We start from the raw sequence: 144,179 nt of genomic DNA on the forward strand, positions 1-144,179 counted from the left end.
AACAATGCTTGAAAAACCCATTACCCTTGATTTCTGTTTCCAAAATTAGTTCATAATTTTTGTGTGTAAATGATGTGATTAAAGATTTCTATGGTTTCTCAGTCATAACGGCCCTCTGAGGGAAACTGTAACTACAATGTACCCCTTGACAAAAAGGGGTTTGATACCCCTGCGTCTGGAGAGTACAACCACGACTTTATTCACCATGACACCATCAACGGGCCACTGCCAACAGGCAACAAAAAAAAAAGAAAAGAAAAGATGGTTTGGTCTGTAACACAGATGAGGCACTGCAGGAGTTTATTTTTAAAAAAGCATACTTCAATCAGGAAAAAAGTCTGCAATGAACCTCGTGTAGACATTTTGAAAACTGCAGAAAACCCACCCAAAGAGGGAGTGCATACATCCATCCATCCATCCATTTTCTTAACCGCTTATCCTCGCAAGGGTCGCGGGGAGTACTGGAGCCTATCCCAGCTGTCAAAGGGCAGGAGGCAGTGTCCACCCTGAACTGGTTGCCAGCCAATCGCAGGGCACATAGAGACAGACAGCCACAGCCACACTCACATTCATACCTAGGAGCAATTTAGAGTGTCCAATTAATGTTGCATGTTTTGGGGATATGGGAGGAAACCGGAGTGCCCGGAGAAAACCCAAGCAGGCACGGGGAGAACATGCAAACTCCACACAGGCGGGGCCAGGATTGAACCCAGGAATTCAGAACTGTGAGGCCAACGCTTTTTCAGCTGTGCCAACATGCCACCGGAGCACAAGCAACGATGAAAATTCATTTTCAAATGCTATTTTGCTTTTGAGAAAAGAGGATTTGGGGTTATGTAGTAATCCATAAAAGAAATAATAAATCCACTTCCGCCCAGCTCTGTGGGTACTTGAACATGTGAAACGCATAATGCAGCATGATCCACATGTGTGCTGCCGTTCTGAGTCAAGTCCGTGGGGGTTGTCAGTGGTGTAGGGCGTCCGTGACATCCTCATGCTGCTATTATTCTTACAACTTCCTGTTATTAGAGGCTCTCCTGGCCCTCCAAGCCTCTCCGTCCATATCTGGACATGTGAACCGCAGCGCTGTTCGACTCCACTTTAGAGGACTGTGGCATTTCCTCTGCAAGGGTGCGGTGTTATTGGCCAAAGGGTCTAAATGTGGGAATGTACTGAGCTGTCCAATGGGGCTTTGTACATGTTTGTGTGTGTACTGCAATGACCATTTTCTCCTAATTTTCTTTTTCGCTAATTGCCACAAGCTTATTGTCCAGCCCCCTGGCTTCCTGTGCGTCTAGACTACCAGACTGTGCTTGACAGCTTGTCAAGAGTGCCGCTAACTCACAAAATCCTCTCCTAGCCTCTTAAAGTACACTTAATTCACTGTCCATTCACCCTTAAGTATCTTTGATCCTTCAGTCACTTGTATCAAGCTAATGCACGCTTCTATAGTTTAGGGCGAGTGGATTTGTACCTTCAAACTGGAACACCTAACTCCACTAGCTCAACAGACCAACTCCTTGGAGGTTGAAATGTATTTTTTTTTTTTTTTTAAAAGGACTGTTGAGTGCTCTATGGCATTTTGATGTGATCTCAACCCGAAATTTCAAAGACATGTTAAAGTTCAGAGGTCAGGGTCTCAACTCTGTCCTGTGGTTGTCATTAGGCTTCATTAATACTGCTTTCCATCAACCTGCATCTTGCTATAACTGCTCTCCTCTTTGGTTGTGTGAAGTGTTAATATAATCTCCGGTACAAATGAAGCCTCGCCTCTGGGTCATTATCTAATGGAGGTGGTACCTTTACAGTCTTTGCTATACCTCTTTGCTATTTATTCCATCTTTTCGCACACCTATCATCATCGAGAACAGCAATAACAACATCTGTAAGCACTTGCTTTTGCTTTAACATCTAGTGTATCATTAGTCATTGTAATGTATTGTAGTGCATCATATTATTATAACAAATGTCATGTTATGGTATTGTATTACATGGTCTCGCATGGTATGGTAATGCATTATAGTACTGTGTATGCATGCAAGTAGTATAAAAAAGGATGATACCGTATGCCTGGTTTCGCAGTTTGTCATACTAAGTTACGTTAGGAAACAAAAGGGGAATTCTGATGTTATGGTATGGGGAGGTTTTGTATGGAAAGCTATGATATGATGTCATGTAGAGAATATTGAAGAGTATCACAACATTGTAGATCTTAGTAATGCTAAATTGTTAAACCATTCACTCACATTTCACAAGCGCGATCACGCTCGCAAATATCTGCAGAGTCGAGCACGAAAAACCACACGCGTAAAATTTGTTACGAGTAGAAAAAATAGATATAGAAAGACGTCGCTTATTTTGTGTAGTCTTGACATTAATTTCCATGTTTATTTCATAAACGTGAACTAAACAAGCCTGATGCTAAACAATCAGTATTCACCCGGAAACAGGAAATGCCAGTTAACCGTACTGAGCATGTACTGAAGTGATGCCAAACGCGCATGTTCAAAGCTTCTTCACGTACTGCGAGCGCATTTACGTTGAAAGTCATCAACATAATGAGCCATGTCAAAGGAAATTCAGTTACACCAGGGGTGCTCAATGCATCGATCGCGAGGCAGTTTTTGGTTGATCGTGTGACGGTGTGCTCCAAAATAAAAACAAAGACATTAGACTATCATCCACCTCGTCACTTGATTCAGGTGTGACTAATACGTCGAGAGCACGTACGTAAAGGCGCATCCTAGCAAGCCAGCCTCCTATTCATGGCCGTCGCGGCGATGCGCGTGTGCACCTCCCCCTCCCTGCCCCGCTAACTATAATAAGTATGAGATTGTGATGTACTTTACTTGATCTAAGTTCTAACGGTCATTTTCCCGTGGTACGCGTTATCTTGAAGTTGAAAACTTTTCCCCTCCACATAATTTAGGAAGATAGAGATCATCTACTGCTAGCTTTCATCAATGGATGGACAATAGATACCACCGTAAATTAAATGATAAGAAAAGATTCATCTGATGCTGGGAGTCATTTGTGGCCTGTATGTCATCACCATCTCGTTATCGTCATCAGCTGTTTTGATATATGATGAAATGTTGCAAACATGAGGTTAGAATGTGTATGTTACAGGGAGTGTGTGTATGTCAATGTTTTGTCTGCGTGTGTGTATGTGTGGGTTCGCAGCAGGCCTCCAGATGAGGTGACTGCTCAGCTATGCGCCTTGACAACAACCTTGAGATATCTTCCCCTTGAGCCATATCTATGTGTGTGTGTGTGTGTGTGTGTGCCTCTCCTGCCAATTTACACACACACACACACACACACACACACACACACACACCACACACACACACACACCACACACACACAAGCACGCACGCAAATGCAAAGGATGACAGGATATGATCAGTCCAATATCACAATCCAGTGTATTTGTGTTGTTTAATTTTATCATCAGCCATTCACAGACAAATCATTACTTGCCGGATAAATGAACCGAGCAAAATCTTAATCTTTTCCCTGCTTGAAATAAATTCCCCACCCCGCTCAGATGAGCATTTCCATGGCAACCACAGAAACAACAACAGTTTTGTAAGTTTCCTTTCAATGAGATGAGAGGCAAGTGCTAAACCGGCAATTTGGCGACTTGGGCTTTCTCGTAAAAGTTGTACTCTCGTGTCTTTCAAGAGGTCTGCTCGGGGAAAGTGGAATATTTGCAACACCAAGTGGAAGTGATTTGTTTTAATTGTTGATTTAACAGAAGCAGAGAACTCTGTTGCACATCTGCTCTTGCTTTTTCTCTCTCCAATAAGATTGGATGGACTGGACTTCATTAAAGCGCACAACAAATAGGCAGCAGAGAAGAGAGGTTTGCAGAATTTCCCAATGGAAACAAGTATGCGCAAAAGTATTGGGACATCAGTCAACTACAGTTTACATACCACAAGAAAACATAACCATGCACACTCTCATTCATGTTTTCTCATTAATCCAAGTTAAACACTACACTGTCGGTGACACAAGAACAGCAATCTATTTTTTTCTTTCTTTTCTTTCTTTTCTCCAATGTGTTTATTTTATTTTTTTATTTAGTTCAGAAGAACCTCCGCAAGGGCCTGGCTCACAATCCGTGACCCATCCATAGCAAACAGATGCGAGCATGCTATACTACAACAACAAAAAAGGCCTTCCTCACAGCTGTTTCCGCACAGTTTGAAAGATAAAATGTCCAAAATATACTTCGGGAAGGTGAAGAATTAGGATTAGGAACAACAACTACTTGCTTTTTTAAAAAATAGATAATCTGATTTCTCATTATTTGAATTGATATTTAGTTTGACACTAAACTTGAACCTGGAATGGCGTGAAACATTTTGAAGTCTCTTGTGTTGTGAAATGATTTGAGTTGAGGTCAAATCTAAAAAGTAGGCCTACTGACAGCTCACAACTCTAACACTCTTGTCATTTTCTTGACAAACAGGAGAAAGTAGAATCAAAAGCAAAAAGTTGTCTAAACAAATCAATTACAGTACAGATACCTGAAAAAGTACTGTAAGTACAGTTGTCTGCCTTATAGTGTCACTAACTGCAAACATGTGGAAGACGTCAGAATGGCAATTATTCCACATCCCGTAACCACTACCTTCGCTCGTCACCCGTTTCACGATGATGATCATCGGCCACATCACTAGCCATCACCATGGCGACGCTACCTTGTATTCCCCATGTGGCTTCCTCTGATCCCTCAGCAGAGCGCCTTCATTAAAAGTTACAGCTCACCGTGGGCTTGGCTCGATGAGTCATGACTTCAGGGAGTCGCTCTTTTGCTGAGTCGCTGTCACTCCTAGCACTTTACTGTATGTCTCATATGATTGGTATTTGTTGGACACTTTGGCAATATCAGAACTGAGATTTGAAGCTTAATCCAGTTTTGACTGAAAGTAAACACACGTGGTTGCGCAGATGTCCTGTGGCAGTGGAGGCCCTCAACCACTTTCCGTTCTCCTTCGATTCTTGCACAAATCACTAAACAGCTGAACATTTTCCATCCACACAATTTTGACTTGGACCCAGAAAATCCTCATAAAAAGAGTCTGTTTCAAATTATGAATTCCTACTGAACTTTTCAAAATGTCTGAAAGTAGCTGTGGGAACCTGTGTAAACGTGATAGCTGAGTTCTTAAAACTGTTTTTGGTTGCCTGTCAAACACTCAATCCACTGTTCCACAATGAAAATGTCTTCAAATTTATGACACTGACAGTTTTACAGTTACCACCATTTCACTATGATTTAACACACACACACATAATACAGTAAATGGTACGGTTGTGCCGATTGTTTTAAGGTCAGTCTTGAAAATGTTTTGCACTATCCCATAAAAAATATATACAGTACACATTTATGGTGTGTATAGTTTCACAGTCCATTGTCCTTAGTTTAACACATACTGGTTGATCTAAAATTAATTTGAGTAGTCTCAGGTTGGTTTCAGTTTACACAAACCTAATTTCACACAGACAAAAGAATTAGTTTCAATATGTTTTCTCGTTTGTTTCAAAATGCAATTTTTCACTCAGTATTTTACCCCTATAACCTAACCCATACATTAGTACACTCTACCTGCCTCTAAAAAAAAAGGATACCATGCATTAAGAACTGGTCATTATCATTATTTCAGTGGATGAAGCAGAATTTTTAGTAATCTTTTGTTGGAAGGCAATTGGCCTAATTTTGTGACCAATTGGCAACACGGTGAATCAGCTGGTTAAAGCGTGAGCCTCACACTTCTGAGGTCTCAGGTTCAATCCCGGACCTGCCTGTGTGGAGTTTGTATGTTCTCCCCGTGCCTGCGTGGGTTTCTTCCCACATTCCAAAGACATGTAACATTAATTGTACACTCTAAATTGCCGCCTAGGTGTGCTTGTGAGTGCGGCTGTTTGTCTCTATGTGCCCTGCGGTTGGCTGGCAACCAATTCAGGGTGTACCCCGCCTCCTGCCGTGGACAGCTGGGATGGGCTCCAGCACTCCCCGTGAGGATAAGCAGTGAAGAAAATAGATGAATGGATGCATAATGACTATTTCCAAACAAAGTGGTATAGGATTTTAAAGTTTAAAAGTCGGCCTGTTATCCAACAGAACTTCTTTAATCCACTGGAGGTCACTGCTGGATCACAATTTCAGCAGCAGTTGACAGCGCCTGAAACAAAAATAAATGAGAATTGAGAAATGAGTTTCAAATGAGTGTCATGATTGATTTTATTATATTAATTTATTATATGAATTAATTGTACTCCTTTATTTCTATTTGCTAATACGAAATTATATTATATATTAATTTAATTTAAAGTTAAATGCACCTCACTTGAACCATGGAACGTTATGAAATATGAAATTAAATATTTGAACTCAAATAGGAACAAAATGTATACTGTGGCACATTATTTTTAAAATTAATAATAGGTTAGGAAATGTATTTTTATGGATTTTTACATAAATATATACATTAACTTATTGTTGGATTGTGTGCAACAAAACACTTGACACAAAAGCCAAGGTCAAAAGATTAACCATTTTAATAAAATCCGTGTCAAACATCATAATACTGAAATGGCAAAAAAAAGGAGAAAAAAAGGGAATTTTGTACAAATCATAGCAGTTCAAAAATATTACAAATTTTCAAAACATCTTTGCAAACAGCAGCAAACATTCTGATTGTTTCATTTTCTTTTTTTTTTTTTCTTTTTGAAAGCCCTTGATAGTCGTATGTGAAGGTGGTACATGTGCTCTGTGTTTTTTATGGTAGTACGTGAGCGGTGGAGATGAATAAAAGTCATATGGAAACAAAAGTGCACAACAATAATTCAGTCCACATTAACCCTCCAAAATACTGGACTTAACTTTGGGATAGCAACCATCTTAAATCATTAAAGCATGATATAACACACGGTTGTTACATATTGAACGTTTGCATTTAACTCAAACGCGATTATTCACTATGCATCTGAATAGTGGAAGTTGCGTAATACTGAATGTGGAGTCACAATGACAAAGTGAAAACAAGATGTGATGGCGAGCGCTTGTAATATAAAGACTTCAGCGTACTGATCACAAAAAGTTTCTTTCGATGTAGGCTACATGTTAAAAAGTGCAGGCACCTAAAAAAAAAAAAAAAGAGTGCAGAGATCTCATTTGAGAACTGCTGGTGTGCAGGGTTGCGTCACAATTCAACTGTTGTGTAACTTCAGCAGAGAATACATCAAAACTTGTGTCGTCACTGCTGCTTTAAAAAAAAAAATACTCAAATGCTGCCAAATGCTAATTCTCCGTATGGTTACTTTTTGGCTTGAATAACTTTAAGTGAAGTATGGTAGTGGTCAGCCTGTACAGGGCTACAAGTGTGAGGATTTCATTGAAGGCACATGAACGGAGACACACAACATGTTCGCTCTCAAAGACGCCGATGTGACAGTAAAATGTATGCGGTGAAAATAGACAAACATAACATCAGTGTGGTCTAACCTTGGCCTGGGAGAGGTCACCATACAGTGACGGCTGACTGACAACTCAATATTTATTTATTTTTTGTCCTGCAATTCATTTCATTTGAGTAGCGATCTCCCCGTGAACATAATTCATATTCAGTCCCCATTTAAAAAAAATCAATATACTGCCATGTATTTACAAGAGGCCCAGAAACATGCATTAACTTTCCCCCTCTCATTCCAATTTTACTGATTGCATGAAAATCCAATTGTAGATGCTATTAAATAACTTAGAAAATGGGTGGGGAATTTTCCTCAGAGCACATATTCCATTTAAGAAAAACTTTTTTTTTTTTTTTTTTGATTGCATGGCTGACCAGAACAAATGTGCTTGTTCCCCTACCACCACTTTCAAATGTGAGTTTTAATACCACAAATCTCCTGCAATTTTGCTTTGAAAAACATTTACACCCTGTATTAATATTGTATAAATCCCAGGAATATTACAATACAAAACTTAATGATTGCCTTTTCCATAGTTTTTGAAGCATGTTTCTAAATGTCCCTGCATGTTGTTGTTATTCTCGTTATTATGACAAAGGTGAGTACGTTGTATTGAAACGGTGCTGAGTCAAAGTGATCTTGTGTACAAAACTCAACGAGCTTCTAAAAAGAGCGCTCAATTAAGGTCAATAAAACGTTCAAACAGGGTGCTACAATCATCCAGAACAGATCATATCAAGCTCAGAAAAGGTCAGAGACAGAGAACAAATAATAGCAAAAGACAATGCTTTCCGATGCAAAGTGTCATTATACAGTATAATATGAAGTGGCTACCACCTACAAGCTTAATCAAGTTTTTTTTTTTTTTTTTTTTTTTTTTAAATTCTCACTTCAGGAATTAGTCTGGCATAAAAAAAAAAAAAAAAAAAAAAAAAAAAAAAAATCACAACAATTTTCTGGTCTTCTGTCTGTGGCGTGAGTCTTTCTCCAACCAAACCCAAATATTCTAGGGCCTTGCGGCCGCAGCAGAGATTGATTCAAAGTCATCTGCTTAGAAAATGAAGTTCTCCCTCCGACGTGGGCTAACGTCTGAACCTCAACCTATTTGACAGAAATAGCCGGCAACCCAAATTTTAGCTCAGTTTGTCCTCATCTAAGGCACATGAACTGACACAAGAGGCTAATTTGGCCAGAACAGTAGTTAATAAGACAAATAGTAGCCATCAAAATCTGTTCTCACATTTCAAAATACCAAAAAGCCCTTAACTGCTTTTGAGTGTGAGCAATTCCAATGTATATTTTTACACTCCTCTTTTTCCTTCACTGAAAAATTGGCTTGGTTCTTACTTGGCTCTCGTGAGATCCAGTCCGACTTCTATTTCAGGGCTTTATCGCAACTTCCGCAGAGAAGAGGGACAATCATGCGACCCACATGACTCAAAAACATCCAGTTCCAAGCTAAAGCCAAGGAAAGAACTCAACCAGCAAGTCTCGTTTTCACATGACCACCCAAAGCCCAAAGAAACTGGCACCCAAACTCGAGTGGAAACAACAACCACACATCGGTGGCGAATTCAATGAAAAACAAGTTCCCAAAGCACTCCGTGTGTAAATTCTGAATGCTACATATTAAAAAAAAAAACTGGCTCCACTTTTCATTGAACAGAAATATTGGACTGGAAACTGAGAACTGCGTGTGTGTGTCTTGAGCACCATTTTGGATTCCAGCGAAAGGAACGGAAGGCAAAGTGAATCTTTTTTTTTTTCCTTTTCCCCATGGAGGGATTCAAACACCACCACGTGCCTTGTACTTCAAACCACTTGATCACCGCGATGCACTCGTAGCAACAAGGATGTAAGGGAAACGAACATTAAGCAAAGCGAGGAAGAAAGGGAATCACAGCTTTGGTATTCCGAGTGAGGTGAACAGAGTTCAAAAATGCACTCGTACTTTTTAACACTCCTCACAATACATAAATACAAAACGAGGACTAGGGCCACAAATTAAACAACGTAATATGAGAGGAAGGAGCTCTGGAAAAAAAGTAACAGTACAAACATGCAATGCTTTGAGAATAAAGTTGTAACAAAAGGAAAAAAAATGCAAGAGTGAAGTGGGAGGAAAGAAAGGAAAAAGTGATCGGAATGTGATGACAAAGTACATTTTTAAGGAACGCGTGCATTGCTGCAAAGTCTTATGAGAAAAATCCTTATTTTCATATTACAACTTCAGTTATATTGTATCATACGATAATGAAGTGGTTTTTAAGTGTGTAAGGCAACAAACAAAGTCATACAAGGTGAAAAATCTAAAACAGTTCAGACTCTCATATTGCCAGTTCGGGATTTGTACATTTCCCTATTCACGGATTTTCTCCAACATATCCTTCATTCGCTGAAGAACTGGCTTTTGTGCTCACGTGCCATCTGGCGGCCTTTTGGTGTCAATTAAATATGTTGAAGTGAGTCAGGAGAGGCGCAAATTAATTCAGACATAAGCTACTTTGTGACATCGACAGGCAATTCCAAACCATTTGGGGCAGCATCACTTACTTAATTTTCAGTCTTTTCGGCAGGCTACTAATATAGTCATCATTTTATAAATATGTTCATATGGAGTATTACTACTTTACTCAAGTCTATTCCTTGAATAATTTGTTCGGGGTGGCCCTAATACTCCTTTGTACATAGTTGAAACAACAACAAGGTAAAAGTCACATGCATTAAAAGCGTTAGCGTGTAGTGCCCTGAGCAGTGCTGCCCCCAGTGGTGCAGTGGTATAAAGGCAGGCTTCAGGAGGGGCTTCCACGCAGCCGAGTGGTGGTGTTGGACGTTACAGATGTGTTTTGTGTAATACTGGATCCATTATGCCACCAGAGAAAAGGTGTTAAGTAAGGCTCCTTATCGCCATCAATGCTAGAGTGGTCACTTGGGAAATAGCAGAAGTGCAGTTTGGCGAGGTGATTTTTTTTTTTTTTTTTGGGGGGGGTAGAGGGTACAAGATGGAGACAAACTGGGTGTCGTCAACAGCAGGTTTTGCCCTCAAATAAAAAAAAAAAAAAAAAAAAAAAAATGTGCTCCAATCCAAAGGTCAAGACAATTGCGGACACTTCCTCGGAGAAGGGCGATCGACTTCCCTCGGGTGAGAGTCGTTTAAAAAGGTGCAAGGGATTTACAAAAACTATCAAAATACTTGGTTACATCGTGTCAGTTCCTGGATATCTGGTGCTGGTTGTAGACAGGTAGATCTTGGGCAAAGGGTCTGTGTGTGTGTGTGTGTGTGTGTGTGTGTGTGTAAGCTAACAGTCAGTGTAGTTGAAGTGAGCCCCTCCCACCACACCAATTCGAATGAAAACAAAAGTGGAGTGGCTCAAGACGGAGGGTGAAGACTAGGAGAGGTTGACAGCCCTTGCTCCCAGTCCACTCATTCAATGGACGGGATGAAGCTCTTGTAGGAGTGCGGGGGACAAGGAAGTGTGTTGGTGCCCCCCCGCCCACAGGCCCTCGTAGGTCTGGGGGTTAGGGAAGCACTTCGTTCTACATAGGCATAACTGCACTCCCGCGGTTGTAAAGAGGCACAAAACAGTACATTCCCAGTTAACACTGAGTCAGGACCCATGGAGGGAGGGAGACAGAGAGCGAGCAAGCGAGAAGGTCCGACCGGGAACCCTTCCATGGACGTCTTATGAGACGTGCGGCGAAGAGGATGGCTGCCTCCAGAAGCACCAGCCTCGCTTGGTGTGCTGCTTGCGCAAGATCTCCTCCTCGTGCTCACGCTCCTTCTGAGAGCGCAAGTAGCGGTCCTCCTCCTTCAGGAACCACACGGGAGGCCAGCGCTGCTTCTCAAAGTGCTTCTGGTTCTCTGCACGGGGCCACACAAGTCAACACAGGTATTGTAAACAATTACTCATCATTTTCCACGCACACATGGTATGTTCTTGGTTCAGTTTTGACTGGGAAAAATGACTCTCCAGACTTTGCTCCGTACAAATAAGTTGGTCCGGGGTGACTCTTTAATGACGGACGCACATTTGTACCATACAATTAGACCATATTTAAAATGGACTATACTTTATATTTTTAATCTAACCTGCTACTATGCGCTAGACTCATAGGCACACGTTCTGCACACTATCCACATTAGAATCTGAAGACCACATGTTTTGTCTTGTATTTACACTACCACCATGCAATGCAGCCTTACTTTATGTAGCCCTCTAGGTGACAATTGATATTAAATTCAATTAGTCTTACTCTTAAAACCCAAATACCTCAGGAAATAAAACAGCTAATGATTCACGAATATGATGAAGCAGGTGAAAGAGCTGAGGCAGGGAAGGAAGTAGTGTTGTTTTTACCTGGAGACATGGCCTTCATGTCTTTGGGAAACTTGCGGCAGATGCTGTTGTAGTTGGTGCAGATGTGATGGAGACACCAGGCTGAGAGCTGCTTCGCATTGTGGAACTGAAAGAGGACAGAGATCGGTACAAAATGTTACAAACAACTTTCAGCAACCCTATTATATGGTTAGAAGTGATAAACTTTTCACAGATTCCTTTGAACAGACCTGTGCAAGCTCCGAGTAGGCCAAGACGTGCCCATCAATGTCGAGTCCTTTCACTGCCATCTGCAAGAGCTCGTCAACCGCATGCTGTTCTGAAGATGCGCACACACACACATCACAATCATGTCGATATTCGCTGTCTCTGGGCTTCCTGTAACTTTCACGATCACGGCAGAGAATCCTTACCAGTTAGGGCGACCAGGCGTGGTAAACAAAGACGGTTGGCCACCACGATCAGTTCAATGGACTCCAGGTCAGGACAAGGTGTCAGCATGGCGCAGTAGAGGTACTCCAGCACACTTCGCATACATGCTGTACTTGTGGTAGGGATGGGAACCTGCATAATGACAAGATAAAGGTGAATTGAACTCCCTTCAACCGACTTGGAAAGGTTCAAGCGTATTCTCCAACATCCCTCATCTCAGTTTTTATTACGCATACATATTTTTTGTAAAATTGAACACATTTGGTTATTTCTCAATGCATCTTCAACAAATTTTTGCATCCAAATAACAAGACATTTTTATTTACTGCCAGTCAGTTTATGCAGCGCCGTCCCAGGGAGCACGACTGGAAACTTTCTATTGATGAGAAACACTGTCTGAACATTAACCAGGACCACTGAGTGTACCCATTGAGGCTCTCGTCAACCTCCACTTCTCGAAGCAATGAAGAGAATTGTCAACGTGGCAAGACCTTCCATCATAACTAAAAGTTGCAACACTAAGATCAAGGTGATCTCAGGAGCTTGGAGCACCAGTTGAGGCCAATGGAACATTGATGAGTAGTCATGTTCACATTCATGGCTAACAACTGTATTGACAGATGGTCTGTGGACCAAAACCTGTGAATCAAACTGGCCTTTAAAGCAAAAACTGAAAAGCAAAAAAGTGGATCTGAAATGACACTCCTATTCAAATGTTTTTTTTGGGTAAAAAATAAAGACCTAGATCAGGGGTGTCCAAACTTTTTGCAAAGAGGGCCAGATTTGGTAAGGTGAAAATGTGTGGGGGCCGACTATTTAGCCTGACATTCATTGAACCATTAACATTAAATACAAATTAACTTTTTGGGATTTTTTTTAATTTAATTACAAATGGCATACTTTTACTTTTACATTTAGGTTTTTACCGAAATCACAAACCACAAAAAATTAAGAAAACTATAAAGGATATCTAAGTTCATGTGAAACATTACATATTATTCACTATTATATGCTCACTGTAGGAAAAGTGCTGAAAACAAAACAATGATCACTGCATATTCAAACTGTGATTTTGACCATCACAAAAAAATTAATTAACTGAGATTTAAGAATTTATTCAACTCAGAGGACTTAAAGTTCTTGCCTGCACTAATGTGAAGGGTGATACTGGGATCTTGACTGCAGTAATGTAGTCCATGTCTGGCTCAAGAGCAGTGGTTTTGATGCGCAAGACGTCACGCAGGTGAGAGTCACTCAGTCTCGTCCTCATGCGGCTCTTGTTAATGTTTATAACGGAGAATGTCTTCTCGCACATGTATGTGGAGCCAAACAAGCTCAGCATTTTCTTAGCAAATGTCCGAATTGCTTGGAACCTGCCTTCATCCAGCTGGCGGTAGAAGTTGACAAGAGGGAGCTGTTGGTGCCGACTGCGATGCTCGGCGTCACACTGCAGCTCAATGAGCTCCAGTTGCAGGTGGTCTGGAGCGTCATCAGGGTCCACGGAGAAAGGAGAGGAAAAAAGCGTGATCTCCTTTTCAATAGCTGCAAAGTCCCGAAAGCGCTGCTGAAACTCCTCAACCAGAGATGAGATGTCTGCTGCATACTTTGTCATTTGCGCACTGATATTGATCTGTGGGAAACTGGTCACAATTTCCTGCAGCGACGGGAAATGTGCGGTATTGGGCTGCGCCTGTGACAGGTGTCTTTGGAAAAGTAGCAGCTTGGTCCGAAAGGCTTTGATGTGTGAATACAGTTGGCTTACCACTGCATTTTGCCCTTGAAGGCTTGTGTTCAGCGCATTCAGATGTCGCGTTATGTCAACTAAAAATCCCAAATCAGCCAGCCAAACAGGATCATTTAATTTTGGCATGGGTTGTCCCTTTTTAGTCAAGAATTGTCCAATTTCCTCCCTGAGAGAGAAGAAGCGCTGCAGCGCAGACCCCCGACTGAGCCACCTTACGTCGGTGTGATACAAAACATCTCCGTATTCAGCCTGGATGTCGAGAAGAAACTGTTGAAACTGGCGGTGGCACAGCGCTTTGGAGCGAATATAATTAATAGTCTTTATCACCGGTTTCATAACATTATCATATTTCATATATTTGGCACAGAGAACTTCTTGATGAATAATACAGTGGAGTTTAATAGCGCTGCCTCCTTCTTCGCTGACTTTGTTACAGACAAGGCTTGATAATCCACTCCGCTCGCCAGCCATGGCAGGTGCGCCGTCCGTAATAATCCCGGTGACTTTATTCCACTGTAGTTTCATGTCATCTACGGTGGAACAAACAGAAACAAATAAATCCGTTCCTCTTGTTTGGCCCTTCAGACTCTGGAGGTCCAGAAGCTCTTCACTCACGTTCATGTCATTGTCCACTCCTCTTAAAAAGATCAGTAACTGAGCGGTGTCGGACGCATCCGTGCTTTCATCGCACGCTAACGAGAAAAAGTCAAACTCAGTTCCTTTTGCCTCTAACTGTCTCTTAATATCTAATGAAACGTCTTCAATTCTCCGTACCACAGTATTACGAGCCAGGCAAATATTGGCAAACTCTTGCTTCTTCGCGGGACAAATTTTCTCAACCATTTTCATTACACAGTCTTTAATAAATTCACCCTCAGTGAAAGGTTTGCAGTGCTTTGCAATCAGCGTTGCCACTTCGTAGCTTGCCTTTGTGGCATTTTCATTTGACTCACGGACTCTTGTGAAAAAGCTTTGCTGTGCCGTTAAAACAGCTTCCAGTTGCTTCACTTTTTCACCGCGTTTGTTCCCAGTTAGCTTGTCGTAGCTAGCATGTTTCGTCTGGTAGTGCCTCTTGATGTTGAATTCCTTGAAAACAGCCACAGTCTCTTGGCAAATTAGGCAGACACAGTTGTTTCGTATTTCAGTGAAAAAAATACTCAAATTTCCACTTGTCCTGGAAGCAGCGGCCCTCGCGGTCAACTTTCCTTTTTTTGTTTACAGACGCCATGTTAGAAATGGGCTGGGCTGAAACAATCACGCAAGGTCAAGGGTCACGGCGGCCAGAGTGCGGCCACAGGGCTACTGCCATCTTCTGGTGAAATGAAAAATATGAAAAATAGCTTTTTGTACACATGTATTTTATACTGTGGTCAACAGTGCTGGCGGGCCGCATATTATTGATTTCATGATAGAGGCCGCGGGCCGGTAAAAATGTGTCCACGGGCCGCAATTGGCCCGGGGGCCGGACTTTGGACATGTCTGACCTAGATAAAAATGTCAAAACATCCCCCCGCCCACTATAAGAGGGATGTGGCTTTGTTCTAACTTAACCAATTACCTTGAACCTTAATTTAATTGGGATTTAGCACACAACTGGCACAGTTTGAAATGTCTTTGATTAATGCCACATAACGGTCAGATGTGACTACTAGACTTTTCCTGACATTCCTTCGGTTTCTATGAGAAGCTTGAAGCTTACTACTACTACTACTACTACTACTACTACTACGACTACTGCTGAGAAAATCTAACAGCTCCTGCAATGTTGTTTTCAGCCTCTCAGCAGCCTTCCTTACCAGTCTTATTTTCTCTCTTTTTAGAAATTTTGAAAGGATGTCCAATATATTAATTATTAATATTCTTTTGTAGCATTCACCTGACTGACACTTTTAACTAATAAGATCCCTCTCATATTATGGAATCGCTCTGCCGACTGTGGATTGCATTTAAGATAAGACTACAAAAATGGCTGTTTTTGACTGCTAGAACAGCTTAACTTTATTTGGGATAAATCATAGCTGCATAGTTCTGAACACAGCCTCGTCCCCATTGGCAGAGGGAGTGTACCCTCTTTACTTCCCTTCCCTTCCCTTGAAAAGATTTAATTTTTATGCATTTGACTTGCATAGGTTATATTCACATTTAAGGTGAAAACAAGTATTTATCTTGGTCTTTTTTTTTTTTTTTGTATAACAAAAATCTGGCATTAGAACAAGTTTGGGTAGACGATATTACCTGCAAATGGCCACCTTAAATGAATAATTAACTGCATTTTCATACCTTCTATAATTTCTACAGATAATCAGTAGCAATTCATTTGTTTAGAACAGACATCTATTGTTAACACTCGTGCACAGATGGTGTAAAGTCATGATCTCGCAATGAAATATGTGAAGCTAAAAATACAGAGAAGGAAGTGTGACGAGCATGAAAATAGAGCAAACACTGGCTGATCACATGCTACTTTCACAGTTTGAGGAATTTTTTCTAAGGGGATTTGCCACTTCTACTGAGAATTCTAGCGGAATTTGCCAACATGTTACCTGCTGATAAGCATGCACATTCAATAATAATACAGTCGGGGTGGTTTTGAGAATAGACGCTATGTTTCTGACTGTAGAGTTTTCATATCAGATAGCATCCATCCATCCATTTTCTGATGCAGCTTATGCTCAAAGGGTCACAGGAGGGCTGGAACCTATCTCAGCGACCATTGGGCTGAACTGGTTTCCAGCCAATCGCACAGGGAACATCAAGAAATGGAACAGTCAGACTAACAATCACCCCTAAGGGGCAACTTAGTCTCCAATTAAAGCATGTTTTTGGGATGGGGGATGAAAACCCACAACTTTCTCAGGTTTTTTTGCCACCTGTCCCAGCCTTTTTGGAATGTATCACAGCCATAACATTGTAAATTAATGATTATTTGCCAAAAACAAAAGTTTATCAGTTTGAACATTAAATACCTTGTCTTTGTAGTGTATTGAGTTATATATAGGTTAAATGTGATTTTCAAATCTTTGTACTGTATTCTGTTTAACAACATCCCAACTTCATTGGAATTGGGGTTGTATGACTTGAGCTTCTTCATTGTATTTGGGTTTTTCTGCCAGTACTATCACTCGTCTTCCAAGTTAAAGTTCCAATGTGTTTTCTGTTGTTGTTACCTTTTCTGCCTTGTGTGGGTTTTGATTTTTTGTTTTTCCTTCTACTATTGCAACTTCCTTCTGTGGCACTCAGGCCACCAGTTTTAGTTTGCTCTTCTGGTACTTTTGTTTTCTCGTGTCAACCTTTTGTTCTGCACTTTTTGCTGTTAGCATTTTTATGCTTGTGTGGATCTTTTTTTTCCATCAATACTTTGAAATCTGTGCAGCTTGTGGTGTTTGCTTTGGAGTTTGATTTACTGTGTGTGTACTCTGTTGTGACTCACCAAGATGCTTCCTTTTACCCCTCAGAAAACATTACAAATTGCCTCAAAGTACCTTTATATTAATATCTCATAACCTCATGGATCTTTGTGGACAACCATTAAATCAAATCTACTGCATAAGATACCATTTTATGTGCTTCATCATGTGGTCCATCAACATAAGCAGACACTGCAGTCTCATCTGATTCAAATCCCAGCGATGCCGATGTTTGTTTGATTCAACGTAACTAAAGCAATGGCAGTAAGTTTGTTGGGCCTCACCTCCTCAATGTAGCTTTCCATGAAAGAGCCACGGAACATGGCCGCCATCCAGTCACAGCTAGAGATGAGCAGGGGCTTGTGGGCTGGGAGATAGCCATCGTCCAGCCGGAACACCACATCTAAAACCGGGGTGGGAAAAGAGCATTCATCTCGTGGAATGCCACAGAAGCCCAAGCTACAGAGGGGGAAAAATGGACAAGGCAGACGAAGGGCAGAGACAGACAAACAGACAGACAGACACACACACACACACACACACACACACACACAGACACATGTAGACAAACAGAGAGGTAAATTGACAGAGGGACAAAATAGCTTTTGAAAGTAAGGGAAAGAGAGCAGACATAAGGTATAGGAAATGGAGTAAACAGTATATGTATTGAGAGCGATTAAAACAACTGAAGGTGTAGCCATTTCATTGTGGATTTGCTTGCGAAGAAAATTTCCTTGATCATTTATATTACAGTTGTAGCCAGCGGTTGACACACACTGTGCAAAAAAAAAAAAAACATTTTATTTTTTGTCTCACTGTCTGAAGTCAAATCAGACTCAACCTTTCCTGTTTTAGGTCAGTCAGGACCACCAAAATTTCATTTCGTTAAATGCCACAATGATGGGAGCATTCCATCGTACATATTTTCTTAAAGATAAAAAAATTTACATTTCCTTCGTATCGAGTAGCATTTCCTTTGAACTGGATGACTTAGGTCAAACATTTGGGTAACTTTCCACAAGGTTCTGACCGTACTCTGCTGGAATCCTGGCCCATTCCTCCTGACAGAACTGGTATAGCTGAGTCATGTTTGTTTGTTTGTTGTTTTTCTCTGAGGGATTCAGATCAGGTTTTTGTTATCCTCAAGTCGCTTTTTAACCATTTTGGCCATATGCTTTCTCTTGGTGTCTTTTTGCAAACTGAAATTTGTCTTTGTTTTTTTTAGGAGTGGTGGCTTCATTCTCACTGAATGAACCATCAGCCCATGTCTGTGCAGGACTCGTTCCACTGTGGATGATGACACTTTCTTATCAGCTTTGCAAGATCTTTAGCTTTTGTTCTAAGGTTGATATGCACATTTTGTACCAAAACATGTTCATCTCTGGGACACAGAGCCTGTCTCCTTCCTGAGCAGTATGATGCCTGGACACTCCCATGGTGATGATACTTGAGTATAATTGAACAGATCTTCGAGGGACCTTCAAACATCTGGAAATTTTACCCAAGGATGAACCAGACTTGGGGAGCGCCACGATTCTATCTCTGATTTCCTGGGCAATTCCTTCTGATTTTCCCAGGATTTCAAATGAGGAAGGAAAGTGTTTGCGATGTGGCCTAAAATAGTCCCCAGGTGTGCAGTCAAGTAACTTGCATGTTGTCAGTTAATCTATCAAGACCTTTCCAAGCCACAAGCTCATCATCTGGGAACCCCCATGTTCTCATTTACCAAAATTAAATAATTTTTGTGACGGTTGCTGACACAAAACAGGAGCAGTTTAGTCTGATTTGACTTCAGACAGATATATATATATATATATATTTTTTTTTTTTTTTAAATTTTTTTCTCCCCACAGTGTGTGTAAACTTCTGACTTCAACTGTATATACCAAACAGATAAAACAGATTTTTTTTGGAACAATTCATCAAATAACTTTTTACTGAGGGAAACTCTTGTTAGCATTTTGAGAAAGACTGCCATCATTATGTTGATAACGATGACTGAGAATGAACACAAAGGAGTGAATGGGAGACAGGCTGTCTTGAGACACAGCAGATGCATGACGTTGGCTGTGATTGCATGCAAACACAACACAGCTTAGGGGGACAGACAACACTACACACACAAAGACAAAGAAGCACAGGGGGGACTGAGACAAGGCAACCAAGCAGACTGAAGTGTCAGTCAGTCATCAAGGCAGATTATGATTTATACAATCCAAAATGCATATTCTAACGTCGAATTATAATGTTAAATATATGCAGTGGAACCAAATGTACACATAGTGTACATTGTTAGCGACTGAACGAGAATGTTGGGGGTTCACGTTTGCATCTTTCTCTCACAAATATTTAACTGATGCATACAGGGAATGTCACCTGTGCTCCTGAAAAAATTGCTATCAAAAGGGATTACCAGCAAAAGTCCCTTTGTTGAGACACTCCTTGATACGGTTGGCTCTGCGGACATGGAATGCCTTGGTTATCTCCTGGTTCATGAAACTCTCCCGGTTGAGAACATTGGCCACCATCATCCGCAGGTCGAACACCTCAAGTAGCTCAGCGATGGTGGCCACCTGCATTAGGTCTCCTCGACCTTCATCCAGGCTGCCTGTGTACAAGTACTGCAGCACTGCCTGAAACAAGAGCAGGAGGTTAAATAATGATGCCAAGACTGAATTATTTTGTTCAATAAACTGGTTGATACACTTGGCCCAAGATAAAAATGAATTATTTGCTTGTGGTGTATGTACACTGGGTTAGACTAAGCTTGGGCCTGTTTACATACAGGATGCAATCAATTCAGCTTACAAAGTGGTATTACTACTACTCACAAAAGATGTCAAAAATGTTTAAGGACAGTTCTCACAAAATATTTACAGTGGTGTCTTGTGGTATGAGTAACTTGTTCTGTGACTATACTTGTATCTCAAATCACTCATTTCACCAATTGAATAGTCATTATGCAGCTGCCTGCTTTGGCCATCTGGGGCCACCAGAAGACAGATCGACGGATATCTGTACAGTAGAGCGTCTCAGTTCCCCTCAGCTAGTCTCAGCTCCTCACAGAGCATAAAGAATAAATAAACGAGTACTATTATACTGAATGTGTTGCGCCACCATTTGTGTTCAAACATAAGTTGCTTAAAAAGGTCATATATGTGTGTACCATTACATGTTGGCATTAGCCTTAAGATAGTGGACTGAAGTCTAAACTATGAGTGCATGTGTTTTTTTTTTTTTTTTTTTACGTAGAATAAAAACTGGACTGCGCACAATCCCCTTTCACGTGGTCAACTCTGGGTCAAGGGAAAACATTGCTTTGGGTACTATTTCACAGGAAAGTTGGCATCCTTTGAGAAGAAGAAGTAACTTTTCACCTTAACCTTCATAATTATTATATATTTATTGCATCGTTTTCCATAATATGTGTATGTTTACCATACTTTTTGCCATGACCAGAAGTCAGAGCCTGTTGACCATGGCGGAACCAATGATGGATGTAGAGTGCGCAGTCCAGTTTTTATTCTATGTCGTTGGTTTGAAAGTAAACTTCAAATGGGAGAGCCATTTAACTGCTCAAATCCTCTTTTTTTGAAAAATTGTTCACTATTTGCCAAAGTGTTCTTTTTGTGAAGTGAGCTGAGTTGAGTTCACTGCCACCATACAGCCCTCGTATCTTGTTTGTAATCCAGAGTCAAAGAAGAAAAAAAAATAGTTGAGCGTTGGCTCATATCTCAAAAAGTCACTCGCATCTCGAGGCGCCACAATTTTCAAATCTAAACTTCAAGTCTAACATTGAAGTGCGCAATGGGTAAACATGGCATGAATTGCCAAGTGCAACTATGCCCCAATAAGTGACAGAGTGGAATGAAGGTCTAAGTATTTACATGTAATTGATTCCACATAAATTGAATTTGAACTCCGTCACCTTGAATGGTTCCTCTTGTATGAGTGCATCCATGACTACCACAGTCATTAGTCGGGGTCGTCCAGTCATGGGGTCATCGACATGCTCCAGACAAAGACTCAAGAACCCTCTTCCCCATCCCGAAAGTGCCCGGCCACTCACAGGAGTTCCCAAAGAGTACTGGGCTCGGGAGGGGAGTGCATTATCACTCTGGGAAGTTCGTAAGGAGCTACGCTGGAGCAGCGGGGGTCGATTCAGCCCCCGTACACTGCCATCAACCCCATCTTTATCAATGTCTAGGCTCTTAGTGCGCCCAGCTTGCTCCTTGGCGCCTCTTCTGCTCAGCTCGTCTTCATCTCCACTATCTGAACTTTCCTTGCTTTTGTCCTGCTTCTCCTGTGGCCCGATGGAGGATGAACCAAGCTCAAGGGTGAAAAGGTCATAGAACTTGGAGCAGGAAGTAGCCAGATAGACTTTGTGAGCAAAAACACGGGTGTCACCACCCTGCAGCAGAAAAACAACATCTGCACAGAGCGGGTGACAGAAGAGGGAGTCGGGGCCCTCGCCATCTGTGGGAGGGGGGTCTGGGATTCCCACAATGGGACGTGGTGGGCGAGGAGGCAGGAAGGGTGCCTGGAGAAGTGGTCTCTGCACCTTTTTCAGGTGGGACTTCCAGAACTGCAGGTGACGGCGGGAGATGAGGGCAGCTCTGATTGCATTGTCAAAAACGTCTTTGACTCCAAACTGGGCGACGATACTTGTCTCATAGTAGGGTATCCCCAGCTCCTTCGCCACCTCATGGCCTCTCTCGGGAGGGAGGATATCAGTCGGTTTGATGGGTCTGTGGGGTGGAAAAGATGATGGTATTAAGGTTAGTAATGCAATGTGAATGATGGTGGGATTACTCCCCTAAAACCGCTAAAAAGTCCTAAAAAGTTAAATTCCATTCCATTAAGGACAGATATGGAAGGCCTCTTACTTGGCAAGGGGTCGTCGCGCACGATTAACTGCATCCAGGTCAGCATAGCGAAGATCCAGCTGGCAGCCAACCAGGATGATGGGCGTCCGTGGACAGAAGTGCTTGATCTCCGGAAACCACATGGTGCGGACATGGCGCAGGGAATTGGGATTAGCCAAAGAGAAGCAAAGCACCACCACATCCGACCTGGAGAGCAGGAAGGAAGATGAACAGTCGTTACTTCATCTGCTTAAACTGAACTGGGGTCAGAGATAAAAGGAGAAAAACCAGGGCAGATGAAAGCGAGTTTGTGTACATGAGAACTTTGATAGATGCAAAGGGAACATGAGGGACACATGCCACTGATTCACTGAACAATATTACCTTGCATTAAAAAAGCAATTCTGGCAAATCTTAGTACATCGTGTGCTTGTGTGTCCACTTGCGTGTACGAGCCTGATGTTTGTGATCTCTATGACCCATCTGTAGTCTCTATCTTTAAAAGAAGGCTGATAACTAAAGGACAAACAGGTACTTATACTAATATACACAAACACACACACACACACACACACACACACACACACACACACACACTCTGGTTGATCTGTTAATAAATAAAGCACTGCTATGTTTGTACATGCTTCTTGGTAATGTTTAAAAGAGCTGTGCATGCAGTACATCACTTAGTAACACCATTACAAGGCAGACAGTACCACATTCTGCAATTACTTGAACTGATGAATCACTGAGTACATTTTTTGCATTGCATAATTAATTATCAATTAATCTATTTTTTTATATATCATCAAGTATACATTAATGTGTTTCAGAGCATATCTCACATGTGAAGAGGTTTTTGTATAGACATTTTTGGATCAAAGTCCATAAAGTGTATAAATATGTACCCAGAGGCTGTCGTGTAAGTGTCAAAGCGGAATGGTGCTATAAGATCTTAGAGTGGGGCTATTTCAGCCAACCAAGCGCATTATTCAGAAAAAAAAGTTAAAAAAAATTATACTGTGTATGGACATATAGTTGACAGGAGTAATTCCTCAATGTCACACTTCAAAAATAAGTGGAAAAAAAATACCAGTATTAGAGAAATATAGTTACCTGAGTAATGAGAGTTGACCATGCGGGACCTGAAATAACTCTATGATGTATTTCCCCAAAATGTTTATTTTCCATCGACCGGAACACGTTTCATGTTATTTAAGGCTCAAACTGCATAGAAAAATATCCACAAAGAGCGGCTGAAGGAAGTACTGGATTGAACACATTTTTTTCACTAAATATTTTTCTCAGGGTGCTATTGACGTGAAATTTTCAACAGCTGTTGGGAACAACCCAAGTTATTCATACATACAAAGTAGAACAAATCCGAAATCAAGTTGCGTGTAATATTGTGAAATGACAGGAAAAAAATATTGAACATTAGTTAAAGGAGATGTGAAAAGACACAGGAAGCCAAGACAGCTCCCAAAACCTATCAATAATCAAACAGCAAATACAGCCCCTGCAAAGGCTTAAGTCAAGATAAATCTCATGATAGCTGAGAGCAGTGAGCTGTCTCAAGACCAAAAACTAATTGTTGCAAAACAACGATGGCATTGGTTCTAGACTCATTTCTAAGCTTCTGAATGTTCCAGTGAGCATATTTGAGGCCATAATAAGTAAGTGGAAAACCAATCATACCACCATAAAGTTGTCTCAATCAGGTGGTCCTCTGAAGATTTGTGACAGAGGAGTGCAAGGAATAATCAGAAGAGCAAAAGGGGCACCTGTGGATGGATGGTCACCACGCAAGAACCTATTGCTGAAAAAGATCATGGCAAAGCATTTGGACAAGTCTGTTAAAAGAGTGCAAAAGTGAGCTCTTTGGATGCCATAATGCAAACCACGTTTGGTGGAAAAAAAAGGCACTGCACATAACCATACCAACAGTGAAGCTCTGAGGTGGGAACATGATGGTTTGGGGCTGATTTTCATAAAATGGTACTGGTAAACTTCCCATTTTTAAAAGTCAAAGGATGATGACCCAAAACATACTGCCATGGAAATGCTCAATTGGTTTCCAAGAAAAAAATAAGCCAATTACATGATTGAAACCCAATTGTACCGATCCAAAACCCAAAGGTCAAAAAAGAAGCCCAAAGAAACTTTATGTTTTGAAGAATATTTGTGTGGACGATTGGGCCAAAATCACACTATTGCAGTGTGTGTGACCAGTTTCTTTATACGGGTGGAGTCTTGAACTTATCATTGCAAACAAAGTCTTTTGTACAACATATAAAATACCAGTTGGCGTGTTCAATACTCTCTCTGTGTCATTTTACATTACTACACAACTTAATGTCTGATCTTATTTGTTCTTTCTTTGTGTGTATGGATTACCTGGGTTGGTCCCAACATCCGAAAGTTTTCATATCAAGAGCACCTTTGGTAATTTATATGTAGTGAGGAAAATGGTGGCGTGGTAAATACTTATTTAAACTTCTGTAACTATTTATGTGGACATTGCCTAAAGTAAAAGCTTTCCTACTGTAATCTCACCTAAAATCATTCTCCCTTTGACATACAATACACTAGCAAGCCATTACATCACAATTGGACACACAGCCAAGTGTTACCACCATGGATTGGACTAGTGTGCTAATAGGATCACTGCATTGCTATCCTACTACACTACAGTTACAGTGGCTGTCGTGTATTCAATAAGAAATCTTATGCATCATATCAAGTTGATCGATCATCAATTTTGTTTCCGCATGTTTTGCATTGGTGTGCCCGTTCAGGTTGTGACCTTTTAAGAATATTGTGAATGGTTCGTGTGGATTTAAAGTGTGTTATGGCTAATAATTGACAATCCGCTTTTATGTGATATAAATGGGCCTGCCAGCATTGCATGTGTTTATGTGGTGCATCCGCGGTACAAAGGTCACCAGTTTCCTGATTATGTAAGAAGAGAGACACACACACACACACACACACACACACACACACACACACACACACACGGATAAGCACGTTAAACATATCTTATCATATTTTCCTAAACAAAAACAAGTATATTAGCTTACTGTCACACAGCACCTCTCCATGTAGCACAGATATGACAAGCTTCTCGATCAGTTTGCAAGAACAATGCTTCTTTAGAAATGGGTTTATTTAGCAGGGAAAACATTTTCTCTTAATTACAATACATTGCATCAGTGTGAGGGAAAAAAAACAGTTGAGGCTGAGGTTAAGTTTAACTGATCTTAGCCTATTTTCAGTATAAGATTACTTAATATTCCAGCCCGAGTTCTCCCACTCCTAACAAGGCATGTGATAAAGCTTGATGTCATGTTTTGAGTTTTGGGATCAACAAAGAGTGGAATAAGGGTGTTTCCGGGGCATGGAGGGGCAGTGATGTGATCTTATCCATGCGTACATGTGAGGTGAGATGTGCAGCTATGAACAAGGGAATGACAAAGATGGGTGGGGAGGAGGAAGAGAAAAGAGGTTGATGCCTGCCAGTGCAGACATCGGGCAAGGCGGCAGGCAGAAAACAGCTGAGCTGGCGCTGCATCTTTATCAGCTGACTGCAGGCTGACAAAGCATCCGGAACATTAGGAAAGGTGTGGAAACATACACAAACAGGGGCCGACAACTGAGTAAACACACACTCAGTAATGTAATAACATAACAGAAGCGAGGTACTTGCTGCCACAAATAGATACGCTAATACACGTCTGTTGCTTGGCTACACCAAAAGGTGTCAAGGCAATGCAAAGTGCATCCACCTTCTGTTGAGAAAACTGAACCACTGCATAGTGTTGGACAGTAGATATACAATATGCCTAGCCATACCTGTGAAATGAAATATATTTGAGTGGGAGAGTAAAAATAACTAATAAGCTTGTACAAGTGTGCACACCCGCTTACATCTGGGGATGTGACTTGCGGTTTAACCAGTCACATTCAAACTTGTTAAATGGGAGACATCACATACCTGCCACTATTTAAAGTGCATCTGATTAAACCCAATTTGTGTTGTTGTAAGGAGGCTTTTCGTCACATCCTCGGAGTCACATCTTAAAGCACAAGTGGGCTTTCCACAGCGTCAGAAGTCTCATTGTTCAAGGGCAGCAGACAGGAGAAAGGTACAAAAGCATTTCCAGGGCATTATCTATACCACGGTACCCAGTGAAGACAATCATCACCAAGTGGAGAAAATATGTCACAACGGTGACATTACCCAGAACTGGATATCTCTCTGTCATGGGGAAAACGTTGATTGATCGATAAGAAACAGGACAAGCACTTTGAGCACAAATGAGCCAAATTAATGAAAACTTCCATGCAAAGAGACGGTTTAAATATAACCTGGTTGGTGGCTGCAAAGACTTTCTTCCCTATTCCATTTACGTGTAGTCATAAATCCAATATTGAATTGGGCAGTTATCTCCTGCCATGACACAGCTGGGGTCCTCCAAATATACCGTGTTCTGTCATGTCTTTGTTGTAATATTATGGTGTCAAAAAGAAAAACAAGGAGACAGGAACAAGATGTCCTTTTCTTGGTCTTCACAAGAGCAGATTTTGTATGATGTTATAATAAATAGAATAGAACAGATCAATTTTAAGAAGTGCAATAACATTTTTCGAACACCTCCAGAATGGTTGAAAAGATAAGAAAACTGGTCAAGGAGGCTACTATGAGGCAGAGAGGAAGACCGGTGCTGCAGGAATTTCTGACAAGCATTGGCCGTTTGGTTTATGTTACTAGACTCTCCCATCATTTACATTTCATATACCTGAGCTATAGGTGTAAGGTGTTAAGACTTATCTTATCTACCTTATCTTACAAAAAACAAAAATCAAAAAACAAAAAAAAAACCCACCTGAAATATCCCAAATGCATTAAGGAAAATGTGTTACCATCTGACGAAACCAAGGTTGAACATTTTGGCTGTAATTGCAAAAGGTATGTTTGTTGCAAAAATAATACTCATTACCAAAAGAACACCATGCCTACTGTGAAACAGTTCAGTGAATCATGGTGGTGGCAGCATCATGCTTTGGAGCCATTTTTCCTCAGCTGCAGCGGGTCTTTCAAGGAAGAGGGAAATGTTTTTTGGAGCCTTCCCCCCCCCAGTCTTTGGACAAAAATCCTTATTATTAGTCTTAGTCACATTTTAATAATTTCAATATTGATAGTGTCATATGTGAATATTCTCATTCATCCAGGTCATTTCATTCTGATTCGATCCCCACTGGACTGTTAGGTTTGTCATCAGTACATGCAACATGGCTTACTTAGGACACGCGAGTTTTTAGAATTTTATCACAAAACATTGCATTTGAACAGGGGTATGCAGACTTTTGATATCCACTGTACATGCATTACTGTGCTATCTTGAATCAAATCTAAATAAGCAAATGAAAATTAGGTTGCCAAAGTGCTCCATTACTGGATGTCTGGAGAATGTTCTCATTTGAATTTAGTAGGATTTGGTACAGAAATAGAGCGGATACACTGGGATTAGTAGGAAACTACAGCATATTCTTACTTTCAAAATCTTTCTTTTTTCCAAGCCTTTAGGCAGAGAATCATGTTTTGCAACTTATGTTTAACCATAAGCAGGGACCTTAGCGATCCGATGCCTGGCTCGAGGGACGTGGAATGTCACCTTTCTGGCAGTAAAGGTGCCCGAGCTGCCGTGCGAGGCCACCACACACATCTTGGGCTGTGGTACCAATCCTCTCGAGAGGGATTGGACTCTCTTCCACTCTGCAGTTGCCCTCTGTTAGAGGCACCGAACATGTATGGGTATACTTGTTGCACCCCTAGCTCAGCGGCTGTACATTGGGTTCACCCCAGTAGACAAGAGGGCAACCTCTCTCCACCTTTGGCTACGGGGAGTGTAAAGCAGCTGGGATGAGAATCAACTTCTCCAAAAAAAGTGGAGCGCCCTCTCCGGGTTAGGGATGAGATTCTGCCCCAAGTGGAGGGTATCTTGGAGTCTTGTTCACAAATAAGGGAGGACTGGAGCGGGAGATGGACAAGGAGATCAGTGCAGCGTCTGCGGTAATTTGGGCTTTGTATCCGTCGTTTGTGGTGAAGAAGGAGCTAAGCCAAAAGACAAAGCTCTTGATTTACATTTCTACACTCACAATCAGTAACTTGTGACCAAAAGAACAAGATCCCGGATACAAACGGCTGAAATAAGTTTCCTCTGCAGCGTGTCTGGGCTCTCCCTTAGAGATTGGGTGAGAACGTTCTCATCCGAGAGGGGCTCAGAGTAGAGCATTTACTCCTCCGCATTGACGGAGGCAGATGAGGTGGCTGGGGCATCTGATTAGGATGCCTCCCAGACCCCTCTCTGGTGAGTTGTTCTGGGCACTGCCCACTGGGAGAAGACCTAGGACACACTGTACAGACTATGTTTTTTGTCTGGCCTGGGAACAGTTCGGGATCCCCTCAGAAGATCAGGAAGAAATTGCTAGGGAGAGTGAAGTCTGGGGTTCCCTGCTGAGGCTGCCGCCCTCGGGACCAGACCTCGGAGAAGCAGAGGAAAATAGATAGATTGATGGATGTTTAACCATCTATCTGTTCAATCGGACACTGTGTTAAGATGCAAGAATGATGCTCCCAGGTACCTTTGCCTGAAGGGAAAAAAATGCTATGCTACAACACGATTGTGAATCTTTGACAGAATCGACTAATAGGAACAGCTGGAAGGGGCAGGGCGAGTCATCAGTTATAGTTGATTGTTACACTGAAAAATGATATTAATGTAGCCCATAAACACTGATATTGCTGTAGAGTACAAAATGAGTATTTTGTTGTGTTTTTTTGTGGTGGATAAACACCCATTACAGTACAAGGTTCATGTATCATATATATCTTTAAAAAGCATGACAATGTTTGAAACTTTCTCATTTTATCCAGACCTACCAAGCCTGTGTGTTTGGTCATGGTGGCGTTGTTGACGTACAGTATTCTAGGTGAGTTGCTTTCAAGAGCCATGAGGAATTAGTGTGCTTCCTAGTCTGAAATCCATTGCCAAAGGCAAACTACTTGACAAAAATTGTCAAAAAACAGCATGTTCCAGATTCTAGGCACTTGTGCTTTGTATTCCTTTGTTAACAATGCCACCATGCCTCGCTCTTTCTCTGGTAGTGCACAATAGAAACAACAGGGGCGCCACAGCAATATGCCACTTTCAACATGGCGGCTTCAGAGGCACATCTTTTCAAATTGGCTTCGTTTCGCCAGTGCCAGTAAACAACAGCATTCTGGAACTAACAGATTTTGTCAACAGAAGTTTAAGTGACAAATGGGAACTAGCTTTCTCTCTATAATTTGATTCTGAAATCTCATTGCCCGGTTTGCTTAATTATTTTAGCATTTCATGCCAACAAAGCAGCTTTGAACAAGGCATGCTGAGTAAGAGGATCAAACCATGATCCAATCATGTCTGGTGGAAGGAAGGATGTAACAGCCTGGGGGCAGAGTTCAGCTAAAAAGCGCTGGTGGTTGGGTCAGAGGAAAAACCTTATAAATTCGCTGGCCCTGTTGGTGTGGGATTGACTGGAGTGTTATGTCACAGTAATCTCAAACCCGCCTGGGTGTTTTTTTCTTTTAATTTTAAAAGCTATAGGATTTAAAATATCTAATGAATAAAAAGGACTGTGGTCAAATTTTTGTGTTTTTTGAGCCAATGATTTTGTTTTGTGTGTTTGTTTGTTCACCTGCCATAGGCGAATCGTCTGTCCTTGTGATGATCACCAAAGGTGTCCCAGAGCCTGAGGGACACACTGACCTCGTCCACAACATCCCGAGACCTCTCTAAAACCTGCGAACACACAAAAATGCCTTAACAGAAATCAGTTGCTTTCAGTGCAACTTTCCTTTTATTCGTTTAGTTTACTCCACACATTATCTTGTGTGTCTTTGTATGTGTGCGCCCACCTCCTGGCATACACGATACTGGTCGATAGCCCAAACGGTTGGCACGTGGGTGGCGAGGAGCTGATACTGTGTGAGGGTGGCATTGCAAGCCCGGGCACATATAAGTCTGGTCTTGCCCACTGCATTATCCCCTACCACCACACATTTAATGGTTTCCACATTGGGGCGCTCATAGTCTGTGTCTATATCCATGGAGAGGGCCCTGGGAAGAAGGGAAGACAAATGAAGTGGTCAATTTATGAAAAATGAGAGTTCGTTTGGTAAAGCTTTCCAAGAGGAATGAGTCATCATTGGGATACTTAAAGCTCTTGCCATGTTGGATCAGTGGTTTCTAATTGTGAGCCAGGCTAGGGAGTTTTTGTCAGGGCACTGAGCGTCACTGACCATAATTTGGAGGACTCTGCCAACTTCTCTACAGAACACATGCAGGGACTGCTGAGCTATTTCTGTTACAGCACCCAGAGAAGGACAGAGAAAGAGATGACGTCTGAACTTGCAGTTTTTTTTCACCTTGCATAGCTAACAGGATATCTAGTTTCCTTGAGCATGCTCAACCACATGTTTCAGAATTGTTTTTGATACACAAGTGAAAATATAGATTTCTTGAAGCTAGGTAAAGAGCAACACAGCAATAGTAAGCAATTTATTCAAACTGATCATGCTCTTTATTGACTTACAGTCAATGAGGAATTCATTAACCATAAATTTGTTATTTGGCTTGTAATCTGTGGTGTAGTATTGCATGGTGTTTTGAATATTTTTGTTTTATCCATAGGAATGGACATTTGACGTCTTTGAAAACATGGGAAAATTGGTAAACAAGTTACCGTTCATTTTAAAAATATGGATGGATCTTAATCTTGTGAAATCCCATTTCATGGATGTAAGACTGATCATCGTGCCTCTGCAGGTTTCAGCAAAGATGTGCACGATATTTTTTTCCCCCAAAATGATTACTTTAAGTCCCTGTAAAGTGAAAATAAATAAGTCTTTTCCATTTGACATGCTGCAGAGAAGACCTTTGTAAACATTCTTTCATTCATCTTCCGGACCGTGGGCAATTTAGAGTCTTCAATTTATGTACCACATATTTTTGGAATTTGGGAGAAAACCAGAGTACCAGGAGAAAACCCACGCAGGTACATGGAGAACATGTAAACTCCACATAGGCGAGGATGATTTGAACCCGGTTCCACAGAACTGTGACCCAGACATACCAACTAGTCATATTTGAATGCTTAAAAAAAGAAACTAAAGTTGTGTATGAGATGAGCTTTCAAAATCTTGGACAATAAGGATGTTTCCACTCAAAACAAAATGGGTGTGTTTGAGTAATGTGTGAAAACTCAGTTTATTGGCAAGTCCACATAATCAACAAAATTCATCTTTGTCAACAGCATAGGCAAATGGAGATCAGATGTACAGCACTATGGATTTTCTATGTTCATACTGAACATCACTGTTGAAATATATATTTATTTTTTCCTCAAGACAGCATTATCATTGTTTATTTGCCCAAACACAAAGCACATTTTGAATGCCAAATTTCTACACACAGGGCCCTTGTACAATTTTTTCTATTGCATAACCATCCCCCGCACACAGCTTTACCGATCCAAAAATCCCTGAAACTTTTTTCAAAGAACCACTCGGTGGACTCAGAAATAGAGCCTATGAAACATTCATAAAAGGCCTCTGCTTGGTATTCCATTGATGTGGTTGTCTTTAGTCCGGCACCAACTGATACGATCAGCTAAAAATGGCACCCATTCACTAGACACACGAGCGACACTACGAGCCCTGATCTGTACATCATGTCGTCACACGTCTCCAACCTGCTTATTAACCAACAACTGCTGCTGTGCTGAAACACCCCACAGACATCCTCATTAACATGAAAAAGCGACACTGATTACATCAGTCAGGTCAGAAGGCAAGACCTTTGTCTATATGAGCTTGAGAAACGAGTCAATTCTCTGAATTAAATATGGTAATAATACAAGTGTCTTTGCAATGTTGGGAATTAGTAATAATTTTCCTTAATGCCTGTCTGGCTGTGACACACACACACACACACTCCATGTAAGGGAGACATGCAGTAATCTGCATTCTATTAACATGTAGCCCCCAGGCTAATTTGAGGTTACAGTGATCTTCACGCTCTAAATGACGATGGCGGTGGGACAGATTTTTCATTGTAGTTGAAGCTCTTTAGAACTAATAAAACAGGGGAACAAAATTTTTGTCGATTTAGGTGTGACACCCTATTTTAACAAATTTTTAGGTGTGGAATCCAAAACTGATCTCAGTTTTTCCTCTAGCATATGATTTTTAATTGTAGATCTGAATTTTCTCAAGATATGATAAATACTGTATTTAACAGATACATACTTGCTTAATACAACTACTGAAAAATACTGACATACAATGAAATACGAAACAAACAGGAATGACTGCAATGTTTATTTTATGCCATGTTTTTCAAAGGATAGTGGATGGCACAAATCCTCAATTCAGCTTTCTGTTTGCAGTTAGTATTGATCTATTGGGAGTTGCCCACATTTCTCACCACACTGTCTCCCTTTCGACCGCACAAACAAGTTGTTGACAACCTCAAGAGAATCCAATTGTAATCACCTGGAAAGTCTTACTACAGCTAATCAGTGAAATTTGAAGAGTTAAAAAAAAAAAAAAAAAAAAAAAAACTTGTCAAACTTTTTGGAATAAGCATGCCTATTTTAGTTTTAATCGGCATAAAAATCTAATATTTTATCCCCAAATTGTTCCCCAGGGTAATGCATGGCTTTAAATAATCAAAGTATTCCCACCATTATCATTTTATAACTCATTGATGCATGAGAATGTGCCATAAAACCTGTACAATGAACCAACCAGCTTCCAAGGATAGTGTCAGCTAAATGAAACCTTTAACTCTGTTTTGAATGACATTTGACCGATGAGCAAATGTCTCATAAATTGAAAGAAAATATAGAGATATGGTATGCGTTAAGATCTCAAACCATTTTTTTAAGATGATCAACTATGACACGTTTCTAAACAATTTTAGTAGAATTGTGGGTGGAGGAACAACTATGAATCTAACCTATCCAATAATCTCACTGTAATAACCACATTCATCCTTAAAAGGAATACATATTAGGTAACAAATTATGACAATGGACAAATGGGACACTACAATTCAATCAAGAGGTAAAATATACTGTAATGCTTTTGCAAAGGTACAGCTTAAATGGCAAACTCTCACTCATCTTGTGTTTCTACTTGAGGTTATAATGACCTTGCATTGTGCCTTGCACTCCCCCCCAAAAAAATATGGTTTATTTCAATATCAGTTATGTTTGAGAAAAGGGTTCTATGTAAGTCAGAAATGACAATGCTCAGTTGACCCATCCGAGTACCTTGACTGGATCTAGCTTACCCTTTTGTACTACTCTTGATATCCAGCATTTTGGCAGCCTTCAGGCAGTAACTCAGTCTGTAAAAACATTGCTGTGAGGACAAGAGAGTTATGTGATCAAGGCGGTAAATGTTGGAGGGAAAAAAAAGTGACGAGCATCGGAGAAGTTTGCTTTCTAAGCAGTGTGAAAGTGCCCTTTGAGAAAGATAAACAGTCTCAAGCTCATGTCAACTCCCTTTGACATGAATACTAGAATGTAATCAATATTTCCGCTCGAACATCCACCGAGATTATGAAAATGCAAAATAGGATGACTTTAGGACTGTACAGATTGTGATGATGTAACACTAAAACATGATTTCAGAAGGAGAAAAAACAAAACAGGAAAAAAAAAAACACCAAAGCCTGAGGTTATGTTATTACCATTCAGTGCTTCCCATGTAAAATCAGATGTGAGAGTGGGATTTTCATAGAGACGAGTCAGGGAGGGAGTATTTGAGTTTTAGGGAGGAGGAGAGGACTGTCACCAAGAATTACAATCAGTCGCCAATGCCACTGGGATCAAAAGTGCAAAACCAACAATAACCAAACATGTTCATGCATGGTAAGAATTTAGCCCTTATCCTAGCTCTTGGACAGAGGAAATAAGAGTGACAAAAGGCCCAAGGACAGGAAGCCTGCAGTTTGCGCATGTTTAGTGCCTGCTGGTTAGTGATAAGCAGCAATATAAGCAGGAGCAGCTGCTGCTGTGGACACACAGTCAAAGGGATCCAGAGCGACCAGTCCATCTGTGGTCCTACATCGGCCAGGGTCACGTGTCGGTCATAAGCCATAACCTAATTATCTCCTCACACATTACTGACATGTAAAGCACCTGCTAGCTGGTCTGTGTTTGAACTGTAAGGAGCTTATGGAGGCTACCACAATTATTTAAAGGGCGAGTTGCGGAAGAAGCTCCCCGGTTATAAGGGTGCAGCAGTGCGGCTCAGAGCAACGGAAAGAGAAGCTGCTAAGCTCAAGTTTCAGTTTTAGCCAATGACCGATTGTGAACTGCACACATTTGTCTAGACTTGATCTGTGTTGCCAATCATCTCCCCTGCACGGTAGCAAAGATGACTGTCTGAATGTACGCAGGAGAAGGAACAGCACAAAGAAAAATCTTTTTGGCTGAACCCAATTGGGGAAACGCAAACGTTTTGCTGTTATATTGAATGCACAAACAGGAGCCTGTGGAGATGCTTCAAGGGAGACATGTCAAAATTAGGGGTAATCACAAATAGTGCCTCGAGTGGTTGGGATACTGCATGCACACCATTTATTTTAATACTCTTATCAACAAGCAGCAATAATGCATTGCATGTCAAATTGTTACATTCAATACAAATATATGGTTTAACGTTCTACGTTAACGTACAAACACGATACAGTTTCAATATTCTGTAATTGCATTATACAATTTTGCACAGAAGAGTAGGTTTCATCCATCAAAATTATAGTTTAGTGCCTCGTCAGCAATGAGTGTGCGCACATCACGGAGAGAAGGTAGAAGGCCTTTTTTTTTTTTTTCTACCTCACAACCAGCCTTGTGCATCAATGGTGCTGATTTCGAGCGCCTTGTTGTCGCAGCAACGATTTTTCTGCAACGAGTAATGGTACATATTCCAGACACAAAGGTTTTGAAGCCTCATTTAATATAATTAGCACTTAAAAATCATTAGGCAGGGGTGTTAATACTCCTCTCTGTGGTGTGCTCAATTATTTGATGACATTTCTTTTCACTTTGCAGCATCTTTAATACGACGTGCAAATGGGAGTGCAAAATGTGTTGAAACAGCCTTTTTTGTCACTTACCTGGTTATCTTTTGGCTCTTACGTTTCTACTTGTTCAGACATTTCATTCATCTGGCTGCTGCTGAGCTTTATCTAGCTGATTCCCAGCTGTGCCCACTCAACCACACCTCCTCTCCCACAGACTAAAACTCCCCCTCCTTCTTTCTTACATTAAGCTATTCTCTCACTCTAATGCTCTATGTGCTACCTCACATCCATCTAACGAAATAGATTTATAAATCGATCTATAGTCCTCACAACTTAGTGAATGACCATGAAGAAGCAGCATTAGACCCATCGCCTACGCACTCCCGCACCCCCTCCCCCTTTCTGTCTGCCTTTCTCTTATGTAACACCTTTTGGGATCCATGGAAGCAAGCCCTTAACCCAAAATGCACCCCATTTTTGGTGCCTTTTGTCTGGGAAGTCATGACCCCAACAGCTCCTCACATTATGATAAAACTCTTGAAATGACCCAACCTTGACTTTGATTTGGAAGCATTGTTGAAGGAAATGGGTGAAACTGTGTTATCACATACATAACCTATTCTTTTTAATTTGGTGTTGAGTGTTTTACTAGCCTTTGTTTGCGTTATCTAGGTGTGAGAGACAGTGAGTGCCAGAGGCACAGCTGGCACAGACTGCTTACATAATTGGGTCTGTAGCCTCTGCTTGGCTCACCCGATGGCTGACGGTAGACCTCAAAGACATGACACAGACATGCAAGCCTGCATGCCGACCCATAATCGGCTCGCCCACTGCTGAGGGTGCTGGTGTGCATACACACACACACACACACACAAAAATAAAAATAAATAAAAAATTAAAAAAAAATCGGCTGTGAAAAATGCACACATTTCAATGAACGACAGTGTCAACCTTCGTGTTCTCCTCTCATTGCTGCAACAATACTAAGCTACTCTTTATGCCCTCCTTTCTTGTCCTTAACTGACCATGTTTCCCACCTACTCCTTGGCCACCTCTCAGTTTGTTCCTCTTTACAACAACTGTTGCACAAAATGCTGTGTTAACTATATTACCATTGCACTTTTAGTATCAACACGCAGAGTGTTTGTTGTGCCCCACCTTCCTGAATTTTCATATATTGTTGATGAGACCTTTACCAAGTTTATTCACAAGCAAAAAAAAAAAATAAAAAAAAATCTACCTAAATAAACAGTTCTTGATGATTAAAATGCAAATGCTTCATATTTTAAAATTTAAAGACAACCGAACAGTAACACCACTTAATTTAATGTTTGAAGTGTTTTTTTTTTTTTTTTTTTTAATTCATAATCCAGTGATTATTTCGCATACTGCTAGAGGAAGCCGGCATACAGTACCACTTGTGGAACCCGTAGCATACTTTGAGAATCTTTGATTGAGAGTCTTTGATGAACGTCACATGCACCCATAACATGGAATGGAGACCAAACCAGGCAGCACGATGGACAACTGGTTAGCACATCTGCCCCACAGTTCGGAGGACCAAGGTTTAAATCCCTGTCTCCACCTGTGTGGAGTTTGCATGTTTTCCTCGTCCCTGTGTGGGTTTTCTCTGGGTACTCTGGTTTCCTCTCACATCCCCAAAAACTGTGGGGTAGATTAAATGAAAATTAAATTGCCTGTAGGTGAGAATTCAAGTGCCAATAGTTGCTTGTTTCCATGTGCCTTGGGATTGGCTGGCGACCATTTCAGTGTTACCCTCCCTCTCGTCCAGAAATTGTTGAAATAATTGCTCCAACGTGCTTGTCATCCTAGTGAGGATCATTTTGGAATGTTAGTCATTAAAAATGGACAATGCAGCTGGCACTTAATTGAGACACAGTGCCTCATGGAGCAGAGGTTACCATATTGGGGTAAATGGGACAGTTGGTGGCCAACTGGCAACAAATGTGGCCTGTGACTGACCAGCATAGACACTCACAGCTAGAGCGATTTTAAACAAGACGCCTAACTGGCCAGTTGCTCCACGGGCACTTAAGAATGCATTAAAGAAGCTAACGAGGGAGCTAGTTTTTCCCCTTACCAAACCACTCTCTATGTATCCCTACTCCAACAAGGCACGTTCATTCAAAATATGACTTTAGCATTAAATAAAACATGCGCTCCATTTATTTATAGGTTACCTTCCACTTTGACATTGATACGGGCACATCCACACAGTTATCTAAATGCAGGGATCCAGAGTTGTGGCTGGTCTGTGCCAGCTCAAGACATTCACACACTTGTGTCACTGAGCATTGCGCTACACATGACTGCATTAAGAAGTTCACCCATACAGGCAGTGGGAAAGTTTTGGTATTTTCAAAAAGCAAACAGACATGCCTCAATCGTGGGTAGATTATGCAGCAAGGGACCCTACAGCTCAGTGGTCAGAGCATTGGTTTGGTAAACCAGGGGTCGTGAGTTCGTTTCTGGGGTTGTGTCAGAAAGGGCATCCCCCATAAAAACTGTGCCAAACAAATAGGAGCGTTCATCTGAGATGACGTGCTGTGGCGACCCCTAACGGGACAAGCCGAAAGAATGTAGTACTTCTCAATATTATGCAGCACTTGTCCTCGACCCTGCAAACAAAAACCCTACTGGCTTGTAGTGAAAATATTGTTAAATACATTAAAATAATACACCGACAGTGTCCACCAAAAATGAGCATTAGTTTTAGAAGGATGGAATTTGTGATTCTTGTATTGGACATCATTATTTGTGTATCCTAACCTTTACTGAGCGAGGCACATTCTTTAGTAAATAAATCTCAAAGCGCAGCAACAAACTAAAAAAAAATAAAGAACGTCATAATATTATTACATAAGTGAACTGCCATCTAGTGGAAAAAGAACAATTGTTCTGCCTATCACGATAAGTCATTGGTATAGATAGACGAATAAATATACATTGTGTGTATTGAATACTTTTTAGACCAATCCCACGCCACACCTAATTATCTCTCACAGAAGACCACTCCTCGTAAAAATAAGATTATGTGCAAATATTATCATAGGTCAAAAGATAAAGACTGCAAAATATGAATGCGCTATTTCCACAAAAACCTAATGTGAATATGATGGACAATCTGTTGTTTTGTTCTTGCAGTTTTATTAGATGCATTTGATTCAGTTCAGGATTCACGCCCTGCAGACATCACCGTGTCACCTGTGTAACACAAACCCTCACCTGACGTCACAGCCACAGGATAAGCATTACCCCGGTGCGCGTGGGCGCGGACCTGCTGTCAAATTCACAATTTCCCTGCAGAAAACCGGATGTCATCGTCAAATCACAACCGGGCGGGCGCGCGCACCCCACTCCTGAGATCACACTTAATGAATGAAGCACCCTCTCCCATTCATAAGCACCTGACTCATTCATGTTTTCTGGGAGAAACACATCTTGGGGGTGCAAAGAGCAAAAAAAAAAAAAAAAAAAAAAAAAAAAAAAAAAAAAAAAAAAAACGTTCAAAATTGAAAGAGCAGCACGTGCAAATACAAGGTAGATATCATCCCCAGAAAGATGCAGCTAATAAATCTTGCATAACACGCCAAACCCATCCAATGCACTAAAACACGTAACACCTTAGTTACAGAAGGCGGGGCAACAATAATCCCACCACTGTAAACATATTAAACATTAAAACGTGAGGCATCGCGTGGGGGAGGGGGTGGGGGATTAGTGACGAAATGAACACAGCATAAAGTATAACTGCACATACACACAAAAAGGAGTCAGCACAGCACGAAAAGAATGGTGTCAACTTTTAGGAGCAAAAGAAGGAAATCGGTGGGATGGAATTGAGAGCATGTGGCTGTGGTTGTTTTTGTTTTGTGGAGAAGGTGAAAGGGCTCCCTACCTTCCGACGGTTCCAGAATTGACCCACATGCCACTCTGCTGGTGTGCCGGTCTCGCAAACCAGGCAAGGACACGCGGGGAAGAACAAATAGGTGGTCGTGTTAAGGTCCACTTGACACAAAGAACATGGATCTGCAAGGGGACAAAAAGGACCTCTGCCCTCTCACACACACCCTCTTTTCCAGCTTCCCGTGGCCGCCTTTTCAGTGCCTCGCGAACCTCGTTTCACTTTAAATCATCCACTGGTGATAAAAGACACCCGATATAACACTTTTATGGGTTGCAATGTACACATTTACCGGTCCAGACACTCGGTTCCAGTCTGAGCCACCTCCTTTTTCTGTTGTTGTTTCCCCAGCTGATTTCATCAAAGGACACGCCCCCGTGTAATGACGTCACGGCACTACTCACCCAACTCCTGCTGTGGGGCGTTCAAGTGCACTCAGAAAAAAAATAAACACATTGGATTGAATGTGATCTTTCACCATGCACAACTAAACACGCTAGACAAAAAATTATATCTGCAAGATTTTGTTCAGCGCAGGTTTATTTTTAAAATATATATTTCATATCATTGTAAGCTACAAAACACACAAATTAAAATTTATTAATCTTTTGTGTGCACCTGTTACAAACCCCAATGCCAATGAAGTAAATAAAAATGCAATGATTGGCAAATCATTTCTATCATACAGTTCATGTTCAAACTGAGCTTTTTGATTTTTTTTTTTTTTGCACATATTCTCTCATTTGAAATGTGATGCCTGTAACACGTTTCCCAAAAACTGTGACAGCCACAACAAAAGACATCTGTTTGCAACTTTCCATAGGTGATCAGGTTAACTGGAAACAAGTGAGTGTCATGTGGCATAAAAAGAGCATCCCCAAAAGGCTCAGTTGTTCACAAGCAAGGATGGGGCAAGTTTCAACATTTTGGGAATAATTGCACGAGCATATAGACTAAGAACAATGTTTCTCAACATACAATTGCAAGGAACTTGAGAATTTCATCAGCTATGCTCCGTAATATAATCAAAGGATTCAGAGAATCTGGAGAAATCCATGAAGATAAACAACAAGGTCGTTGATTGCCTTTGACCCCTCTAGTGGGACAGCATTAAAAACCACCATCATTGCGTGAAGGATATTGCCACATGGGCTCAGAAACACTTCCGATAACCAGTCAACGACTATGCAAAATGAAAGCCGTAAAATCAATACCACCTAGAAATGCCAACAACTTCTCCGGGCCTGAACTCAGATCTGAGATGGACTGAAACAAAGTGGAAGTGGAAAAGCATGTTCTGGACTGACAAGTTCACATTTCATGACTTTTATTACTCATGGACGTAGTGTTCTCCGGGCCAAAAGGGAAAAGGAACATCCAGATTGTTATCAGTGCAAAATTCAAGTGTATGGTATTAGTAACTTGAATATCTATCTGTGACAGTACCATTAGTGCTGAAAGGTACATCCACATTTAGAAACAATATGTGCTGCCATCCAAGCAGTGTCCGTGCTGATTTCAGCAAGTCTATGCCAAGCCATAGTCTGCATGCATTATACAACAGTGTGGCTTTGTAATAAAAGAGTGCCAGTGCTAGATTGGCCTGCCAGGGATCCAGACCTGTCTAAGATTGAAAATGTGTGGCGTGTTTTGAAGCACAAAAAAGACCCCAGACTGCTGAGGAACTTTAAGTTGGAGTGTTTATGCAGCATGAATGGGGAAGAATTCCACCTACAAAGATTTAACAATCGATATCCTCAGTTCCAACACACTTGTGTCCTTTACTAGGAAAAGTGATGTAACACAGTGGTAAACATGTGACCGTCTCAGCTTTCTTGAATGTGTTCCAGGTGTAAAATTTTCAAATGACAGAATATTAGCAAAAATAAATATTAAATAACGTCACATCACTGGAATTGGGTATTATAAAACTCGGAATTTTCCCAGCCTGCTTGTCCTGCTATTCAGTCATACAGTATGGTAGTAAAAGTCAATACAATGTAATGAAGTGGGGCGGGGGGGCATTTTTATATTTAAAGTACATGATGCAGGTTGCTTTGTTCAGACAGGTTTCCCAAGCCCACCTCACCCAACCCCCCCTTGCCCCAAGGTAGTTGTCAGTCACTTTATTTTGTGATGGAATTTGCGGTGAAATTCCTCTCAATGTTCAACTGAAACATTGTGACCCCCTGTGCTGTGAAAGACTGAAGACGGACATCTACTGGCATGTGCTGGTACTGAGCTCTGAAAACAAAGGACACAATCTACTCCCTCACACGGAAATGATGTCAACACATTGTTCAAGGGCACAGTACCAGGAATGTGTTTGACTGTGCCATAAACTGAACTGCAAATATCTGCTTCTTGCAGGTGGGCTCAGAGCCAAGAGTGAAATTCTATATTTGACCTGTTAATGATGCCTGCTCCAGCTCATGAGACAGCACCCCCCCTCAATAAAAAAATGAAAAAAATACTACAGACACTACCAATTGATTATTATATCATTCACAAGTCCATTTCCACATCCAACGTCTCCCTTTATTCTTCATCTTACATTTTAAATAATTATACAGCTACATGTCCTACTTTGTGTGGGAATATATTTGGGAAATTGCAACAAAGCTAGGGCTGTAGTAAAAGTTTTAAAATCCCAAATACCTCTTGAGCACCCCCTAAAGTTTTTTTTCACCTATTCCTCCATCTTGCAATTCAAATATAACATGAAGCTAGATTTATAGAGTGATTATGTTGGTGTCTTTGTTGTAATTGCTCTGAAGTAGTGTCTCTCAGCACACGCAACACTGTTAAGGAAGACCTTTTTAGCCATCTAGACGGAGAGAGAAAATGTGACCTGTGGCTCAGGAGAAATCACGAAGTGATTATCTTTGAGCATGGGTACACCTCAAGGACTGCAAGTCCTCTCCTCTGTTTTTCACATTTTCTCAATGATATAATCTTAATTGAGTGTCACTAAAACTCATGGAACAGTGCTTCTCAAATGATCAGAAAGACACTTTTATTTTAAGGCTAAGTTTCTTCTTGACTGTTAGCATAGCAGCTAATATAACTAGCATATATGCTTGAGAAGAGGAAAAAAAACACTAGCACTGATTTGCAACACTTACTGTAGTTTGACTAATACTAAAATTCAATTAGTATTCAGACAAAGTTTAATTTTAGTATTTAATTGTAAAAGAGCTACCCTCGTGAGTATAAGCAGCTCAGAAGATGGATGGATGTAAAAGATCTATATGCTACCTGCTTTCGTTGTGAACAAAGAATTATAAAAAAAAAAAAAAATGGGCAATTTAAAAAAGAAGGGGGATGTTCAGAGCTGTGGGAACTATAGAGGAATAAAGATGATGAGCCACACACTGAAGTTATGGGAAAGAGTAGTGGAGGCTAGACTCAGGACAGAAGTAAATATCTGTGAGCAACAGCATGGTTTCATGCCTAGAAAGTGTACCACAGATGCATTATTTGCCTTGAGGATGCTCATGAAAAAGTACAGAGGTCAGAAGGAGCTACATTGTGTCTTTGTAGACCTAAAGAAAGCCTATGACAGAGTACCAAGAGAGGAACTGTGGTAGTGCATGCGCAAGTCTGGTGTGGCGGAGAAATATGTTAGAATAGTACAGGACATGTATGAGGGCAGCAGAACAGCGGTGAGATGTGCTGTAGGTGTGTCAGAAGAATTTAAGGTGGAGGTGGGAGTGCATCAGGGATCCGCGCTGAGCCCTTTCCTGTTTGCGGGAGTAATGGATAGACTGACAGATGACGTTAGACTCGAATCCCCTTGGACTCTGATGTTCGCAGATGATATTGTGATCAGCAGTGAAAGCAGGGATCAGGCGGAGGAACAATTACCAAGATGGAGGCATACACTGGAAAGGAGAGGAATGAAGATTAGCCAAAGTAAAACTGAATATATGTGCATGAATGTGAGGGGCGGAGGAGGAGGAGTGAAGCTCCAGGGAGAAGAGATAGCGAAGGTGGATGACTTCAAATACTTGGGGTCAACAATACAGAGCAATACAGAGTGTGGTAAAGAAGTGAAGAAACGGGTCCAAGCGGGGTGGAACAGTTGGCGGAAGGCATCTGATGTCCTATGTGACAGAAGAGTCTCCGCTGGGATGAAGGGCAAAGTTTATAAACAGTGGTGAGGCTGGCCATGATGTACGGATTGGAGACGGTGCCACTGAAGAAACAACAGAAAGCAGAACTTGAGGTAGCAGAAATGAAGATGTTGAGGTTCTTGCTCGGAGTGAACAGGTTGGATAGGATTAGAAATGAGCTCATTAGAGGGACAGGCAAGGTTGGCTGTTTTGGAGACAAGGTTAGAAAGAGCAGACTTTGTTGGTTTGGACATGTTCAGAGGAGAGAGAGTGAGTATATTGGTAGAAGGGTGCTGATGATGGAGCTGGCAGGCAAAAGAGCAAGAGGAAGACCAAAGAAAAGGTTGATGGATGCTGTGAGGGACCACATGAGGACAGTGGGTGCTAGAGAGGAAGATGCACGAGATAGGCTTAGATGGAAAAAGATGACACGCTGTGGCGACCCCTAACAGGACAAGCCCAAAGGAAAAGAAGAAGAAGAAGGGAAATTAAAAAAAAAAAAAATTGGTTGGTGCCAAAGTTGTTCTCCATTTCTAGAATTCCCTGTTTTTATTTAGGAAAATAGAAGGAGGCATGGTGGATCAGCTGGAAAGTGTTGGCTTCACAGTTCTGAGGCAGAGGGTTCAACCCCGGCCCCGCCTGTGTGGAGTTTGCCTGTGTGGGTTTTCTCCAGGCACTCCGGTTTCCTCCCACATCCCATAAACATGCAACATTAATTGGACATTCTAAATTGCCCCTAGGTGTGATTGTGACTGCGGCTGTTTGTCTCTATGTGTCCTTCGATTGTCTGGCAACCAGTTCAGGGTGTACCCCACCTCCTGTCCATTGACAGCTGGGATAGTCTCCAGCACACCCGCGACCATTGTGAGGATAAGCAACTAAGAAAATGGATGGATGGAAAATAGAAGCATGTTTTTATTTTATTATCTGAACTGGATAGGACACCCAGCTAGGTGTGTCAGAGCCTTGTATGTTTCAACACTCTCTTTTCCCTTAAAAATATTTCAACACCCACACTTTATCACAACAATGGTGGAAGTGGGTGTTTAGAAATCCTCACATTTCCTCGTGAAAGGGTTAAACACCCACAATTTTGCTGCTGTTATCACTCAACAAGCACCAACCACCACCACCCCAACTAAATGTGGCTCACAATGAACAGAATGAAAGCGTTTTTGTGTGTGTGTTTTGTTTTTTAGATGTGACCAGTTTGGTCTTTGGCGGCCTGAGAAAACAGAGCCCCCCCTGACCCGGCTGGCACGGGCAGAAAGAAGCAGCATGAAAGATGGTGTGGAATGCCATGGGATAAAGTAGGGCTTCCAGACCGCTGCCATTGCAAGGGCTTAGAAATGTTAAGAGTCTGCCCCCCTTTGTTTGGACACTTGTGAGAAAACTATCAAGCAGCCCAGTCCGATGGGACATCTGGCCTTTTCAGCCACGGCGCTACAAAAACAGTGGAATGCGCACATGCGATTTTGAACTTTCTGCCTCTTTTATGCTCCGTGCGGGGAGTTTGCTCCCGTCGAGCTCAAGTCTTCAACAAGGTGTGTCCTTTCGATTAGGTGAATGTATAAAATCCCTCCAGGCACAACCTCAGAACATTTTTGGCAGCAGTGACCAGCATGTGGTAATTTAAATGAAGTTGTTCACAACTCTTTACACAAAGTATTTTTTTTTCTTATTTTGGTGAAACGACTATACATTTTTTTTGTGTTTGTCAAGCTTTTTTGCTTTAACACATTTTTAGATTTTAAGACTGCCAGCATATAGTATTAAAACTGAAAATATTAAATCCTTAAAACCGGTGATGCACTGGCATGACTAAGATAATATCCAAATGTGCATGCACTTAATAAAATGCTCAAATACTATGATACTACTTTACAATGGTCCACTTTGGTTGTCCTGCAACAAGTTTCATTTTAAAACTATTTAAAAATACCTTGTGTTACTACTGTATATTCTAGTTAAATGTGTGGAGAGACAAAGATGTAGTTGGATGTTAAAATGTCAATAATGATGAGTTGTTACTTACTTATTAAAATGTTATATTTGAGTGAAATATATTCCATGCTCAGGAAAAGTTTGTGTTTCTCTGAAGAATATTTAATGAGAATAAAACCATCACGATGACAAGACGAAATGGCATCATCAAGTATCGATACTTGGAATTGGAGAGTGTAAATGTAAATACCTGCACATGTACTGGGTGAGAAAAAAAGTGGTGTCCAAGCATCACTGCTTAAAACACAACCTGCACAATTAGTAAATCTGTTATTATACAGACATGTTGACCCTGGAAGTATTTATTGATACTTCTCCCATTTGCTAAAGAACACAGTTTCCAAATTGGAAGTTGACCAGAATCCCAAAATGGATTCGACCTCATCAGTTGCACTGTATACTGTATAGCCGACATGCAGAACTGGACACACAGAGTGAAGGGGCTCCACATAGATCACTTCGATGCTGCTTGGGAAGGGAGCTAGAAACCCTGATTGTTAGTATTTTGGGGGCCCATGCAGGAATTTAATGAGTGCTCTTTATACACTTGATGTACTGCCATCTGAGACCTTTTCCACCAACTGGCCGAAAATCAACTAATAAAGCATAGAGGAGCTCCGGATACAAATGGACCACTTCACTCTCATCTCAACTCATGTCATTGCCTCCATTGATTCCATACCCAATTGGCCTGCAGTAGTCTGAAAGTTGTCCAAACAGTCAACTTCTCAGAATACACGTTTCCAAATAAAAGACACTCTCCACGCACGCACTGAATGAGGAGAAGAAAAATGTGTACATGTATACGAACCTTGTGCACTGACACAAGTAGGTCAGAGCTGCAGCAGGTCTTCAAAACAGTCCCAGCACCGTGTTAGTGATAACAGTATCAAGGATTAAATTCTAATACACAGAATAACGCAAACTACAAAACTTATCGCCAACATGTTCCACGTAATGTTTTGTAGTTTGTGTTGCTGTAGTTTGAGATAATTTGCCCCTTTGTTCTGCTAGTACATGTGTATGAGTGTTGTAGTTTTTAGACAGAAGACACTGGAATTTCAATGTCTTCCCCTGGCCAAGAGGGTCAGAGTTCAAGATTATGAGTGAAATGAGTGAAGGGCAACACAAAAGATGTGATCTTGTGGGAAACATTGATACTGGCATTCCAAAAATATGCACATCTGTTGCAATGTCAGAATCTCTATCCTTTCCTCTTAATCTCTCTCAAACACAAACACCAACATTGAGTTGCTGGGAGAGGTACATTTCAGACTGGCCACGCTGGCAGGAAGCAAAGTGTTTTGTAACGGCTGGCCTATTTGGCAATTGGTGATGAGTGCGAGTTTAAGTGGAAAAACATTGGAGGCTCGATAAGGCCTGGGAGAAAGTAGCAGAAGAGAAGATACTTTTGGTGACTTGTTATGTTATCTGTAGATTGTCCTATCTTGTGTGTAGCCAGATGTTGTTTCCTCATTATAACTTAATGAAGATATATCGCCGCGTTATCTTATTCTAGACACACCAAAAAAAAAAAAAAAAAACAGGGTGCAGTAAGTGTCAGTGAGCTCCTGAAAGGACCATTTGTTCGGATTTGATTCTTTGTTGTGAGGAGATGCTTGTTTCCTGCTTGAGAAAAACACATTTATCACATTGCAGGCCCATGAGTAAAGTGTGCCACAGGAAAGTGCTTCCTGCATACTTTTTTCTTTTAAATTGAGTTGTTACGAGTTGTCAAAATGCCTAAATGGCCTCCAACACAAGTGGAGACTGCAAGTAACACAGATTAAAAACTTAACCATATGGAGGATTAAAAAAAAAATACATTTTTGGGCCGTTTGTCATTGTGGTGAGTAAAAAGGGAAGGGTGGGGCAATAAAAGCCTAGAGTGCAGCGGGAATAATTAAAATGTACTTAAAGTGGAGGTAAAAGTCACTTGGTTACAAAAAATAAAAGCATATCAAAAAAGGACAAGAAAAGGAGAATACATGCACAAGCAAACACAGCAAGGAACCAATAAAAAGTGAATGAAACCTGATTACAGAACAAGATGCAAAGCAACGAAAGGAGCTTCAGAACTTGATCCAAAATATTTTTGCCAACCATTGAAAAAGTAAAAAAAAATGTAAACATTTCCAATAATTCCAAGCACTCGTGGGAACTGTCGAGACAAGGATGGACAATCAGGGTGATGATTGGCTGTGATGGAAGGAAATGTCAGGAATGTTAAGTGGTTCCTGGGGCAAGGACTTGATGAGGAGGTAATAATGGAACAGGAGGAAATGAGGAAGAGCGGGATGTGAAGTTGATGTTGGTACAGTGTCTCTGTTTAACTGCTTCCTGTCCAAGAATACAAAGATAAGAGTTTTAGTACAATTCCAGCACAGTTTTAGATGTGCGGTTGTATAGATCTTGTGAAATGTTTGCGAAAACAAAATTGGCGACAAGATTTGGAGTAACACTGCCAAATATTTCCAAAAAGGGCAATTTAGTGTGTCCAATAAATGCATGTTTTTGAGATGTGGGAGCAAACCAGAGTGCCCAAAGAAATCCCACACAGACATGGAGAGAACATGTAAAACCCCACCAAGGCGGGGCCGGGTTATGAACCCCAGTCTTCAGAACACTACAGCTGCGCCACCATGCTGCTATTTATTTCAAATGATCATTTTGGTCAGTGAATTTAGAAGTAGGCTACCAAGGTCGTCAGAAAGGGATGAGGGTTTCTGCTCACAATGGTCCTTTCCTATTTCATTTAGCATTTTTCACATAAAAATCAAATTAATATGTGATTAAAAAAAAAAAAACGTTCACCAGGTAAAAGTAAATCAGAATAATATCCTAGAACTAGTGTGACTAGTGCTTGGTAGTTGTACTATAGAGTGATAAACATGGCTGACAGTGGAAGATTCCTGAGTGATTGACAATAATGTAAGATCATTTATCTTGTGTCAGGGTAACCCCCCCTCTTTTTAGAATTTGACACTTCACCGCTACCTGTAGAAATACTGGTGACAGTGGAGGTTTGCAGACACTGCAGCCTCTGTCACTTTGTAAACTTTGGACTGAGATTAACACAAGACAGCAAACAGGATAAGGTCAGCGAGGATAAATGGAGTCATTAGAGTCAAATGGTTCGCTATGCTTTTGAAAGTCTATGGTTGTATGTAGGGTTCTAAACAATAGGGCAGGAAACTTTCCTATTACCAATGTATTTTATCATTAAAAAAAAAAATGCCATTTTGGATTAGTGCTGCTCCACATTAGTGTATTACCCATCATTGTTTATAGTAGCTTTCATATTAATTTTTGATTGGGTGTTGACCTTACAAAGCAGTCTATCATATAATACACAGTATATCATAGTAAAGCTGATATTGAGGAGTGAGATTTGTGTGTCGTCAGTGCAGGTCAGTCAGGATTCCAGAAAGGGCCTAATCAAACAAAGACAGACGCCAAGTCAAACAGCTATGAACTTCAGTCTGGTTCAGACGAGCTGTTCTTCTCGTACATTAACACACGCACATCCTACCTGCATGTAGCACAGGAGGCCTGCATTTCCACTCTGGACGACCTAAAATGATGATTTTGTTTGCACCATGGTTATTGTTCGCATATTTGTATGATATTTTACAGGTTACAGTAGGATCACTAAAGTTAAACACGATCTGTTCCAGTAACCTAAGGAAATGACACAAATATACTTATCACTGCCAAGCTCTTGGTTTTGTTTTTCATTGCTAAAAAGGGAAGAAAAAAAAGCTTCTTTGATGCTGTATTGCCTTCTTTTGTCACTTCTTTGAGTGGTCGCATGGTGAGCACTCAACATCACGCTCGCATTCCAAGCACACAGGAAAAACACCGAATTCTTGGAAATCGCTCTGAGCCGTTGTTATTCTTATACCTGAAACCTCTTTCCACTGTTTTTTTTTAAAGTGGATGAAGTGTTGCCCTTGGGGCCATTTTAAAACCACAATCAGAAACTGCTTTGGAATGTCCGAATGAACCTAAGAGGAGAACCACGTCAGGGTCCAAAGTGCTGTATTATATAACTCAATATTACATAGTTTAAACCGTGAGGTTTCTCATACATCACTTAAAAAGTTAAACATTTTAATAGTCACTGCCGCATCAGTTAATCACTTCAGGGGTGTTTGACTTTCATAAAAACGGGTTTGTTAGATATTAGATGAAAGAAGAACGTTTAACATACAGGCGCAAAATATTGCCTTCATAATCTTAACATGTTCCCAAAAGGAGTAATATATGCTCCTAGGGACAGGCCCTACCTCCAATTGCCGTTTAAACTGTTCTAAAATAAACACCCCTGCAAGCAAATGCCATGAGAGTTCTTCAGTCATAAATTACACTTTGACAGGCTTCTTTCAAAACTGCAGCTGAACTATTTCATCTATTTGTCGTCATCGTTTTCTTTAATTTTGGGTCTGCCCGGAAGGTTATGGACCACTTGTGTTGCTCTATATCCAGTAAATTATATTTAGCCTCATTCCGTTGTGCTAAAAATCTATCATTCGGTCATGCGGCGTGTGTCTGCCTCTATTTAGACGTTGCTCACACATTCAGAAATAGCGAGGAGAGAAAGAAAGGGAGGGAACGAGAGGGAGTGTAAAAGCAAAAATCACATAGCGACGCAGATGGACAAAATCACATTACATCGAGCTGAGGCTTTGCAGGAAGTTACTGCTTTGTTTTAACTCCAAATAGCCTCATAGCGTGTTGTTTATCCCCCATGTTGTTTCTTCCTCACATTGTATTGCAGATCAGCAAACAAAAAATAGAGGCATTCCCCAAAGAGAAGACTTGAGAGAACAATGAATGCCCCAGTGGTAAATGCACTTTTAATTTGAGCTAGCAAAGCTTTGAGGGGAGTGTTTTAGATTGGGATTTTGAGAGCCAGGCAGGAACCTTGTACAGTAATCCCTTTGGAAGATTTTTTTTTTTTTTTTTGGGGGGGGGTAACGCTAATTTTAGAGATATGTGGCAATAGTCAATGTGCTGCACACAAGCATATCTATGCACAGTAGGTGTCCAAAAATAGAGTGATGGAAAAATCTATACTGGTGTCCGGTTATATCTGCTCTACTGCTGCATGCACTGCAGCCCGTTCAAACAACTGGCATACAAGAGTCGGCGCGACTGCATGTCATTTACTGGCATCGTTGCACCACGTAAAGCTTAAAGTATCCAAGTAAGGTCAATGGTCAAGTGGGAAGAGGCTCTCTGGGATGGAGCATCATCCAAGCTAAGCCACCAGCGAACAGAGGTCACGACATTATGTCAAGATAGCGTGCACAATTTTTGCGTGTGATTTTGAGTCCGGACATGCGGCACGTTATCTCCCAGCTGCACAACTGATCATTGCATCAGGAATAATGTAATGGGCAATAAAAATAAGGAAATAAGTTTCGGCTTAATGTGACTCATGCTGAAAATGCATTAGCATTAAGTAGCCCTAGGTTCATAAATTGGAATAATGCTGATATGAATTATTGATGCTAAAATGAAAGTGATGTAATAATGTGAGGGACAGGGAGATAGACAAAGGCAAGTCAGTCAATGGTCATTTTAAACATCTGGTAAAGCAAAAATAAATATGTCCTCCAATTTTGACAGACCAGAGGAGAACACTGTTAACAATGCTGCCAAATTTGAATTAAAAAAAAAAAAAAAGGTGCAAATATAAAATGAGGATTAGAGATGGTGTAAAAATGAAGCTATTATTATCTCCACACTGAAATGCTGTGGGCATGTCTGCTGAATGCCCTGAAACCATTCAACTGGGGAACAATCAAATTTCACGATTGTAGATTCCAGTTTATACATGCACGAAAAACAATTATACCTGACGTCAATTCATGTAAGGAGGCTCATCTTCAAAACTGAACATTTAACTGGACTATAATTATTAAATAAGCACACAAGCCAACACACTGATTGGAGGGGAGATAATGTGACTGCCAACCGGTCCTGTACGCATGGCACTGGGCTGCTCAAGTTCTTATATACGTACTGGGGAATGGGCGACTATTACAGATAGGCAGTAGTTTAGTAGTAGGCAATGTTTAAGCCCCACTCAACAATCAGGGAGAAAATTGTGAAAAACTCTTCAAAGGTACAGTATAATGGAGCGCTTCAGTTTACCACTCATAAGTCTGCATGTGTAAAGCAATTTTCGTAAAAAACGTATCATGTTTTCCGAAACAAATCTATTATTGGACTTTAGATACTTTAAAACACTGTCAGTAATGAGGCGACATTGTGGCGGATACAGCAAGCACATCAGCCTGAATTAATTAATTAATCTAAGGCTCTGAATTTGAACCCCTGCTCAGAGCTTGCTGTGTGGAGTTAGCCCATGCAGGTGTCTAATACTTTCTCCCCCATTGAAAAAAATCCATCTGAACACTGCCCATAGGTGTGAATGAGTCTGTGTGACCCCTGTCAATGACAGAGAGAACAGCATATCCATCCATCCATTTTGTGGGCTGCTCATTCTCACAAGGATTGCGGGAGTGCTGGAGCCTATCCAAGCTGTCAACGGGCAGGAGGCGGGGTACACCCTGAACTGGTTGCCAGCCAATCGCAGGGCACATGGAGGCAGACAACAGTCGCACTTACAACCACACCTGAGGGCAATTTAGAGTTTCCAATGAATGCATGTTTTTGGGACGTGGGAGGAAACCGGAGTGCCCACCTGGAGAAAACACACGCAGACACGGGAGAAAATGCAAACTCCATAAAGGTGGGGCAAGGATTTGAATCCCAGTCCTTAGAAGTGTGCGGCCAACGCTCTCTCAAAGTGTTGATGGATTGATGCCTTTTCTTGTTTGTCCTTGATTTTGACAGATGCATCACATTACATTTGAATTTCTTCAGACTGAGCAGGCATTTCCTGAACAAAAACTGTGCAGTTGATTTTACATCAATCTCCCTAAAGTACTCGTGTCATAAAAGAGACTAAATATGTCCAAATGGGCTGAAAGTGGCAAACCAAACTACGTAGCATGTGGTGAGTCAGTTTCACATTTCCATGTGGGAGAAGAACCACAAGGGCAAACAGTGACTAAGATCATGACGGCGCTTAGTTGAACTTGCCACACTGCACCCAGACCTGCTATATCAGATTCTACAAGTGTGCGTGTGTGTGTGTGTGCGTGCGCGCGTGTTGGTGAAACCGAGAGAGTGTCAGCCAGTTTGCATCAGCCTCCTAAAACTGCAAGTAATCTATTCCTTGTGTGCTGTTTACATACTTGGCCAATAAAAAGGATTCTGATAAGAGGTGCAGACATGTTTTCTTGTGCATTTTCCCCTATGATGATTTTTGGTAAGCACAGTAGGAAAGTTACTAGAAACTTCTTAGGGCTAGGGCTGCATTGACACCTGTTCCAAGTGACCGACTTCCTTTTTTCTTCCTCCTATGTAGCCCATTTTGGATATACTGTACATAAAGTAATTGTAAGAGGGGCAAAAAAATTGAATCGCATATCAGATTTAAATGAGATGTGGCCTAGAAATCAGATGTACCGTCTGATTATCTTCCCAATGTGAGTGCAGTGGAGGCAGAAAATGTATATCAATGGGTTACACACACACACACACACACACACACACACACACACACACACACACACACTAAATCAAAACAAGTGAATACTGTCAAGGTTACCCATCTTTTGAATTCATAGAAGAGTTAGTTGATCTCAAAGAACATATCTAAGGATCCCTCTGTATTGTGTTTTCTCATCAGAGTTGGCTTTAGGAAGTTTTACAGTCCAAACAATCAAGAGTATGGAAAAAAAATGTTGACGTCAAGAAGGACCAACACATTGGCCTGTGAAGACAAAACTATTGCTAAAACAGTTTAATTACATTAGCCAGCACTATTGATTTGAATGACCTACAGTACTTAATACAGATTGACATGGCACTGCCAAGAGAGAGCAATTTCATTGGACAAAAGAGTCAAATAATTATCCAGAAAAAAAAAAAAAAAAAAAAACATAACCAGTGTGTCCAAGAGAAAAGATACAAATTTAGAATAAGACTGTTACCGATGTACTTATGGGCTTTTGAAAAAGATTCAAACTTCTCTTATTCAGGGGAAAGATTGGGGCCACATGAAAAATATGACTTTGGGTCCTACGATTTCAAGACTGCAAATAAATACTAGTTTCTATGGACCCTGAAAATAATCACCACTCTTCTCCCCCTTACAGTGCCCTTGCTCCGATGTAAGCCTTCCGAATGTGTGATGGTGAAAATTCTAACTGCGGATTTCCATTTTTCAATTCTTGCAAGCCAGAGATAATGATTATGATGAGTAATACAATTGGAGATTATTGTCATTGTGGGAAAGCAAGTGATTTAATGGGCAAATAAGATATGACAACTTGCCGGAAGACATTTCTAAACACAGGAGCGGCTGTGTAGTTTTGTCAGATCTCATACAAACAAGGGAAGTGGTCAACGTGTTTAGTCTGAGATGAACAGCCACCTGTTCAACCACAAATTCTTCACATGACACAAACCTGAAAAGGTTCAAATTTCACAGTAAGACATGAAACTTGCCTCAGGTTGGAGCAGATACATGTTCAGACATCAGGGCCAAGACGATCAGTTTTCAGGCCTGAACGAGATGAGCAGATGCTCAAGAAGGAAACACTCCAGGTCTAAATGTTATGCTTTTGGTACCCCATCTTGCACTCAAACACACTGAACAGGAGCAAACTGGGACCAACTAACTGATCAAAACACAATAACAAAGGAGATGGATATCTCATATTTAGTTCTCAGTGTGTGGCTCTTGGCCTTGTTAAGGAAACAAAGTCAAGAGTAAAGCAAGAAGATGGACGACGGAATTAAAATTGAGAGACTGGAGTACAATACTGCAACATCCTGAGCTCCAGATTATGTACTACAGATACATTCCCATAGAACAATTCAAGCAGAAAAATCCGGTCAACTTCCTCAGCTGCAAGTTTAGCTGACCCTGTCCCACCTCCGGCTTGTTCATCGGTCATTTGAAGCTGAGCAATGTCAAAGCCAAAGCAGACGTTGCTCCTGGTGGCAGATTGTACAGTCCAAACTTCAACATTTACGAAACAATTAGGGCACCTTTCATCTTTTGTTAGCACTGACATTATCGTTACTACATGAACACAATTGGTACAACGTTCCAGAATCATATGGTTTCAAGAGAGCAAAATTCATATTGTGAATAAAGTAGAAAAATCCAGCTGACCCAAGAACCTGCAACCCTTGCCTTTTTTTTTTTTCAACACGTTCTGACAGGTGAACTTATGTCATATGTTCCTCTATCATTACAGTGTGTGTGTGTGTGTGTGTGTGTATGTGTGTGTGTCTTGTCTCTCTGGTCCTGGCTCAGTAAATGTGTGGCTAACAAACCCAGTGGGTTTTCTTATCTCCTCTTGACCACTTGGTTCTGCCCAGCCCTTCCCTCTCCTGTCTTCACTGGAGGCACCTTCTTATCCTCATCTCTCGACACACACATACACGTCGATACTGCATGAGCTGTTAATGGAGTGATTTGTACATGCAAACACAATCCAGAGCAGCCGAGACCGATAGCACCACAAATTTTATCACACAAGTCCAAAAGCCTGATGAATGATCTGAGGCGAAAGAAAATGTAACCATAAAATACTGATTTTTTTTTTTTGGGGGGGGGGGGGTCAGGCAGCTCCGCAAATATTTTTTTGGTGGGGAGGGGACTTTGTAAAGTAAATTCAACAGCTTTGTCATGCAGCTCTTAAATTGTGAATAACCCAAATAATGTTTCTATACTGCCCAATTAATTTGTTGTTGGGGAAGATAAAGATTGAAACAGTGGTTGATTATATATATATATATATATATATAATATATATATATATATATATATATATATAAAATATTCATTCAGGTGCTGATTTAAAAAAAGAAAAAAGTTGTTAGTAAAGAAGTTACAAGTTCGAGTATTTTGTTACTCGTACTCTAGTGAAAATACTACTTATTTACGCTTCATATTTTTTTAAAAACTTTACTCTTACTTGAGTACAATATTTGACTACCCACCTCTGCTCAGAATAAAATACATTCCACAACTTCTTCCATCTCAGGATTGCTTTTGGGTCGAATCTCTGGTTTGAAACTATAAAGATCTTTGAAAGCATTAGGAAAGATGACAAAACACTTTTATGACGTATTAAATGCTTTTGTATGGTCAGTGCCATTGCGTGACAGCGGTTAATTTTTATGGGCTTGGCTGTCTGGCGCCCTGTTCGTACCATTTTAATCATCCATCAAGTCCATCAATTTTCTTTCCCGCTTATCCTCATGAGGGTCACAGGGAGTGCCGGAGCCTATCCCAGCTGTCAACGGGCAGGAGGCAGGGTATAACCTGAACTGGTTGCAACCCAATCGCAGGGCACATGGAGACAAACAGCAGCACTCAAAATCACACCTAGGGGGAATTTTGAGTCTCCAATGAATTCATGTTTTTGGGGATGTGGGCGGAAACCGGAGTGCTCAGAGAAAACGCAGGCACAGGGAGAACATGCAAACTCCACAAACTGAACCTGGGACCTCAGAACTGTGAGGCAAACGCTTTCCAGCTGACCCACCGTGCCGCCCCATTTTAATCATTAACACCAAAATAGTGATTCTTTAGCATATCAAATACTGTACGCGATGGAACATAACTTTGGGGTGTTGTTGCAGTGATGAGTGTCTGAAACAGTAAGTTTAGCAATATTAGGTAATACACCAATATCAAGGAAACCTCTAACGTCTGACTTCTGTTATGTATGGTCCTAAAGCCATTTTACTCTTTCGAGACTCCCGCATGACTCTTCAAAGGCCAACTGGTGCGTGTTTCTGTGAGAAACGTTTGCAACTGCGGTGGCAACACAGAGAGTTTCCCTGTACTGTCCGAAGCTCTGTCATGAACACAAATGTTTTAATAGACACGGGTTTAACCTGAGGCAGGGCAGCTTCATTGTTTAAAAAAAAAAAAAAAAAAGCTTTTTTTAATTATTTATCATTTTGCGTATTTTGGGTCACTTTAGGAAATGACATGAAATTTCACGGTGAAGGTAACTTTTTTTATTTGGTGGAAAATGTCAAAATGGGTAAAATTTTACAGCATGCATGAGGCTTAATCCACATTTGTTTGGATGCGTCGATGCCCATGTGTCAACTAGCATCTGACACCCTCCTCCCCCAGAACTCATTGCTCCTTTCAGTTTGACCTCTGCCAAAACTCACTTTGCATATGCATGCTTCCTCCCTCCATTATGCTCATCGTTAACATTCCCCATTGCTGAATCTGTGCTCACCGACAGACTATGCAGCCAGAGAGGGAGGTGCCATCGCCCAAGCATAAGAACTTGCTTCTTTCTCTGTGTCTCTCTTTATTCACCCACTACTTTTCATTCTCCCACTGCAAAACTTTCCCAAGAGGACAAACATCATGTGGTTCTGGGAAGAGGAGCTCCTGTTGTGCAACGCCTTTGTTATTTCTTCTCTTTCTGTGCAAATATCCTGCAACTAAGGACCCTGCTTTTGACTTTAATGAGTTTGTCCTTGCATATACATTCACACAGAGCAAACAGCCATCTGAACATATTGCTCTTCTGCACACTGACAGGCAGAGAAATGGCCTAACCCCGAAGGAAGAATGGTTCAAATTCCACAGCTGATAGAAAAACAGGCGCGAGACGGAATGGAGGAACTGATGTCAACTTCACCCGAGTAGCATACCACCAGAACCCCTCCCCTCTATCTTTTCTCTGCTCATGTTGAGATACAGAAAACAACTCATGTTTAACCCCCCTGGGGTCAAACACTTTGGGTCATGATTATGAACAATGAAAGAAAAAGCACAAAATTTAAGACAACAATCCACACGATGTCAGTGTACCGCCGCCTTTTACTTGTTTTTTTTCGTGAAACACTGTCCAAGACAGGGAGTAACCTCAAGATGGTGTGTGTGAGAAGAAATAACAATAAGAAATATCTTAGGTAACGAAAGCACTATTCACAATTACGGTAGTAAGTAATACGTGGTATCACTTCATAGATTGAACTCTTGAGCCCCCTCCATCTCCCCCACACTGTTTGACAAGTCTTTGGCTTCTTTTACACTTAGTGGTTGACCAGTGTGCAGAAATAGATTGTGTGGAAATCCCACCAATCAGTACACCCCACATGTTAAAGTTTGAAACTAGAAAGAAACTTTTATGTTGTGAAATCTTCTGTACCCCCCCCCCCCAAAGCTTATTTCATGTGCACTACATAAGAGCTTGCACAATAACTCAGAAAGCAAGTTGCTCATCAATGTGCATCACGCATAAGTCATTAGGAAGTGATTAAAAGAGCTAAGGTGAAGTAAGACATACTTTGTTGCTCCGATGTTCATTTTACACTCGATAAAAGCCTTGGAGGGGCACTCGGACACATGATATTAAGCCAGTTGCTTCAAGTGACACACCCACCTAAGTTTGACCAAATGCGGTTTCGTTTTCGTTATGCAAAGTATAATTCTTCATCATGATTCATAAGCACTTTAACGCCGCATGCACGTTCGAAACAGATGTTTTGTTAAGATAAGTGTTCTTCCCCCCTACGGTGGACGAGCCAAACCGTTACGCAACTCCTACCCGCCCTCTGTAAAGTTCTGCTGCGTGGACGAGATCAATAACAAGTTGCTTGTTATTGTTGGTGTTTTAAAATAAATAAAAAAGCCATACCTTTCAAAAGACATCCACCGCCGGGAATCTTGCGCGTTTCTTTCTCCTCGACGTCCACTTACAGTTCAACACTTCTCGGCTGCTCTTCTGCTTCTCCCTGCAAGCCACACACGTGCAATGAAGACGATGATGATGATGGTGGTGGTGACGACGACGACGAAGATGATGATGATGATGTTGGTGACACCGAATCCGAACCTTTTATCAGTTTGCCAACTAAAAGGAGAGCTATAGTTAATCAGATGCAAGAAAAAGATGGATGGACGTCTGCGATTTTGTTTTGTTTCCAGACAACCCCCCCAGTCCGACAATACTGTGCACGCGTGGCTCCCCGTCCGGGTTTGCGTGGTCCTGATGCGAGTTTTTCTGTCCCAGGACTGCTGGGAAGTGGACACACGCCGCCACGGTTTCTTATTGTTTAAATACCACTATATTTTGAGAGAAACTTTCTTTTTCCTGTCACCCTGACCACAAACTGCGACAAAGTCAGTCCGTCGTCGTACAGCGCGTGTGTGCGTCCTCTCTCCTCACCGCGTTCAAAGTCCTTGCTGTGGGGGGGAGATCCACGTATTCCTCCTCTCGTGCTCTCGGGTGGTCGCGCCCACTTATGTTGATGTTCCACCCGGCTCGGGCCTGCCTTCAGCAGCAGCCTCATTTCTGGTGTGCTCGGAGCCACACCCATTCATTCATAAAGTGGAGAGCGTGCCAGCCGGTGCTTGTGCATGCGGGCGTGTGCGCGTACACGGACGACAGTTGACACCGAATTACCTAATTGTCGATGCAATATGGGATTAAGAACACCTGCAGCATGTAATGTCATCCAATACGAGAAATTGAGATAAAAAAAAAAAACCTTTGTGACGATTCAGACGAAAGGAGTAATATGAATCAATATTCTTCCTGTAAATAAGGCCGTCAAAATAAAGTCAAATCTATCCATATGGTACAATTGGGTGAAAACATTAGCATACATCGATAAATTACAATTTTTGCAATAATTTCTCTTTGTAATAAAAGAATTTGTGATCATACAGTTCTTGTTTTGGATTTTACAAGATTGTGCAGGTGCATCTATCTGTGGAATGAAATCACTACAGTGAGCGCATACGATAGACGTTTCAACCTATTAAAGCTGTGACTTTTTTTTTTTCAATGGGGTCTCACTATGGTTTTAGAGTTACGATACAGTTGCAAACAATTACATCATCCACGCACGAGTCATCGACACTCATAAACCAAACGAGAGCAGCTATTTGTTATTCAGACAATTTGTTGCTAAATATACAGCAAAAACACTGGAAAAGTTGATAGAAAGTAATACAAATGTATATATACCTCATTTTTAAAATCTCCACATTGGTATTTGGGCTAATCGCTGAAAGTGGATAAGAATAGAAGTGGACAACCGTTGCTTTTATCTTTAGAAGGAAATGCCCTGTGAAAAGAATCACAAAAATGTTGAGAGTATATACTGTATGTATATAAAAGCTATACTATGTTCCTTTTTTCCTCAACCAGTTATGAACAGAAATTCCATTTCACTCAGAGAGGTTGTATGCAATTTGTGCAGTGCAATGACAATCCAGTAAATCAGTTAAGCCAAAACAGCAACCGTCAGGCGACTAAAGTGTTTCCATAACTCCTGACCTTCCAAGCGTTGAATGAGTTGCTGTCTCATGAAGGGAACGGAGCAACTTGCCCGAGCCTGCCCTCAAATCAGTGTGCAGCCATCAGGATCCGGGCAGTAATCATCAGCTGCAAGCGTGTGGACAGTACACTTTGGTAATTAATAAAGCCCATTGGCGGAAACGGCAGAACAACTGGGAATTCAGTTTCTCCCACTTGAGGTTTTTGGGGGAACTAAATGAACATTACAGTAGTCTACAGGTACAGTATTCCCAATTCACCAAAGGTCATAGGGGTATGTGCGCATCTCTCCTCGATGCACCTTCGTCTAAAATGTCTTAGACAGCACTTTTCTATGCCATGCCACTATTGATGTAGCAATATGGGCACAATAAGTGCATAAAGGAGGGTGTCCACGTGAAGCAGTTTCTCGATCAGTCCCTCTTCTAAGTGGGCAAACTGCTGATCCCGTGGGTGTAAACGGTTGAATCAGCAGAATGGCAAAAAACAAACAAAAAAAAACCAGTTGGCGATTACACAGCGCCTTTACCATAGACACAACACAATATTGAAACATACAAAGGAGCGATCTCGGTCTCTTTTGGATCACTTTCACTTCTGCACATGAGGAGCCAAAGCGGTGTTTGACACCAGCCATTGAGCGGCCACAATGACACACGTTCGGGAGCTGAGCGGACACAATGAGCCTCTATTCGCCTCGGAGCTGCTGTTATTCTTTCTGATGATCGCTGGAACAAAGCGTGTGACAAAAGTTCCGATTGAGCTTGAACAATTGCTCACAAAGCAGCCAGTGACTCGGTGTCAATGGTGCTCTTTGCCAATTGTACGGCATCACGGTCAGTGTGTCACAGTACTTTGACAACACGTGTGGTCGTCAGCCGGCGATGCTTCAAGACAACCAGAACAGTCCAGTTTGTTATTGATTCACTGCCCTGAGAATGAAATGACCTGGACAAATGACAATATTCATAGGTGTGTACTGTAGATGTGAGTAATGTGCATTATCCCATGACAATTCCGCCCAAAATTATGGTGACAATGTTCCGTAGAATCAATTCCATAAAAGAAAATCATTCTTTCAAACACTATGACCAAAATTTGCTGGGCATCCTTTGTTTTATGCGTCAACTTTCCACAAATTTAAGACAGATAAACCATTTTTGGTTTTGAAAAACACAAAAGATAACAAATCGATAAACAAGATTTAAAAGAGAAACTTGTATCAAATGGAGAAAACTTGTGGTGCTGACCAGAAAAGATCATTTGAGAAAATAAGTGTATTGACTTGATGACTGTAGTGACTGGTTAGGACAGTTGCCTCACAGTTCAGAGGTCACGGGTTCAGGGCTTCCTATATGAAGTTTGAATATTCTCCCTTGTGAGCTTTCTTCAGGTATTCTGGCAAAAGCATGCACGTTAGGTTAATTGAAGACTCTAAATTAATTGTCCGTAGGTGTGAATGTGAGTGTTATCTATGTGTGGCCTGGCGACAAGTTCAGCTTGTACGACACCTCCCCTCCAAAGTTAGCTGGGATAGGCTCAGGCGCATCTACTCCTGAAACCTTCCAGTATCCAGACATTCACATAGTGTTGGCGCCTCAAAAGAAGTTCAGTGCTGCGGATCAGGTGTCTGTTTGGTGTCCTGGATGATAATCAGAAGAAAGATGACATAAACTATCTTTCACCACGAGCATCTGTCTGTTCATCAAAATTCATCAAGAGATAACCATTCATGCTCTGGTCCATATTGCGGACCCGGCCTCTTTCTTTCCACTGACGGGCCGGCTGTGTCCCTGTTTGGCGTCACTGAGGTGCTATGAATAGACGCTGGCGTACCGTCAGCGCTGTCAGCTGGGCATTGGCACGTGTGTCTCATGTCAGCACGACCACGGCGCAGCACTCCTGACTGGTGTCGCTGCGCTAGCGGCACATTGGTGTTGCCATGGAAACGCAAATGAGCACATCTACCCTTGCCCTGACATCCGTTGCTTGTTGTTCTCAAGAAAACTCTTCCTCTTTCGTTGTGTGGCTTTCTCTTTCTATTTATTTCCCCTTTATACGGTGCAGTATCAATCCAGTCATTTCAGGTAAAGTTGAAGTGTGTCACTCTTTCTCTCCCTGTGTGTGTCGAGGGGGAGACTAATGGAGAGGTGTGCGGGTCACCGCTTAATTGCCGAAAGCCCCGTAGCCTTCACAGGACAAAATGAGCAGATTGCAGTGTTTGTACTTCTGCTCCATTTACCAATTTGTGTCTGATCACATAGAATTTACGCTGCACCGATGAGACGGCAGGAAGCCATATGGGAGGCCAGGTAGGAAGTTAAAAAAACGAAAGACAGAAGGTACTCTTCAGCTGCATCCTGAGCCTGTTTTTTAATTTTTTTTTGTTACTCATTACCTGAGAGCATGTGATCAATATAGCAGTGCAAGAAAAAGTATGTGGACTCTGGAATGACGTGTATTATTGCATAAATTGATCATAAAATGTGATCTGATCTCTTCCAAGTGGTTGTGCCTCCTGGAGCAGCAAAAACCTCAAGCTTATGTTTCTTTGAATTTTGAACAATTCCTTCTGATGAAACTGTTTCAGTTCAGCAATATTCTTGTGATGTGTAGTGTGCATCACTGTCTTCAGGTCATGACACAGCATCTTAAACGGGGTGAGGTCAAGACTTTTACTGGAACACTCCGGAAGACATTCAGTTGTTGATTTACTTTTGTCCTTTGTTCTTCTGTTGCATCAGCCATCAGATGTTAATAAGATACAACTGGCAAACAGCATTTTTTTCTTTTGCAAAAGTCTCATAACAAATTTGAGATTTGTTTTCCCTGTCAGTGCAGATTTATGTCCCAAACTATGACCGTTCCCCCGACCCCCCCTCAAATATACTTCACAGCTGGGAAGAGGTTTTAATGGTGGTGATTTGGTGCCATTTATTAAAAATCCATGGATAGCATTGTGTATTTTGGTTTCAATTTTAAACCTGTGGCAATGTATTTTTGGACATTGGACATTTTTTGACATCCATTCTTGTTTATATTTATCGTACATTTGTCAACAGTATCTTGTATTTGAGAACTTTTTTGTGCAAGGCATGATTCCCTTTTGCCGATGCTCCTTGAGAATGGAAAACTAAAAACTGTTATTTTTGTTTGTTTGTTGTAATACAAGGCAGGGCAGCTTTAACCAACACCTCCAAACTCCACACGTTGGTTGTATTCATAGTTGACTGATTACTGACTTTGATTAACTTTTGGAGAAGTTATTAACTTGTGGGTTCAGATACTTTACCACCGTTCTTATGACTTCAAGGCCACTTTGATTAAAGGTAATTCCACCCAAATCATTTGGTCATCTGCAAAATTAGTAGCTGTGAGCATGGATCTGTACGATGGGGATACAAGCGCTAAATGTGTCGATGCATGAAAGTGAGAGAACAGCAGGGGGATGCGGGAAAGAATATTCAACAGTTTTTATTTCATCGTTCTTCAAAAGGCTTAAACTACTCTTCAGTAGAAGAAAATAAATTCCATGTATTTTTAACATCCTGATTGAAAGCCTAAATTAATCCATCCATCCATTTTCTTTGCTGCTTATCCTCATGAGGGTTGCCAGGAATGCTGGAGCCTATCCCAGCTGTCAACGGGCAGGAGGCGAGGTACACCCTCTAACTGGTTGCCAGCCAATCGCAGGGCACCTAAATTAATACAAATATTGAACATGTGAGATTTGCAATTGTTATTGATGCTTGATGATTATTTCTAAGATTTCCTCAAATACATAAATACATACAGAAATAAGTCACCCACGGATATTTTTAAGATAAGGCTGCAAATTTTGTGCAGTGTGTGTTGTGGGACTTTTTTGGAATGTACCAATGAGGGGGATGGCACATGGACAGAGAGCTTGTGCTGCTCATATTGCTGGAAAATACTTCAATTTGCTTGTACATCATAGTCTTTGATTTTTTTTTTTTTTTAGGTTTTCATAGTAACCACACTCATTGGCTGGTAATCTTAGAATTTCCAGCATTCCATTTTGTCTGTCAGATTGAGGCATTTAGTGAAAAACCCATCAGTTATGTGTTACTGGAGCATTGTTTAACAAGTCAAAACAAACCTTGCCCCAATTCATCACGTTTGAACTGTCTATACAGCCCATCACCGCCGCTCACTGACAGAAACACGCCAAGATATGGCCGTGCACATGAAGGGTGGAATGGTTTAATTTATAGCTGTGACAGAATTTTTCATTCATTTCTCACCAAAGTTGTTTTATCCCAAGATGATTCCATATCATATTTTGCTTGCCAGTCTCCTACTGGTGAACTGGATAATTGGTGTGATGTCTCTACAGTGTTGTGTCTCCTGTTCGTAGCTGTCAAAGTGTATGCAGAGGTGCATGTCAGAGTGAAGCGCCCAAACACCCTATGAATGTCTCTAAAAAGATAGATAGAACTAAGTGAACATATAATTATATCCTTGCCAGAGACGTTTGCGTGTTTTTGACTTTTGAGAACACGCTGAGGAGGCCAATTCATATCACTCAAATTAGCAGTTTCACTTGACTGACAGATGACAATCAGACAAGCTTGAAGTGTCGTGCTGTGATTGTGGCTATTCACTTTATTTTGAGGCTCATGAACTTTCCATTGGAATCTGCTTAAAATGAGGGTTTAGGGCGAATTAAAAGTGGTTATTTTTTGCTCAAACAAGTGAACTTTACCTGCTTTTAATGTGCAAGAACAGACAATAGTGATTCGTAAAAATAGAAGCACACACCACAATACCCCAAACATATTCATAATGTCTTCCTTTATGAGAATCTCTTTGTCACTCACTCTCACACACAGAGATGGGGAGAGAAAGGGAGGGAGGGAAGAAAAAAGGAGGGGGAGAAATAAAGCGAGAGAGAGAGAGATCCAGAGAGAGATGGATGGGGTTTGGAGAGAATTGAATCTGGCTTAATTGAGAGTACGGGTCTGGAACATGAATCAATCAACATTTCAGTGGTGCCGTGCAAATATGGCTAAATAAACATGAAGGCCTAAGCGCGCCCTGCTCACTGGCTAACGTCAGCACATCCACGTCAAACAGTGCCCAGTGCTAGGCAACAATGCCATCCCAGATGGCAGACTCTGATGGTTCTTTTACTCTAATCTAATGCACTTAAGTCCCATTTCCTACCCATGCCGCCTAAATGACGCAACGGGGAATATTCAGTCAGTCTCCAACTATTTGGACAACGTTGGTTTAGAATTAATGACTTTTTGAAGGCAATGAAAAGTGGAGAGGCTTCTGTGATGTCAGTGGCCTGATCTCAACTCCACACAGCAGACATTAGAATTTACTGAAGAGTAAAGTGATGCCCTTGATCAAGCAGCAAAACAAGGTGAAGTGACGCAAGATGCACTGCTATACAATGTATAAACCTTGTTAAGAGTGGCATTGTACACATTGTACAATAAAAAAATCGTGTTGTGTGTGTCATTATAGATGAATACATTAATTATATATAATTAAGTATATTATAAGCTGAGAACTTTTTTTCATTAGTGTAGTAAGCACGGTCACTGAATTACCCCAAACATGCTCTGCACGCACATTTCTGAATATTTTCTAACCCAATAATTTAAGATTCATCAATAATGTACTGATTATTGCCAAAGTGTATTAAATATTTAGATGGTCAGGATGTGTCTCATCCCAAGTCCCAACCCCGGATAAATGCAGAGTGTTGCGTGAGGAAGGGCATCCGGCGTAAAAATTGTACCAAACAAATATGAGCGTTCATCTAAAGAATCCCATACCGGATCGGTTGTGGCCGGGTTAAAAACGCCCGCCCCCGGCACTGCTAACCTGCAGGGCGTTGGTGGAAATTCAGCTATGTGGGTCGAAGACAAAGAAGAGGCGGAAACCGGATCCGTCGTCAGAAGAAAAATAGGAATGCACAGATCGTACAACTCAGTGTAGGGACTTTGAATGTTGGGACTATGACAGGAAAAGCCCAGGAGTTGGTTGACATGATGATTAGGAGAAAGGTTGATGTACTGTGCATCCAAGAGAGTAGGTGGAAAGGTAATAAGGCTAGAAGTTTAGGAGCAGGGTTTAAATTATTCTACCACGGAGTAGATGGGAAGAGAAATGGAGTAGGGGTTATTTTAAAGGAAGAGCTGGCTAAGAATGTCTTGGAGGTGAAAAGAGTATCAGATCGAGTGATGAGACTAAAATTTGAAATTGAGGGTGTTATGTATAATGTGGTTAGCGGGTATGCCCCACAGGTAGGATGTGATTGGTGCAGATTGTAATGGACATATTGGTAAAGGAAACAGGGGCGATGAAAAAGTGATGGGTAAGTACGGCATCCAGGAAAGGAACTTTGAGGGACAGATGGCAAAAAGGATGGAGATGGCTGTAGTGAACACTTATTTCCAGAAGAGGGAGGAACATATAGTGACCTCCAAGAGCAGAGGTAGAAGCTGGAAAAGTACAGAGAAGGTCAGAAGGAGCTACATTGTGTCTTTGTGGATCTGTAGAAAGCCTATGACAGAGTACCAAGAGAGGAACTGTGGTACTGCATGCATAAGTCTGGTGTGGCAGAGAAGTATGTTAAAATAGTACAGGACATGTATGATGGCAGCAGAACAATGGTGAGGTGTGCCGTAGGTGTGACAGAGGAATTTAAGTTCTCAATTATTCTTTCTTAGTCCAAGGAATCTAACCATTATAAAGTTACCAGTTCTCAGATCTCTTTGTAACATTTGGACAATCGAGGCTTTATCATACATTCGGCCGCAGTGATTGTGATCTGTCTGTCAGGTTAAAACTCCTTCTCTCCCAATTTTGAAAGCAACACACGAGTACTTGGGAGTTGCTTAGCTGTTTGTTTTTATCAGTGATCTGGTCCATCTATGGCAGCAGAATGGAGGGGCTTTAGGCACTTCATCCCCCACGGTGAGGCTCTATCCCCGCAGGCTTAGCCACACAGGCCCAGCTGCCGCCATGAGAATGGACGGCCATGGGATAAAAAGCTCACTCTTCAAGCACGATAACCAAGTTTAACACAAAGACATATGAATGCATCGAGCACATTTTCTGACATTGTGTAGCATAAAGTCATACCGTACATCAGCTGTCAGTGTGCAACATCAGGTTTGTTCAACACTTCAAAGCTGTTTTGTGCGCAAATTGGGTTGTTTTCTTGTCTGTTTTTTGGAGGCTTTGCGAAACTTGTACTTCTTCCTATTGACATTTGAGTCGAAGGTCAATCAATACCTTGCTACCTCCAAGTTCTGCTCAACCTCTGCATTTTGCAGGTTTTTGAAACAATATCACTCAAAGAAGAAATACAGCAACACCGTGAACGACTGACAGAGAGCGTCTGATTCACAGTTCCAAGGTCCAGGGTTGAAATTCCAGGCCCGTCTGTGTCTTCCCATGCCTGCGTGGGTTTTTTTTTTACGGGGACTCCAGTTTCCTCCCATGTCTCAAAAACATGCATGGTAGGTTAATTTGAAACTTCAAATTGCCCTTAGATGTGAATATATGTTTGTTTTTTTTCCATGTGCCCTGCAATTGGCTGGCAACCAGTTCTGGGTGTACCCCACCTCGTGACCAACGAGAGCCGGGATAGGCTCTAGCACTCTGGCGACCGTTGTGAGAATAAGCAGCTCAGAAAATGGGTGAAGGGATGGAAGTATAAAATGCTAGTATATCAAACTGTCACCCTCATAAACTATTTATGAACTTCACAGGCAATATTCAACCCGATATGAAACTTTTTGTCTTTAGTCACTGATGTACAAGCGTAAAAACAACTTAAATAACTAGGACTAAAAAAACTACTCGCTTTGTGATGACGTGACCCGACGGGGAGGTGCATCACAGCAAGGATTGCCCAAGGTTAGTCAACTTTTTAACTGTTTTAGCCCTACAAGTGTAGAAACAAGTAAACCATGTAACAGTAACAGTAAAATCTACTCACCACTAACTCCGAAGCTGATGTGAGAGTCATCCAGCTGCTTTTGCATGGCAGGAAAGTCTCTTTAGATACTGTGCGGTTAGCACAACACAGCTTGTGTCTTTGAACATGCTTGGGTTCCCAGCCTGCCGGAGCTCGCCACTGCAACTGCAAAATGGAAATATTTTGGTGTAATTGTTTTATGTTCACAAAGGAGAAGGGTTGCGTCAGGAAGGGCATCCGGCGTAAAAATTGTGCCAAACATATATATGCGTTCATCTGAGATGACACGCTGTGGCGACCCCGAAAGGGACAAGCCGAAAGAAAAAGGAAAGGTTTTATGTTCACAAAGGTGAAGTCAACTTTCAAGTTTTTGTACTGTATGATGTCATGCATGTCAGCTGTTCGACCTATGAAGTCACGGGCAACTTAGGATGGTCAAATTCATAATTGGGCAACTTTCAGGCGCATTTGAATTTTGACGTTTTGCTGGATATTTTGTCAAACCAATTGGAGATGTTTTGATTCAAAATTTTGTAGAATTTTTTTTTTCACATTTTTATTTTGATTAGACATAAAGGTATTGGAACATGAAGGTCAATTCCTGAATTTTTCTACAGACTAGAAAAATTTGACCAAGACCAGTATATGAAAAACAAGCAACCATGAAGATGTGAGACAATGGAAACTCCATCAGAACCAGTCCATCAACATGGGTCAGAGAAATATTTTGGAATGTTGTGAAGGAAAAAATATTGGCGTGCTATGAAACAGACAAACGTGAGAGCTGTACATGAAATTTTTCCTTCAAATAATGCTTTCTTTGAAGCTGTGTATCAAATCCAGATGTGAACACCTGGTAATGTCTTTCTTTCAAATTCACCTATTGATGGCTGCAAAAATCCCGTCTCACCAGTTCCATACTTTTTGAGGGACTGTGTATCAGCAAAGTAGCATATGTTCACTGCACTTCATGTTCTAATCCCTCCTCTTTGTGTGCTCAGCTGGAACAGCCAAGAGTCAACAAGTATAGCAGAAGTGGCCCCAGGCCTGGGAAGAAGGACCAGAGTGTCACGCAGCGTTATTGACTGACCCAAAGAAGGCAAAATCCTGATGTTTGTCTCTGCGTTTTCTGAGAAGTGACATCACTGTCCCATCTTTTACTTCAAAGCCTTTGTTTGGCAAGGTCCAATCGCTCCCTGCGCCATCAATCCATCTTTTATTTCATCAGTTGCTTTTTAGAAATCTATCCCTATGTGTATTGTTCTGTTCCAGAAAGTTATGTAACATCAGCGTCTGTGTCATTGGGGACCTCATTTTAGCCATCAGTTGTTTTTCTGTTCCTGTCGTCCAAACACAGTACACATCAGTCGACTGGAAGGTGTGACACAACACGACCTACTAAAATGCATCGACTCCAACATCCAACATTTACATGGCCCGGGCATCTGCATCGACCCCGCAGTCAGCTGGCACCTCGCAAATTCACGTTACATAACATTTTATGAGTGTGTGGCTTCCAAAAGTCTTGTCACTTGATGTTATGTGATCAGTGTTGACTGAAAAACAGAAAAAAAAAACGTCTCTGGGATTTATTTTAGCCACAGACCGACAAACAGCATACAATTCCTCCCTGACCTGATTCCTCTGATCTCGTCACGATAAGGTGGACGGATTACCGTGATACCTCGCCGAATGATATCAGTAAAAATAAAAATTGCATGTGAACCGTGATAAGGCTCCAAGAGACCATATCAGCTACTGCATCAATTATGACGGGTACGCAGAGTGGTTATCAAACTTTTTGTGCCAAACACCATCTAAAAAGTACCAAGGCCAAAATTAAAATAGCATAATACGCCCATCAAAAATTAGACATGTTTATTGCTAAAAAGTCGACAGCCAGTCAACCATTCACTGCCAGATTCATTTACTGAGAACTGAACCCATCCTACATGTACCACTAAACATCCTTGCAACTACGCTTCCATATAGAAAAAGAAAATGAACTTCAATAATGATTCAATTAAAACGGATTCCAAATGAGCTTAACTTGTCTCAAAGAAAAAGAATACAATTCTTAGCATTGAACTTTAAACCTGTACAACAGAAGTACATAGGCAGTGGTTCTTTACACTTTGAGAATCACTAAATTGGCGAGGTAGGTTGTTACCATTTTATCAAATAAAAAGTGTTATTAAGGACCTAAAAGTTATAGTTTGAAGTTCAACAAATAATTTGGGGAAAAATATGAGCCTAAAAGCTAAGCCTTTACGTGTGTGAAATCGCATACACCTGCCGCACCCCCACATCGGCAAAAGTCAAAATGAAAGCTTACGCATCAGTTTCACAGAATTTTTATTACAATGGGTCACTGCTCTTTAAAGTTTTATACCAGTTAATTACAACGGATAAATTAATTAACATTGGAAGTTCTGCTATTCTACTACACTTTGTGTGTGCCTGTGTTAAATCTCTGATCTCGGAGTCAGTTACACAATCATCCAAAACTAGTTGGGTGGAAGCATTATCGTTAGCTAGTCACTGCCATGAGAAACTGAATAAAAACAAAAATAATCCAGTAGTACTATGTATAAAGAATTTATAAACTCACAATAAGGACGCACACATTGTAAAGCTCTATTTCCAGTTGTCAATAAACAACTCGCATCTACTGTTTCTTTTGAAAATAAATTGTAAAAAGTTGTCAGTGAGTAGGTTTCATGTCTTGAATTCAATTTTCCATTCCTCCCCCCCAAAAAAGCAAAAACTGTTCCAATGCCTATTCACCAACATTGATTATTTATTGGTTGTTTGCAGTTCATTAAATTAAACAAATTTCATGCTGCCCTCTAGTGGAGCTTCTTTGCAATACATGGTTATTTTCCTTCTCAAAAATGATGTCCAAGTGAGAGAGCAAAGACGTCTCTCGCTCGCACTAAATTTCACCAACACCTAAACATTTGCTCTTAAAAATATCTACAGAATATTTTAAAACATCTGAACCATTTTCAGTGCACGAAGACACATCTGAAGACGTACAAAAAGACTGACAATACACTTTATGTACTCATCATATAAATGATGAAATTTAACACCCCACCTAGATAATCATATATACTCAGCCATGGCAAATGTGATGTCCTATGTCTGTGTGTAGTGTATAATTTCATTGAGGTCATATCCTGTCACAGCGAAGGCATAGCCATCTCCATCACAGAACTTGGCGCCGCAAATCTGTGTGTCTGTCACACACTCATTGTGTAGATGTGTAACCTAAGAGGAGATAAATTCAATTGATGAATTCATAGACAAACTGCATTTAATTTAGAGAAGTAGCCACGCATTGTGTTTTTTGGAGAGGTTACCTCAACACTGTTGCTTTCTGGGGTTACTGTCAGGAGCCATACCCTGACGAAAGAGTCTTCAGCTGCAGACAGGAGCTACGATGCACAATGCACATGCGGATGACACACACCAACATATACATGTAACATGTTGGGGGAAAAAAAGTCTTGCTTTTCTTAACTCACCAGTCCAGAAAAAGGAGCAATGTCCAGTGAGTAGATCCAGCGGGCGTGGGCGTTGATCTCAGCATGCAGGATTCCCGTCACAGCCTCGTACAGACGGATCTGGCCTGTTCCGTAACCTGCCACTACTGTACCTTTCCACAACTTCACGGATGAGCAGCTCATACTGAGAGGAAGAATGAGGATCATTACAGTGAGGAAACAATAAGCAGCAATTACATTAGATAAGGAAGTGATAAGGAAGAGTACACGGTGAAATGAAAAACAGATCAGTTTATGACGGAAGGTGATGTACGCAGGAGGATGACGACAATGAAGGAAGGTGCAAATGCATGTCTGATGAGAACCACACACTTTCACACCAGCAATGATATATAAATGTACAAAAAATGCTAACAAGAGTTTAGTGACTTGAAAAATTACAATATTTTTGGGCTCTGTTGAGATCTTGAAAAAAAACGTGAGTATGATCCAAAGCAAACAGCAGTGGACGAGGACAACTTTCAAAACCAAAATGAATAAATAAAAATAAAAAAAAAATAATAATGAAAATAAAACAATTCCTCTCGGTATAACTCCCTAATTTGGAAACAATGACAAGATAATCCCTTTTACATTGCCTATTAAAGTCAGGATTTAGCATCCTTTTTTGTTATCAGGCCAATCTAGTACCTTGTGTTACTCTTCAGAGGTGGCTAATTACGGTGTGAGGACTGTGTAGAGAGTCTATTTTACATTTCACAACTGTAGTTTCAAATAAACATTAATCCCCCATCCATCCATCCATTTTGATAGATGTATCTCAGCTGGAGAACAAAAAGGTCCACAATGGACTGGTTGCCAGCCAATTACAAGGTGCATAACTGTCTAAACAAGAAACTATTCACATTCCCATGGTCACTTGTGGACAAGTTAGTGTTTATTGAATTTTACCTAACATGCATGTTTAAGGAATGTGGGAGGAAACTGAAGTACGTGCTCAAAACCCACACAAGCACAGGGAAAACACAAAAGCCACACAGGAGTGTCTGAGCCGAGAATCTAACATGGGACCTCTTGTGAGGTGGACGTGTGAACCAAACCACCACCATGCTGTCCTTAGCCCAAATTCCTCAAATTAAAATTACATTTACCTTGTTTCAAATTTACTTTTATAGAGTGTAAAGTACTACTATTATAGAGTAGTATAGCAGATTAAGGGTTTGAGTGAATTCACAGTCATTGTAATCCACACAAGTACAACATGAACACCAGTGAACAAATCCAGAGACAAAATAGGAGAACGAAGGGGAAGATTTCAAACTGAAAGAGGCTTTGGGATTAAAGTACAGTATAACATCTTTAAGAAACCAAGAAGAGCCCGTGTGCCTCAATTCAACCTTTACAGAGCTGCATAGTGAGTTTTGCCTTAAATTAATCCAGTGATTAAATGAACTAAAGCAGATAGATGTATGAGTCACACGTCTCCAAAGGAAGTGTGTGACACAACTAATGACTACAAGACAAGAAAAGTACATTTAATTCTTACTCAAATCCACCGATCTTGTTGAGAAGCTGAAACTCTTCGCCTGACTTCCACACACACAAGGTGCCACCGTCATCAGCACTAACCAGGTCGGCGATGCATTCCTGAAGGAAGCAAGGAGATCATGTTATTGACTGATTGCTAGATGTCGCAAAGACTGTTCAAGCACCTTTAGAACCTTGAAAAGAGCCTCTCTTGGTGCTGCTATGGGTAACGTTAATTGAGACACTCTTATGTAATGCATGCATGTGAAACAAATAACGTATACAACTGCATAAACAGAATCTTCATGTCACTATGTCAGAGTGAAAGGGCTTTCCATTAAGGTGACCGCCGAACAGTTTTACTCTGCCACAGTAATTTCAATTTCTGATTCTAATTAGGGCTGCATGATATTTAGTTTGAGCATTATCGTTGCGATGTATGTTGTGCTGTGATCTTGGTGGACTCAACCATAATATAAAGCTCATCAAACGTAGTATTGAAGGTGGCCAGCAGAGGGACCTGTTTGGACGTGGTCCAAATATTAAAGATTGCCCACCTGTTGCATTGACTGCTTGGATCTTAAGAATGAAACTAGGTAGGCATGAGGTGCATTCAGGTGCTTTTGTAATACATCAAACTATTGTAAAAATGGATTACTAGAAATATGATTATTTGTATCAGATTGTTTTAGTGAAAACTATTATAATATAGAATTTATTTTAATACAGTCAGACAGAGCTGCAAGGAATGCAATTGTGAATTTCCTTTCACCATCATTGCTGTCATACTGTGTTGCACGTTTTCTTTTGCAAACAGATGTCCTGTTTCTGTTTTAAGTCCTCATTTAAAAAAAAAAAAAAACACAGTTTGAGCAACACGGTTTTCCTTGTGTATTCAAGATTGTAGACGTGAAAGCTGCAGCTGGCTATTCGTTTGAACCCAATAGAACACAACAGTGGTTTTTGGACCGGTGAACAAAGTTCAATATCATGCAACCCGATTACTAACAATTCTCATCTTTACAATCACCAGTACCTTTACTTGGTGGTCACTGATACCATTATGTTGGAAAACCCAAGGAATACACTGAACACACTTTTTAAGAGGGATGTGACTGCAATTGTTGAAGTTTTGCAGGATTTTGGGGAAGTCTCACAAGATTCACTGAGGTCTTCCAAGACAGCAGTTCTTTAGAGCCGTGATTCCCAACCCCATTCCCATGAGACATCACCAGGTGTCCCACTGGATATTATCCAATTTGAGCTAATTGATGCAGAAGTTATTTATTTAGTACAAATATTGTTCATCTCACTGTGTTGATAACAGGTGCCACTCATAAAGCAGACTAAAAACTTCATGTTCACCTAAACAGGCCCAGATTTTACGCTAATTATGTCAGCAACTCAAGACAAGGTATTCATCATTTTCTGTATATTTTTGTTTTGTGGTGTACAATGAGATTTTGGTAATGTATAATATGTGCCTTGCCTCAAACAAAATGGGGAAACACTACTTTTAGTTTCCACGCTAATTCTACAACGTAAGAAGCCAAAGAGGTACGTCAACAATTCTGGCAAAATGAATATATCTCTAGAGAGCTTGCTAGTCACTAAATGTTGCTAAAGAAAAAAAAAGTCAGCAGAGTACCTTGCTGCCTGAGCACTCTGGGGCTAAATCAGTAATGGGCTCCTTGTGCTCCTCCAGGACCTCAGACAGGGTGATGTTACTGCCTTTACTGGGAACATCGAACACCAGGATTCCACAAGAAGACAGACCTGGATTGACAGGAAGATATAAGGCAGTGGTGAATTTCATCTATCCACATACTGTATTTGTTACACGTATGACACTTGTCCTCAGAATGAAATGTACTTGTCCCCTAGGGTGGGCTACAGCTTGTCCCAGCTGACTTTCAATGAGAGGAACGATACACCCTAGACTGGTCGCCAGCCAGTCAAAGGACACATATATACAAACAAATATTCACACTCACATTTGCACTTACTGACAATTTAGTCTTCAATGAAGCTAAAAATGCGCAAATTTTTTTGAGGTTTTGGAAAGTTTTATTCTCCTACCAGTAGAAAAACCACACAAGCGTGAGGAGAATGGAAACTGCTCAGAACCTCTGAATGGGGCGGTAGACATACTAATCACAAGGCTGGCGTACTACTTTTGAGTTTCATTATATAGTTCAAAATATTTTGATTTGTTAGCTCTACAGGTAGGTGTTATCACTTTGTACTTACCCACACAAATGTAAGTCTCCCAAACAGCAGCTATCCCCCGGGCAAACACAGCCTGAGCTGAGGACAAAGGACACATAGGTGAGAGAAAACGTATGAGGCGAATTAGTAACCTACAGATCTTATACCACATGACAATATTCATGTGTACCTAATGCAGCATCAAATACGTGAAGCAGGTTTTTGTAGTGTTTGTCTTACCTGTAGGTGTTTCAGGAACATCCAAGGCATGCCAGTACACCATAATGGAGGCATCTGATTCATACATCTTCAAAAAAAAAACACAAGGATGACGCTACTAGATGTAAAAAAAAAAAAAGGAAAAAAAAAAGATGTATTTCATGTCCAGTCTAACATCTACACAATAATGTGTTACCTGGATGCCTCTCTGTGAAGTCACCACGAGCAGATTCCGAGAGGGCAAAACACAAAATGCAGCCTATTGCAAGAAAACATAAATTTTGTTTGAAATCTAGAAACATGAGTCCTAGTACTGTATAATGCTCAGTTAGGAAGAATAAAAGGAGGAAGTTTTTTTTTAGATTGCTTGTTTGTTTTGGACGGGGGGGAGACATAAAAAAACGATGTTTTAGCGTCAAATATCGTCCTGGAATGTCCCTCCACAAAGCCTGACCTGCATAATGAGGGATGGACTCGTGGCTACGTTGGGCTCCTTGGACTGGAGCTGACGGTGGGAGTCACTGAAGATGTCCCACGCCGCGCTGACCATGTTAACCACATTGGCATGGACCACCGTGAAGTAGGTGAGGCGCCGTGGAGCGATGCGCAACACGCTCAGGTTGTTGTACAACGCTGACGCGCTGCTCTTCATCTGGATGCTCTTCTCTTTGTGATACATCGAAAGGCCCGATTCAAAAGCACTTACTGTTCTGACAGTGTGTCAACGTAAACGCGTTCCCTCTTCGAGTGAAATAAGTTGTTGTGTCAAAAATGACATTACGCGTTGAGCTTGTTACTTAGCATTAGCAGCTCGCTAGGTAGCAGTTTGTCGGAAGTCACCTGCAACTACGTCGTCAAAAATTTCTAAACTTAACACCATCATTATTGTTCGATTACACAAAAAAAGAAAAAAGAAACATGCGAACTGTTGCGAGTTATATAAGAATTGCAGTACTGGTCCCTGCCATTGCTAGCAAGCGATTATCCAAATTGGATTTCCCTTGGCGTCGACCGCAGCCATAGAGACAACATGTGACGTAGTCATCACGTGTTCAGTTGCTATGCAACTGTTGTCCAAACCCGGAAGTTGACTCAAAAAAAGTTGAAAACGCGACATGAAGATAAAAACAACATCCTCAGTAATACCTTGAGCCGAGTTTTTCAAGGTATGTTTGTCATCGTATTTTTAGTAACGAAAAAGTACACGATGTATTTTTGTAAGTTGTGGGTTGAATAAATTTACACATAAAAACCGTTAACAAATCTGGATTTTAATAGCAATATTCTCGGTACTTTTTTGTTGGATGGATATCTAAATAAAAGCTGAAGCACGCACACATTTTCGTGTACTCAAACTAAGAATAGCCGTTTAACTTCTAGAGAATACAAAAAATAGTTGCTCTCAAATGAGCCACAAGAGACTCCTACTCTTTAAATAGTGTTAGGGTAACTCATTGCATGTTTAAAAACGGCCACAAGAGTGTACTGCTGCTTGTTTTATGACTTCCACAACAGCGTGTAACATTTAATAGGGTAAAGTACACTGTTTTGTATTTATCATTTAATTGAAGCTATGGCTTTGTCATAATTGACACTGTATGAAGTACATGCAGTCAGCCCATGTCATGATTTTTAAGACCCTATTTTGCATTATATTGATCACAATTTCTGAAATGTCTTGTCTCTTCTTCACTTAAAATAAGATAACCAAACACCACCAAGATGTCTCGCTCTACATCCAAAGCCCAAGCTGACAAAAGTAAAGCACCTCCCCGAGTCTCCCCGCCACCGTCCCACGAGCCGGAAGAGGAAGACATTATCCCCGGTTGTCTGACTCAGAGCCAATGGATGGACATGTTGGTCCAAGAGGAGGCAGAAGATGTAGTAGGGGAGATTATGGCTGATCTGATGACCAAGGTCATGGAAGGCTGTTACAGTGTACACATTGAAAGACAGGTAAAATATCGATCCATCCATCCATTTTCCACATCGCTTATCCTCACCAGAGTTGCACATTTTTGGAACGTAGTAAGATAAAAGATACATATTTTAAAAAGGTCTGGACACAGTGTTTTATATACATGAGTAAAATTCACATTATTCTTCCAGCTATCATCTTTCACTGCATACTGGGCCAAAGATTACTTCATAAAGACTGTGGAGCAGAAAATCATGTGCCGAGACAGAGGTGAAGATTCGATGGAATTGTCTGCAACGGAAGACTCAGAACCAATACCAATTACTCCAGATGTTTGGGCAGAAGGATGTTTTCCTGTTATACATGGAGCTCCTCCATCTGAGCCCGAGTCACCGCAGGTATCTTGTCACTGTCTCTTGTCAAATTCACTTTTAAGACAGCAGAACTTTCAAAATCAAATACCCCCACAGTGGTACCATTATCAGTTCAACCAGCATTTTTGGGAAAGATACTGAGTGTGTCAAACGCCAAACAGCCTTATAAATGAATTATCACCTGAGTCTTTAGCTCAACTGAGAAATTTATTAAATTGGAGTTAGCTCACACCTGCTACTATTTTATGATTCTCATGAACCCCAAATAATGTTCAGATGTTTCAAGAGATTATTATAGAGTTATATGTATTTACATGGCGGCACGGTAGATCAGCTGTAAAGTGTTGGCCTCACAGTTCTGAGGTCCAAGGTTCGATCCTGGCCCCGCTTGTGTGGAGTTTGCGTGTTCTCCCTGTGGCTGCGTCGCTTTTCTCTGGGGACTCCGGTTTCCTCACACATCCCAAAAATGTGCAACATTAATTGGACACTCTAAATTCCCCATATGTGTGATTGTGAGCGTGGGTGTTTGTCTCTATGTGCCCAGCGATTGGCTGGCAACCAGTTCAGGGTGTACTCCGCCTCCTGCCCGTTGACAGCTGGGATAGGCTCCAGAACTGGGAGAACGTGCAAACTCCACACAGGCAGGCACCCGGGACCTCAGAACTGTGAGGCCAACGCTTTCCAGCTGATTCACCGTGCCGCCAACAAACAAACAAATAGGTAAATAAATGGGTTTGGATTGTGCCTGATTTTGACTTTTTCATGTCCACTGTAAGTAATTTTTTGTTATGATTATTGTCACACTATTTATACTCAGATCAACCAGGAAGCGGATATTTGCGAGGACCTTGAACCAGACCTCTCAGAAGAAAACCAGCAAAATGATTTGACACCACAAACCGCCGAATCCCCAGTACAATCTGACGAGAAAATAAGTCCCAGGGAAGGTGTTGAGGACAAGATTTTCAAAGAACCAAGTGTTCGCCCCAAACAAAACACTTCCACCAAGAAAAAACTAAAAGTTTCTTTTCCTCCAAAGCTTTACCAAGGTACTGTTTTGCCACCTGTGTCATGTTCAGCTGAAAAAATTGAGACTAAGGGTGAAAATAAACTCCCTTCTGTTTCTAAACTTGTAATCACATCATCACAACAACTAAAGGAGACTCAAACTATACGTAAGCTTGAACAATCCTCCTTGCCTCGACACTGGATCACTCCTCAGTACGAGATCGACAAAAGCACAAAGTCTAGCATGAAAAGTTCATCTAGACAGTCCAAACTAGCGCAAGGACCTCGAAGCCAGCAGACTGCTACATTGGGAACATCATGGAATCCTCCGAACACGGATCAGCCAGAGAGGTTGTCTCCTATTAAGGACGAAAGGATGATGGCTAGAGCTTTGAGAATGGATACCATAGATTTGGCCAAAGGTGTTTCTCTCACTGATCCCCAGAGAATACAAATTGGCCCACTCCAGTTCCGATCACAGGCACAGTCTGCCAATCTGAAGCCAATAAATAGTGAGTCTGTAAATTCCCCTTTTCCCGTGAATCAGATGACCACAGGACGTCCACCTCGGGTCACCCAACTGTTGCCATCTGACAAATTTAAATATTGATTTAAAACCAAACAGAAGATGGGGGTATTTTGTTCTGTTTTCAAATTTGGAATAAATTCACATTTGTCATTGTTAAGTAATAAAATTACTGTACTTAATGCTTAACAATGAAAAAAGTGAATTATTTAACATTTGGTCTCAGTAATCCAAACCAACAATGCACCCTTGTTTTAAAGTGTCCTTAACAAACTGAAAATGAATTATTAATAAATGACATGTAATTCTATTAAGGGAATTATTCCTGTTTGAATACATGATGATGAATACATGTGTACGGTTGGATTCATATTATTCAATGGAAGATTCTGAATAAAAATTACAAACTCAAATGTTTTAGTCATCGTATTTGTTTGGATTGGTGAACAATCTTTGGCAAGACGTCAACACTTTGTGGGTTCAACCGTACTTGAACGTCAACCGGAAGCTCACTCGAATTCGTCCAATCGTCGTTAACGCTTACCCACTGTCGGCCAATCCCATCATGTTTTGCCAACAAGCAAGTTTCACTGACCGTCGCACATGTGTGTGTACGATAGAGCACGTCGCACACTGTAGCTTAGACCAATACATATTTAAGATTCAACTCTTATTTTTAGTGTGATTCGACATGAAGAAGAAACGAGTAAATGCGCAGTCGGCTAAGGTAAGCCCACGTTTCATTAGACTTACGACAATGTTAAACATTAGCCAATCAACACGGACAATGTACTTTATTATTAATTATATCGTTACCGAGGGTCTTCCAGTAGGGATTGGTGCATATGTAGAATCTTAATACCGGCAGTTAATAAATAAAAGTAGTGACACGTTTTTGCTGCCTTCTAATATGCACAATTTAGCTCCCACGTGTCTTAAAAAAATAATATTTAGCAGAGAAGACAATGAACTTGTTTGTCATTGTCAATGGTCTTTAATTTAAGCATCACTTAAACAACATCAGAATTGGCCCAACTAAGTGAAAATAGTATAGAAGTCACATAAATGAGTTTTGTAAGATTTGGTTTTACAGCTTGTGTTGTTTTTGTCGCAAAGATGATTCCATCGGAATTAACCAGTGACCTAGAGAAGGAGGAAAACGAGCCTCCTGTGAAAGTGAAGAAGAGCAATCCCGAGAAGGTGAAAGCGAAAAAGAGCAATCGTGAGAAGGTGGCATACCACCGAGTGAAGTTGTCCAGAAGTGACTTGTACAAGCCCCCAACAGTGGAGGAACTCAATCAGCTGAAAGAGGCCGAGAGCTTATTTCACTGCAGCTTGCTTAAAATGCAGGTAAGACCTCTTTATAACATGAATATGAAGTTGTAAGACCTTCACAAAATTAGATCATGTTCTAACCTGTCACCTCGAACAGATGGAGGAACTGTTGAAAGAAATAACCCTCAGTGAACGCAGGAAACTGCAAATAGATGCTTTTGTTGAGATGGTCACCAAGCTTCTGAAAGCTGTACCATGTTCACCCAACGTGGAGGTTTGTAATACTTTTTGTCGCTCTATGTGAAGGGTTTTGGGTTGCGAAAGTCCAAAACATTTCTGAGTTGGATTCAAAAGGGAATTTACGAAATGAAAGCCTGGCTCATATGGGAACCTAACTATAGTTGGATGAAATGTATTTTTGCATAATCCTGACTAAAGCAACCAGATTTCATGCAAATACAGTTGAAACCATGAAATAAATGACCACTGACTTAAATATTTGAAAATGGATCAAGTTCTACTTAAAAATAAATGGTTTTATAGTATTTTGCATGCATGTCCTCTTATGACAAAACATATTTTCTTATTTTTACATTTAAATGTTATTTTTTTTACCCATCTTTTCATTTTAACTTCCAATGGAAATTGAAAGAATCTGACTCATCATTAATGGCCAAGTGTGAAGAAGACACAAGGAATTTTTCTACAGCAGTCGGTGCTGCCCTGGTACTACATACAGAACAGAAAACAGAAAGGGAATCTTCTCATTTTCTAACCCTACTAAATTAGCAACAAACCTGTGACTGGATAATATTTTTGTTCTCTCAGGTGAATGACCTGTCATGGCTATCCAAAGATGTGAAGGTTCCTATTCTCCTGTCACCAAAAACACAAAAGAGCAAGTTCCACATGGCGCCTCCCGCTTCTGTTGATCTGATTGGAAGTTACCCGTTGGGAACTTGCACCAAACCACGTGTCATAGTTGACCTGGCTGTTACAATCCCAGCTGTAAGTCACACATGCTTTTCAAAGTTTAGCAAAACACCCCGTTTTAAATGTCTGACTATGGAGTTTAGGGTTTCTTGTTTTTAGGGTATCATCCACCATAAAGACTTCTTAAACCAGAAGTATCCCAGGAAAAAAGCAATCTACCTGGCAGGTCTGGCTCAGTATCTGAGAGGGTCTTCAGATATAGGATCCATGTCCTATTCTTGCCTTCATGGGAATCGGCTTCGTCCCATTCTGCTGCTGAGTCCTCCTGGTAATGGTTTATATCTTATATCGCTAAGGTCAAGCACAATCTATTCTATGACAACAACCATAGATTTGCTTTTCATTGAACAAAAGGTTCTCGTAGAAAATAATGGAAATATAAATGATCATTTCCAAAGTCAAAATGATTCAGTTTTCATTGTTCCATTTGCTGCACTCGGTTTACAATATTTTGGTTTATAACAGTCCCAAAGCACGCAGTTTGGCTGTATTAATTGTGCAGTCAGGTTCTTAACGGGGAAGAACTACCTCATCATTTAACACAAAAAGCCCATCATGATACATCCATAATTTTTGTATTTGTTTTTTTCAGTATTCATAGCTAAGAAGTGATTTTCATATTTAAATATTTTCTGTATTTATGACTTTTGTGTTTGCGTAGGTCATTGATAAACCACAGCGGCATTCGTAACGCGGGACCTGTGATGTTCAGCTACTGCTGTATTTATTGTGTTTCACTTAATTACAAAAAATACATTTGATCTATTAGTGTTGCCATAGAATAATTTACTGTAATCATGACTTGAATTTTGCACTTGTATCAGTAACTGCTAGACTAGACTTGTGTCAAGATTAGGTTATGTGGCTGCCATAGAAGCAGAACTTTGCCGTAAACCAAGGAATTCCTGTACACTCAAGTATTAAAGTTACTGTGTGTGTCAGCATATGTTATGTAACTAATTGATCCTGCATCTTGCATCCTTTGGGTAAAGACTCGTCTGCCTTCCTGGTCCGCCTTCATGCTTTTCCACTTCCTGGATTTTTCAAGCCCAAGCGTTTCCACCCTCAGGTGAATAACATCAGGACAGGCTGGTACACTGGGGAGAATAACACCCAATCTGGTGAGACATATGACTTTTTACTGAATATTATCACATTTGCTATGTGGAGTCAGGTCATAAAAAGTCCGTCTTCTCTGCCCCCCTCCCCAGAGATCAGTGAACCCCCTACTCCACATTACAATAGCACCCTTCTGGGTGATCTGCTCCCCAGGGCTCACCTTCAGTTTTTGTCTGCTGTGAGCGCTCATTGCTCCGCTTTTCCTGACGGGGTGGCTTTGCTCAAAGTCTGGCTCCGTCAGCGAGAGCTTGACCAGGTGTGTTTTCCTCTGAGTCCACATCCTTGCTTTAGATTTCTGTTTCATTCTTAAGTTTAATTTTTAAACATGTCGCAAGTGCTTTATTTTTCCGGTTATATTTTAGCATGTCTGCCTTCCTTCCTTCCTTTATACACTCCTAAAATATGTTTAATTAGTTGAAGACTCAAAATTGTTTTTTGGGATAAACATGCATGTGAATTGTTGTCTATATATGACTGCATGCGATTGGCTGGTGAGTGTTCCCGGGTGTACCCCGCCTCTCACCAATTGCCAGATCGATCGTCTCCAGCTGTGGGGCTGCAACGATTATTTATTTTTATCAATATTGTAATGACAATTATTCCTCTTGTTAGGAAAACACATGTTTTTGGGTTGCACTACTTTTCAACAAACTATGGTACTGTTTTCAGTGCAAAACAATACTTAAATTATAAAAATCAAATTTAGCCAAACAAATTCTTCTTAATCAAAGGCGTGAGACTGAATCATACATTCGCCTCTTTAGTGTCTGGCTCACTCGGTTGTGGGAACTTCTGCAAAGGAAGTACTTTTCATATGCAGCAATCCCCAGATTTTAAATGTGTAGAAAAAATCCCTGATGATTACAGTAATTTAATTGTGCAGCAGAAATTGCAGTCATGATTTAAAATTTGATTAAATGTACAGCCCTTCTCTTGATAATAAGTGCTAAGAAAATGTATGCCTGTCAATAGCTAATATCCAATCCTTAACTATAACACACCATTTGCAACAATTTTACTATATAGTTTTTGCAGCTCGGAAGAATATACTGCAAAAATAGCAAACACAACAACACATTGTCATTACTCCACTAACCCATTTTCATACAATTCTTCTATTCTTTCAAATCGTTTTAAGGGAACTGGGTGTTTTAATGGCTTTCTGGCCTCCATGCTCTTGGCATACCTTCTGACGATGCACAGAATCAGCAACAACATGACCGCCTATCAGCTGCTACGAAACACTTTAAACTTTCTGGGTATGTTGCTGACAACCTTTAATACAAAGCTGTAATCAGAGCATATCAGTGAGACTTTCTTTAAAATCAACCAAATTTTAGAGCGTAATTATTTTTTTCTTCAATTCCTAGCATCGACAGACCTGACGATGAATGGAATCAGCTTGGCCAAAGAACCTGAATCAACAGCTGTGAGTGATATATATTGACCATGAAACTAAAAAAACTCAAGACACTCACATTCAGGCATTTACCCCATGCACTTGCTATTTGTGTCCTACAGCCATCGCTGGCAGACTTTCATGATTCATTCCAGGTCGTGTTCATTGATCCGTCAGGACACCTCAACATGTGTGCTGACATGACCGCATGCACTTATAAGCAGGTACAGTTTGTACACTAAAAGTGGTCTTTGCTCAAGGGGTCAATGGATTTTATTCACTTGAAAACAATGTTTTAGCTCCAGCATGAGGCGCAGGTATCCATGCAGTTCTGGGACGACCCCACTGTTGACGGTTTTCACAGCCTCCTCATGACCCCCAAAACTATCATAAGGACCAGTGATGACGTCTTCCAGTATGGCTGTCCATCAACAACTAAAATACCAAATATTCAACTTGTTTTCTGAACCTCCCATGTTGAGTCTCAATGTTCTTCTTGTCCGACCCAGATTGTGTGAACTTGTAAAGCTTCAGGCCAGCTGTAAGAAGCTGAACCTCCTCAGTGAGCTGATGGACCACAGTGGAAACTACGTGCACACTGTGCTCCCGTTTATACTGTCGCTGCTTCAGAGAGGCCTCGGCCAAAGAATCAGCCTCCTCACTCACTCACTTTCCCCTGAACCGGAGGTGGGTAATGTCTTTATCCTTAACTGGTTGTTCAAAATATGTCTATTAGTAGGTGCTTAATTGTCTGCATCTGCGTACATGAATACATGACACATTTGGGGTCTGACAAAGAAGTGGATGATTATATTGCGGAGTAAGCGTCTAGATTGGCTTATCATCCCCCCGATGCAACCATTTGTGTAATATCTGGGGATTGCTGTCATATACAGTGATATTTGATATACTACAGCCGTTTATTATATTCTCAATGCTCATGCACATTTGTTTATAGATGATTTTGTTTTTAGGTGTATGTAGAATGTACTTGTTGAATTGGCACTTCTATTAACTACAAAGCATTTGTCCACAAAGCCGTAATCAAAGTTTGTGCTAAACATATGAACCACTGATGATAGAGTTCATGGGTGTGAAACTCAAGGTCCGCAGGTTTATGTGGCCTGCAAAAGCAAATCATGTACGTCAAGTTTGATTTTTGCTCAAATCAATGCCCAAATTTCAGATTGTTGTCATAATCAATAATAATAATATGTGGCATTTTAGTGTTTCCAAACAGTTAGTAACTTAAACAATACTTGAGCAAATTGAACTTCTGATTTGAAAACTTATCCCTCAATTTGTTGTGTAATGGTAATAATAGGATTTTGTGTTTAAACATTTATATGGTTTCACTGTTTTAACGGGCCTCTGAGGGAAATCATAACTACAATGCAGGTCGAGAAAAAAATGAGTTTGAAGCCCCTGTGATAGTTACTGCTAAGGCTGGGCGATCTGGCAAAAAAAAAAATCACTAAATTTTTTTCATATAATTTGATCTAAACTATCATCAAGATACACTTTTGGAACTTATTTAATAGCCAGTTTGAAATCATCTGTACTGAAAACAAATTAGTAACAGTAGTTCAAAATGTTAATGGCTTTTAACAACACTCATTGCATACTAAGCAAGTGAAATGGGAAAAATATGAGAACAATTTTCACTCAACAGTGCAACGAATTAAGAAAAATGTGACAAAAATGCACTAGTTTTAATTCCAGAGTGTTTTGGAAGGTACAAATATATATCTAAAAAAAAAAAAACAGCCCCCTTGGATTTTAAACATTATCATTCTCCAGTTATGATGATACATACCATGGGAACATTTTTGCTCATTTCAAAGACTGATTGCATTCTGTTAGGCACATTCCTGCCTTGTTGGTTCAAGGAAATACGCAAACAGCTGATGATCAAGACCAACGATATTCAGTCTATCATATCATCCTCCAGCCGTCATTACTATTGTTCAGTTGGTGCATTATCAATTCCCAACTGACAACCATTTGACCGCACGGCTGTTTGTCTTTATGTCCTGTGATTACTGGTAAAACCCACAAAAATATTGGAGGATAATTGGATGCAATTCTAAATATTTTCCTATAGTGGCCGCTGGAGAGCGATCCCCCAAAGCACAAAGACCAGCCACCACTTACTTTTGGTTTGTTGTTGCGGCCTGAGCTGGCAACCTCTGTCTTGGAACGAGGACCTCCAGCAGACAGCCCTCAGGTAACTTGGCTCACTTCAATAAATAGGACACTTCCACATATTTAAATGGAACACAAAATTCTTCCAGTTAGTCATGTACATTTCTTGTAATTTTAACAAACTGGCTTGACTATATAGTTGTGTGAATTGGACTCAGAATGTCTTTTCTGAGCTTATTTTTCAACATGTTAATGCTAAATGCAATTCCCACTTGGTGTTTCTTCTGTTAGGCAGCTGATTTCCGGCAGCTGTGGGGCACTCGCTCAGAGCTCCGTCGTTTTCAGGACGGCGCCATCACAGAGGCTGTCCTGTGGGAAGGAGACAGCATGTGTCAGAAACGGCTGGTACCACAACAGATCATCACATACCTATTACAACTGTGCGTGTTGTATTTTTTTCACACCACGACTTTGCACTGCTAATCAAGCTTTTATTAATTTTGCATCTAATTAGTCAGATATTTTACAATTATGTTTATAATTCAGTGTTAACCGTGTACATGTATCAAAAGGAGCGGAAGAGAATGACACTTTTACTTCCTGTACGGACTTAATGACTATGATTCCCAATAATTTTGTCCATACAGTGCAAGCATCTTGCCATGTTTCATCTCACCCATCTGACTTCACATTCCCTCACAAATCTCTTCTTTATGGCCACATGTGTTGTCTGCTGCTAATGAGCAAGCTAGCTCATGTTGGGTGTGACTCGTACAAGAGAATAAGTTTTTTCGCACCCAGTGTGGAGCCACAACAAAATGCCCTTTCACACCAAAATGACCAAGAACTTTTTATTTGTGGTGTGAACACTTCAAGTTCCTGTTAAATTTCCTGGTTCCTCCGATGTGAAAAAGCCCAACGACATCATATACAGTTTTGTATAAAATGCACCAAATTTTGACAGGATTGCATTCCCTCATGCCCCAAATGTGTTAACCTTTCTCACAGCCATGCAGACATCCCCGAATCTTGTGTGCGACACGTTGGGGCAATTGTTGACGATGTCATCAAAATGAGAAGTCAGGTAAAACCTTTTTATTTAATATTTACAAGTTCATTTTGATTTTAAATTTAGTGACTTGCTGTTCATGCAATGAAAAATCCAACCTACAGGGACAAATAGATTTTATGGCGAAGCCTTCCTTAAATATGTTAGAGTAATGTGTGTGTGTGTGTGTGGTGGTGGTGGGGGGGTTAATATAATAATATAACCATGGGAATTCAATTAAAACTATGTAAAAATTAACTATAGTAGCATTTTTTTTAATTTATTGTTAAATTATGGCTTTTTGGAAGATTGCTTTATCGTAACAAATCAAATTATTAGTCAAATACAAATATTTGAGCAATGCCAGGACAATAGTTGATGAGATAAATTAATGATGATAATAATTGATAATCATTGTACATGCGTTACATACTGACAAAGCCAATTTTCAAACATGCATGTTGGGATTTTATGGTCATGCCTTTATCTTTATATATATATATATATATATATATATATATATATACACACCAATGAATTAAAAACATCTGTCTTTGTTGTGCTTGTAGTTTGCTTTGATGTAGAACTGCACTGCTGACCGCAGTTTATATCATTTCAGTTGGAGTAATAGCAACGAGAGGGAAATGTTAAAACATTTTACTCTTTGTATGAAGCAATACCACGTTCAAATCTTACTGTACTTACTGTACCTAATCTTTTTCTTCACTCGCATTATCTTTAGGTGCCAAGTACTGGAGAAGAGGAAAGTTTGCGTGTGGTTCACTCCTATGATGACCTGAGCAGAAAACTTTGGAAACTTGAAGGTCTTCCGCTCTCTATTACATCAGTGCAAGGAGCCCACCCTTCCCTCAGATACACACAGGTAACCCCGTATTTTCAGGAATAAATGGCGAAATAGACCTGGAAATGAGTGCAATGTTAGTGATAGCATTGTTTTGATCTTAAATTGACAACCTGTGCTCTCCAGGTTTTTCCTCCTGTCCCTCTCAAGTTCGACTACACCTTTTTTGACAAAGAAAAGTCTTTCTATTTACTGGTACCAAAGGAGGGTAAACCATGCCCGGCTTATGTCAACCCCATCACAGGTATGTCATCCAAGCAATTTTTTGTTGGGGTTTATGGTACTCATGTTTTCAACACGATTCAAGCTAGTTTCAGAAGGATTACCGTATTTTCCGCACTATAAGGCGCACCTTCAACGACTGGCTTATTTTAAAACTTTTTTCATATATAAGGCGCACCACGTTATAAGGTGCATAAAGTAGACGCTACAGGAGAGGTTGCGGTTACATTATGCATCCATTAGATGGGGTGTGCTAAAGGCTCAATGTTGATCTATATATAAGGCGCACCTGATTATAAGGCTCACCGTCAGCTTTTGAGAAAATTAAAGGCTATTAGGTGCGCCTTATAGTGCGGAAAATGCGGTAGTTGGTGGCTATCATTACCACAGTCATCATCTTCCTGGTTTGTCTAAGCACCACAAGATATTATTGATGCTATGGCAACCTGCAGTGATCTGTCACATGGAGGGAAGTGGAAAGTGGCCTCACGACCCCCTCGCCATTCGCCACATCCGAACTGCCTTCCACATTCGCTTGGCAGAATTACTCAAGATGCAGCATGACTACACATGCAGACCCTTTGCCACACACTTGGACATCTGGAAGGTACTTTTTATTTGTTAGTGAGGAACAGGCATCTCTGAGATATCATTTTGAACTGGACTGGAAATTTATTGCATCAATTTATTTATCTCTTCCAGGATGGGTTTGTGTTCCGCATTAAGGTGGCATACCACCGAGAGCCCCAGATACTGAGAGAGACAGTGAGTCCTGATGGGCTGCTGGTCGTCAGGGACAATGAGGAGGCTCAGAGTTTAGAGATGAGCACCATACACAAGCCTCTACTAACCAGTACATTGCATGGGTAAAACATTTATACACACAATTCCAGTCTCTGACCATGGCTTCTTTTCCATTCCATTGTTCCACAGCATGGCCTTAAAATAAAAATGTCCCAGATTTTTTATTTTAGTAATTTTGTTTCTCGGTTGTGCTAATCGAAAAAAAGGATGTGGCTGACCCTCCTGGGATGAAACTAAATAAGCTTTTGAACAGCTTTTCCTAGGGTAAACTTGAACCCACTTCCACAGAAAAATAGAAATATTTTTCCTGTATGGATATTGTCAAAAGGTAAATGCTGCAGTGTTAAAACACAAGTTGTTATATCTATAAGCAACATGTTACAGCACATTGCTGAAAACAATACACACAAGTGCAGAGTAATTTAACAGTTACACGACATGTTTCATTTGAGCTGCAGATGAAAGAAAAGTAATAGTCACATGCACATGACCTTGCATTTACTTTATCATCAACAAATGCTCAGTCCATTCTGGTAATCTATAACCTTGCATTTCTATCTTAAATACCACTTTTTATTTTCTCCCCATTCTATTGTGACATGAAATTAGGAACATTCTGGAGGAATCAATGGACAGCAGTGTGTTTATGGGTGGATCCAACATATACTACTAGCATGCTGTATCATACCACTGCAATCAATACCCAAACAAAATCTGCTGAAAAGTGAGACAATATGGCTCAAATGTTTTGGGATGTACAGGACTTCAGCCTACCACACATAATGTGACATGACCAAATGCTACTGAACTGTAACACACAATGTAGGGTTGTGCAACTAGTTCTTATGAGTGGCCAAGTAGTTTTGCTGCGATTCAAAAGTGGAATCACTGGTGAACATTGTCATAATGTCGCAGATTTAACTGCTCATCAAAAATGCCATGTGGGTATCACGTGAACTACAAAATGTGAACCAGACGTTACCAAGTCATACCAGTGAAGTATATAGATTTACAGTAATGCTTAACTATAATTATAATTTCATATGTATATGTGGCTAAAAAGTGCAGAGGAGCAATTTTGCAGAAATAGATGTGTGCAGTCAATGATTAGCTCTTTCATTGCTAAATAGCTGCTGAAATACCAACTTTCTCCTTTATTTCAATCCTGTTATTGTATTAATATACAGTAGCTACACTGGCCAGTAAAACCCGTTTTTTCCTTGAAAGTCACGTAATTTTGTTCATGGGTCAATAAAATATGTTGCAACTCACAACGATTCCTGATGTGAAACCCAGTGATTGCAGTTTTATTAATTGCAGTTTTGTGTCCAGGTGGGTTACCCTAACTTTAATTTGTTTGTGATCATCCAGTGTAGTCACGTTTTGATGTGTCACTCAGTGTATGATGGCCCTAAAATGACATAGTCCAGTCCTAATTTAGCTGAAAAAAGCAGTCGAGAAAATATACTTTTTGTCCTTGTTTTCAGGCTTCAGCAGCAACACCCTTATTTCGGAGCAGTCTGTCGCCTGGCCAAACGTTGGCTCGGGGCCCAACTCTTCAGCGAAGACATCACAGAAGACACAGCAGATCTCCTGGTGGCGTCCCTCTTCCTGCAGCCTGCACCATTCACCCCTCCTGGGTAAGTTTTTGTAAAACAAATCATGCCGACCCTCTGAGCCGTGTTTGTGTTTCTTTGTTCTTCTTTTTTTTCTTGCTATGTCGGTCATGTGAATGTGTTTTCCCCATCGTCCTCAGTTCTCCTCAGGTGGGCTTCCTCCGCTTCCTTCATCTGCTCTCCTCCTTTGACTGGCGGAACAACCCGCTGGTTGTCAACCTCAACAAGCAGCTCACAGGCAAGCGCACTCACACATACCTGTGCAAAACAAACAGTTGCTGACCTCTTTCTATTTACACATCTGACATACTTTAACATCCTCCTCGCCGCCATTGCTAAGTTGTGATTGTTGTGCACCTCTCCTCACGTGTAGCGGCCGACTACACAGAGATCAAGAATGACTTCATGGCCTCCAGGGAGTACCTACCCGTCATGTTTATAGCGACGCCTAGAGACAAAAAACTTTCGATGTGGACCAAGCAAGCCCCCACTGTCCAGGTATATAGACAAATACAAGTGCAAACAACACTGATTCAATATAAATCATTTATTAAACAAAGCATAAATACATTCACACTATAAAACTAAAGAACATTTTTTATGGCTTTATAGCTACATCAAACATTCAGTTGAATACATGATAAGTTAAAGTGAACTCAAAGCTTTTTTTTTTTTTTTTTTTTTTCGAGGTTAGACGTTAGATGCGATGATAAGCTCATAAACACCGATGGAAGAAAGAGTTACATGTTCTTGGCAGCGAGCAATCGCACAGTTTCCCAATCCTGGAGCCTTTCCTCAGTGCACACTGCTCTCCAGGATCACACTTTAGAAAAAGAAAATAAATAATATATATTATATATCACATTAATGTTTCATTATTATACTGTTAGTTGCAGATATGGTCTAGTGGGCTTAGTCACATTACATACCATGGGCAGGTGGCCGTATTTTTTTCTCAGACCGGAAAGTTTATTTTTCTGAAGTCTATGCAGAACTTCATGTAAATCATTGATCTGGAAATGCAGAAATTGCCAGTTTTGCATTTGTTATACAGCAAGATCAACAGATTCCATGTCCAGAGAACCTTTCTGAGCATGATCAGAGCAGGTAAAGGTTTTTCTCACCAATTGCTTTTCGTTGCCGTCGTTGGTCATGAAATATCGTAAATGTCTAGCTTTGTATTCCTCCGTCTGGATCACAGAATCGGCATCAAAGGTTTTGGAGATGCACACCAATGTGCAGAAAAGGTACACGAAGGAGCCTCGCATGGTGTGTAGCTGACCCAGATAAGCGTGATGTTCTCCACCTCACTCTTCCCCAAAGCATAACAAGGAGCCTCTGAGCAGCCTCCTCTTATAAGTGTGCCAGAGGGCAGGAACTTTTGTGTTGGTCACGTTCCTGCCTGAGGTGGCGTTTAGGGGTTGTGTCAACACAGTATACCGCCAATTCACAACAGAAACGTGACCTACACCGATGGACCTAGTAGAGAACGAGACTCCTCACAGATGGAAAATCAAATGAACCCTAAATTTGAAAGGGGCTTAGAAAGTCAAATAAACCTTAAATTAGAAAGGAGAAAGAAAAAAAATAGCTTTCAGGAAAAAAAAACAGAACCGAGGCTTCAAGTATGGAACTATGACTGCCTGTGGGTTGAGATGAAGAGTGGAAGGACAAGGACTGAGGGCAGAAAGAGGGGAAAAGTTCCCTTCGATTCCATGGATGCTACGCATGTTATGGAGCCTTCAATCACGTACCATAACTGGCTATGCTCTTATGGGGAGGCAGTTACTTAGGTGTGTGCACGGTGGAGGTTTTGCAGGAGTATTAATAATAACTGCTACAAGATTTGGAGCTCACCAGCCTTTGGTTATGTTCACCACATGCCACCAGTGCCAAGGGAGCCCTCTATAGTGGAGGATAATGTGCTCTGTCGCTACTTCAGGTCAGTGTGCCAGAACACTACGTAAGGCCCAAAGAAAAGGATTGTAATAAAAAAAAGATAATAAAGGCAAATGGTTTTCCCTCCTCCTTTACTCAATTTCTTAGAGTATTATTCCTCTTTTCCTGCATGTGTACAATTGAACGTTGTGTGTGTAAACCCAAACGTAGGATAAATACAGTAATAGTAATCAAATGACAACACTCAAATGAACCCAAAAATGCTGTTAACATTAACACAGTTTACACACCGTAATTTCTGGCCTATAAGCTGCGCGACTTTTTTCACCCTGAGGTTCATCCGGTGATGCGGCGCTAGTGTTACCGCACCTGGTTATAAGCCTCGGTACACAGAGTTTAATGCTAACACTAGCGTTAAACTCTTTCTGTGTACTGAGGCTTTTAACCAGGTGCGCTCTGTAGGCCGGGAATTATGGTAGTTACTTATATTGTGCTCTAATTTTGATACAGGTCAACTTTTATTTAAGCCAGAAATAACATAAAACATTTTGCTATAACAAGTCTTTGATCATTTGAATAAGGCACCTCTTTACTCTGTCTTGGTTGCACACCACCCAACAATATTTATTATCCTGTACATATGCTTTTTGCCCTCCACTAGTCTGTTCACTCATCATGCACAAGCCACTTGTATTGGACTGTTCAAATAACTGCACTAATGAACACAAATGTAATTAATGCTGATGGTACCTGAATTATAGTTTAACATTATCCTTAACGATGGCACATTTTGGGGCTTTTTTTCACATTTGTCACTGCATCTTGTACCATAAAACCTTTTATTCAATTGTATGACTTGAGAGCCATTGAAGTTTAGAGTTTCTCCTCTATTCAATTTGGCTCCAAGTACAAGTTGAGTCACCTCTTCGATTGCTTTCGTGTTTCCTTTTGCTAGACAAGTTGAAACAAATTAAGCAGTCATTGGTCAGAGTTTATTCATCCTGTGAACTCTGCAGAAATTGCCTGTCTGGACCTGCGCATTCAGATGTCAACATTATTATAATTGATCTTCCAAATGCTTGCTTTGTATGTGCGTTTCCTCAGATACTCCAGCGTGTGGTGGTAGTGGCTGCTGAAAGTCTCAAGGTTCTGGAGCATCAGCTGATGGATGGCAGTCAGATCCAAGATGTTAGGGTTAGTTCGAGGAGAAATCGATAAACACTCAGTGAAGAGACCATGTTTTAATACACGCATTTGAATGGACAGGTGGCCATGCGTCCTCCTCTGGAGGCTTACGATGTACTGATCCACCTGAACCCCAAGCAGGTTCCCCTGCTCAGCCAGGCAGTGGACCCTCCTGCCGTCAACTTCAGCAGAGGCGTGTTCACTGGCAACACAGTCTCATCGGGAGGGAGGATGCCAGTAACCGACTACAACCCTGTAACCCTCTACCTGGCAGAGCTGCGGGTCAGTGTGGTCTTGTCATCTTTGAGTTCAACTTCAGAGAAGGGGACGTCATGAAAGTTGAGCTCCGGCAACTGCCGGCACCTTCCTCCCAACAGACTGAAAAGCAAACAATAAAGAATATAAATGAAGCCTACTCGGTGCCTTTGCACATAGTTACAATTACAAGTCTTCTAGACTTTTCTCTTCTAATAGATTGAAGGCTGCATTGCATTCCTGATACATTTGTTGCACATTAACAAAAGTAACACTAAAATATGGTCAAAAGATTACATTTCTAAATCCATTTGAACTAGTGGGAAAGGTTGGTAACGTATTGCTCTTTCACTCTCGCTGAAATGTTGCCCAATTCCACTTTTGCACACTCACTTTGTAATATGATATCACTTTTTATCTTGCAACTGCATGTTTAGGAAGCATTTGGAGACCTGGCCCTTTTCTTTTGTGATCCCTATGGAGGATCAGTGATCGCCGTTTTATGGAACCCCAAGGCCTTCACCCCTCTGCCCTTCAAGGTAAAAACACTCTTTTGTCAGATGCAAGGCTTAAGATGCCAGTTCTATTTTCAAGTGGCTACCTGGCTCATGTAAACTGATGAAGCACTGAGTATTAAGTTGGATTTTGTACAGGATTCTGTTCAAGCTCCACACCCCAAGAGGATTTTGAACATGTTCTCACACCCAAAGTAATATCTCATTTGAAGAGGAAGAAGGCGAACATTTAAACCTCAGCGTCGAATGATTCTTTCCCTGTCCAGGTTTAGAGTTGGTGTATAAATAAAATACAAAAAATGAATTATGTTCAGATATGCATATTATACAACTACAATTATACATCTTAATAATGAATCACAGTTTTACTTAGTTAATGATAATTCTAAAATTGGGATTTTGGATAAAGAGCTTCTACGTATTAGAAATGTAAAAAATAATGATTTTGGTTACTACCAGTGCTGCTTATTGAGAGGAGCTTTGGCATAAATCTTTCATTTTCATTTCAATACTTACTGACTGACATTTACCATTTCATTAGCCTATGGCATAAAAGGATAACCAAATCAGACAAACGCTCCTTCTGTCCATTTCCTCTAGACGTCCCAGTTGTCTGCTAGGAGTGTGAAGGTAACAGGCGACGAAGCAAACACGGTTCCCAATGTGGAAGCGATACTGGAGGACTTCAGGATCATTGGAAAGGATTTGGTCAAATCGGTGGAGGCCAGGACTGAAAGATGGTCGTTTTAGTTTCACATTTATTGTCAACTCCCTTTTACATACATTTGGAAAACACAATAAGGCATTCATGCATTTGTAATGTTTTGATCATATTGAATCTCGTCAAATAAATATAGATGGTATTTGTCTTTTTAGCTCTCGAAGCGTCACCAGCTGTTTGTCTGTACTTGTTCTTTTTCATCAAGGACACAAAACACTGTTGTGATATTTCACAACTCTGGAATCAGAAGGTGATGAAAAATTTCACTTGCATCAAATGCAGAAATTCACAGATGAAATCATAGTTCAGGGGTCACCTGAACAGTCTAGGGTGTATCCGCCGCCTCTTGCCCAATGTTACCTGGGAAAGTCTGCAGCTCACCCATGACCCTGATGAGGATAAATAGTATAGAAAATGGCTGAATAGTGTCTTAAAGTAAATCTGAAAATATCTGTCTATAAATAGGAATAGTGTGCGTGTGCAACTGGCTGGCCCCCTCTGACCCAGTCGGTTGGGATAGAGTTGCAACTCATTTGTGACCTAAATAAGGACAAGTGCTCAAAAAAAAAAAAAAGTATTAAAGTGTGGATTATGTGAGTTTATGATAGATTTTGAAGCAAGTTGGCACCACTTTTAGCATTTTGGTGTCAGATTTCATGTGACAAGCTGCTGCAGGTTGTTGAAAGGGCAACACAGTTTTAGATGCTCATGGGTCAATTTAACAGCTGTGAATATCAAGTAAAAGATCATGACCCGGATCTATGCTTTTACTGCTGATCTGAAAGCACCTTCCTGTTCCCTTTATTCTGTCTGTCAGGTCTTCAAAGAAGGGTGAGTATAGTTTTACCTTTCCCTTGTAAAACTTAAAACAACACATCTATTTGATTCATTTTATTCATATGTGACGGATTGTGACCTTTGACTTTGTGTTTCAGCCGAAACTTTCAAAAAACACCATTATCCTTGTACAGTAGTTACACGTCAATGAAATACTACTGTGCATCACAAACGCTTGGCATATTGACACAATTGGTTGCTTAGGCCGATCATTAATTGCGCAACATCGTCAACAGCGAGGAGCATTTCTCGTCACGCTGACACACTGATGTGTCACAGGGTATGAAAGCATGTAACAGCTGTTGATGGGAAAAGTGTGTTTTGACTGTAGCGGCCCGGCTTAATTATAGGGAAAGTGGAAATGTACTAGACGCATGCTTTGTGTGTTTGCAAGTAAACACGTTAACAATGCAATAAAGTTGTGTGACGAGAGCTGAATTGCACATTGGGTGATCTTGTTTTTCTGCAACAATAGAGAATGTGTTAATATGTACGTCAAATTTGTAATGATGCCCCCTCCCCTCCCTTCCAAAAGATAAAATTTGCTGGAGTGATATGTTGAAACAATGTGTTTTATACCGGGAAAAGTGCCGAGGGAATGAGAAGCAGCCTCTAATTGCTGTCTGCTGATGCCATTAGTCACTACAGTCGAGTTTCCTTTTACACACGTAAAATATTTTGTCTATTACAAATCCGTTTTATGATTTCTTGCATAAAGCGGTTGTTTATGTTGAGGAGACTTGTATGCATTCTAATAAAAAAAAAAAAAGGTTGCCATTTTGTTGCGCAAACTGTCTACCTTCCCTGAAGCTACGTGGCAAGTTAAATTTTTATGACAATTGAAAACATCTGTTACACCCGCCAACTAGAGACGAACATCTGGTTGACACAGGCCCCCTGTGCTCATCAATCATTTGAAACCGGTTGCAGAGCAAAACTAAGGCAACACCTAGGCCGAAATGTTCTGCAATAGTGCTTTTCAAAACACGTGTGGTCACAAGCATTGTTTTCACTCGCAAACTTCCTGCAGCACCCGTTGAGCCAAATTATTCCTGGAAAAGGCCAAATAACAAACCACCAGATCGTCTCTTCTGGTTTTCCGGGATGGAACGCGTTAGACTTTGAAAGTGGACCATTCATATACAATCAGCATTTAAAACTCCCAATGTTAGCACGCTATTAGTACAGATTATCTGAATTAAGAGCAATGAATTAAGGCCTCCACTGTTCCCCTATATTTTTTGCTTTTTAAGTTACGTGCTGAAAAACGCACCTATTCTCTATCAAAATATTATAGTGTTTTGACTTGGTGTCGTTATTAACAGCTGGTCTCAGCCCACCTCCGGCTGCGTCAGCCAATCCGATTCTTCCTTGTGTCCGCAATTATGCTGACTACAAGCAGTTGATGCGTTTTTTTTTCTTGGTGCACATTTGAATGTTTCCTCCTCACTCCTGTTGTCTACTGCCAAACTTTTTGTAAGTCAAAAGCTAATTCATAATTGGCTACTTAATTCATTTTCACTTGCTCTACTTCCGTTTCCACGCAATATATGCGTGTGACCGCAGCCATACCTTTCCATGATGTACATTCTACTAATTCTTATGTCACACTGCGGAGCCAAAAACGTTATCATTATTATTATGTTGCTTTAAATTAATTAAATAATTTGCTGCTTATTTGGCAAGAGTTATTTGGTACTGTCAACAATTAACTTTTTCCTTCAAGAAAATCAAATTTGAGTTTATTCACAGAAATGTGATGTAATTGCCAGAGTATCCAATCGGAATCTGGCTTCTCAGCGTGTTTATTTAGGGATACATTTAACATGGGGTCTTAAATTTATGATGATCCTGACATGATTGGAATGTATGACTGGTGCGAAAATGTTTAAGAAGTTGCGATATGACGGCTTGCTTAGTTACAGTTTTTCATATATATTTTCTGATTTAAACTCAAACTCGGTACATTGCCACTGTCGAAACTGAACTCCGTCAACAGGATGAGCTGTATTGTCATTGCAGGATACTGTACACGTGTTTGAAATTTTAGTAAACAACAAAACGTATTTCCTGAATACTACTTGTCAGCAGACTGCCATGATCGAATTTGTGGTCAGCTACTCAATACTCCCTCATTTGTTTGACATTTAGCACATTTTTTTTTTTTTGGTTGCTGAGATCCCATCACAACATGCTAAATCTTGAAAACATAAAACAGAGAGTTATTTTCACAAATCGTTAGGTAGGCTACAATTACTTGTGTATTGTGTGTCTGAGTAGTTTTAAGCCAGCATACTTTTACTTTTTTAGGTCAAGAAGAACTGCTACTTTTACTCTGTTTCAGTAAGCTTTCTGCTCATGGCTTTCGTTTCTGTTATTGCTTACACAATCATTTTTTATTTTTTTATTTTTTTTTGGTGTCAGTTTGTTAGACGGACTTCAACCACTATTTCACCAATCCAGTACAACGGCTTGCAACATATGGGTCCATTTTACTAAAGAAAGGGAGCCAGGGAGCAAAATGACCTCACATTAAGTTTCGGTCCTTGCACAGAAGCAAAGTTTCCAGAGTGACTCACTTACGTGAAGCATGGCAGAAATAGCGTGCAATTCGCATTTTGAGGCAGAACTCCCTTGGCTTCTTGTTCAATCTACGTTTACCGGGGATGATTGGAGGGAGCTCTGTCACAGGCTTTTACAAGTCTGGCTAAAACCTATCCACAGTTCAGCCTACAAGAATTCCACTCCAAATGTAAGGAAACACGTTGCAATTTTCCACGTAATCGCTGCCCGCTGAGCCTTTTGTGCTGTTTGTAAGGCCACCGTGGGACTGAATTTCCCAGAATTTGTAATTTTATAGACATTTGTCATTTCAGTTAAAATGGTGTTTATGCGCAGTATCTAATTCGAACATTCCTTTTTAATCCTATCAACTTGATGTTCATATTGTGATTAGGAGTTACTCAGCACTTGTTTTTTTCCACTTCTAATAATTACTGACATACCGGTAGTTCATTGCAGGACTTTTTCTTTTCTCATATTGTAAAGTAAGAGTACTTCTTGTAAAGTGAGTACTTTTACTTGAGTACGTTTTTGGGCAACTCTACCCAGTGTTGTTTATGTGGGAGAGGAACACTTAAATGTACCGTACCTGCCACTCAATGAATGCAAGTAAGGCCCAGTTTCAGACCTGCCCAAAACTTCCTCGAATCCGTACGCTCTCATGATTCCGTCTGTTACCTTTTAGGCAGGGAAACAACTTCCTACAAGCTCGTGTCCTCACTCTGCCTTATTGCTACTGAATCAGCCTGACACATTCCTGACGTAGGTAAACTTTGATTTAGGTGATTCATACGCCCTCTGGGCTTTTTTGTGGTGATCCGCGTCACTGCATTCATAATTTCCTTGGAACAGTTTTGTTCAAAACCTTTACCGAGGTTGCGCTAAATTTTGATTACGTATTTTATTTTTTTTTCCAGGGGAAGGGGTTCAAATTTAAAAGATTTTTGTTCAATGATGGAAAAACAATCCCACGTGAAAGTTTGAAATGCTTTTTCATCAGTGATGATATTCCAGTTTAGTTTTCTGTGCACAAAAGCTGCAGTTTATGATTCTCCTAATCCACTTTTATGTGTGGGACAATAAAATGGGCACAGCCAATACAACAGAAGGGAAGAAGGGAGTAAAAGATCTCAGGTGATGTAGATATTAACTACACTTAGCTGTTCAAGCCTGACATGTTTTCACAGCTCAATTGAAACCAGAGAACAAACGCTGAAGAATAATGTGAGCTGATGTAATTTCAGACAAGAAACAAATGGACAGGCCGGGCCGAGCCGGTGAAGGAACACAAAGATATGACAGGTGGTGGGAAGAATGCAGAATGGATGGAGGCAGGTTTAAAGATTAGGGACACGTACATTACCAATTCTTTTTCCCCTTAGTGGATTTTTTTATAAATCACTTATCAGTGTTTTTGAAATCTAAAACAGTACATACCAATATTGAAATTCTTTCATTGCAGTTACATTTTTATTTTCTGCCGTCCGATGAGGCGCACGAGTTTGCCTGGCCAATAGCATTCCTTGCCCTATAAAAGACAAATTTCCATTTTTTTTCTTTTTTTTTGCAGAACATCATGGAAATACTTACTGATTAATGTGGGATGGCTCAAACGGGTTTAAACACTCAATATTGGGAACACCTTTTTAACCTGGTACCAATAAGTGAATTATGCATCTTTCTGCACATTCTATGGAGGTAAAGGTCACTTTATTCCTTGGGAGGGTGTCAAAGTTGCAATTTTTTTTTTTTTGAAAGCACAACTTTGTTTTGTAGACGCAGATTATAAATTGTCAGGATATGGAGATAAATACAAAACCCAATTAATAATTTCATGAATAAATCTGGTAAGGGGTAAAATGAATAAGTGAAAAAAGGGAACGTTAGAAATGGTATAAGATTTTCCTCAATTTAAATTTTAAAACCTCTTTAAAAATGGAATTGAATTGTAGTATACATTTTCATTGTAATATTGGTTTGTGTATGTTGGTGTGGAACAAATAATTACTTAGATAGGAGCACTTTGTATCAAATAGGAAACAATGTACATCTAACGTATGAATATGTTAATTTCGGGTGAATGCATTTGAGTGAAAGCATGTACTGTACACTCGACCTGTGTGTGAATCATGATGACGCGCCGCTTGTAGGCGTGCGCGGCAGGAGGTGGGGCTGCCCTCAGGACTGGCAGTGGCCCAGTCCAAGACTCCGCTATTTATAAGAGCAGTCTGGTCCTTCCTCCTCCACAGCTTCACATCATCTGTTTTGGTGAAACCTGCTCCTCGCTTTGGTAACAACATGGGCAGACAAAAGATCTACTTGGAGAAACTGTCCAAGACCTTCCAGATCCGCAACCTACTGCTTCGCCAGGCCTTGGCAGAATGTCTGGGCACACTCATCCTTGTGGTAAGTGATAAATTGGTCTAAACATGTACATAGATGCATATACTTTAACCATTAGATGAGGTAAATTAAGTTGACACAGCCAAACAAATACTAATCGATGCAAATAGAACAGCATTAATGTTAAATAGTGTATAAAGAATTCTTAATCAAAACAAGAAGGAAAGCAGCCCTTGGATGCATTTAATCTGTGTGGGTCGGGCTTTCAATGGAAAGGTGAACATCAAAAGTCAATGTTTAAACTGTACGCTCCACCTCCTCTCAAGGGTCATCTTTGTACATTTTCTATTGTACATCAGTATAATCAATCACTTTCTGTGCCAATATTTGCGATGTAGGTTGCGTATAGACCAAGTGTGTGACAAAAGGAGCATTCTTTGTTGTAACAGTTTAAATGTTAGCTTTGCATCCCTTTATATGTAATAAACCAGGATTCCAAGGGCTAGCATCTTCGTCACATGACTGATTCACCAATTGTCACCTATGAAAAATTATATTCATACATTCATTGCTGACTGCCTCTGTCCTTTACAGGTCTTGAATTCTATCACCAAGAGAGAATAAAATAGCTTTTTTTGTGCTACAATTGGACCGACCTAATCATTTAAAACACTAACAAAACAACCTTGAGATTAGATTTTAAAAGTGGTTATACAGTGTAATGACACAAAAGGCGTGGTACGCACATTGACACACAACGGAAATATGAGGTGTGGAGGTTAACAATCGCATGCGTGCATTTGTCACTTATCATCCTCTCTGGTGATGAAACTTTATTTTGATAACGTAAACGATTAGATTGGGTACAAGTAAGGGTGTGAGCATAGTTTATTTGCAGTTTTTTTTTTAAAGACCCCCCCCCACACACAAAAAAAAGCTTAAGTTCACGACAACCAAGTTAATGTGGACATGTTGGATGTGATTGAACGGTGGAGATGGAGTTGATCACTTTTGCGAGGTGTTAAGGAGCTACAAAAATAAGACATACACATGAGGTTCCACTCTTTTGTCTTGTTTTGACCTCCATCAGCTTCTGATTCTCTCAAAGGCATGATGACAATGCCAAGCACAGTTTGAAGATTTAATTTTAACTTGCTGAAGCAGTCTAAATAAAACCCTACCAGATGTTTGTTTTGGTACACTACTTTTTTTATTTTTATTGTGTGTGTGTCCCCAGTGGTGAAGCTTGCCTGTAGCCACTCCCCTCCACAAGTTGCTGAATCAGGCGACTTCGGTTGGGGTGGTGCTCTGAGTTAACCACATTTTGAAAACAAAAAGGTTGGATATTGCACACAGAGTGGAAAACATTCCACCCTGTGCGCTATCCAAACGTACTGAAAAACGTTCAAAAGTCACTAACGCGCCAACACAGCCTCTATTATCTTACTTTTATGCGCACTGGGGGAATAAAAGCAACAGAAATGAGGCACCATTTTTTTTTTTTTTTTTTTTTTTTAGAGTGGAGGTTGTTAAGATGATAAACTAAAGGTGCCTAAAGTTTCCTGTAGTACTTTAGTAAACATTCATGCTGCATTTTTCTTTCAACTATACCAATGAAGATATGTACTCTCATTATGCAATCTTTAAAGTTACAGGGTTTTGTTTCGTCATCCTTTAAATCTGCTCAAGACACAAATTGACAGGACATTTTTTGGGGTGGTGGTCGTGACATGATATCATGGATACAATGGAGCTTTGTAATGCTGAGTTGGCTCTTTTGAAGGGGCTTTTGTTCCTGGATTTAGTAATGATAATTATACCTTAGCTTGACCTTGAATGGCTAACAAATTACACAAGTGCAAAGTGCTAAATTATCAAAACATACAGTGGAACCTCTGAAGAGAGACGGACACAATCCATTCCAAGATGCTGAGTAGCCTTAGATGTGATTGGAGATAAAAATTGGATAAGAAGGGAGATGTGCCACAGGAAAAATGTAAGCTTCTGTTTGTTGCAGTGGAAAAGTGTTCATAGCACCATCGTGAGGCAAGTTAGTTTTACCCCGCTGATATGTTTTTGCATTAGTCATTTTGGAAAATGTACCTACATTACATACATTTATAAAAACATGGACTCAACTCATCATTTATCAGTTTTATTCTTAGAACCCTTCAAAAACAGTAGGCGAAACAAAGTGTTACAGGATTTAGGGTGACAATCACTATGAGAGCTGTAGGTAATTAAAATCCAAATGGTAACAGAGTTCAAAACAAACACAAACAAGTGCGGTGTCTCATGTTTGATGAAAGCCAAGGAATAGAAACGAGTTAAGCAAGTTTTAAAACTCAACCGTGAAGGGGCTTGTCTAATCTGCACTGGGAGGTCATTCCATTCCATCCATTCACTACAGGACCAGCAAAGGAAAACTGCGTATCCCCCTTTGAGCTCCCACTGGAGCAGCTGGTCGGCTGACCTGAGGCACCGATGATGCGAGGCCATTTGGGGAAACCTCAAAACAGATTGCAAAATCTTAGGATGAACTCTTGAGCGCGCAGGCAGCCAGTGGAAGGAGGACAGAATAGAAGTAATATCTCTACTGAATATGAAGTATGGGAATGCGAGACAAGCACACTTTGCATAGATGCCATTTGTTTTTTTTTTTATGGCCAGCAATTGGCTGGCGTTGAGTTCTGGGTGTACCCCGCCTCTCAGCCGAAGTCTGCACACCCAAGAACCTTGTGAGGTGAAGCAGTACAGAAGTTGGATGGATTTCTACATACTAAGCAACTACAGTATTATAGACAAATGAACCACTTTTCCAAGTTGCAATGCTGATGTTTCATTTCGATCCAAAGCAAATTTATCGCGTTGCTTGATAAGATCCATCACTTTGTAACCCTTTATTGTATTTTTTTATAAGCTTTGTTTTTCTTGGATTGAATTTGGTAAAAGTACTTGATTTTAATGGTCACACAATGTAATTGATAATCTGGACTTGTTTTGCAGATGTTTGGTTGCGGCGCCGTGGCTCAGTTGGTGTTGAGCAGCGGTTCTCACGGTCTGTTTCTGACAGTCAACTTTGCCTTTGGCTTTGCTGCCACTTTGGGAATCCTGGTCTGTGGCCAAATCTCAGGTTTGCACTTATCTTGCCCCTCACGTTTTGTATTAGCTTTAGCTGCGCTGTTAATGGTATAAATTTATGCGCTGATCATCACAGGAGGACATCTGAACCCCGCAGTGACGTTCGCCCTGTGCCTGCTCGGCAGGGAACGCTGGAGAAAGTTCCCCATGTACTTCCTCTTTCAGACAATCGGCGCTTTCTTCGGTGCAGCCATCATTTTTGGCATGTACTATGGTAAGGATGAAATCCAATTTTTAATTATATAATAATCAGTATTATCAGGTGTTTACATGTGGTGAAGATGGAATTTTTGGATGTTTAATGTTAAGACTTTTTATTTCACAGAATATTTTTTGCAGTGTTCTCTATCCTTATTTTATACTTTGATGTGGTAATACATATGGTTTTGTAAGTAAGGATCTTGCCTTTGTCTTTCAAAATGTTTTCTGTAGAATTTTCATTTTACCCATACAAAAATTTTTAAAGAACCAATAAGTAATTCATACTATCTCTTAAAGAAAAAAAAAATCAGGCTTTTTTTTTTTCCAGTGCCCTGCAAGCTACAAGAAATACACATACCTTATGCTGCCCAAAATACTGACGATAAAAAGCAAAATTGTAAAGATAATTCTATGGAAAACAATATTCTCCAACTGAAATGTTAACTAAAGCATGGGTTCACTTTTTTTCTCCTTTGCCATGCCCCAGCCCTCTTTATTTTCATATTGTAACACTCAAAAACAACTAAAATTACACACAAAACCACAACCAAGTCCCAACATTCCTATGTTATGGAAGGAAAATGCTAAGTGAACAAATGGCAAGCAAAGCACTTAGGCAGAGGTAATCAGTAGTTTTATCTCCCCCCCACCAACCCCCCCACCTCATTCAGATGCCTTGTGGGACCATCCTGGTGCTTTCAACGTCACCGGCCCAAATGCCACAGCTGGAATTTTTGCCACCTATCCTGGAAAACATCTCACCCTTGTCAATGGTTTCTTCGATCAGGCAAGATTCTGAGCTAGGGCTGTCATAAACTGCTTCATCGTGCCTTGAACCCCCTCCCAATTTCCATCTGCCCCTTTCGTTTGTAGATTATTGGCACAGCAGCACTGATCGTTTGCATCCTGGCCATCGTCGATCCTTACAATAACCCCATTCCGCAAGGTTTGGAAGCTTTCACAGTGGGCTTTGTGGTTCTGGTCATTGGCTTGTCTATGGGGTTCAACTCTGGCTACGCGGTCAATCCTGCCAGAGACCTCGGACCTCGTATTTTTACTGCAATGGCAGGGTGGGGAACAGAAGTCTTCACGTAAGCGCACATTTTCCTTTTAACTCATAATCATTCTCATGTCTTGTGGAGCGCTTTGTCGCCACTTGCGAAATGCTCTCAGTCCACCGGAATTGTCCTTTTCAGAGCCAGAAACGGTTGGTTCCTTGTACCCGTCTTTGCCCCCTTCCTCGGCACTATTATCGGCGTAATCATCTACCAGATGATGGTAGGTTTCCACGAGGAGGGAGAAGTACGCGACCGCAGGAACGCCGAGGCGGAGGAGAGCGTGCGGCTCACAAATGTTGTCGCCAACGACAAGTCAAAAGAAGCTACTAAACAAGTGCACTGAGCAGCTGTGCACATTTTGTGGCTGGACATTGAAACAAACTGGATTTGATCCACTTTTAACCACAGTTTTAGCTGCCAAATTGGTGAGATCCTGAAATGAAGCTACTTTCTCTGTGTGTCATTTGCATTCGATTGCCTTTGTAGTAGGAGGGGACAGACATCATGCAAACATTCTTTTAAGAAAAGATGAAAATGTTGGTTGTGTTCCCGATCTTCAAGTTTAAGCAGTGTTTTATGCTTTGTACCATTATAGTTTTAAAATACCTTTTTATAGGAACAGCTGAGAATCCAAAACGGCCAAACAAGCACTTAGTCCAGACAATTTCAATATTTGAGTTCAAGCATTGGACATTTGATGTTTGAGAAATTATTTTATATTTGATTGTTTTGAAGATGATTCTGTCTTGAGTCGGTCTTTGATTTTCTAATGTCACAATAAATGTCCTCCTAACCCCCACCCATCCTCACCCACCTTTTCACAGGTATATAGTCTTGAATAGCACCATGTTTGTTGATTCTCACCTGCACCATTCGTGATTTGTATTTTGGTGCCGGACTGGATTATGAGCCTCTCTGTGTTTTGTATGTAAGTTAATGGGTGATTCTTTTTGTACTGATACAATAAAAGTGTTTTTTTTTTTTATTTCACAGATGTCTCAATATTACTGTGCTACTGTCGCTATCAAACATTTTTGTCATTAACAGTTTAGTTTTAATTCTTTAACCAATTACAGTAATGCAGGAAAAAACATGGTAAAAAAAGTCACTGGTTATCCCATTATTGGGAGTTGTTGGGTACTCGTTGCTATGTGCAATTTTTCAGTTGCACATATGTTATTGGCAGAAACCATGGCTACTGCGCTCAGAATAAAACATGATTTTTGGTTACACCTAACTGTTCCATTATACAATATGCATCAATGTTTCAAACAACGTTGACTAATCTGATTTTATTTTTACTGTAGGGTTAGCTGAAGTCATTACAGTCACAAGTTCAGGCTTCTTTGACCACATTTCCTTTTTGTCATGGTCATTTTTTTTTCATTTTTATATTTAGTAAAAACATAACTGTGGTGTTTTTTTCCTTTTGGCTCAGCTCTGCTTGAGTAGTGGTAATCTTCTTCTGTTCAAACTCCAGCTCCCTGCCTGTCTTTTTTCACCAGATCCACAAATCACCTCTCTGGTCTTCTTCTTTGCTTTCTATCTGGCAGATTAATTTCCAGCATCCCTGTACCGATATATCAAGTGTGTTCCTCCTGCACGTGTCAAAGCCTTCTCACTGTGTTGCTGTTTTCATGGTAAAACAGTTTATCCAGTTCAGTTAGCAACCATACACTTTTTGACAGTTTATCATATTTGTCACTGCTTATACCATATGCTATATTCTTTTTCCTGATCGTATTGGTAACATTGGTTTAAATGACTCTACCTTTCAAAACATAAAAAAAAAGTTCTGTAAATTAGACTAGGGGACATTGCTTAGGTCTCCCCAGGGTTTGAGAAATTAGCTTGTCGTTTCTCCTGAATCACTTTTTTTTTCCCTCTTACTCCAGTCCAGGGGTCGGCAACCCAATATGTTGAAAGAGCCATATTGGACCAAAATAAAAAATAAAACACAGTGGAGCTGGACAAAATGAAAAGCCTTATACAGCATAAGCCAAATGGTGATGGCAACACAATATAGGTGTCTATATTGGGCTGCTATCCAAATAACATAATGAGCATTTATGCTTCGTTTCTTTTTCCTGCGGCGCATCCTTGAAAGAACGACGCTGAGAATGAGTACTCTGTACTCTTACATTGTCTTAAGTTTAAATTCCATTGTTGATGTGTTTCGTCGCACTGATAAAATTATGGAATACAGATTTTTATGTCATTTATTGTGAGGATTAAAAAGAACAAAATGCAACAAGCCTCCTGTAATAGCAGATATCACCATAGAAATAAAATACAGTCCTCTTTACACCCTTAGCTGGGTACCGTATAGATTGTTTTCACGTGACGTCACCCGTTGTGCTGCCTTGAACGGTGGCCATTTTCGATCCCTAAGCTCCGTTACTCATACATAGGCAAGGTGGACGACATTATGTTTCTAACTGCATTTATTGAAGATGTGACCGACAGCACATCAAGCCCAGACTGACTATTAGGCTACCTGGCATGCACAGATCATGAGACTCAGGACTGCGTCACAAAGGCGCACTATTGTGCCCTTGATCTTTTACTCTGTCAGAAATCACAAAGGAGGAGCACTTACCTGTATGCTAACACGGAAAACGAAAGGCGGTGGAATATTATTTCTTTAATATCGACGCAAATTCTGTTTATTCCATTTTTATTTCAAAAAGTAAAGTTATATGTATATACATATATATATATATATATATATATATATATATATATATGTATTAGTTCACTACAAGCAAAGCGAAATGTTTATTATTTGTCTAAAATTTGATGACAATGGCAGAAAGATAAAAGAATAAACAAATCCAGTATTTCACAAAATTCTCAAATCTTTCAAGTGACTAAAAACGATTCTAACTGTAATGTTGGCCTTCTGGAAAGGGTATTGATTAAGCTTGTTAGTTTAGCTCAGCGACACATCAGCACGATGGAGGTTGAGACCGGGCAGCGGCAAAGCAGCGTCGGGCAATCGTCCACAAAGCCACGTCTCAGTGAAGCACAGAGCCGCAGACCGTCCAAAGTCTTTCGTCAGAAGCGTTAGACGATGCCCCCGCTTACGCAGCCGGACTTGTGTACCGGATAGCGAGGCTTTGAAGAGGGCGCCGACTAGTAACTCTGGAAAAAGCTTCAGCAAATTGGCAGGAGTTGTCGAAAAAAAGTCAGAAGAAAAGTCAGAATTAAAGCTTTTTAAATTGAATTAAATAAATTAAAATGAAAGCTCTCTGATGCTTAGAAAATCCTCTCTTTTATACTTGAGTCCCGAGACGCCTGTGAAACAAGAAAACACAAACAGTACAGGAGAGGATTCCCTAGGCTACAACACTGGTACTCGTTAGGTAGGGAGATTAAATGGCGGCGCGCAGTGATGTATGCGTAATTCAGCAAAAAATGTGATGTTAGTGAAAACAACCCATAAGAGTTAAACAAAAAATAGTCTGAAATTATAAAAGTGCATAAAACAGCAGATTTTTGAAAAGGTGAGTACTACGAAAATAAGCTAGTTTCATATTTTATTTATAAAGGGTGTGCCCCCTAGTGGTAGCAAAAGACAATCTCTTCTCTCTGACACGTACAATATAACGCAGCCATCCTTGGACCTCCATCCATCCATTTTCTTTGCCGCTTATCCTCACGAGGGTCACATGGAGTGCTGGAGCCTATCCCAGCTGTCAACAGGCAGGAGGCGGGATACATCCCAAACTGGTTGCCAGGCAATCACAGGGCGCATAGAGACAGACAACAGCCGCACTCATAATGACACCACCAGAAAACCCACGCTGGCACAGGGAGAACATGCAAACTCCATATAGGCGGTTCCGGGATTGAACCCATGACCTCAGAACTGTGAGGCCAATGCTTTACCAGCTGCTCCACCGTACTGCCCCTTGGACCTGAGCAACAAAATACAATATCTGTATGTCATTCCAAATAAATAACAAAAATCTGTAAACACTTTATAAACACAGACACTTTGTTGCTAAATCTGTGCAAAGTTGTATTCTTACCCATTTACAGACATCACTGGACAGCTTCTCAATATATGAGATATAAGAGTTCCCTTTAATCTTGACACATGACTGCAAGATCTCATCTGTCAGGCGACTGTTGTATTTGGATTTAATGTAGTTCACGTTTGAAAATATCTGCTTGCTCAGGTATGTTGATCCAAAGATGGCTAATACACCATATGCACAGTTCTTCATACTCCTATAACTGTCAGGAAGAGCATTCCATGTTTCAAAGACATTTCACGGGTGTGGCGAGGCTTTTAATTTCGCTCGTTTTGAGGTTTTGGGCAAGCTGGGCTTTATGGCGGGTGCCATTTCCACTCCCAACTGGGTACTCGGCTGCAGATGTACCACACATTCCCTGGAAATGTCTTTCCACGTTACTCTTTTTGTTATTGGACAACCGTGTTGGCAATGAAAGCAAATAACGCAGTCCAAGAACAGTTGGATCCTGTGTTCTCCTCAGCTATATCTTTCTCTCTCTCTTTTTCCCTTTGTGATCCATGGCCCATCACACACCTGCAACGCACGTTCGTTGATAGAAATGTTGACATTTACTAGTTGTCGTTCATATTCCTGTATTTTGTGCATAGGTTATTTGAAATTTCATTGCAGGGACATAAAATGTCCAACTCTGGAATGACCAGTCTATGTTCACGAGCTTTCAGCTGTACTGTACATGTCGCAGAAAGGAGGAAATCTAGGTCTGAACACAAAACCACAAATATCCTTACTTTCGAAGACAGAATGCTTTCATCTTTAAACTGTATAATTCCCTCAATATAGGGTTTTACATACCAAGTATATTCCGTTTAACAAGAGCTTCTATGGAGCATAGCTTTAAAGTCTGTATTGCACCCCCTGGGCTAGGTTGTTCATATCTAAGTCTAAGCCCAAACATTTGCTCCTGGCTGGATTTCAATATGTGTCGGAGGTGTGTGTGCGTGTGTGTGAGTGTGTCTGGGGGGGGACAAATGCCATTCTTTATTCTTTGTCACCAACAAATTGTGACAATCTACATTTTTTGTTTCTGAAAAGATTCAGATTCCTTCGCACACCAGGACAAAACCGTTAAAGGACCAAACACAAACACAACCAAATAGACACAAGCCAAGTTAAAAAGTGTATTAGTGAGTTTTAAGAATCTGTAAGTGAATAAGTCCTAACCACTTTCACATTATCTCACAAAACGTGTTATTCTTTTTCAAAATATATGACATTGTCAGAGAGTGAACTGTACGACACTCGTTTTGTTGGAAAATTGACCTCTGCCATACCTGTCAACTTTTCGGAGCGCCAACCTGTATAAGCTACCAAAAAAATCCTTATAACATACCAGAGCAAATTATATGTCAAAATAACGGAGGGAAAAAAACCCAAGTTTTTCAATTATTTTTATTGTCGATCTCCATAATGATAATATCTGAAGGTAATGTCTAATTTTCAAAGTCAATTTAGTGGCATTACTGTGTTCAGAATTGTATTCATGTGTAACTTTCTTCACCAACTCTAAATGCTGACACTTCGGCTCGAAATTACAGCATCTATCCATATTGACTTTGCATTGCAATAATGCTGTAAGAATCCGGATTATTTGTGATATACAGCCATATACGTAAGATTCACCACAAAATCGCTATGAACTATGGCTAAACCGTACAAGTTGACAGGTATGCTCTGTTTTCCAGTGCACTGCTAACTGTATCTATATCTTGATGAAAAGTATGTAGGATTAAGTTATGCATTCACTGGTTGATGCAAAGCAGAAAGAAAAAAAACCTTCTCCCAGCACGCGGTTGTGGTTTGTGAAGGAACTGAGGTGCTTAGCTTTTTCCCCTATGTAGTGCACATTTAATTTAATTTCGCTCCCTCTCATTAGTTTAAACACTGCCAGCAGGGGAGACACCTTCCCTCCCGAAAACATGAAATGATTTTAATGTTCCAAGATAAAGCACACGGTTCCATTTAATGGGTGACAAATACAATGTTGCTTTGTCAAACACACATCTGCTGATTGTTGTTCAAATGCAATCCAATTAGCACTCCCAGAAGCAACCAAACCCCCTGCACACACAGACACACAGACACACAAACAAAACACTCAAGAAAGGCCTGCTGAGAATTTTCCATGCTACAGGCTAATGTTGTCCTCTTGAGAAAATTCCTGCTATCTCACAAGCTGGCCACTAACTAACTGGCTTGGGCAACTGGGATGGATAAAACATTTGCAGCACTAAGATGAAATGTACTCAAATTTGTCTGATATGAGCAAATGTGTTTTGTCTTACAAGCACAACCGCACACGTGCACACAAGACGATCTTTATATAAAGGACCACAAATATGTGGAAAACTAAAATACGTCAATCTTTAATGAATGCACAAAGTCAGTGGTTTTAATACATCCAGATAATTCTTTAAAAAAGAAGAAGTTATAATACGTACATCAATGAAACAAGTTAAAGCTGACCAACAAATGTCTAGGATTCAGGTTCAGCATGGACATGAAATACTAGTAATGTCCATTTTTTTGTCTTCATTTCCATGCTGATCAAATATGTTTTATACAGAGATTGTAAAAAAATGTAAAAAGGTGCATTAAAAAGTGCATAACCTATAAAACTGATGACACGCAAACTAAATGTAAAACCGAGCTACAGTACCACTTTTTATTAGATAAAGTGGAGAAAATGCTTGGGGCACCGTGATTTTCAGGGCTCCCCAAACTTCTCATCAAAACAGATTCAGTAAGTTTTTTTCTAATTATTTAAAGCTTGTTTTAACATACCAACATGCTTAATCCATCATAACAGTATCGTGCTCCCCCTCCCTTCCAATGAAATGAACTATTCCAACTTCTTACGGCACAGGACTACACTTGATTCCAAAAAAAGCTGGCAAAACAAACCTTGCCAGTTACAGTAGCACTGCTGTCAGTGTCAGCCGAAGCGGATGCAGTAGAGAGCGACAAAGGTGACGCTCTTCATCATGAAGATGTGAGTATTCCAACAGCCAAAATGGTAAACTGTATTAAATGTGGATTCACGATCTCATCAATTACGGTAAACACATTTGCATGATTGACTTTTTAGATAACAATCCCCAAGAATGATTTTAAGTACTCCATACAGCTAAGGAAAAAGGAGATTTTTCTACAATTCACACATTTTAATAGATGTTAAACATTAATATTCAAAAGACAGATGTCGAGGAATCTGTGACTAGATTTTCCTTTTGCCCCCAGAATGACTTTAATACTCTACAATACTGACCAAAACATAGTGAATTTGCTATAGTTATTGAGTTAAATTCTACCTTTATACTGCAGGTAACTAGTGACTGTTGTTAGATTGCCAAGTTCTTAGTAAAAGTCACTAATTCACGAGATGCAGGTTAGAATGACTTAAAATGACAATTATTTTGCTCCAGCAATCAGCTGAAGGTCTCACCCTGCATTCTACTACGGCCCAGAAAAATGAACTACCGTAAAGGTGATGACCATTCATAGGTCGCACAACGACGAGGGCCCTAGAAAAGTAAAACATTCCTTACTTTGTGGCATCCCATTTACTGTTTTCTACTGTGGTGGCTGCACTTAAGCCATTAGCTTGTAGAAACAGTGGGCGACTTTCCAAACACAATTCCACTTGCCTCAAATGTAGACAAAAACATAATAAAACTCAAGCCTTATCTTTGTCTCCTTGCATAAAATACAATATAGTGTGTACTAAAAAACTACAACCTTTAGACCTCATAGAGTGGTGTCACGGTGCCATCTTTCCATTCAATCAGGATTTCGCCTCGGGGCATGTGAGGGGAGGAGAGTGGGTGGCGCATGGCGTTCTCCGTTAGGGGGGCTCTCTCACAAGGCACCGGGGAGCCCGGAATGCCCGCCTCTGGCCTCGGAGAGTACGACTTCAAAACGCACACCACCTTCTTCCTTCTTGTTCGCACAAACGAGACATTTGAGAAGGTGTGAACCCATTGACCCAAAGGCTTTGTACACAGTTCTTTACATTAGTGTGTTTGCACTCACCTGTTGGAGTAAACGTTGAAAATAAGAATGGCTGTTCCAAGGACAAGAGCCAAAGAGCTTAAAACCAACATGGTTACCTTCCAGGCCATGCCTGTGAAGGTACATAATCAGTACATAGTTACTTATATGCAGCCAGTGATTACTTTTTGTACTTATGAAGACCTACACTATTTACATCGACAACAGTGGTTCTCTAACTTCTATTTAAAAGTTAAATATAACTGAACCTGGTGGTACAGTGGAGCTACTGGTTAGGGTTGGCCTCACAGTTCTGAGGAGCCGGGTTCCACCTCTGTGGAGTTTGCATGTTCTCCCTGTGCTTGCTTGGGTTTTCTCCGGGCACTCCAGTTTCTTCCCACATCCCCAAAAACATGCATTCATTGGAGACTCTGAATTACCCCTAGGTGTTATTGTGAGTGTGACTGTTGTCCATCTCCTTGTGCCCTGCAATTGGCTGGTAACCAGTTCACGGTGTACCCCAACTCATGCCCGATGACAGCTGTGATAGTTTCCGGCACTACTGCAAGCCTTTTAAGGATGGAAAATGGATGGATGGGTAACTGAACCTTACAAGTATGCTGTACTGCCGACGGGGTGTTGCTGAAACATTACACATGCACACAAGGGTCACAGGAGTCCTGGAGCTGATCCGCGCTGTCATCAGGAGGTGGGACACACCGTTAACTGGTTGCCAGCCAATCGGAGGGCAGATATAATCAAACAACCATTCACATTCATGATCACACCCAAGGGGTAATTCAGAGACTCCTATTAATGCATGTTTTTGGGATGTGGGAGGAAACCGGCGTACCCGGAGAAAACCCACGCAGGGACGTGGAGAACATATAAACTCCATACATGCTGGGCTGGGAATTGAACCTCTGTCCTTAGCACTGTGAGGCTAATGTTCTAACCAATTGCACCACTTGCCGCCTGAGAGAATTACTCATCTACAAAATTAGATTATGTACAAGAGCTGCTTATCCTCACAAGGGTCACAGGGAGTGCTGGAGCCTATCACAGCTTTCAACGGGCAGGAGGCAGGGTACACCCTGAAATGGTTGCCAGCCAATTGCAGGGCACACTGAGACAGACAACAGTCGCACTCACAATCACACCTAGGGGCAATTGAGAGTGTCCAACTAAGGTTGCATGTTTTTGGGATGTGGGAGTAAACAGGAGTGCCCGGAGAAAACCCACATAGGCACAAGGAGAACATTCAAATTCCACACAGGCGGCGGCGGGATTGAACCCCAGTCCCCAGAACTGTAAGGCCAACACTTTCCAGCTGAATCATCGTGCCGCACTGTACAAGAGTTGTCGGTGACAAGTTATTTCAGTAGTCATATCGATTCATATACTAATGTTCCTATGAACTATTCTAAATTGGTTTGATAACACAGATTCACAACATAAACAACAAAGACATACTACAAATTATTGAAAATTTCTTTTTCTGGGTAGATAATACATACATTAATGTAAATATATTTTTGAACTTCCTCTTTGTCAATAAATTAATTTGTGTGATGTCATTTGTGTTGTATTGCGGCCAGTGAACATATGTTCACCAGTTAATATCGAGACATTTCATTTCATATACTGCATTAAAATGTAATTCAAAAACAAAACAAACAATAAATGGGATTAGTCATAAGAAACTGTTGAAATAAAAAATGCCAGATATAGATACAAACTAGATGAAAGAATAAATATTTGCATCTGATCTTGATAATGATAATTATTTGTTGGTGTAACTAAAATAAATAAATAATTACACTACCGATTTCATATGAATAGAAACATGTTTTACCTCATGTTAATAAATCACAAATAAATAAACATGGATAAAAGAATAATATAACAACAATAACATGATACTGTAATATCATCTTTCGAATAATTTTAATATACTGTATCACCAAAGGTAACATATTGGATGAAATTCATTTAAATTATTATTTTTTTTAATATCTCAGCCTACTCAATGCAGACATGCCCTCATCTTCAAAGAATATACTGTATACCGCTACCTGTATTGTACTGTAGTACTAAGGACAATCCCTCAACACGAAACACTTTCATTACTCTTTGCTATATCCCCACCTAGTGGTGGGTAAATAACACTTCATATTGTATCTTAAAATCAAACATTTGTTGTCTTCCAATGACACGCGGGGGAGAGGATCCATTGAAAAAAAGATCTTACCATAGTCCAGAGTGAAGAAAACCATGGTAGGATCCTCAGGGGACTTTGTGCTTTGGGGAAAAACATCAAACAAGTCTTTCACTGGAAATTCTTCTGTGACTCCAACACGAAATGGAGCTTCAACTGGCAAGGAGCAAAAACAGAAACACATCACAATTAAATTGATCACAAATTTGGACCAAATGTCTATATCCCCCAATTTGGGGTGTGTACTATACTTCAGGTCTAAATTTATGTGAAACCACAACATGAATCTTGCATTTCATGAAATGAGGAAATGATGATTGCTTTCAGGAAAAAGAAAAGTTTGATTGCTGCAAAAGTGCACTTAACTCAATGACAGCCAGCCATCTTGGACAAAAGGGCTGCAAATAATTTGTTCCTATACTTAAGTTCATTTTTTAGGTCATTGTTCTTTGCTTCAATCATTATTTTTCTGACATTACTTTTTCTCTCTACATTTAAAAATAGAAATATGTACCTTCCTCTGGTTACGTTGTTGAACAGGCTTTTAATAGCAATTTTTTCAACCAACCCCACCCCTTCCCATTTGACCAGGTTATCAAAATAGGTATTATATGGAATTGACATTAAAAAATATTTTTTTCAGAATCTGTACTTTTTACAAAGCCAATTCCAATGAAGTTGAAATCTTGTGTTAAACACATCAAAACACAATAAAATCATTTCCAAATCACATTGAACCTAGACACAATGATGCAACTAGTTACAGCATCTGCCTAACAGTTCTGAGGACATGGGTTCTGAGGACAATCCTGGCCCAGCCTGCGTGGAGTTTGGATGTTCTCCCGTGTCTGCATGGATTTTCTCCGGGCACTCCGGTTCCCTCCCATATCCCAAAAATATGCAACATTAATTGTGAGTGCGACTGTTGTCTGTCTCCGTGTGTCCTACGATTGACTGGAAACCAATTCAGGGTGTACCCTGCCTCCTGCCTGATGACAGGTGGGATAGGCTCCAGCACGCTTGTGACCCTTGTGAGGATAAGCACCTAAGAAAATGGATGAATGTTCAACCTATATTTAATTTAATACAGTACAAAGATAAGATTTTTAAAGCTCAAACTGATAAAGTTAATTGTTTTTACCAAGTAATCTTAGCATTTAATGGCTGCAATACGTTCCAAAAAAGACAGTTGGGGAATGCTCATCAAACACCTATTTGGAAAATCCCACATGTGAACTGACTAATTGGTATCAGGATGCCATGATTGGGGATAAAAGAAGCTTCCCTGAATTGTTCAGTCATTCACAAGCGAAGATGGGCTGAGTGTCATCTCTTTGTGAACAAGTACATGAAAAATTAGTACAACAGTCAAAAGACATTGTTCCTTGATGTACAGTTGCAAGGATTTGGGGGGTTTCATCACATATGGACCCACAAAATCAAAAGGTTCAGAGAATCTGGAGAAATCACTGTATGTAAGAGGGAAGGATGAAAACAAACATTGCGTGCCGGTGACCTTGAGATCCTCAGGCATGGAAAACTGACATCAATTTGTAAAGGATATCACCGCTTGGGCTCAAGAGCACTTCAGAAAACCAATCCAGTTCGGCGCTACATCTGTAAGTGTATCTTAAAACCCTACTCAATTAAATATAGGCTAACATGATTTCAAAATCACTGTATTCTATTTTTATTTATTCAACACAAAGTCCCAACATTATTAGAATTGTTTGTACTTAAGTTGTTGAATCAATACTTCTACTTTCCAGAATGTGACTACTTATGCCACCTCTCCTCTACAGTATGTTAAAAAAAAATACTACCATTCACCTAGTATCACATTTTAATATATCAGAAGTTTCATTTTATTTATTTAAATTCTGGCCATATAATTAAAAATACAAATAAAAACTCAAGGGCAGGTAGCCTGGTTTAAAACTAAAGAATATAGTTTCATTAACCATGTCAATAAGGTTTTAGCTTTGTAATCAACTGTCCTATGGGTTGAATTTCTTCATATATCGTAAGTGGGGGGTGGGGTGGGGTGGGGGGGTCTCTGTCATTGAGGCCGCTTGCAACAACACACGTCCTGTGAGGCCAGCCCTCCCCTCCCCTGCCCAACCCACACACAAATGCTATTAGATTAGATTTCACTGAGTTGATTACGTGTTGTATGCAGCCAGCAGTCGTTGGGCTTGCTTTGTGAAACCAAGTCGCTCCTTATTCTATACGCTTTATGTTTTGGAGCTCTATTTATGGGAAAAAATATCAGGCTGCTTCCTGTGTCCTTACTTGGGACAAACCTATACTGTATGGCATATATTGAATCCTGACTGCTCTGTAGTACATGAGACATTCTCCTTCTTTATTTAATGCAAGTGTAGAGTACTTGTAGAAATGCAGAAAGACCATGTTGTAGCCCACCCGAAATCCTCAAATTATTTGCAAATTTATACTATGCGCAATACTGCAAATCCTCAGATCTTCAGTTTGGGATCGATTCCCATATGCCCTGTGACTGACTCGGAACCAGTTCAGTGTGTATTCTGCCTTACACCCAATGTTAGCTGGGAGAGGTACCAGCTCTGCCGTGGCCCTTGTGAGGATAAGCGGTTTGGACAATGTAGTGAAGTATTGTAAATTGGAGGAGCTTGAAATTTACAATTTCAAAAACAATATTACATAAAAACTCACAAGTTCCTCAAAAAAAAAAAAAATATATATATATATAAAAAAATTAAAGCCCATACTGGCATCTTACAGTGAATATAAAAAAACTCCTCAACCCTTTATAAATCCCTCATTTTGTGATATAAAAAAATGAGGCAAAGAAAAAACAATGACAAATGTTTTCCACTCTTAATGATGTTTATAATGTACAGAACTCAATTTAAAAAATTGTCCTTTCAAAATTGGAAGCCAAAAACAACTTAATGTAGTTGCACAAGTGTGCACACCCTTTTATAGCTTGAATGTGGTGTTTATAATTAACCAATCACATTCAAACAGATGCAAAATGGGCAGCATAAACCTTCCACCATTTAAATAGTTTCCCATACTGTTTAGGTTTATTGTCCAATTAAATCAAGGTTTGTTGGGTGGAGGGAAAAAAAAAAAGAAAAAAAAAACGCTCAGCAAAAGCTGATTAACCCAATGAATAAGAAGCACTGTCGGTGGTGGTAGGTAGGTGTGTGCTGACTCCCATTCAACATGACTTTAATTTGCCTATGTGGAAACTTTTTCATACATCCACTTCATATGCTGTTTTGAATGGACTGAGTTAGTCCATTTCACAGGAATTTATATTTAAATCAAATTAACACCAAGTGAAGCTATTTTCCTCATGACATGCACGGACAAACAATTCTTACACATTCATTTGTCACAAACAGAGATGACACAAAGTGACACAATGATGGGTTCTGTTGATTTACCCAGTGGATTGTGGGGTTGGTGGTTTTGGTGGTGGTGATGCTGATGGTGTTTGCTGTCCCTCCCATCACACAGTGTCTGGTTGTCCAGGGTCCTCCACTTGCTGCCCTGCTTTTGAGTCCGAACAAAATGCCACAAACATTGTTTTTGAAATGTTTAACTATTCAAAAAGCGATGCTTGAGCCACATCTGTGATACCAGTGACCTGGGATTGAATTGAATTCAATTTAATACGGTATTATTTTTAGAGTGCCAAATGAAGTGGTGAGTACATTTGCCTCACAGTTCTGAATGATGAAATTCAGGCTCTGGCCTTCCTATGTGGAGTTTGGATGTTCTCCATGCATGCGTGCAGTTTTCTCCAGCTAATCTGGTTTCCTTCCACGTTTGAAAAACAGGCATGGTAAATTATTTGAAGACTTTGAATTGTCCTTAAAGGTGAATGGCTGTTTGTAAGTGCCCTACAATTAGCTGGTGACGAGTTCAAGGTGTATGGTACCCTGCCTCTTGGCCAAAGTCGGGTGTAATGGGCTCAAGCACATTCTCGGCCCTAGTGAGTATAAGCAGAAATGGTTCTACGGATAAAGCCAAATCGCAACAAATTGTCTCAGGCCACAGGTCTTAAACCACAGTCCACAGTAAATTTAAATTAAAAGACTAACTGAATCTCACTCGTGTAGGCTACGCTTGAGGCAATGGAGACAATGGCGAGCTGCTTCTTGGAGGGGAAAAAAAACCCCTCATCCAGACTCAAGACTAAGTGTGGGGCAACTGTCTGCCGAGACAGAGAGAGATAAAAATAAAAACATCCAGGACTGTTCAGTATTCCAACCAGGAACTACGCTAAGGTAGAAAAAAACCATTGATTTGGCAAGGGAAAATGCAGATCCATCGGAAACGGGTACAGTGGGTGATGTAACATGAAAAATTACGTCTTTGTTATCCATCACAGAAAATGACATATTATACAAGGCAGTAAATCCTCACCTGTTTATGCTCCCGCGATAGGAAGACCAAACTGGATTCTTGTGTAGCACGAAGGTGCAGCGCCTTCCCGACCAAAGTCAGGTGGCCTTTCTTGGAACAGGACCATTGCTGGCTGCCCACATCACTGTCCAGCTCCATTTGAGCTAAGTGGGCAGCAGCCTCTTCATATTCAACATGACAGGGTTGCATGTGGACCCCCTCAAACTCCTCCTCAGGTGCAGTCAGACACTCTCCCGAGAATTTGTTTTTGAGCGCCTGTCTGTCAGGCAGCCACAGCCATTCTTGTAAGACTGAATGTGGGTCGCATTGTCCCAGGGACATTCTCCCTCCAGGGGAACCGTCCTGTACTTGAAGGCACGTGCCCAGCAGCTTGTTTTGGATCTTTAAACCAGACATTTCTGTTCATGGGGAAGGAAAAATGACATGATGCAAGATAAGTAGTGTAAATACTCGGCTCACTCTGTAGTAGTTTTGCCATACTGGATTACCAATACTGGCCACTCATGCTTGAAGTATCTGGACCATTTGCAAAGTTGATATTTGGACAATGTTCACTGCAACAACCTATTTCAATTCATTATTTCATACTGCCCTAACTACTAGAGGACTCGACATCATTTTGCAAAATTCCCCCCCTAAAAATGCAAATAATTGTACCGGCATGAACACATTACTGGTAACTTTTTATTAGTCATGCATAGTTTTCAAAACGGACGTCATCTTTAGGATTTACTCATTTACACAAAAAAAAAAAACAACAACAACCCAAAACAATTATAAATGACGGTTGAATTCTTAGGGAATTGAAATGTATTAATTTATGATTTAAACTTCTGGGGGAAGTATCAAAGCAGTCTCTCTTCAATAATGTCAAAACTTTAGCATAAAATTATTTCAGATGATGTCACAATCAGGTTAAAAGGTCCTACATGTCCTTTTTTGAGACTTGCCCTGAAGCCGCTTGAGGACATAAAGCAAGGAAACAAAAGGATCTCAAGACAAATACACGTCTACGAAGGTTCAAATGCAAACAATTTCACTTTCACTTACATATTTATGTTCATTGGTCGGTCATTCAATCTTTGATTGTTTGCAAGAGAAAGAAGAAATGACGCTCGGGCCTTGAATTTTATTCATAATTTTTAACAGGAAAAAAAAAAAGTTAGTAGTATTAAGTTTCGAAACTACATGCAACTGAGACGACAGCTTTTGTTGAAACACTGTAACCGTACAAGAAGTAGACGAGTATTGAGACGCAAGTTAATCATTAGAAAAAAAACAAAACTCAACAGTTCAGCTGCAGTAAATAAAAAGTTAAAATGACAAGTTCAACAAGCTCTTAATGGGTCTCACCAGTGAAAATGAAGAAGGGAAGGAGGTAAAAAGATGTCAGTGTTCTTTTCCCCATGGCTGCAAAGACTCCAGTGGATCAGTGAGACAGAACAAGTGCAAGAAACAGAAAAGTGGACTTCACGCTGCCTCTCTCCACTCTTGCATGAATTACTGCAGTGAATGGATGAATGGAGGCCGGGTGGGGGAGGGGGTGGGATTGCATTCCTTTTCTAAACTCCTAGGGACCACCATAACTCCCCGCATCTTTTTTTTTCTTCTTCTTCTTCCAAGTTCTGGGTAATTGGCAAAAACAGTTTTGTCCTATGCTGTTTTATAAATCCACATTTACAGACCTGTAATGCAACCTTTGTTCCTATCATGGGTATTTTTTTTGGATCAAGTCTCTGAGGGTGATACTAAACTTATGAATGATGTTTATTATTAAGTAATCTAAGCATTTTCACTTAAATGGTTTGGCTCCTCTGAAGTTTATTCATTTTTAGAACCGCACTGCTGGTAGTTGAAATATTCTTGCAGGGACGTTTTTGGCCTACTTCCCGCACATTCTCTACCCCTCAAGTATGCGTTTGAGTCCTGTATCTCTTCATTTTGTTTGGTTTCCATTTTTCCATATTTCATTCTTGTATACATAATAGGTGTTTTTGCTTACAAATAGATTTATAGGGCATAAATCTGTTAATGTTAGAAAACATTGTTCCAAGCTGAATAGCTTTGCCCGCTCATTATGCTGAAATATGGGACAGCTCTGGTGCCCTTTGTGGTGACATGATGTTGTTCCCTCTATTGTTATCCCAAACAAAGAACACTAATTATGAAGACAAAAAGAAATCCACATCTGATAATTGCAGCAGTAATGTTGAAGTTTTTATTTTAATATTTTTGTTATGTAGTAAGAAACAAATCAGGCCTCTGTTTTGCAGTTCTACTCTTATTGCTTCCACCTCATCAGCATTTTTGCCAGGTAATATTTAGGAAACATCTCCCTACAAAGTAGTAAACTATTGAAACTTCCTAATAAAGATCCTAATAACACATAGTAAGCAAAGAAATGTGATTTAAATGCAATAATTTTACATGGGACATTTTTTTTTCAAGTCAAGTATTAAATTTTTCATGCAAAGGTTTTGCTTATTGCTTAGCAAATGAAATTAGTATTTCTCAAGGTTTCAATTTGAAGTCACTCACAAAGCCTTAATTTACCTACGACTGTAATTCTAAATTAGGGTACCTGATGTATAAGTATTGGAAATGGTCACAAGTTTCTCTATTAGCTGCACTGAAAAAAAAAATCCTTTTGAATTTTAATTTGCAAGTGATTAAAGTGTTATACATACTGTATATTCTATAATTTCCTAGGAAAAGAGGGGAACATTATAAATCATGTGCAACTGATGTACATAATCCAATTATTTATTTTCAGTGTGCATTAATAGTTATTCACAGTGGATCAAGACCAGCCGCGGACAATTTATATGCAAGGGAATCTGACACAATTCGAGACGGACATCATAATGACACGAAAAAGTGGACTAACATTGAGAACCTGATATTACTGATGAGACGATATATTTTGTTTCGTTTAGTTTGACACCTTTGAATGTGATAAAGCTCTTCTGCCAAACTGCTACTTGTTCAGAAGTGAGTTGAGGTCACCGGCCCCATACAGCGCTTGTTTCTCAAATGTCTCATAAATCAAGGCAAAAAAAAAAAAAAATCACTTGAACGGTGATTCTTGTTTATCAATTTTCAACCGGTAATTTTACTAATCACGTTTGAACCGCTCAAAAACCTCAACCATCCAGTTTTAATATACCTTTACGATGTGTTCTATTTTTGAAATAGTTTATCTCCTGTGTGCATGCTAGGATATATACAGTATATATGTGTGTATATATATATATATATTTTTTTTTTTCTTCTTTCTTTTAAACTCCTTCACCATGGTTACAGTGCACACGTGCGTCTCCAGTGACCTTCACCTTAAAACTCTTTATTTTGGTCTCTTTAGTTAAAGTGAATGACTTACCCTTTGGAAACGAGGCCTGTTTACTTGGGTGTCTTGTAAATTACAGTCAACCTGTAGAGGTGAGAGTAGATCCTTCCGCAGCACTGAAATTGCGATGATTTAATCCAGAATTACCTCTCTTATACACACTATGGAAATGCTCTTGCTAAATGTATTACCTCGTGGCATATTGAGCCTGATAAAATACAAAGTCCTCAGTAAAATGATGTATTTTATATATATATATATATATATATATATATATATATTGTATCAAACAAAGACAACAAGGTGGTTCAAGCAAATCAGGTATTACAGTGCAGTGACACGGCAAAAGTCTTAAAAGAACAAAAGATACATGAAACAAAATATTACATACAATAACATCTGTTTTGATTATAATCGATCTTTTGATTTCATCATCTTGCATACGTGTTTATGTAACGCTTTAAGTAGTATGCATAGATAAAATCAAAATATATCCATTTTGAATGATTTTTTTTTTCCTCTGTCTAAAGAATTCATTCATATCATGATCTGTTAAAATACTGGAAAAGATGTCCTTCCTCCAAATTATTTGATAAAACCAGGCACTTGAATACATTTTTGTGACGGTGAGCTTTTTTTGGTCACTTTTAGCTTATCATATCAAGTCAAAACCTGCCAACTCCAAGCACAAATATGCATGAACGCAAAATTTAACCAGATTATTAATAATTTTAGACTTAACTGTTCATGTAAAGTAGGAAAGAATGCATGAAAACAGTTGAAGGCCTCTAAGAACAGTCTTATCCCAATGCCTGGATCAGACTACAAAACAAATTTTGGTCTTTCAAGATTGTACTATCACAGACTCCTCCCATTAAAATCTTGCTGTACCGCCATCCAATAGTGGCAATACTACATGGTTTATTCTGTTACCACCTTATCCTATCTTTTAAGATCACTGAGCTCTGGTAGGCATGGCCAGAAAACGTGTCACCTTACACTGCAAACGGATACAACTGTTACCATAACGACAGCAAGTTGTTGTCAATGGATTGCTGCTGGAATGTCGTGGGGAAAGCAACGATGGAAAAGCCCTGTGATGTCACAGGAAATGACATTTCAGACTGTCCTTTCAAGCATTGCTTGAGGTATGTTTTATGTATATTTAGTACAATATGGCTCTCAAGTAGGCAAGAAACCACTGAGCAAGCTAAGTGGTGGCACTAATGTTTGTACATACAGAAAAATGCCAGCGTTCTGTTGAATCATGGACAAAAGCTTTGGCAAACATTGGTTTGTACACATGAATAAATGTATGCCAATTGCAATCTTTTTGAGCGACATCAAGGTGCCGCTGGCGTAGACTTGCTGTTCACGTCACTACACGGCTATGATATTAAAAAAAAAAAAAACAAAACACCATGCTGCACTTGTCATTTTGGCATTGTGAGGTTATCGTAAGGCCAAATGGTTTGTCATAAGATTATCTCACACTACAAGAGGTTTTGTTCTGAAAAATTTCCTGTGATGGCTAAATGGGTCAATATCAGGCTAAAGTCCTGTAGTACAGGGTTCGGGAACCTATGGCTCACAGAACCCTCATAATGACATACTGTATGCAACAGGGGTGCTCAATGTTGTCAATGTCAGGCAGTTTTGGTCGATCGCGTGACCCCCCCACCCAAAGTGAGCCTGAGGTCTTCTTTTTTTTTTTTTAATATTGTGGCAGCAGATGTAACTTTCTCTAACAACTACCGACTGCAAGGCCACACACTCTTCTACCTAATTTACCTTGCACCACCCCCCTCTGCTCTTAAAGGGCTACACTCATAATTACAAATGTTAGTCCTTACACAGCCTATCAACGTTGTTTATAATGACAGTGTGCTTATGGACCGCCCACCCACCACCGGAATTTTTTTTTTTTTTTTAACACAAACATGCCTCTGTCGGCAAGCATTGTTGGCGAGCTCACATAAGTGGGGAGAAATGGGAAAAAATTAAACCTGCAGACTGACAAATTGTGAAAACTTGGAACGCAGTCACATACTACACACTTCGGCACGTATCGCATCACTGTACTGACAATTTTTGGTTCTACCTGTCCATATGAAAAGTCTTTCTCACATTTAAGAAAAACAAACAAAAAAAAAAACATTAAGATGTTCACCATTAATTGATGGAGGTCTCAGCGGCTGCATGAAGTTTAATTTAATGACGTATGAAACAGACGACGAAGTTGCATTAATGGTGAGAAGTACTTTTGTCATCATTCGTTAGCAACAGCATAATGTTATTTAAATGATTTAGAGAATTATTGTACTCTTAAAGTGTTAGTCTAACACAAGATGCACAAATACACTTGTATTTAGATTTAAAAATATTATATAGCTCTTTTGGGATTACGTTTTATAATATTTGCAGTTTATGTCTCTCTCAGCCTAAAAGATTCCTGACCCCTGCTGTAGTCTAATCCAGGCATTACACAGTAACTTTATTTACGTGCCAACAGGTTAGAACCTTGAGATACATTCCACATACCAACATCATATTTCAAATTAAAAAATGATATGCACATTTGAGGACTCTCATATTTACAAAATGTCAGTGTTTATGACTTACACAATGGTTTTCAAGACTGATTTGTCTTATTTGGCTTCGCTTCACTCATCCTTTGCAGATGGTGGGAAAATAAGTGAATAGGCTGGAGGAGGTTCATCAGATTGAGACAGGAAGTTGGTGGTGCTCGTGTAAGAAGGTGGTTCGTAGGATGGAGCAGAAGGAGCTAAGTCTAATACCGGTGGTGCTGATGGGCCTGGCGGAGATGGATTGGGTGGAAATGTTGGAGCAGTTGAATGAAATCTTTCAGGATTCGGTAGAGGGTGCACAACAGTAAATGATGATGATGATGATGATAATGATGAAGTTCCTGGATAGAAGCCCCACGCCATGGGTGCGACGGGACTGGGATTAATGGTCGAAGGACCCGCATAGTTTGTCGGATTATCTGAGTAAAACGGCGAGGGTGCCAAATATGCTTGGGCCCCTTGGCCTCTGTGTGGGGATGGAGGATAACAAGCTGCGCTGGCTGCAGCAGGGGGGAAGTCACTGTTGTGTGGGGCCCAGCTGGGCCCAGAAAAAGCACCCTGAGAACTAGAGGCTACATTTGGAGGTATGATGATCACTGGGAACGTCACCTCAGGGTCGAAGGCAAAACTTATGTCCAGATACACCTGAGGAAGAAAAAAAAAAACGACGCTTAACGTTTATACGGAATTACAAGATGACCTCAATGGCCGGATGATGTGAAGTTGGCTTGGTATCTCATATCTGTCTGCCAGTGGCACCTTAATCGTGTTAGACGAGCGGTCTACCTACTGCACGGGATGGCCCAGCAGGTGCAAGTTTACAATGATCATCAGACCCACACTGTCAAATGCGAAAGGCAGATGTCGGAGGACCCTCCCTCATTGCCCTTGTACGCTCAGCTCGGCGCGGACCAGTCTGCCAAATGGGCAAAGACCCGAAGCGGGTCTTGTGCTTGCACAAAAATGAAGACACGCCAGTTTCAGCGCTCTGCCGTAGTTGCAATAACACTGAAAAGAGAGTTTAAGGTTTCTTCCTTCGAGGTGGTAGTTGGTTGCTCATGCGGGGGTTCAGTTGTTCACTTAATGTGTTAGGAACATGTTTCTTGAGCTGCTCCATAGCTAACGTGTCTTGAAATCACCTATGTTGTGAATAGCCACTAATATAAGAATCGAATATTGAGTTTGAGACGATTTTTCGAAAAACATTTTTTGTCAAGAACCTCATGTTCTGGGAAGTAATCAAAGGAGAGTAAAAAAGTCAAGACATGAATCCACTCAAAAAAAAAAAAAAAAAAAAAAAAGTCACATCCATATAAAAGCTGGTTTACATTGAGAAATAATGTCACCGATGTTTATATACAATACCTTTAAGGAGTATTCCACTGAGATGATTTCACAGTTTTTGATGGTTGGCTCCTGATTTGTTGGAATCTTCACAGCCCACCTGACCTCCTTCTCTGAGCGGGGTCCAATATTTTGGCTGGCCAATTTGTTGATGGTGATGCTTTCGTGTTTGCTACTACTTCTGGCACTGTATACGATAACCTGGGACAAACGCACTTTGGGAATCATGTCACTCGACGAGTTGTTGTTGATTTTTGCAACAACCAACACTGTTTCTCCTGTGGTAACCATAACACACATGAATTCACAATTTATTTAGGTTAAAAAAAAGTTGTAAATATGTTGTACATTTTCTGTGAATGCATAGCTAAATAATAAAATCCAGCATGAGGTCACATATATTTGAATGTACACATTTCTAACCTGGGGCGTAAGCCGTCTTATCAACAGTGACCTTCATGTGCACTTTTCCACTTGAGAAAATCCCCAACTCTTTGTCTTTAACTGCAACTTGTTGTAACTAGAAAAGAAGTCCAGAAAACAAAACATTTGATGTGTAATGTTGGATTGATTTTAGCATCAAAATTTGCCTGAGGAGGGTTAGACTATCTTTTATGTAATGATGTTTTGCTGTTTATGAAAATACTTTTTCTACTGAAGTATAACCCCCAACCGGCCAGGTTATTATTCAAGGCGAGGTGTGTGGTTGTTTGTTTCTATGTGCCCTACGATTGGCTGGCAACCAGTTCAGGGTGTACCTCACCTCTTGCCCGAAGATAGCAGGGATAGGCTCCAACACTCCTGTGACCCTTGTGAGGATAAGCGACTCATAAAATGGATGTATGTATGGATAAATTGAAGAATCTCTATGGGTGTGAATGTGAATTTTTGTCTTAATTGGATAGCAACCAGTCCTGGGTGTCACCCAAAATCTGCTGGGATAGGCTCAAGATCACCTGTGACTAGAAGTGTTCTGATTAGTTAATTGAAAACTAAGCACGCATCATTGAATATCATTGTCATTGATTTGATTGCTGAGAGCTGTTATTTCATTTGAAATCGTCCAAATGAAATTTTACAGGGAAAAAAAATACATGCAAAGTACATATGTTGATTAATCAGTGGACAAATCGATTTAATTTTTTTGCTACCGATACCCCTACCCACGACCCTAATGAGGACAAGTGCTACAGAATTTGGACAGATGTATTTTACAAACCATCAGAGATTGTAGGTGCGGGATGGACTTGGAACGAAAAATTATCACTTTGTCAGCGGTCTTGTCTACTTTCCAACTTCTCAACAGCTTGGCTTCAAGAATGTAGACAATCTTTCCGTGGGTGCCCTTAAAACTTGAAGGCATAGTCCTGTAAATGGAGAAGCCCACACACACACACCATAAGAGTGCTTGCTGATAATAGCACAGCCATTGCTATAGTGCCATGTGTTACGTACCCTGATGGGATGGTAAAGCGGAAATTATACACATGGACACCTTGGGGAAGCACAGTCTCTGCAAAATGTAAAAACGATTCATTTTATGACTCAAAATTGGAATGAGAAGACAGCTGATATGGATTCTAAACATCACAATGAAGGAAAGGTGCAATATGAACAGAACTAGCTCAAAATGACTCAAAAGGCTGTTCCTGTTACCACTTTTTATTAGTGGGGAGCAACTCCATAGTTTCCTTCCATGCTCTCTTCCTGGAGGTGTTTTGGTCTCCATGCTTTTTGTTCATAAAGGGCATAATTGTTTTTTTTTTTTTTTTTTTTTTTTTTTTTTAAAGGGGATAACTTTAAATAGTAAAATGTTCAGTTTGTGTTTTGAATTTCAAACCCGTCTTTTGTGACACTTTTTTGAAACACACCTCCTACATACAATCTTGAACAGTACAATAAAATTCGGTGGCCATTTAGGATTTTCCCACCGCAGGAACTTCTCTAGCAACCCAAATTTTTCGAGTTCCCTCAAGTGTCCCCACCGAGGGAGGGGGAACAAAAACAAAACAAAAAAACAACAACCAGGGTACGGAAGGATCCCCATTGATTATTCATTCATTATTTTTCATTTATTTTGAGGGGGTGGGCTGTGCTGAAGAAATTTGAATGTTTGACAAATGTCAAATCAATCAATCAAAACCCTTGAATGTCATTATATGCTGTGCATACAATGAAAATGAGTGCTTCTCCAAAAGGTGCATGTGTGAATAAAATAGAATAAAAATAGCAGAACATCTTGTGTAAAAACAACAGATAAATACTTGCATCAAGGCACAGTTATTGCTAAAATAAATAAATAAATAAAATAAATAAATACACTATTTTTTTCAATCTTATGCTCCCTGTCCAGGATTTGGTAGATTATTAAAACCAAGGAAAGCAAACATAAGTGCAGTTGCATAATATTCCAGTACCGTAATGTTCAGTGGTTTTGCGCTCAAGGATTTGATGGCTCTGGGGAAAAAGATGTCTTTGGATCAGGTTGTCCGTGTTTGGTGGGACCTGTATCGCCTGCCAGAGGGCAGCTGGTTATACGGGGGGTGACCAGGATGTGAAGAGTCCTTTACAATATTAGTGGCTCTGCTGTGTTAGCGAGAGTTGGCAATGTCCTCTCGGGAGGGCATAGAGCAGCCAGTGACGTTCTGGGCACTGTTGATCACTCTTTGTGGAGCTTTCCTGTCCGCTGCTGTACAGCCAGCATAACACACATTAATGCAGTATATGTCTGCACAGAGCCTCAATTACTGAATGCCGCATTCCAAATAAGATGAAAAAATATTGAAATGCAAAACTTTATATCACCGATGGAGCGAAGTCCGCCACCGCGTGGTCTGCCGGCGCCACGGGCTCGCAAGCGAGATTTTCCGCCACCCTGGAATCAAGGTCCACCACTGGCCAATACAATCGGTCGCGAGGGGGAAAAAAAATATTTGTTTGCCATTGAGCAAGACAAGGGAATGAAGCGGGGCTTTCTTTCTGTTTATACGTATGTGCAAAGTATTTGCAATGTACAGTCTCTTTACATACAGTATACCAAATGTATTCACATATAGTATCTCAATGTATTACACAGCTAAAAAAAAAATCTGAATACAGTACATGTATTCAAATTTTGCCACCCTGGTACCTGACTGGTTACCACCAGCCAGAACTGCCTCACAGCTCTGAGGACCTCTGTTCAAATTTGGCCTCTCCTGTGTGGAGTTTGCATGTTCTCCCCGTCCCTGCATGAGTTTCCTCTCTCTTCCTAAAAAAATTAAAATTGCCCGTAGCTGTGAAAGTGAGGGTGAGTGGTTGCTTGTGTGTCCTGTGATTGGCTGGTGACCGGTTCAGGGTGTATCCTGCCTCTTACCCAGACTCAGCATGCCTGCGACCCGAGTGAGCAGTGGCACGGAAAATGAATGAAATACTGTATTTTAATTTATTGACATGCATCCGTATGAGAGTCAGTTCTCAACAGCCTCACCTAATTAAATTATTTTTTTAACCATACATTTGGGGCGTGCCTCATATCAGGAATAGAAACTGACCTTTTCAGGAACTGAAAATTTGGATTCACCCCCCACCTCCACCCCCTCGTCGACAATTAGTATTCCGTCCACGATGAGGGGGTTGCCACCCTTCAGTCTAGTCACCCCCTGGCTCCGCCCCTGCCTGTGCCAGCGACATCTCGCGGCAGGCAGAAAAAATAATTTTCCACATGATGGGAGGGGTGTAGCGCAAAATTAAACGACCCATTTTTTTTTTTTTGCATTTTTTGTTGTTGCATTTTTTTTCTTGGTTAATAGTTACCACAACTTAGTTTAAATGTATTATTAATGTTAATAAATATTATGTATATTATTATTCAATACTTATTACCTAATCAGCGGTATTAGGTTTGAGGGAATCATAGAATAGGGATTTGCAAACATGGGGCATGCAACATGACCTACCACTGGCGCATTCACCGATAAAGAAGTGCTTGAGTTTGAAGTATCTTCGGCTTGCCGAGTGTGTTTGGTTGTGGTTGCCGCTCCTCGTCGTCCAGCGCACTTGAGCGTCCCCCTTCACTTTGACGAAGAAGCTCTGGACGGCGGTGGGCTTTTCCACGGCCAGAGTCACTTTCCCGGCTATGAGGTCCCCCTCGGAGAAAGTCCTGTCCTCGTTTAGCGCGTCGTAAACCAGCGTTAAGCTTCTGATGGCTGGCATGGTTCAAGAGTGGAAACGCGCTCGGGAAGAGGGTTGAAGATGAGAGTCGCGCAATCGATCGATCCGGAATTATTAACCGTAATAACGTTCCTGGGCAGTCATTCGTGGCGCTTGGTATGTTGTACAGGCCACTCCCTGTGGATGGCAACTTTCCAGCCATGCAAAGGTCTCTGCTGCCATCGCACGTTCAAAGAAGAGACTGAAGGATAGCGAAGTACAAAATAAATAAATAAATACAATAAAATACAATGCTTTTGAGTACAAAAAGTAAATGTCACCAAACTGGGTCATTCTAGGTTTGTAGGCCAATCAAGATATTTGGGGGCGAGTTTTTGTCAACCATGAACAGTACAGGCTACATTTTTGGGGGAGATATTTATTTTCCTTAACTATTTTGTTGTGTTTGTAAAGTAAAAAATATTCCAAAAATGTTGCCGAATAAATCCTGTGGGATTAAATGTTACAATGTTTTTTAACATTAACTACATTTTTAGTTTGGCTTACAGTAACAGCATTACTAAACAATAATGCTAAAATCATTCACAAGGCCATGGATGCGTGGATCTGAATCTGTTGCGCCAGCTTTATTGCTTCAATCAATCAATCAACTAATGCATTTGTCATCTTTAAACCGTAAAAAAAAACATTGTGACAAGGCAACGAGAAGAAACACCATACATGAACTATATAAGTAAAATGTCATCAAATAAATTCTCAAATAAAGTTTTTGTTTGATTTAATTCTAGTAAAGATAAAGATCAGATCATCTCCAATATGCATTTTCATTTGAGGTTGAGAGATGGCATTAATGCACCCACCGTTGCCACTGGAAAATTAAAAGTTTTGCTGTAAAAAATAATCACTAAAAATCTTTAACAATATGTCAAAAATACATCAAGGAAAAACAAAAAAGGTTTCACCCATCTCTTGTAAATATCATTACATCATCATCCTGAACCAAATGTTTGAGTGCCAGAGGCATTCATTGCAGTCTGCATTATCTCAAAATACCAACTTGTTACTTGACAGTAACTTGTTTTTGTTTGTTTATGTAGTTTAAGAATTTTTAAATGCGATTGCTAAAAAAAAAAAAAAATGCCCAATGGGTCTAACATTAATTTAAACCGCATGCATTGGTTTCGTAGCTTATTTTTGTGTTCTCCGGTTTGAATATGGAGAAATGCCTTTTAAGTGGTGCACGCAAAAGAACTGGTTTCGTTATTTAGGTTGGCAGTGCACTTTATGAGCAGAATTTGGCACGCGAATCCCAGGGCTTGAACACAAATTGTTTTGGGGGTTCACATAGTTTGTAGAATCACGTCAGGGCTTGAGTTTAACTACAACTGTATCTCAGTAGATTAGAATACCACAGAAACTTTCAGTTGTTCAATTAAAAAAAACAAACTCAAACATATTGTAGATTTATTAAACACAAATACCTTTTAAAGAAGGCCAATTCTTCCAGAGTTTCTATTATTAAAAATACTTTTGTGTACAATTCCAATTCCTTGATTTGGAAATATAGCTTTTTTTTTTGGCAACTGTAAGCAATAACTGTCAAACTTATAAAATCATAAAATATGTCACTGTAATGGGTAGTGAATCAATGTTTCACTTTTGACTTGAACTACTGAAATGAATGCAGTACAAATTTTCGCAATATTTAAATGTTTTTTTTCACCTGCTTCAACGAGCGTACATCTTGCTTCTTCCTCGTAGCTGTGGCTTTTAAAGAGAGCCTCTGGTTGAATTTACTTTATAATTGCTCCCTTAAAAAATATCATCAGACTGGCGCGGCATGGTTAACAACTAGTGAGCACATCTGTCTCAAGGTTCTGAAGACCCGGGTTCTAAAATGGCCTCACCTGTGTAGAATTTGGATGTTCTCTGCACCTTGGTTTTCTATGTGTACTCCGATTACCTCCCACATCCGAAAACTTCCACGTTAGGTTGATTGAAGACTCTTAAATCATTGTTAGTCTCATATGTGAATGAATAACTGGTTGTTTATGTGTGTCCTGCAATTGACCCCTCCGTACAGGGCACTTAACCACGCCTCCTGAAGTTACGTCACCCCACGTGTGCTAACCTCAGACAAACAATTAGCAAAAATGGCGGCGCAGGAAGAAAAGACTAGAATGAAATTGTCCGATTTACCAGCTGATTTCTCACTCGCATTCTTAGCGAATAGTGAAATATCGTTGAAAAGCAGACAGGAGGGCTTCAAGTATGTCAACGAGGGGTATTTCAATGGTATTTACATGCATATCGATGGAGAAACCATTGATATTAGCGCATGATCTTTCCGGAGTCAGAGGAAGACCGAGAAGCCACATAATATAATATATTATAACCCAAAGACAAATTTGTCATTGACAGTTTCCTATTTTCGGGTTACATATCACACTTGTGTGCAGAATCTGTATGTGTATCTGTATAGCCGTTTGTGAACCGCCGTATGAAGGAAAAAAAGGCGAGGCTTGATTTACGAGTTGTTTCTGTCATTTTCTTTGTGTAACGTCACGCGCTCCCCTCAATAATTATTCTTGAATTAGTGCCGAACCTACGTAAGTCCCGACCGAGTACGACAATCACTACTTTATACTGTCTTCAAACATCCTTCTTTCAGTCTTGGTGTCTCGGTGCACGTCGAAGGCTTTTAGGACTCGCTAGTCCGGTTTAGCTTAGCTCGGTAGCCGCCGAACAGAGACACGTTTGTGCAGTCAGATCCTCGCAAAATATCGCTCAACACAGATCAAATGTGTCAATCATTCACACGTAGCTATGTTATTCAAGCGAAGAACTGCTAATTCATTTATATGAGACATGTATTGAAAGTCAAATATAGGGTTTACCTTCATGCAAACATATCTGTTCCGGTTGATTTTAGATGGATTCAGTTGAACATACGATCTTCCACAAAGTTTGATCCATTGAAGACATTTTTCGTACTCTGTCTTCTGTTCCGGTTGATTTTAGATGGATTCAGTTGATCATGCCGTCTTCCACAAAGTTTGATCCATCGAAAACATTTTTCGTACTGGGTCTTCGGTTTTGGAAAGGGTACGAATTGAACTCCACCAACTAGCCTTTCAGGATACCTGTCGTCACTATTACAAAGTCCGTGACTACACCTCTTAACCATATCTATTGTTAAAGAACCCAAATACGCGATAAAACGCTAACAAAAGCTATACTGGACCATGCAACGTTGTCTGAGGTAATAGCGGACGCCAACAAGCGGCGTGGTTTATGCAGATCTCTGGCCTCTGATTGGTCAGCGACGCGGATGATGAAATTTCTACGGAGAGGTCAATTGGCTGGCGACCAGTTAAGGGTGTAATATATCTTTGGCCCGAAGTTGGCTGGGTTTGGCTCCAGCTCTCCTGTGACCCTTGTGGGGATAAACAGCTTGGAAAATGGATGGGTGGATGGGTTAGCCTGATTTTTATTTGCTGTGGTGTGCCACCAACAAAAGGTGCCTTTGAGACTGAAACTGTGCCAATATTGTGACTCTGAAGACAAGACTGGGGGTAAAGGCATTCAGGGCAACCCGACAAACACACCAGTTTTAGAATGAAGTCACGAAGGGACCTTTTACTCCAACTATTCAAGTAAGAAACGAGATTCCGCCAATAGGAAGACATTGGTAGTTCAGGACAAGTCATTTGACTCTTAACCCACAATTGTGACAAATGGTACACCCCCCCCCCCCGATTGTGATATCTAAATCTTTAGTTTGTTGTGATCAAAACGCATTGTGATGAAAAAGGATTAAAAGACAGAAAAGCAAGGATTGGATTAACGGTTAGTCATGAAGTTAAGGCCTGCTTTGCATTCTTCCAGATTAAAAATGCTTTAACGACCATCCACTCCACATTTTACTCAGACTAATAATCTATTTCTTGGCCATTTTATATGATACTATAGAATAGTCAATAGATGGTGCAAAGGCTAAATATGTAGTGTTGCATGAGGTCTAGTAAAAATGACTGACTGAATGCTGTAGACTTAAAGCACACAAAAGAAGCTCAGTCGTCCATGTGTAGGAATGTGCATGTGCTCCTTGTTGGGGGGTTTGTATCCCTGTCATAGGAAAAAACGGGGACTGTGGTCAAGTGTAGTCTTTATTGAGATTAATGAACATCTTGACATTTTTAGTCCTCTATCTGAATCGATAATTTTAATACTTGCAAGAGCCAATTGGGAGCTAAGCTCGCGGAACACACATCCAGGCCACAGAGTGAATGTTAAATGTCCGAGAGGTAATCAATAGCAAGAAATTAGCTATTGATCTCTTATAGTTTTGTAATAGGTTATCTATTGGTTTGCTCTTTCGGAAAATTCCAATATCTGTCGGATGGAATTGTGTTGGTTATATTGCTGTGGGGGTGCTTGTACGTGTGTGTGTGTGTTTGTGCACTCACAGCTTCTGATAGTGTGTATGTGTTTGTGTGTGCCCGCGCAGGGTCACCTTCTAATTAGAGAAGAGGTTAGATTTTTAATGAACACAGAAATTTGTGACTTGGATAAGAGACTAACTCCTTTAAACTTAAATTCTAACGGCAACATTTTTTTTAACAGGAGCCAAATTCAAACTTAAAACATTAAAGTGCATTTTAAACACTCTTTCAAGACCAACAACGCCAATCAATCAAATTACAGTCAACCCAGAAAAGTTGAACATAACCCATTTCATGATACTGCTGTCCATGGTTTTCACATTTTAAATGTTCTAACAAAACGTAAATAATTTTTTTGGGATGGGTCATAGCCTTAAAATAATAATTATTAGTTGGACTGGACGATAAAAAAAAAACAACGTATAAAAATAATACAATTGTTGTATTACACAAAATAAAACTACTCTCCCGGGAATGTAAAACAGATAATGGAAAGGGAACAGGATAATTTACTATCACAGTGTAACATGTTATTGGTACTGCTGTAAAACTTATGTAGTGTTATGTTTGATTTCCGTTAGCATGATATGTAAGATAAAATTGAATTGAATGTCATTATTTGATTATTATTTTTTTTCCTCTGTCTCGTGTGACAGGATCATGGTTGTTTGACTTTCAAGTCATATTTTTCCCACAAATATGCAACTTTAGTGGTGTTTGACTTTAGAGCCGGGATGTGTAACTCATTTTTCTGATGGGCCGCATTGTAGTTCTGGCTTCACTCACAGGGCTGTTGTGACTGTGAAACAATAAAAATATTTCATCGTCTCATCATATTTAAATATTTAATTTATGAACTAGTTTTGGAATCAGAAATCAAGGGCAATGTGTTTTTCAACTGGTAACACAAAAATACAACGTCATCATTTGTGATAATGAAATTTTGAAATTGTGGTACAGATTTTGCAAGAATCAGGAAAATTGACACTCTAGATTTGGCTTTGCGGGCCACATAAAATAATGCGGTGGGCTGAATCTGGTCCCTGGGCCTTGAGTTTGACACCAGTGCTTTAGAGGTTCTGCTGTATTTTTGTGCGAGTAGAGTCCCAGATCACTATCAACAATCATCTGTCATTACCTGAAAATATGCCATTTCTAAATATGCCACAAAAGTGATGTTTATGAACACTTGTTTTATTCATTGAATAATGCATACAAATGTACAATAAAATAAAAAACTGTGGCATCTTGAATTTATCCTGTTTCAGGATATACAGAGCATGCTGGAAATGGATATAGTCTTTAGTGAGTTGGGTTGTTCCGGACATGAGAAACCTGTAGACTTCAGGCCAGAGGATGCTTATCTGGTCAAGTTAAACCTGATGGCACGTGGATCCATTCACTCTATTGTGGTTACAGGTATGTATATTTCTGCCTTGTATCGACCTGTGGGATATATCCTGATTAAGTTAACAACCTTTTTTTTTTTTTTTTTTAACTTGTTAAAGTCCTCTTTTATTGTCTTGTTTGGTGTTAATTCAAACCAAAATGTTCAACCAAACCATGTGGAAGGAAAGTCCGCTATCTTAATGCTAAACTATGCCATCATAACATGCGAGGTCTTGGATTTCCACCCCTAGTTTCTGAACAAAAATATAAATGCAGACTTTTGTTTTGGCTCCTAATTTTCTTGAGAAATTAAGGTAAAACGCCTTTAGTATAGCCGGCATAAAGTATGCCGGTGGAATAATTATGCTATGTAATCAGCGTCTTGATATGCCACACTGTGAGGTGGATGGATTATTTTGGCAAAGGGGAACTGCTCAGTAACAGATTTTAGACCGAATTGTCAACAATGTTTGCGAGAAATTGGCCGTTTGTGTTTATAGAGGAAGTCTTTGTATTTTAAATTCAGCTCATGTAAAATGGAAGCAATTTATATTTTAGTTCATGTAGTCTAGAACGTCCAGGTCAATGTTTGCATTATTCTCAGGATGTGCAAGATACCCTGGCCAGATTTCCAACATACACATTTCCTGACATTTTGTACACTCAGTGGGGGAAAAAATGAGGTCTGTGTACCAGGCCAGATCTATTTTTTTTTTTTTTAAATCAATTTCAAGCACAAGAATTTTTCCATTTTATTTGTGGGACTCACAAACTAGACATGAAATATCCTGCTGCCCTGCCCTACTTATTTGCCAATTTGATAGAAGCCCCAAGGACTGGAAGAGAGGAGAGTCTTTTGGTACATTTGCCAGCAGAAGATATAAATCTGCAGCCAGGATGAGTCTTAGTAGATCACCTAATAGCGCTCCTATCATTACAGGAGACAGGTGACACGTTTGATTGATTAAAATGGTGTGCTCTAGCTTAGGCTAAATCATGTTAAGCGATGTGACATTGCAGTTTCACATATCATATTTCTGTCAAGACAATGACAGTAGACAGCTTTGTCGGGGCACGATATCTGACAACAACAGACTTCTGGGGAGGAGTGCGGGAGATTTATGAAGAGGTTTTTAGTGGTTTGTGGGAGATGAGAGAATGAAAAAAGTGGTCTTTCTATGTACATTGTGACTTCCTGAGTGATTGTTAATTTTACCCCAGTTCTGTTGGGAATTGGAGACGTTTACACAATGTGACAAATTGCCAGCTATAAAAGTATTTACTGGTGTTGTCCCTCCTTTTATAATTGTGCAGTACACGCACTAGCACGTATCGAAATATTTACCCACAGATTATTCATGTGACATACATTTATGAGCCTTAGCCCGAGCAAGACATGTTGTAATTGTATTCTGTTAAAGACAGGTCTGTTGTTAATGTTTGAATAATGAGGTCTTGAGTAAGTCAAAATGGTTTTATATTGGACACATTGTCCACCATCACTGAATATCCAGAAGAAAAGGGGAAAAAAGTATCTTATGAGAAAAATCAATATGCTATATGTGATAGATATAGACAGACAGAATACTATATACATGTTATTCACTGAGAATACATGGAATCACCATCAAAAAGTTCTTACTTGAAGTCAAAACATGGCCTTTCAGTTAGTATTGTCACCCTGAATTGTTCAGTTTTTAACCCCATAGAATTTAGATAAAATATAACTTTTGGATAATGGAATCTAATAATAAAATTATTTTCCACATAACCTATTTGTTGTATAAATTATATTTTAACTTTCTATTTTAGGAAAGGGATTACACTTTTTTTTGTTGCTTTCATTTATACTAGCTATTAATCTTGTATCCATTTTCACTATTTATTTACCTTGCTCAAATTTGACCAAAACCAATTTCAATTATCAGCCACTGGGAGGCACTGTGAGACTGCCAATGAGAATATAAAGCTCAGGGAAGTAGGAGGGGAGGATTCAAAAGGGAGACCTGCACGTGCACCATACCAGACAGAGCTATAATTTACTAATACTGCAGGAGCCGCTATTCCTGTTATCTTTTAATGGGTTTGGACCGGTGGAAAACGGGGGCCTGTTGTTAATGTGTTCAATTGGCCGAGTTCTTGTCAGAATTTGGGGAATCCATCACTGTCATGGGTGTTGACACCTTGTGTCTCTGCTTCATATGGTGGGCTGGTAGGGCTGCAGTGCGAAACAGAGGAGGCTACTCTCGAGATGCTCACAGTCGCCCATGCTTGAAAAACAATAAACATGCATACACAAAATTGTCTACTACATAGAGTAAATAATTCATATAATCACATAAAGATGGATTATCCCTAAAAAGTGATGTCATGGGCTTTCACCATAGTACGTATGATCTAGCACCATTAAACCGAATGTCTGTAAACTTATCTCCCCTATCGCTTTGAATTCTTGACCTCCCGGCTGCACCCTTGAGCTCACCCGACGACCGTATGTCGCTCGCAGGTTTGCCCCGCGCCCTGAAAGCCCACCGCTGTGCAGCTGTGTTTCCTTAGAGCCGGGAACACAGTTGTCAGGTATATTTGAGGTGCCTGCTAATGTCTTGTTAGCGCTCTCTCTGTTGCTGGTCTCTGCAAGGTCAGTGTCAATTGTGCTTTAGCTCAAGGCCTTTGATCTGCTGGATGGAGTGCTGAGGCACAACGCTACACGGCCTGTTTGTGACCTACAAATTTTTCTGCTGAGAGCTGGCCTTGCTTTGGGACCTTTGGTATTACAAAACAAGATGGCTATAATAATTCTGGTAATACTGATGACGAACTGGATTTTGAATTTTTTGGGGGTGGGGGGCATCAGTACGCTTGTTTTTCTTTGCCTTAGGTGTTGACCTTTACTTAAGCCACAGTGTCAAATTTTAGCTGGTAAAAGGCTTTTTTCCCCCCCTAAATACAGTACAGTATACATTCAAAATTTTGTTAGCAATCCCATGATTATCTTTTGCTTATAACAAAGAAGACGGGGTTTCAACGAGAAGTAGATGTTTTTCCAATCATATTCTCCGTTCTGCACTCTGTCATGAATAGCTCTCTCGCACATGTCCTGTATCGATGTCCATCCACTTTTATGATGTACATTAAAACAGATCACTGGAGACATTTGTGCTGAATTACAAGGTCTTGCAATTCAATCCTTTTTTTTTTTTCTTTTTTAATAACTGGAAGAAAAGAGAAGTCCTTTCAAAGGAACAGGAACTTATGGGTGACCTGCCATCTTAATAATGAATATTGGCATTCATAGCACAGTTATAGCTTGGAAAAATCAGAGCAACAAAAAAGATTTGAAGAAATGAGGGCAAATTGATTCAAGGACAGATGCTCACAGTGGCATAAAAGAAAATATCTAGCACTTGACTCTGCCTTTCAAATCATGGCCAGAATTTGCCTTTCGGATAGCATTCAGGCAAACTCAAGTGGCTACTTTTGTAAAATCCACTTTTACTGTCAGGAAGTTGGGTTTCTAATAAAGAGGCCATTTTCTACATTTATCTTTCTTCCTGTCTGGCTTTCAAGGCATCTTTGCTTGTAGACAAAAGCACATTTACACATATATTTTATTGTCTCCTCGAATGTTTGTCAAAATGTACTGCAATTGAAGTAAAGTACTGGCCATTGCCTTGGCATGACAACTGAAGTATGTCTGCTTGGAACCAGAACAGAGAGAAGCCTTGGTAATAATTTGCAGTTTAACTGTGTTATTTTTTTTCTATGATTTCCTGGTTGGGAAAGGTGAAGGAGCAGCAACGGGGGGAAAATAATTCCCTCCCTCCCTCTCGCTTCCTATTTGACTCTCCCCTTGATCTTGGTGCTAACGGGTTGAGGGTTCAGTTTTGCACTCCATTGCTTTTCAGGTTAATGGGTGGGAAGATGTGTTTGTTGCCACAATAAGGATTTAACACCCTCAGCAGAGTACTTGGAAAATGCAATTTGCCATCCACCTGACCACCTTCCCCCTTGCTACAAATCTCACCACGACTCACCCACCCAGCCACTACTGATGAGACAAAAGTTATGCAGAACAAAAGACTGGGGAAAGTCTTGCCTATTAGCAGCTAATGAGACGAGCTTGTGAGGATTTCAAAACCCTAAATGTGTTAGCTTTCACAACCCCCCCCCAAGCCGTATACTCCTTCAATGTGCACCTCCCTGATTGCCCTTGCTCCCAACCTCTTGTAAGGAGACGAAAGCGGCACTGAGGCCCTCCCTGTGATTATTCACAGCTGCTCCTGGCATTTTTTTAAAGCTGCAAATAGGTGTACGTGTGTGAGTGAAGAAAATGAAAAGCATTGTGCATTGGAAATGAAAAAAAAAGATATTCAGCTGATGCAAAAACAATAATACTCTCATTTAACTAATTTACTTTACTTACTTGCTCAATTTTCTTTAACATGACAAAGCCAGGAATCGAGTGGGTAGGCTTGCGGTTGGGAGGTTAGTGAGAGAAGCACATTTGATAAGTGAAAAATAATATGCCAAGAGAAAAACCAGTCATCCCAGTTGTCTTTGCAGAGCTGTGTTGGAAACAAATATCAAATGTGTTTTTGTAATAGAAATCTTTGGACAGCCTTGAATGATTCGCCACAACTCTTTCTCTTTCTGGCCTCATTTTCTCCTAAGCGTACATTGGGAGTGAGTTGTGGCTTCATGTCGACGGGGAAAATCAAATGTGATTTGGCCTGGAAGTGATGCAGTAAACACTGAACAAATGCAAACACAGGCCAGTTCAGGGAATACTGCGCAATGATGAAATGTGGCACAAATTCCACCCCCCAAAGAGATCTATATTTGATTCTTTATTTTTGTCCACTTAATGGATGGCTTTATTTTGTTCAGCATAAATCTAATGAATAACTATTAATTGTCTTCTGTGTACAATTTCCTAAAGGTAGTAGGTAGGGATTGGAATCAAGCCGTAAACCTGACTAAAACACAAAAATGAAAGGGAGATGATGGGGAAAAAAAGACGTTCAAGAAGGCCCCCCCCCCAAAAAAAAACAAAAACATGCACTTGATATGTTTTGTTGTTGGCCATACATTTTTGGATGTTAACTAAGTGTGCCACTGGACTTGGCCTGCTCATAATAGGGATCCAGAACAAACATTTTCTCTCAGGGATTTCTATTATTAATTCTGTCTGAACACATCCATAAATGAATAATGAAATAAATAATGAAACCATTATTACTTTTTGGCAGCTGGGTCGTTTCTCGTTTCCTACTTTTTTTCCCTTCCTTTTGCTCCTTTCCTCACTAATTAACTTTCTAAGGAATTGTCCTCTTTTTTTTTTCCACCGAATGCTTTTCCTTAGCACGAAGATGGTCCACTGAATGTGTGCTTACGGTAGATAGTTTTGTGAACACAAGCAGGGCATGACACAACTTAATGGCTTTTTGTCACTCAAAATTGTTACTATATTCTTGGTACTTCAAATGTCGACCATAGTTCGTTCTGTGATGATGGTCGACTTCTCAACATCATCATCAAACATTGTTACTTTTAAGTAACATTTTAACATTGTCATAAGTTTACCAAAATGCCAACAATGTTTCTTTAAAAACCATACGACTGTTTCAAATCACTCTTAATTTTTAATGACAAATGAGCAGGAGTAATCAACATGGTCCTCCGGTATATCATTTCTTAATGTTAACTTCCTTTATGTAAATTGGATTTGAAACACTTGCCACTTAAGCACACTTGTCAGTTAAATTGAGGTGAAATAATATAGTTTCTGTGTATGTATTACATAAGAAATATAGTGGAAATGAGTGTACAATTGTGCAAAGAACACTTGTATTAGACATCATTCTTTCTCTTGTAACCCAGGCTTCCTCCCACATAAAAAACATGCATATTTGGTAAATTGGGGGACTTTAAATTGTCCCTAGGTGTGAATTTGAGTATTTATGTTCCTTGCAATTGTCTGGCAGCCATTAGTCTGCACGCTGCCTTTTGTCAAATCAGATGGGTTAGACTCCAGGTATTGTCAACTTTAAACAGGATCCGCTGTATATAAAAAATGTGGGTGGACAATCATCCACTAATGTAATTTAAAACATGGCTTTTGAGAACAATGAGCAAGAATGTTGTAGCTAATCAAATCAAAGTCAGTTGCTGACAAAAAAGTTGGTCTAAAAAGATTCCAGGCCATGGGAATTGGATCATAAAACCAGTACCATAAGACAACCAAAAGTTCCCAGTAATCCACATGGCTACTTGCGATCAACACTGACTTGCATGGCATTGAAATGCTTGGTTGCACTTTTAAAAAGGATTTGGACACAGTTTGCGTCTTTACTGCTTTCACTGTAAGTCTGCTTACTTCATGGGAAAGCATTTTTCCCCCCTCATGTTCTTTTTCCTCTTGGCAGTATTAAGATTTCAGGAAAAGCATTGCAAAAATTTACAACAACCAAACCATTTGATACTGAACATACATGATATGCTGATGTCATGCGTTACAATAGTTTGATTTTACATGAACGTATGGCACATTTTCACCAACATTTTGGGCTGAATTTCAAATTTGACAAGATTTTAGCTGCTGATTTTAGTTTGATTACCAGAACAACACCAGGTGAAAGCAAAAGTACGTTTGACAGCACTTTTTTAGTGGGCTTTGGGCAAAAGACACCACATGTAACTTTGATTTAATTTTCAAGCCATGTTTTTTTATGTGATGGGAATTGTATCTTTCATTTAGGCTAATTATGAGATTGAGGGAGCCTCTCGCCATATTGTTTCCCATCCCCACACCTCCCACATACTCTACCAAGGCTTCCCTCGCGTCTTTAAGATGCATGGCCTTTGCCCAGCGTCCTGCTGTTAAAGCCCTGTGTTTTTGGACAGAGGCTTGGCACTAAGTGGTCTGC

At 40.3% G+C, this 144,179-nt stretch overlaps 6 protein-coding genes across 14 annotated transcripts; 3 read left to right on the top strand and 3 right to left on the bottom strand.

The window, feature by feature from the left end:
- Positions 1-6,555: 6,555 nt before the first annotated feature.
- rhobtb4 (Rho related BTB domain containing 4) lies at positions 6,556-68,242 on the bottom strand. Of its 4 annotated transcripts, none has more exons than XM_061816760.1 (12): positions 67,855-68,242; positions 58,224-58,320; positions 30,234-30,435; positions 30,014-30,117; positions 22,292-22,477; positions 21,334-22,153; positions 19,819-20,038; positions 17,690-17,808; positions 12,236-12,386; positions 12,053-12,141; positions 11,844-11,949; positions 6,556-11,347 (listed from the first exon to the last, which is right to left on the bottom strand). In XM_061816760.1, the coding sequence occupies exons 2-12, from the start codon at positions 58,235-58,237 to the stop codon at positions 11,169-11,171; spliced, it is 2,190 nt and encodes a 729-aa protein (XP_061672744.1). In that variant the 5' UTR covers positions 58,238-58,320; positions 67,855-68,242; the 3' UTR covers positions 6,556-11,168. The 4 variants fall into 4 exon arrangements, with proteins under 4 accessions (XP_061672744.1, XP_061672742.1, XP_061672741.1 ...); XM_061816758.1 differs by lacking the exon at positions 67,855-68,242 and adding an exon at positions 58,755-58,988; XM_061816757.1 differs by lacking the exons at positions 58,224-58,320; positions 67,855-68,242 and adding an exon at positions 39,329-39,669.
- A 2,373-nt stretch (positions 68,243-70,615) lies between these two features.
- On the bottom strand, positions 70,616-76,349 carry wdr54 (WD repeat domain 54). The gene is made up of 9 exons (XM_061816762.1): positions 75,751-76,349; positions 75,493-75,555; positions 75,318-75,384; positions 75,120-75,176; positions 74,518-74,645; positions 72,889-72,989; positions 71,364-71,526; positions 71,199-71,273; positions 70,616-71,106 (listed from the first exon to the last, which is right to left on the bottom strand). The coding sequence occupies exons 1-9, from the start codon at positions 75,973-75,975 to the stop codon at positions 70,975-70,977; spliced, it is 1,011 nt and encodes a 336-aa protein (XP_061672746.1). The 5' UTR covers positions 75,976-76,349; the 3' UTR covers positions 70,616-70,974.
- A 28-nt stretch (positions 76,350-76,377) lies between these two features.
- Positions 76,378-79,465, top strand: LOC133499496 (uncharacterized protein C2orf81 homolog). Of its 2 annotated transcripts, XM_061817570.1 has the most exons (5): positions 76,378-76,462; positions 77,000-77,252; positions 77,406-77,612; positions 78,133-78,308; positions 78,406-78,621. In XM_061817570.1, the coding sequence occupies exons 2-5, from the start codon at positions 77,019-77,021 to the stop codon at positions 78,476-78,478; spliced, it is 690 nt and encodes a 229-aa protein (XP_061673554.1). In that variant the 5' UTR covers positions 76,378-76,462; positions 77,000-77,018; the 3' UTR covers positions 78,479-78,621. The 2 variants fall into 2 exon arrangements, with proteins under 2 accessions (XP_061673554.1, XP_061673553.1); XM_061817569.1 differs by lacking the exon at positions 78,133-78,308 and having other exon boundaries at positions 78,406-79,465.
- Positions 79,466-79,702: 237 nt separating this feature from the next.
- On the top strand, positions 79,703-95,334 carry nol6 (nucleolar protein 6 (RNA-associated)). The gene is made up of 26 exons (XM_061817191.1): positions 79,703-79,849; positions 80,239-80,472; positions 80,555-80,671; positions 81,226-81,405; positions 81,490-81,658; positions 82,383-82,511; positions 82,602-82,765; positions 83,648-83,768; positions 83,880-83,938; positions 84,031-84,132; positions 84,208-84,323; positions 84,418-84,595; positions 86,013-86,135; positions 86,345-86,493; positions 87,062-87,137; positions 87,844-87,984; positions 88,090-88,207; positions 88,638-88,792; positions 88,888-89,051; positions 90,477-90,629; positions 90,746-90,843; positions 90,979-91,103; positions 93,609-93,698; positions 93,771-93,971; positions 94,382-94,483; positions 95,060-95,334. The coding sequence occupies exons 1-26, from the start codon at positions 79,814-79,816 to the stop codon at positions 95,207-95,209; spliced, it is 3,450 nt and encodes a 1,149-aa protein (XP_061673175.1). The 5' UTR covers positions 79,703-79,813; the 3' UTR covers positions 95,210-95,334.
- Positions 95,335-95,468: 134 nt separating this feature from the next.
- On the top strand, positions 95,469-106,305 carry LOC133499304 (aquaporin-3-like). 4 transcript variants are annotated; one of them, XM_061817196.1, is made up of 8 exons: positions 97,378-97,493; positions 99,265-99,341; positions 100,829-100,985; positions 103,929-104,055; positions 104,140-104,277; positions 104,936-105,051; positions 105,138-105,355; positions 105,461-106,305. In XM_061817196.1, the coding sequence occupies exons 3-8, from the start codon at positions 100,878-100,880 to the stop codon at positions 105,663-105,665; spliced, it is 912 nt and encodes a 303-aa protein (XP_061673180.1). In that variant the 5' UTR covers positions 97,378-97,493; positions 99,265-99,341; positions 100,829-100,877; the 3' UTR covers positions 105,666-106,305. The 4 variants fall into 4 exon arrangements, with proteins under 4 accessions (XP_061673176.1, XP_061673177.1, XP_061673180.1 ...); XM_061817192.1 differs by lacking the exons at positions 97,378-97,493; positions 99,265-99,341 and adding an exon at positions 95,469-96,011; XM_061817193.1 differs by lacking the exon at positions 99,265-99,341 and having other exon boundaries at positions 97,348-97,493.
- Positions 106,306-123,304: 16,999 nt separating this feature from the next.
- On the bottom strand, positions 123,305-131,585 carry si:dkey-172m14.1 (uncharacterized protein LOC567451 homolog). 2 transcript variants are annotated; one of them, XM_061818304.1, is made up of 6 exons: positions 131,221-131,585; positions 128,723-128,780; positions 128,487-128,634; positions 127,691-127,787; positions 127,289-127,545; positions 123,305-126,568 (listed from the first exon to the last, which is right to left on the bottom strand). In XM_061818304.1, exons 1-6 carry the CDS (start codon positions 131,459-131,461, stop codon positions 125,999-126,001), a joined length of 1,371 nt encoding a protein of 456 aa, XP_061674288.1. In that variant the 5' UTR covers positions 131,462-131,585; the 3' UTR covers positions 123,305-125,998. The 2 variants fall into 2 exon arrangements, with proteins under 2 accessions (XP_061674288.1, XP_061674287.1); XM_061818303.1 differs by having other exon boundaries at positions 131,206-131,585.
- Positions 131,586-144,179: the final 12,594 nt, after the last annotated feature.

The sequence above is a fragment of the Syngnathoides biaculeatus genome, chromosome 4, assembly GCF_019802595.1.
Source record: "Syngnathoides biaculeatus isolate LvHL_M chromosome 4, ASM1980259v1, whole genome shotgun sequence".
Classification (NCBI taxonomy): domain Eukaryota; kingdom Metazoa; phylum Chordata; class Actinopteri; order Syngnathiformes; family Syngnathidae; genus Syngnathoides; species Syngnathoides biaculeatus.

Bases quoted from the DNA above. Each gene is read 5' to 3' on its own strand.
- rhobtb4 (XM_061816757.1), bottom strand. From the start codon at position 39,357: ATGTGGGTCAATTCTGGAACCGTCGGAAG. The intron at 12,387-17,689 runs GTGAGGCCCAAC...GTCATTATGCAG, and splicing joins TGGAAAGCTACATTGAGGAG to GTTCCCATCCCTACCACAAG. The intron at 11,950-12,052 runs GTCTGTTCAAAG...GTCCTCTTTCAG, and splicing joins CCTACTCGGAGCTTGCACAG to TTCCACAATGCGAAGCAGCT.
- wdr54 (XM_061816762.1), bottom strand. From the start codon at position 75,975: ATGTATCACAAAGAGAAGAGCATCCAGATGAAGAGCAGCGCGTCAGCG. The intron at 75,556-75,750 runs GTCAGGCTTTGT...TTCTTGCAATAG, and splicing joins GTCCATCCCTCATTATGCAG to GCTGCATTTTGTGTTTTGCC. The intron at 75,177-75,317 runs GTAAGACAAACA...CTTTGTCCTCAG, and splicing joins TGTTCCTGAAACACCTACAG to CTCAGGCTGTGTTTGCCCGG.
- LOC133499496 (XM_061817569.1), top strand. From the start codon at position 77,019: ATGTCTCGCTCTACATCCAAAGCCCAAGCTGACAAAAGTAAAGCACCT. The intron at 77,253-77,405 runs GTAAAATATCGA...TTATTCTTCCAG, and splicing joins GTGTACACATTGAAAGACAG to CTATCATCTTTCACTGCATA. The intron at 77,613-78,405 runs GTATCTTGTCAC...ATTTATACTCAG, and splicing joins CTGAGCCCGAGTCACCGCAG to ATCAACCAGGAAGCGGATAT.
- nol6 (XM_061817191.1), top strand. From the start codon at position 79,814: ATGAAGAAGAAACGAGTAAATGCGCAGTCGGCTAAG. The intron at 86,494-87,061 runs GTGCGTGTTGTA...CCTTTCTCACAG, and splicing joins ATCACATACCTATTACAACT to CCATGCAGACATCCCCGAAT. The intron at 87,985-88,089 runs GTAACCCCGTAT...TGTGCTCTCCAG, and splicing joins CTTCCCTCAGATACACACAG to GTTTTTCCTCCTGTCCCTCT.
- LOC133499304 (XM_061817192.1), top strand. From the start codon at position 95,929: ATGACCCGGATCTATGCTTTTACTGCTGATCTGAAAGCACCTTCCTGT. The intron at 105,052-105,137 runs GCAAGATTCTGA...TTTCGTTTGTAG, and splicing joins TCAATGGTTTCTTCGATCAG to ATTATTGGCACAGCAGCACT. The intron at 105,356-105,460 runs GTAAGCGCACAT...TGTCCTTTTCAG, and splicing joins TGGGGAACAGAAGTCTTCAC to AGCCAGAAACGGTTGGTTCC.
- si:dkey-172m14.1 (XM_061818303.1), bottom strand. From the start codon at position 131,461: ATGCCAGCCATCAGAAGCTTAACGCTGGTTTACGACGCGCTAAACGAG. The intron at 128,781-131,205 runs GTAGGTCATGTT...TACATTTTGCAG, and splicing joins TATCGGTGAATGCGCCAGTG to AGACTGTGCTTCCCCAAGGT. The intron at 128,635-128,722 runs GTACGTAACACA...CTCCATTTACAG, and splicing joins CGCTTTACCATCCCATCAGG to GACTATGCCTTCAAGTTTTA.